This window comes from Saccopteryx bilineata, chromosome 2 (assembly GCF_036850765.1).
Source record: "Saccopteryx bilineata isolate mSacBil1 chromosome 2, mSacBil1_pri_phased_curated, whole genome shotgun sequence".
NCBI lineage: Eukaryota > Metazoa > Chordata > Mammalia > Chiroptera > Emballonuridae > Saccopteryx > Saccopteryx bilineata.
In genome coordinates, this window is record NC_089491.1 from 181,965,433 (window position 1) to 182,109,611 (window position 144,179).

The 144,179-nt window shown below is 37.4% G+C and overlaps 1 pseudogene; it reads left to right on the forward strand.

The window, feature by feature from the left end:
* Positions 1-20,198: 20,198 nt before the first annotated feature.
* LOC136322392 (calcium-binding and coiled-coil domain-containing protein 2 pseudogene) lies at positions 20,199-21,919 on the forward strand (annotated as a pseudogene).
* The last annotated feature ends 122,260 nt before the right edge of the window (positions 21,920-144,179 follow it).

A 144,179-nucleotide genomic window follows, 5' to 3' on the forward strand; every position in this document is an offset into this window, starting at 1 on the left:
CCCCCAAACCCCCCCCCCCCCCGTGCCGCGGTCCGGAGAGTCCCCGACCACTGGTGTGACGAGAAACCGTGCGCGCGCCCAGTGCCATGGTCCAGAGAGTCCCCGTCCACTGGCGTGCCGAGAAACCGCGAGCGCGCCCCCAGCCGAGCGGAGGTCCAGGAGGGGCGCCAAGGCTGTCTTTCCTAGTCAGGAGATTCTCTCTGTGGGCGGGGCACCTCACCCAGCCATTCAAGCTAACAATCAAGCGTTGGGGGGAGGGGCATGCAGGCAGCCTGAAATACTTTCTGGAGCACAGCTGTGGATCCAATCACTGAAATTAGCTTAACCCACGAAATCTATGCACCCACGGGGCTCTAATTGATAAGATCTCTCCCAGTTCAGCGATCCAAGACAAGAGGCGTGATATTTTTCAGTGCCTTTCACTAAAGGGGCAGAGGCAACTTCTGATTGACAGAGCCTCCATATTCAGGGATATACCTAACAAAAGGGACTTGGCAGATATTAAGATCCATAAAGCAAACAGCGACTAGTGCTTCTTTTTCCCAGCCAAAACAGGCGACCAAGTGTGGAAAGCCTGGGTTGAGTGGTCCCATTGAATGATAGGCGCTGAACAGTCACCTTGGCAACAATTGACTCCCAGCCCCACCTGATTATGCTGGAGGCTCTGACTGCCAGAGCCTTACCCAGAGCCTTGCGCTGAGTGAGGATAGAGTGGGGATTTCCCAGTTCTTTGAGTCTCTTACTCCCCAGACAGAAGCAGTGGCAGCCTCATAGCTGGATTACCAGGCTGCTAATTCAGGAAGGGGAGACTAGGAGAGAGACTCCAGGAAAGCAAACTCTCTCATTGTTGGACTCTGCAAACGCCAACAAGCCTTGACTACCAGCAAGACTAAAGCCAATTATATGACATTGCCATAGAATCCCATCAACTGCAAATTCCTACCTAAGAGTGACACAGGGGCAGAACCTGGGGTACAGAGTCACCGACCAGGAAGAGGGAGAGAAAAGAAAAAAGGAAGAAGTTAACCTCTCAAAATCAAGAAAAATCTACAGACTTTATAACTTGTTCCACTAATTCTTTGTTGTTGTTGTTTCTTTCTTCTATCTTATTGCCTTTATTATTATTTCTATTTCTTCTACCTCGGTCCTTTTACTCTCTGCCCATCTTATGCTACCCTTTTCTTGAACTACACTACCTATGAGTGTTACATTTTATTTCTTTTCTTCATCCTAGCTCTCCTTTAGGGTTACACTCCAAAACCCTTAACTCTCACTCTCTCCCCTTTTGTTTTTTTTTTCCTTTCCTTTCCTTTTTTTTTTTCCTTCATTTCTCTCTTATTCTTATTTTTTCCTTTCTATTCATTTCTTCTTTTCTCCTTTTACTTTTCCTCCCATTTAAGCCACAATCACTAACAAATTATTTAATTTGGGACTCAAGTTTTTGTGGGGTTTTTTTTGTTCTTTTTTTTCTTCTGCTTTTGTTCTTGGTTTTCCTTTATTTGTTTTTGTGGCATTTTGGGCACCTTTTACATTGCTTTTTAACTCACTAGCATTCCTCCCAACCCAAAGTCTCCATTGTAATTAGTCTTCGCTCCACTTAATACAACAGACTTTTACTTATTATCTTTATTTTTATTTTTTTCTTCTTTAATTATTGTTTTTTCTCTCCTTTTTTCTGTTTACCTCTTATCCCTCTCATTATATCTCTTAGTTGACCATCACTTACAAGCAAATTATTTTATGCTTGTCTAAGATATTCTCCCCTTTTTTTTTTGTATTTAGTAGGTCCCTAATCCCTTTTTTGCCCCTTGAACTCTTCACCCCAAATCAGGCCCTCCATTATAGGCAGTTTTTGTTCCATTTAGCATAATATAATTCACAGGACATCATGATATTTCCCTAAGGAGGTGAGAGGAGGGGAAGAGAAGAAAGAAAAAAGGGGGAAATAATAAATTATTACTTTTTTTTTGTGGAGTGTTTTCCTTTTTTCTTTTTTTTTTTTTTCCTTTTTATTTTTTATTAATTCTAATTAACACTATCATCAAGACCACCTTCAGATGACATTAAGAAAAAGGAAATCGAACATTATGGATACAAAAGACAGAGGTAACACAAATAAATGTGGAAAAATCTATGGAGAAAAGATTTAACATATTGGAAGCCTTGGAGCCAAATGACAGAGAATTTAAAATAGAAATCTTAAAAATACTCAGAGATATACAAGAAAACACAGAAAGGCAATTTAGGGAAATCAGAAAACAACTCAACGATCACAAAGAATATATTACAAAGGAAATTGAAACTATAAAAACAAATCAAACAGAAATGAAAAACTCAATTCAAGAGCTGAAAAACGAGGTAACAAGCTTAGCTAATAGAACAGCCCAGATAGAAGACAGGATCAGTGAAATAGAAGACAAGCAACTTGAGGCACAACAGAGAGAAGAAGAAAGAGACTCGAAAATAATAAAAAACGAGAAAGCCCTACAGGAATTGTCTGACTCCATCAGAAAGAATAACATAAGAATAATAGGTATATCAGAGGGAGAAGAGAAAGAAAATGGAATGGAGAATATACTCAAACAAATAATAGATGAGAACTTCCCAAGCCTGTGGAAAGAACTAAAGCCTCAAATTCAAGAAGCAAACAGAACACCGAGTTTTCTTAACCACAACAAACCCACTCCAAGGAATATCATAATAAAGATGACACAAACCAACGACAAAGAAAAAATTCTCAAGGCAGCCAGGGAAAAAAAGAATACAACATATAAAGGAAGGCCTATTAGATGTTCATCAGATTTCTCAGCAGAAACTCTACAAGCTAGAAGAGAGTGGACCCCAATATTTAAAGCCCTGAAAGAGAGGAACTTTCAGCCAAGAATACTATACCCATCAAAGCTATCCTTCAAGTACGAAGGAGATATGAAAATATTCACAAATACAGAAAAGATGAGAGTATTTATCATCAGAAAGCCCCCACTCCATGAAATACTAAAGGGGGTTTTCCAACCAGATTCAAAGAACAAAAGAAAACAACACCACAAGTAACAGCTCCACCAAGAACACAATAAAACCAAACTTAAACTGTGACAACAAAAGAAAAAAAAAAGGGGGAGAAAGGATGAAGATTAACAGTAGCAAAGGACGATGAAGCACAGAAATACTCACAAGAAAGGGTACTACAATGAATATGGTCGGTACCCTTTTCATTACTTAATGGTAACCACCCTTGAAAAAACCACCACAAAAACACTTGACTTAAAAAGGTAGCAACAGAGGAAAGAAGTATGGAATACAAACAAACAAAAACAAATGATAGAAAAACAAAAGAGAAGAATCAAACAAGATACAAAACTAACAGAAAGCAATTTATAAAATGGCAAAAGGGAACCCACAAGTGTCAATAAATACACTAAATGTAAATGGATTAAACTTACTAATAAAAAGACACAGAGTAGCAGAATGGATTAAAAAAGAAAATCCAACTATATGCTGCCTAAAAGAAACTCATCTAAGCAACAAGGATAAAAACAAATTCAAAGTGAAAGGCTGGAAAACAATACTCCAAGCAAACAACAACCAAAAAAAAGCAGGTGTAGCAATACTCATATCTAATAATGCTGACTACAAGACAGAAAAAGTACTCAGAGACAAAAATGGTCATTTCATAATGATTAAGGGGACACTGAATCAAGAAGATATAACAATCCTTAATATATATGCACCAAACCAAGGAGCACCAAAATATATAAGACAGCTACTTATTGACCTTAAAACAAAAACTGACAAGAATACAATCATACTTGGAGATCTCAATACACCGCTAACGGCTCTAGATCGGTCATCCAAACAGAGAATCAATAAAGATATAGTGGCCTTAAATGAAATACTAGAACACCTGGATATGATAGACATCTACAGGACACTTCATCCCAAAGCGACAGAGTATACATTTTTCTCTAGTGTACATGGAACATTTTCAAGAATTGACCATATGTTGGGCCACAAAGACAATATCAGCAAATTTAGAAAAATTGAAATTGTGCCAAGCATATTCTCTGATCATAAAGCCTTGAAACTAGAATTCAACTGTAAAAAAGAGGGGGAAAAACCCACAAAATTGTGGAAACTAAACAACATACTTCTAAAAAATGAATGAGTCAAAGAAGAAATAAGCGCAGAGATCAAAAGATATATACAGACAAACGAAAATGAAAATATGACATATCAGAATCTCTGGGATGCAGCAAAAGCAGTAATAAGAGGAAAGTTCATATCACTTCAGGCCTATATGAACAAACAAGAGAGAGCCGAAGTAAACCACTTAACTTCACACCTTAAGGAACTAGAAAAAGAAGAACAAAGACAACCCAAAACCAGCCAAAGAAAGGAGATAATAAAAATCAGAGCAGAAATAAATGAAATAGAGAACAGAAAAACTATAGAAAAAATCAATAAAACAAGGAGCTGGTTCTTTGAAAAGATCAACAAAATCGACAAACCTTTGGCAAGACTCACCAAGGAAAAAAGAGAAAGAACTCATATAAATAAAATCCAAAATGAAAGAGGAGAGATCACCACAGACATCATAGATATACAAAGAATTATTGTAGAATACTATGAAAAACTATATGCCTCCAAATACAACAATCTAGAAGAAATGGATAAATTCCTAGAACAATACAACCTTCCTAAACTGAGTAATGAAGAAGCAGAAAGCCTAAACAGACCAATCAGCAGGGAGGAAATAGAAAAAACTATTAAAAACCTCCCCAAAAATAAAAGTCCAGGCCCAGATGGTTATACTAGTGAATACTATCAAACATTCAAAGAAGACTTGGTTCCTATTCTACTCAAAGTCTTCCAAAAAATTGAAGAAGAAGCAATACTTCCAAACACATTTTATGAGGCCAACATAACCCTCATTTCAAAACCTGGCAAGGATGGCACAAAGAAAGAAAACTACAGACCAATATCTCTAATGAATACAGATGCTAAAATACTAAACAAAATACTGGCAAATCGAATACAACAACATATTAAAAAAATAATACATCATGATCAATTGGGATTCATCCAGGAATATCAAGGATGGTTCAACATACGCAAAACGGTTAACGTAATACACCATATCAACAAAACAAAGAACAAAAACCACATGATATTATCAATAGATGCAGAAAAGGCTTTTAATAAAATACAACACAATTTTATGTTTAAGACTCTCAACAAAATGGGTATAGAAGGAAAATATCTCAACATAATAAAGGTCATATATGATAAACCATCAGCCAACATCATATTAAATGTCATAAAACTGAGGACTTTCTACCTTAAATCAGGAACACGACAGGGGTGTCCACTCTCTCCACTCTTATTTAACATGGTGCTAGAAGTTCTGGCCAGAGCAATCAGACAAGACAAAGAAATAAAAGGCATCCATATCGGAAAAGAAGAAGTAAAGGCATCACTTTTTGCTGATGATATGATCCTTTACATCGAAAACCCAAAGGACTCCACAAAAAGATTACTAGAAACAATAAACCAATATAGTAAGGTCGCAGGATACAAAATTAACATACAAAAGCCCATAGCCTTTCTATATGCCAACAATGAAATATTAGAAAACGAACTCAAAAAAATAATCCCCTTCACAATTGCAACAAAAAAAATAAAATACCTAGGAATAAACATAACAAAGAATGTAAAGGACCTATATAAAGAAAACTACAAGGCATTGCTAAGAGAAATAGAAAAAGACACAATGAGATGGAAAAATATTCCTTGTTCTTGGATAGGAAGAATAAATATAATTAAAATGGCCATATTACCCAAAGCAATATACAAATTTAATGCAATTCCCATCAAAATTCCTATGACATTTTTTAAAGAAATGGAACAAAAAATCATAAGATTTATATGGAACTATAAAAAACCCCGAATAGCCAAAGCAATCCTAAGGAAAAAGAATGAAGCTGGGGGCATTACAATACCTGACTTTAAACTATATTATAGGGCCACAATAATCAAAACTGCATGGTATTGGCAGAAAAATAGACACTCAGACCAATGGAACAGAATAGAAAGCCCAGAAATAAAACCACATATATATGGTCAAATAATCTTTGATAAAGGGGCCAACAACACAAAATGGGGAAAAGAAAGCCTCTTCAACAAATGGTGTTGGGAAAACTGGAAAACCACATGCAAAAGAATGAAACTCGACTACAGCCTGTCCCCGTGTACTAAAATTAACTCAAAATGGATCAAAGACCTAAATATAATATCTGAAACAATAAAGTACATAGAAGAAGACATAGGTACTAAACTCATGGATCTGGGTTTTAAAGAACATTTTATGAACTTGACTCCAATGGCAAGAGAAGTGAAGGCAAAGATAAATGAATGGGACTACATCAGAATTAAAAGTTTTTGCTCAGCAAGAGAAACTGATATCAAAATAAACAGACAGCCAACTAAATGGGAACTGATATTTTCAAACGACAGCTCAGATAAGGGCCTAATATCCAAAATTTACAAAGAACTCATAAAACTCAACAACAAACAAACAATCCAATAAAAAAATGGGAAGAGGACATGAACAGACACTTCTCCCAGGAAGAAATACAAATGGCCAACAGATATATGAAAAGATGCTCAGCTTCATTAGTTATTAGAGAAATGCAAATCAAAACTACAATGAGATACCACCTCAACCCTGTTAGATTAGCTATTATCAACAAGACGGGTAATAACAAATGTTGGCGAGGCTGAGGAGAAAAAGGAACCCTCATCCACTGTTTGTGGGAATGTAAAGTAGTACAACCACTATGGAGGAAATTATGGTGGTTCCTCAAAAAACTGCAAATAGAACTACCTTATGACCCAGCAATCCCTGTACTGGGTATATACCCCAAAACCTCAGAATCATTGATACGTAAAGACACATGCAGCCCCATGTTCATAGCAGCACTGTTCACAGTGGCCAAGACATGGAAACAACCAAAAAGCCCTTCAATAGAAGATTGGATAAAGAAGATGTGGCACTTATACACTATGAAATACTACTCAGCCATAAGAAATGATGACATTAGATCATTTATAGCAAAATGGTGGGATCTTGATAACATTATAAGGAGTGAAATAAGTAAATCAGAAAAAAACAAGAACTACATGATTCCATACATTGGTGGAACATAAAAACGAGACTAAGAGACATGGACAAGAGTGTGGTGGTTACCAGGAGTGGGGGGAGGGAGGATGCAGGAGGGAGGGAGGGAGAGATTTAGGGGGATGGGGAGGGGCACAGAGAAAACTAGATAGAGGGTGACAGAGGACAATCTGACTCTGGGCGAGGGGTATGCAACATAATTTAATGACAGGATAACCTAGACATGTTTTCTTTGAATATATGTACCCTGAATTATTAATGTCATCCCAATAACATTAATAAAAATTTATAAAAAAAAGTTATTTTAATGTGGATGTGTTATTATATAAACAAATATTCATATGCCCTCATGATTTTATTATTGTTCACTATATGCTTTTATAAGTAACTAAGTATAACAGTTTTGGTCCCAGTTTTCACATACACATTTATAATAATTGACATCTGTCATTTTATATGGAAGCTTAGTTTCATTACATTCAAGGAAAATGCTGAGTTGGAAGGGGTGGTGATTTGTTGTTATTCTATTCCAATAAGACTCCAATTAATCATCATTCAAAGCATAACAGGGCTCCTTACTCATTAAGCTGGAATAAATCCCCAACCTGCCTTGAGTTTCTCATAAAGACATTTGAAACTTTTAATGCTGGGTACATTAAAATACCACAAAACAAAACTCAGTTATCTTGACCATTTTATTTCAACAACTCTTACCTTTATTTATTTTTTTTACGTTTTCTTGTAGTCACACGTGCTTGGAACATTTTTTTCTACTTCAGGTTTGTATTTTTCCATGTCCAAAAAAAATCACTTCTCATCATTCACTTCTGTTGTATAAACCAGAAATCTAGATTTATCCTTGACTTCTTTCCTCTTAATTCATACTTGCAATATATTACTATATCCTGCCAACTGTATTTTGTAAACACCTCTTGAAAATATACATATTTTACATATGTATATATCCAACTCAATATAATATTCTAGTTCAGGTTGACATCACCTCTTGTCTAGAATAGTGTTTACTGAGTCTTTATTGATCTATATCAGGAAAATATCAAGCCACTATTTCCAAGATGCAAATATTTATTTTGTTTTTAAATCAGGCAATTTTATATTATTCTATTTTTGTAAAGCAGAAAACATAAAACCTAAAGCATACAAAGGTAAGTTAAAAAAGAAACAGTTTGAATAGTCTTTCTGTGCAGTGGCGTGGATTTTGCTTATGCGCTGGGGAACACATGCCACACATTAGGAACCTATAGCCTAGTATCCTACCACAGTTACCTACCTGATTAAATAGGTTTGCATTTTATCCTTCTCATCAAATAATCCTTCTAAAACATATGTTCATAGTCTATCTAAATTAAAACACTGGTGTGTCTTCTATTTTCCCTTAAGATGCTTTATGCGGCCTCTTTATAAGCTAGCTACTCACTGTTTATTCCTCTAGTTCTAGCTCCTGCTTTTCCTGCCCTGCTCTTCCTCCTCATCCTCACAAATATGTCCCCTTCTCCATGCTGAACTACTGTCAGATTATCTACTAGGTTTTATTTTTTTCTCTCAGAAAGACTTTGTATATCCATTTAATTTTGCTTAAGACATTTTCTTTTTCTCCCACCCTCTTCATCTGGTTAAATCCTTCCCATCTTTGTTATATCATTTTAGATCTCATATTATTTGGATTGAATAAAATAAGCTAGCTTGGAATATAAAACTCATCTTTATCTTGATCTATGTTATTGACGTTCCTTTTTCATGTTGGCCCAGTGATTATTATACTTCTGGATAATAGGAATCACAAATAAAACTTAAGGGCAATTTTTTAAAACTTCATTTGAAGCTATTTGGATTTCATGGGTCAGGAATGTGCATTTTAAAAGGTCCTGGGAAGGGTGTGTGGAGGAGGGGTGGGGAAAGCATGTGAAGAAGGACAAATTTAAGGTGATGAAAAATGATTTGACTTTGGGTGATGATATATGGATATAATCACTCATCTAACCTTGAACCCTCTATGACTTGCATTGGGGAACTTTGGTTAAAAGCCCTGAGTGAATGTCTCTTGGTGCAAACACCAAGAAGCTGTGTGTGTGACCTTGGTGCAGACACAAAGGAATGCATGTGAACGGGCTTTAGAATATTAGCCTAGAGGTTCTGGATTGCCTCTTCCTTTGTGCTTGTTAATTAGGAAAAGAAAAATGTACTGACCCAAATTAGCCCTTTCTCCATGTCAGCAAAAAAGTCCTATAGTCATTCTTTCCCCTTATCACCTGGCCTCCCTCGCCTGCAATCCTGTCGCATTTGTTCTGCTCCTGATTAATGAAAGCTGAGGGAAAAAAAGAGGTTTTCATTGCCTCTCATGGTAGGACTCACCCTCTTCCTCTTGACATCAGTCTGTGTCTTGAGCAGGTTTTTTTCCATGTGACGCTGGTAGTTCCCAGCAGGCTGGAGGACTACAGATATACAATATAATTAGCAGTTCAAATGCTATAGAAATGTTTACCAGAAATCTATGTATGCTTATAGATCAAGGTCACCCTGTTAAATTTAATTTTATAAATAAAATAAAAAAAGTATAAATAATAGGGCCTGGGGTGATCCTTATGTCGATATTTGCACTAGAAGAAGTATTTATTTATTGCTACATTTTCATAATTTTTCAGTAGAGTTGGCTCATAATAGGTCGTCAATAAATACTTGTTGAATAAATAAATGAGAGTAATCTGGCTGATAAAAAAATAAACTTGTTTCTAGGTAGAGGTAATGGTAAAAGCAAGAAAATGGCTGCATGGAATATCAGTGTTTGCTGAGGAAACTTTAAAAAGAATTCTTAAATACTGTCCCCAAGTACATGTCTCTCAAAATTTAGTGCCAGAGAAGTAGCATACTTATTATGAATGGGCTGACCTGAAGGTTTTCTATCTATGCAGTTACCAATGGAGACATTTCTGGCAGGTACAAATTATCTGCCATATGGGTTTTGATAAAGGACAATACAATTGATTAGGTTAGAGCTTGTGGCTGGGTAGCAAAGAGGAAGAGGAAAGAATTGAGACCAACATATAAAGGGTTTTATACGTTATTGTAAGTCCAGGAGTTGTGGTGGTTGCAGCCACTGCCAAGCAGGCTCACATTTGATTCAGATAGATCATACTGAATCAACAGAGCCAAGAACCAATGGGCCATTTTCCTTTACAGTATTCTAGACTCATACTGGCCAACAAGTAAAAACAAACACACAGGGCACCAAAACACATTCACATGCCCTCTGTTTTTTTCCTAGAATCAAAAGCTCTCAATAGTCTTATTTACCTCTGTTCCCCATCTTCTTCTCCTGAACAAACTGGCTTCTCTTTTAGCATTCCGCCATTTTGGCTGCCTCCTCCCCTACGACCATGTGTCCTCTCCTTTCCCTACAACAACGTGGTCTCTTCTTCAAAATGGTCTCTTAGCTCCTCCTTTTAAACTCTTTGGTGTGAAAGTACTCGCCCAGAACACATTAGCATAATCAAGCCCCTTCCCAAGCAGGAAAGTAATTAATATTATCACCTAGCCATGGCCATCCACGTGAGTGTAAAGTGGATGCCATCTTTAGTAAAGTGAGCATAAAATTACAGTTTACAAACTTATCTACCCAACAGTTATATTAAAAGGTTTGTACTTTATTTTAAAGATTCTACCCTCATCCCTAGGACTTAACTCTATACACTAAATGGATATGGAATATCAACAGATACCAAGTCTTCAGAAGCTGGGAGTCACTTTCTGCAGCTGCCTGACTTTTGGCAAACCATGTGGTTCACTCAGTAGCTCCCTCCTGCCCACTCTCACTTCTAGTATACAGAGGTTTACTGGCAAATTCTACCTTTACTGCAGACCGAAAGAAAAGAAAAGCCGGATTCCTCAGCCAAATTGGTATCTGATGGTCCCAAGTCTGCATTGAATCCTGTGAGGTTCAAAAGGCCACTCTCCTTTCATCTCCTATAAACTCACCCTGACAATACTCTTGTTTGTATTTTCAAACTCACTCTTGTACCATCCTTCATAAGGTGCTTACTGGTTTGTCTTCAGTTATGGCTTTTTTTTTTTTTTTTTTATAATTTTATTTTTTTAATGGGGTGACATCAATAAATCAGGATACATATATTCAAAGATAACAAGTCCAGGTTATCTTGTCGTTCAATTATGTTGCATACCCACCACCCAAAGTCAGATTGTCCTCTATCACCTTCTATCTTGTTTTCTTTGTGCCCCTCCCCACCCCCTATCCCTCTCCCATTCCCCCCTCCCCCCCGTAACCACCACACTCTTGTCAATGTCTCTTAGTTTCAGTATTATGTCCCACCTACGTATGGAATAATACAGTTCCTGTTTTTTTCTGATTTACTTATTTCGCTTCGTATCATGTTATCAAGATCCCACCATTTTGCTGTAAATGTTCCGATGTCATCATTTCTTATGGCTGAGTTGTATTCCATAGTGTATATGTGCCACATCTTCTTTATACAGTCATCTATTGATGGGCTTTTTGGTTGTTTCCATGTCCTGGCCACTGTGAAAAATGCTGCAATAAACATGGGGCTGCATGTGTCTTTACGTATCAATGTTTCTGAGTTTTGGGGATATATACCCAGTAGAGGGATAGCTGGGTCATAAGGTAGTTCTATTTTCAGTTTTTTGAGGAACCACCATACTTTCTTCCATAATGGTTGTACTACTTTACATTCCCACAAACAGTGGATGAGGGTTCCTTTTTCTCCACAGCCTCTCCAACATTTGCTATTACCTGTCTTGCTAATAATAACTAATCGAACAGGTGTGAGGTGGTATCTCATTGCCGTTTTGATTTGCATTTCTCTAATAGCTAACGAAGATGAGCATCTTTTCATATATCTGTTGGCCATTTGTATTTCTTCCTGGGAGAAGTGTCTATTCATATCCTCTTCCCATTTTTTTATTGGATTGTTTGTTTGTTTGTTGTTGAGTTTTATGAGTTCTTTGTATATTTTGGATATTAGGCCCTTATCTGAGCTGTTGTTTGAAAATATCATTTCCCATTTAGTTGGCTTTCTGTTTATTTTGTTATCAGTTTCTCTTGCTGAGCAAAAACTTCTTAGTCTGATGTAGTCCCATTCATTAATTTTTGCCTTCACTTCTCTTGCCATTGGAGTCAAATTCATAAAATGCTCTTTAAAACCCAGGTCCATGAGTTGAGTACCTATGTCTTCTTCTATGTACTTAATTGTTTCAGGTCTTATGTTTAGATCTTTGATCCATTTTGAGTTCATTTTAGTAGAGGGAGAGAGACTGTAGTCCAGTTTCATTCTTTTGCATGTGGCTTTCCAGTTTTCCCAGCACCATTTATTGAAGAGGCTTTCTTTTCTCCATTGTGTGTTGTTGGCCCCTTTATCAAAAATTATTTGACTATATATATGTGGTTTTATTTCTGGACTTTCTATTCTGTTCCATTGGTCAGAGTGTCTATTTTTCTGCCAATACCATGCTGTTTTGATTGTCGTGGCCCTATAATAGAGTTTGAAGTCAGGTATTGTAATGCCCCCAGCTTCATTCTTTTTCTTTAGGATTGCTTTGGCTATTCGGGGTTTTTTATACTTCCATATAAATCTGATGATTTTTTGCTCTATTTCTTTAAAAAACGTCATTAGAAGTTTGATGGGAATTGCATTGAATTTGTATATTGCTTTGGGTAATATAACCATCTTGATTATATTTATTCTTCCTAGCCAAGAACAAGGTATATTCTTCCATCTCATTATATCTTTTTCGATTTCCCTTAACAATGGTTTATAGTTTTCATTATATAAGTCCTTTACATTCTTTGTTATGTTTATTCCTAAGTATTTTATTTTTTTTGTTGCAATCGTGAAGGGGATTATTCTTTTGAGCTCCTTCTCAGTTGTTTCATTGTTGGCATATAGAAAGGCTATTGACTTCTGTATGTTAATTTTGTATCCTGCGACCTTACTGTATTGGCTTATTGTTTCTAGTAGTCTTTTTGTGGATTCTTTGGGGTTTTCGATGTATAGGATCATATCATCTGCAAAAAGTGATACCTTTACTTCTTCTTTTCCGATATGGATGCCTTTTATTTCTTTGTCTTGTCTGATTGCTCTGGCTAGAACCTCTAGTACCACATTAAATAAGAGTGGAGAGAGTGGACAACCCTGTCTTGTTCCTGATTTAAGGGGGAAAGCCTTCAGTTTAGTGCCATTTAATATGATGGTAGCTGATGGTTTATCATATATGGCCTTTATCATGTTGAGATATTTTCCTTCTATACCCATTTTGTTGAGAGTCTTAAACATAAAATTGTGTTGTATTTTATCGAAAGCCTTTTCTGCGTCTATTGATAAGATCATGTGGTTTTTGTTCTTTGTTTTGTTGATATGGTGTATTACATTAACCATTTTACGTATGTTGAACCATCCTTGAGATTCTGGGATGAATCCCACTTGATCATGATGAATTATTTTTTTAATATGTTGTTGTATTCGATTTGCTAGTATTTTGTTTAGTATTTTAGCATCTGTATTCATTAGAGATATTGGTCTGTAGTTTTCTTTTTTTGTGCCATCCTTGCCTGGTTTTGGGATGAGGGTTATGTTGGCCTCATAAAATGTGTTTGGAAGTATTGCTTCTTCTTCAATTTTTTTGAAGACTTTGAGTAGAATAGGAACCAAGTCTTCTTTGAATGTTTGATAAAATTTGCTGGTATAGCCGTCAGGGCCTGGACTTTTATTTTTGGGGAGGTTTTTAATGGTTTTTTTCTATTTCTTCTCTACTGATAGGTCTGTTTAGGCTTTCTACTTCTTCTTGACTCAGTCTAGGAAGGTTGTATTTTTCTAGGAATTTATCCATTTCTTCTAGGTTGTTGAATTTAGTGGCATAAAGTTTTTCATAGTATTCTACAATAATTCTTTGTATATCTACAGTGTCCGTGGTGATTTCTCCTCTTTCATTTTGGATTTTGTTTATATGAGTTCTTTCTCTTTTTTCCTTGGTAAGTCTTGCCAAGGGTTTGTCAATTTTGTGATCTTTTCAAAGAACCAGCTCCTTGTTCTATTAATTTTTTCTATAGTTTTTCTGTTCTCTAATTCATTTATTTCTGCTCTGAATTTATTATCTCCTTTCTTCGGCTGCTTTTGGGTTGTCTTTGTTCTTCTTTTTCTAGTTCCTTAAGGTGGGAAGTTAAGTGGTTCACTTGGGCTCTCTCTTGTTTGTTCATATATGCCTGAAGCAATATGAACTTCCCTCTTATCACTGCTTTTGCTGCATCCCATAGATTCTGATATGTCGTATTGTCATTTTCATTAGTCTGTATATATCTTTTGATCTCTGCACTTATTTCTTCTTTGACCCATTCATTTTTTAAAAGTATGTTGTTTAGTTTCCACATTTTTGTGGGATTTTTTTCCTCTTTTTCGCAGTTGAATTCTAGTTTCAAGGCTTTATGATCAGAAAATATGCTTGGTACAACTTCAATTTATCTGAATTTGCTGATGTTGTTTTTGTGGCCCAACATATGGTCAATTCTTGAGAATGATCCATGTACACTGGAGAAAAATGTATACTCAGTCACTTTGGGATGAAATGTCCTGTAGATGTCTATCATATCCAGGTGCTCTAGTGTTTTGTTTAAGGCCACTATGTCTTTGTTGATTCTCTGTTTGGATGACCGATCTAGAGCCGTCAGCGGTGTATTGAGGTCTCCAAGTATGATTGTATTTTTGTCAGTTTTTGTTTTAAGATCAATAAGTAGCTGTCTTATATATTTGGTGCTCCTTGGTTTGGTGCATATATATTAAGAATTGTTATGTCTTCTTGATTCAGTGTCCCCTTAGCCATTATGAAATGGCCATTTTTATCTCTGAGTACTTTTCCTGTCTTGTAGTCAGCATTATCCGATATGAGTATTGCTACACCTGCCTTTTTTTGGATGTTACTTGCTTGGAGTATTGTTTTCCAGCCTTTCACTTTGAATTTGTTTTTATCCTTGTTACTTAGATGAGTTTCCTGTAGGCAGCATACAGTTGGATTTTCTTTTTTAATCCATTCTGCTACTCTGTGCCTTTTTATTGGTGAGTTTAATCCATTTACATTTAGTGTAATTATTGATACTTGTGAGTTCCCTATTGCCATTTTATATCTTGCTTTCTGTTAGTTTTGTGTCTTGTTTGATCCTTCTCTTTCGTTTTTCTATCTTTTGTTTTTATTTGGTTGTATTCCATACATCTTTCCTCTGTTGCTATCTTTTTTATCTCATGTGCTTCTGTGGTGGTTTTTTCAATGGTGGTTACCTTTGAGTAATGAAAAGGGTCCCTACCCTGTTCATTGTAGCGAACTATTTTGTGAGTACTTTTGCACTCCATCGTTCTTTGCTACTGTTAATCTGCATCTTCTCCCCCTCTTTCTTTTTGTTGTTGTCACAGTTTAAATTTAGTTTTATTGTGTTCTTCTTGGAGCTTTTACTTGTGGCTCTGTTTTTTTTTGTTCTTTGTATCTGATTGGAGAACCCCCTTTAGTAATTCCTGGAGTGGGGGTTTTCTGATGATAAATTCCCTCATCTTTTCTGTATCTGTGAATGTTTTTATTTCTCCTTCATATTTGAAGGATAGCTTTGATGGGTATAGTATTCGTGGCTGAAAGTTCCTCTCTTTCAGGACTTTAAATATTGGGGTCCACTTTCTTACGGCTTGTAGAGTTTCTGCTGAGAAATCTGATGATAATCTAATGGGCCTTTCTTTATATGTTGTATTCTTCTTTTCCCTGGCTGCCTTGAGAATTTTTTCTTTGCTGTTGGTTTGTGTCAATTTCATTATGATATGCCTTGGAGTAGGTTTGTTGGGGTTAAGAAAACTCGGTGTTCTGTTTGCTTCTTGAATTTGGGGTTTTAGTTCTTTCCACAGGCTTGGGAAGTTCTCATCTATTATTTGTTTGAGTATGTTCTCCATTCCATTTTCTCTCTCTTCTCCCTCTGATATACCTATTATTCTTATGTTATTCTTTTTGATGGAGTCAGATAATTTTTGTAGGGCTATCTCATTTTTTTTAATTTTTGAGTCTCTTTCTTCTTCTCTCTGTTGTGCCTCAAGTTACTTGTCTTCTATTTCACTAATCCTCTCTTCTATCTGACCTGTTCTATTAGCTAAGCTTGTTACTTCGTTTTTCAGCTCGTGAATTGAGTTTTTCATCTCTGTTTGATTTGTTTTTATAGTTTCAATTTTCTTGGACATATATTCTTTGTGTTCATTGAGTTGTTTTCTGAGCTCCCTATATTGCCTTTCTGTGTTTTCTTGTATATCTCGGAGGATTTTTAGTATTTCTATCTTGAATTCTCTGTCATTTAGCTCCAAGGTTTCCAATATATTAAATTTTTTCTCCATAGATTTTTCCTCATCTAGCTGTGTTACCTCTCTTTCTTTTGTATCCATGATATTCGATTTTCTCTTCCTTAATGGCATCTGAGGGTGGTTTTGTTGATAGTATTAATGAGATTTAATAAAGAATAAAAAGTTAAAAAAAATAAAAAAAAAATCGAAAAGAGTTGTTTTTTTTAAATAAATTAATAATGAAATAAAGAAAAATAAAATAAAAAAAAATTTTAAAAAAAAGGAAATTATTCCCCCCCTCCTTTTTTCCTCTCCTCTCCTCTCCCCTCTTTCTTGAGAAAATCTTGTGGTGGACTGTGAGTTATAACAAACAATGCCTGTGATGGAGGGCCTGAATTGGGGAAAAGTAATAAAGGGGCAAAAAAGAAAAAAAGAAAAAAAAAAAAGAAAAAAGAAAAAAAAAAGAGCGTGTGGACCCACAAAAAGCAAATAAGGAAAAAATTTGGGTCAAGAATAAAATGATTTGCTTTTAGGTGTTGATTGTCTAAGAGTTGTGATGAGAGGAATAAGAGGAAAATGGAAAAATGGGGGGACAAATTAAAAACTTACTATTGTATTTAGTGGAACAAGAACTATATAATATGGAGAGCCAGGGATGGGAGCACTGCTAGTGAGTTAAAAAGGTGAAGTAAAAAACCCCCAAAATGCCACAAACATAGGTTTGAGTCCCAGATAAGATAATTTGTTTGTTATTGAGGTTTGAATGAGAGGAGATGTAAAGGAGAAAGGAAGAAACTAATATAGAGGGAGAAAAGAAAGAGAGAGAGAGAAAAAAAAGAGGGAACCACTAAAAGAAGAAAAAAGAAAGGAGAGAGAGAGAGTTAAGGGTTTTGGAGTGCAACCCTCATAGAGAGAAAGGAAGAGGAGAAAAGATAATGGGAGATGTAACACTTATGGGTAGTGTAGTTCAAGGAGAGGAGAGAGTAAGACCAGCAGAGAGTTAATCGGCGAAATTGGAGGAGGAAAAAAAAGTATCAAGAAAGAAGATAAGAGAAACAAACGAACAAATATAATAAAATGGGATAGGTTATAAAGTCTGCAGATTATTCTTGATTTTGAGAGGTTATCTTCTTGCTTTTTCTTTTCTCTCCCTCTTCCTGGTCGGTGACTCTGTACCCCGGGTTCTGCCCCTTTGGCACGCTCAGGTAGAGGTTTGCAGTTGATAAGTCTCTATGGCAATGTCATGTATTGTGCTTTAGTCTCGTGGGAGTCGAAGCTCATTAGCATTTATAGGCTCCGACAGTGAGAGAGTCCGTGTTCCTGGAGCCTTTCTCCTAGTCTTTCCTTCCTCAATTAGTAGCCTGTTAATCCAGCTATGGGGTTGCTGCTGCCTCTGCCTGGATAGTAAGAGGCTCAAAGAGCTGGCAACTCCCCACTCTATTTCCACTCAGCACAGGGCTCTGGGTAAGGCTCAGTCAGTCAGAGCTGCTAGCATAATCAGGCGGGCTTTCCGCCCACTCAAAGACCACTCGCTCTGCCACTCTGTCCGGTAACACAAGCGGGCGCCCACTTCTGGGGGGCGCTTGGAGGAAACTCTCACTCACTGTCTGCGACCAGGATATCCAGCCAGCAGTCTCACGCTCTGAGTGAAACCCCCAACCGCAGGGAAATGTTGCAGCGTTGGAATTGAGTCTCGCTCCGTTTCCGTGCGCGGCCTTTGCAAGGCGCTGGGGCGGCTCGAGATTCCACTCTGGCCCACACAAAGGCCCCTGACTCTGCCCCTCTCTGCGGTAACACGGGCGCGCACTGCCGAGGCACTCGGAGGAATCGCTCACTCCTTATCTGCGCGCGCAAACCAGGATATGAGGCCGGCCGCGGTTCCCTCTGAGTGAAACACCCTCCAGCACGGAAAATCTCCACCGTTGGAACTAGTTCTCAGTCCCTCCCGTGCGCGGCCTCCCCAGGGCGCTGGGGCTGCCCAGAGACTCTGTCCTCGGCCCACAGAAAGGCCTCTGACCCTGCCTCTCCGTGGGGCAACACGGGCACCCACTCTCGGGGCCTAGGAAGAAATTCTCGCCCACTAACTGCACACTGACCAGGAGACCGGGTAAAATGGCCGCTCCGCTTGTCTTTCTATGTTTGGGTTTGGCGCGAGTGTTAGCTTGTATTGCCCGGGTTGCCACAGGATCAGATTTTCCTCGGCTTGGATCTCCGTGCCACAGCCTGGTTCGGCCGTTTGTGCCGCGGCGGCCTGGATCTATTCACCCCCTTTGCCCGCCTCAGTTTCTATATTCACAGTTACCAGAGAAAGCCGCCCTGTTTAGGTTAGTGAGGAAGGTGGAGCATTTCTTACTCCCTATTTCCTTTGGGGTTTGGTTATATATTTAGCCAATTTTTCACTCAATCATACCTTTGGGTGTATTGCGAAGCATCTGGAAGCTCCAAGTATAGGTTTTTCTGTTTCTGGTTGAAGATCTTGTTCAGTTTTGGGGGAGATTTATCGGTATCGCTTCCTACCCCGCCATTACTCTGACGTCATCCAGTTATGGCTTTTTGTTTAGTCCTTATTCTTGTTCCTGGAGCTTGCCACATTTGTTTCACTTTTCTTTGAGATTATAGTCTTGCATTTCTGATGTCCAATTCTGAGAACACTTCTTTCATGTATTCTAACAATTTTTCAGGTAATTAATTGTGAGAAAATAATTGTGGATTATGTAACACCCTCATGGAAAAAAACAGAATTCAGAATTTAGCCCATTACTTTTGTATTTTATTATTTATTTAGTTATCTAAACAATTATATTAGCTAGATTTTCCCCCTACTCTTTTTTACAGCTAAGGAAAACTGAGCTCACAAATTTAAATAACATGAATAAAGAAAATATAGTGAATGATAAGAAGCCAGAATTTGAAACCATATTGCTACACTGAAAATTTTTATTTAGTGATTTATTTTTTGTTATATTAATAATTTCACAGCACAGAGGGTGGGATACACTATAATAGGTGTTGGAGACTGCAAGCTGACAGAGTATTGCTGTTTAGATTTTGGGGGGATGCTGTTGTGGAGGACTGGTAGTATGCTGACGGGCTGCACATCCCCCCACCTCACTTGCTTGATTAAGTTGCTAAAGGCTTAAGTTTTTCTCCATGTTAGCTGTGATGCTGGATTGCTTCTACTTGTCCTATCCCCCTGTCCTTCGGAGAGACTGGAAGCAGTTTTCTTTTTATCCTTTGTTTTGTGTAGTTAAGATGTTATGTATGGTGGAAGCTTTCTGCACTTGGGAGAATTCTTGGGTTGCCTTGGAAATGTGATGTTTTTATCAGAGATCTCTTTGTTTTGCTAATGACTTCACTCTTCCCTTTAAATAAAGTGGTTTGGGGGTGGAGACACCCTCTTGCAAGCTTTCAGCATTGCAAAGAGACCTCCCAATCCCATCCTTTTTCTCTCTGAGTTTATTTCTTCATTCCACACCATTCTCATTCAGAACCTGGACAATTACTAGCCGTGCTGGTCTGTGGCAAATAGGCACTATGTATTTTTAGTATTAAAAATATAAGAATGAGAGCAGAACCTCTGTTGCTATTCTACCACCACAAGCTGCTATACTTGGGCCCCACCATGGAAGAGACAATAGAAGAATACACACACACACACACACACACACACACACACATCAGCTGTCTTTCTGGATTGTTGTCAATTCTCTCAGGTCATTTTGAATAGTGTGGAGAAGTTCTGTGTCCCTGGAGGGCATTTCACATGCTAATACCCTCTCACCCAGCATTTTATTCCCCATTGAAATGATTGGATTGGAATTTTTAGAGTGGGATGGAAGACAACCCATGAGGATTACATTCTCTTGTGGGTTATTTTGCCCACCCACTGACCTAAACAGCAGCTTGACCAAACATCAGAAAGTCCAATTCAAAGTTTACTACCTGCCCAAGCATGTGAGTATTACCAGTTCTGCTGTGTGAATCAAGATTGTGTGGTCTTAGGAGTGAGTATCACATTCCAGTTCCATCCAGAAAATTAGGAGGACATCCTGGTTGTTATGGCTCAGGGTCAGGTGGAAGAGATTGAGCGTCAAAGCAATAAGCTTTCCAAAGAAAACCAGGAGCTGATGGACAGCTACATCAGCCTCTAGAAGCCAAACTCAGACAGGAAGGCTGAGCTCCAAAAGAAGCAGAAGGAGCTAGACACTTTAAAAAGTACCAACAAGAAGTTGGAACAGAAAGTGAAAGAGCAGAAGGACAGCTGGGAGATGAAGCTGCTTTAACTGCAAGAACAAAACCAGAAAGTGTCCACAGAAAATGAGAAGATGGGAGTCTGAGTGAATCAGCTTCAGGCCCAGATGTCAACTCCAGAAAAAGAAATGGAAATGCTTGTTCAGGGAGATAGAGATAAAATGGGCAGTTGAAGCATCTGGAAAAGGAAAGCGGCCAACCCTTTCTCAGTGTGACTGAACAGAGGGAGCACTGGAAGAAGCTTGAGCCAACAGGGGAAGTGCTGAAGCAGAAAGAAGCTGACAGTGAAGAAAGAGCAGGAGTTAAAGGACCAGATATTTGATCTGTCAATAAGACTGAGTGAGAAGCCCTAGTTAGTTAGAGCATGGCCCCAGTGTGTGGATGTCCCAGGTTCAATTTCTGGTTGGGGAATACAGGAGAAGCACCCATCCGCTTCTCCACCTCTCCACTTCTCGCTTTTCTCTCTCTCTCTCTTCTCTTCTCCTCCTGCAGCCATGGCTCAATTGGAACGATTTGGCCCCAGGCACTGAGGATGGCTCCATGGCCTCTGCCTCAGGTGCTAAAAAAATGGCTCTGGTTGCAATGTAGCAAGGGCCCTGGATGGGCAGAGCATCACCCTCTACTGAGCTTGCCAGGTAGATCCCAGTTGGGGTGCATGCAGGAGTCCAGTCTCTGCCTTCCTTCCTCTCACTAAAAATAAATGAATAAATAAATGAATAAATAAATAAATAATAAAATGACTGAGTGAGAACTAGATTCTGTGTAATGCTCTGCAGAATGAGGAAGAGAGAATGAAAAAAGAAAATGATTTTTTGAAGAGGGAGAACAGCAGATGATGAGTTATATGGGTCTAGATTTTGACTCTTTGCTATGTTAAGCACCTACTTAAGGAAGTGTTGCACAAAACTCAGGGCTTGTGTATAGAAACCCATATTCTGGCATGCTAGAAAGTCCTTCCGCCAGCCTGCTTTCCATCAAGGTGTGCCCCACCTGCAAATCAAACTGTGCTGATGACATTTTTCATAACACCTTGAAGCAGCAGCCCACTCAGACACTTAACTTGAATTATCCAATTTGTGACAAGAGCTTCTCAGCAAAAGAAAAGCAAATCTTTAAAGACCATGTGTTGTGCCACAGTTTATAAGTGTCGCAGCCTCTTGGATATATACTGCATAGTTTTAGAGTAGAATCTATAGCTTCTACTATCAGTTATGACCCAAGATCTTGTCTAATCAGAATCTATTAGGGATTTACTCAGTCCTGCTATCCTAAAGGTAGAATCATATTGATAATCTAAAGGATATGGTAAGGGCTGTTACTTCCATCCATGTGGGTTACTACTTATTAAATCACAAATCACTAGCTGTGTCAGCCTTTCACCTATGATGATCATTCTTCCAGGTCTCTAGTACAAGGGCCCTCAAATGTAAGGGACCTGGCTATTTACAACGGGCCTGACTCAGTTACTAAGTAATTAGTTTTGAACTTGTCCGACAGCCAACCATTCAAGGTCAGGCCTGAATATATCTGTGTTCAGTCCTTAGTCCTACCCTTGAGGCTAGAGATAGACCAGAGGTTGAAAATTTCTTCCTCTTCTTCAGGCCTTTTTCTCCAACTGATCGCATCAGACAACATGGCAGAGAACCCAGGCATCTAATTGGAATACCAAAGGTTTCTCATCTTGATTTCTCAGCTCTGAATAGAAGCATCTAATTCCTGAACCATGGGCATAAAATATTATTTCAATCACAGAAAGACTTCTTTCTGTCTGAATACTTCTGATTGCCATTTTCTACTTTTTGAGATTTCCTATGCACATACATTTTATTGTTTTGAGTCCTTTCTTCAGAGTTATTAAGAGTTGTTAAAAACTGTATGGGTTTGAAACTTTCTAAGCTGGTGATTTTCAATATGAATGAGTCACAATAATGAGAACTAATGTTAATCTCTTTAATACTAAAGTAAACTAGTTGTCTTTTTCAGGGAGATTGGTAATTTAAAATAAAAAAAAGAATGGGAGCAGAAAATATCTTTTAAATAATTATGTTTTCTTAACTATACTGTTTTTAGTGAAAATTTATTCAAATCCTTCAATTTCAAACCTATATGTACTATCAATCACTGTCTAGTTCCAAATTAAAGAAATTTTGCAATGATTAATAAGTTTCATCTTGATTTTAATTTATGTCTTGATATCTGTCTAAGGTATTTAATAAATCCCTAACAGTAATTGATAAATCTGGAGGACACTAATGCATTTCTTTAAAAAAAAATGTGATATTCAACAATTAAGGTAAACTCTTCACTTACTATGTCTTAAAGATTTTATCATTATACCAGTAAACATAAAAATCAGTATTTATTTATGGAAATAAGATTTCATTCTGGTTAAAAATATTAAGACACCATTCTATCTCCAGATTTTTTATGTCAACCAGTATGTTAATTGAATCTTCTTGTCATTTGTGTACATGATTGATTAAGAAGAAAAAGAATTATCTTCCTTCCATGTATAGTAGAATTCCCTAAGTAGAAATTTATTAATTTTACTCAATCATTTTTATTTCTTGGCTTTAAATCTTCAAGTATACTTTAATGACTGGCCCACCCCCAAATGAAACCCATCTAAGGTGACACTACTAGGTTACAATATCTGTCACTAAAGTCATCAATCAAAAATAACAAAGGTACATATTTGATATCTTTTACCAAAATAAATACAGATAAGATTTGAAAACTAAAATACTCAAGAGAAAAATAAAGTTTTGATGATATTAGATCTTAGAATATACACATAATGAATAATAAAAGACTAAACAAAGTATTTAATACTTTATGAATCTCTGTTTATTTCAGAATTTTTTGTTGCTATTTACTATTATTTTCACATATACAAATAAATCTATATATAATTCTAATTTATAATAAATTTAAAGATTCTATCCTTGGCATAGTTAATTTTTTGTTTATATAATTTACAAGTTAAAAATGACAATGCTAATAGGAAGCAGAAAATGGCGCCGTGAGAAGCGCGTCCGACAGCTCTCCCATAAATCACAACAAATTTATCAACTAGAAACAGAAAAATTTATCCTAGGAGCATTCCGGAGTTCCACACAAACTGAAAGCAAAAGGACTGTTATCACTTGAATCTGAGAGACGAGGGTGTGGAGGAAGCTACCGCAGCAGCGACGCTCATTCAAGCCGCGAGGGAGTGCGCCTGTGGTGAGTCAGCCCATATACTTGGGAACCGCGAGCCGCCGCGAGTGGCTGACGTGAGCCGCCACCGCGAGCCGCCGCGAGCCCCCGCGAGCCGCTGCGAACCCCCGCGAGCCGCCACCGCGAGCGGCCGCCACGAGCCGCCGCGCGCGCGCCCGGTCCGGTTGAGCACCGCTGACGTTCCCAGCGGCCCGCACACTGCGAGTGGGGGTCGCCGGCCACCGGTGCCCGGAGCGCCCCATTCGCGCGCGTGCCTTGGGCATTCCACGCGCCCAGGGCGCCCTGCTGGCCCGCACACCCAGGGGGCTCCATTATCCTGCGCCTGGTGCTGTCCAGCCGCCAGCGGCGGGGCGAGCGGGAGAGGCTTGGGAGATTCTCTCCGTGGGCGGGGCACCTCGCCCAGCCATTCAAGCTAACAATCAAGCGTTGGGGGAGGGTCGCGCGCAGGCAGCCTAAAATACCTTCGGAAGCACAGCTGCGACCCAATCACTGAAATTAGCTTAACCCATAAAATCTGCGCACCCTCGGTTCTAATTGATAAGATCTCTCTCAGATCAGCGATCCAAGACAAGAGGCGTGATATTTTTTAGTGCCTCTCGCTAAAGGGGCGGGGGCAACTTCTGATTGATAGAGCCTCCATATTCATGGATAAACGCTAACAAGAAGGACTTGGCAGATAATAAGGTTATACCACACTAGTCGTAAGCAGAGACTAGTGCCTCTTCTTCCCTGCAAAAACAGGCTACAAAGTGTGGAAAGCCTGGGTTGAGAGGTCCAACTAAATGATAGGCGCTGAACAGTCACCTTGACAACAATTGACTCCCATCCCCGCCTGATTACACTGGAGGCCCTGACTCTCAGAGCCTTTCCCAAAGCCTTGCACTGAGTGGGGATAGAGTGGGGATTTCCCAGCTCTTTGAGCCTCTTACTCCCCAGGCAGAAGCAGTTGCAGCCTTATAGCTGGATCACCAGGCTGCTAATTCAGAAAGGGGGGACTAGGAGAGAGAATCCAGGAAAGCAAACTCTCTCATTGTTGGACCCTGCAAACGCCAACAAGCCTTTACTTCCAGCAAGACTAAAGCCAATTATATGACATTGCCATAGAATCCCATCAACTGCAAATCCCTACCTAAGAGTGACACAGGGGCAGAGCCTGGGGTACAGAGTCACCAACTAGGAAGAGGGAGAGAAAAGAAAAAGGAAGAAGTTAACCTCTCAAAATCAAGAAAAACCCACAGACTTTACAACTTGATCCACTAATTTTTTGTTGTTGTTGTTGTTGTTGTTTGTTTCTTCCATCTTTTTGCCTTTATTTCCTCCACCTCGGTCCTTCTATTCTCTGCCCATCTTATGCTTCCCCTTTCTTGAACTACACTACCCATGAGTGTTGCATTTTATTTTTCTTCTTCATCCTCACCCTGCTTTAAGGTTATACTCCAAAACAATTAACTCTCACTCTCTCCTCTTTTGTTTTTTTTTTGTCTTGCTTTATTTTGTTTCTTTCTCCTCCTATTTTATTTCTTCCTTCGTTTTTCTCTTTTTCTTATTTTTTCCTTTCTATTCGTTTTTTCTTTTCTCGTTTTACTTTCCTCCCATTTAATCCTCAATCACGAACAAATTAGTTAATTTGGGACTCAAGGCTTTTTTTTGGCTTTATTTCTCTTTTTTGCTTTTGTTTTTATTTTTTTTCTCTTGTTTGTTTATTTTTGTGGCATTTTGGGTCCTCCCAACCCAAGGTCTCCATTGTATTTAGTCTTCGCTCCACTTAATACAACAGATTTTTACTTATTATTTTTATTTTTTCTTCTTTATTATTCTTTTTTGGTCCTTTTTTCTGGTTCCCTCTTATCCCTCTCATTATATCTCTTAGTTGACCATCACTTACAAGCAAATCATCTTATGCTTGTCTAAGATTTTCTTCCTTTTTTTTTTTTTTTTTTGCATTTAGTAGGTCCCTACTCCCTTTTTTTGCCCCTTGAACTCTTCACCCCAAATCAGGCCCTCCATTATAGGCACGATATTTCCCTGAGGAGGGGAGAGGAGGGAAAGAGAAGAGAGAAAAAAAGGGGGAAATAATAAATTATTACTGGTTTTTTTTGTGGGGTGTTTTACCCTTTTTTTTTCTTTTTACTCTTTATTAATTCTAATTAGTGCTATCAATAAGACCACCCTCAGATGCCAATAAGAAAGAGGAAATCGAATATTATGGATACAAAAGAAAGAGAGGTAACACAAAAAGATGTGGAAAAATCTATGGAGAAAAGACTTAACATATTGGAAGCCTTGGAGCTAAATGACAGAGAATTTAAAATAGAAATCTTAAAAATACTCAGAGATATACAAGAAAACACAGAAAGGCAATATAGGGAGATCAGAAAACAACTCAATGAACACAAAGAATATATTACCAAGGAAATTGAAACTATAAAAACAAATCAAACAGAAATGAAAAACTCAATTCACGAGCTGAAAAACGAGGTAACAAGCTTAGCTAACAGAACAGCCCAGATTGAAGATAGGATTAGTGAAATAGAAGACAAACAACTTGAGGCACAACAGAGAGAAGAAGAAAGAGACTCAAAAATAATAAAAAACGAGAAAGCCCTACAGGAATTGTCTAACTCCATCAGAAAGAATAACATAAGAATAATAGGTATATCAGAGGGAGAAGAGAAAGAAAATGGAATGGAGAATATACTCAAACAAATAATAAACGAGAACTTCCCAAGCCTGTGGAAGGAACTAAAGCCTCAAATTCAAGAAGCAAACAGAACACCAAGTTTTCTTAACCCCAACAAACCCACTCCAAGGCACATCATAATAAAGATGACACAAACCAATGACAAAGAAAAAATTCTCAAGGCAGCCAGGGAAAAGAAGAGTACAACATATAAAGGAAGGCCTATTAGATTTTCATCAGATTTCTCAGCAGAAACTCTACAAGCTAGAAGAGAGTGGACCCCAATATTTAAAGCCCTGAAAGAGAGGAACTTTCAGCCAAGAATACTATACCCATCAAAGCTATCCTTCAAGTATGAAGGAGATATAAAAACATTCACAAATACAGAAAAGATGAGAGAATTTATCAACAGAAAGCCCCCACTCCAGGAAATACTAAGGGGGGTTTTCCAACCAGATTCAAAGAACAAAAGAAAACAACACCACAAGTAACAGCTCCACCAAGAACACAATAAAACCAAAATTAAACTGTGACAACAAAGGAAAAAAAGGGGGGAGAGGATGGAGATTAACAGTAGCAAAGGACGATGAAGTGCAGAAATACTTATAAGATAGGGTACTACAATGAATATGGTAGGTACCCTTTTCTTTACTTAATGGTAACCACCCTTAAAAAAACCACCACAAAAACACTTGACTTAAAAAAGGTAGCAACAGAGGAAAGAAGTATGGAACACAAACAAACAAAAACAAATGATAGAAAAACAAAAGAGAAGAATCAAACTAGATACAAAACTAACAGAAAGCAATTTATAAAATGGCAGTAGGGAACCGACAAGTGTCAATAATTACACTAAATGTAAATGGATTAAACTTACCAATAAAAAGACACAGAGTAGCAGAATGGATTAAAAAAGAAAATCCAACTATATGCTGCCTACAAGAAACACATCTAAGCAACAAGGATAAAAACAAATTCAAAGTGAAAGGCTGGAAAACAATACTCCAAGCAAACAACAACCAAAAAAAAGCAGGTGTAGCAATACTCATATCTAATAATGCTGACTACAAGACAGAAAAAGTACTCAGAGACAAAAATGGTCATTTCATAATGATTAAGGGGACACTGAATCAAGAAGACATAACAATCCTTAATATATATGCACCAAAACAAGGAGCACCAAAATATATAAGACAGCTACTTATTGACCTTAAAACAAAAACTAACAAAAATACAATCATACTTGGAAACCTCAATACACCACTGACGGGTCTAGATCGGTCATCCAAACAGAGAATCAATAAAGATATAGTGGCCTTAAATGAAATACTAGAACACCTGGATATGATAGACATCTACAGGACACTTCATCCCAAAGCGACAGAGTATACATTTTTCTCTAGTGTACATGGAACATTCTCAAGAATTGACCATATGTTGGGCCAAAAAGACAATATCAGCAAATTTAGAAAAATTGAAATTGTACCAAGCATATTTTCTGATCATAAAGCCTTGAAACTAGAATTCAACTGCAAAAAAGAGGGGGAAAAACCCACAAAAATGTGGAAACTAAACAACATACTTCTAAAAAATGAATGGGTCAAAGAAGAAATAAGCGCAGAAATCAAAAGATATATACAGACAAATGAAAATGAAAATACGACATATCAGAATCTCTGGGATGCAGCAAAAGGAGTAATAAGAGGAAAGTTCATATCACTTCAGGCCTATATGAACAAACAAGAGAGAGCCGAAGTAAACCACTTAACTTCACACCTTAAGGAACTAGAAAAAGAAGAACAAAGACAACCCAAAACCAGGCGAAGAAAGGAGATAATAAATATCAGAGCAGAAATAAATGAAATAGAGAACAGAAAAGCTATAGAAAAAATCAACAAAACAAGGAGCTGGTTCTTTGAAAAGATCAACAAAATTGACAAACCCTTGGCAAGACTCACCAAGGAAAAAAGACACAGGACTCAAATAAATAAAATCCAAAATGAAAGAGGAGAGATCACCACAGACATCATAGAAATACAAAGAATTATTGTAGAATACTATGAAAAATTATATGCCACCAAATACAGCAATCTAGAAGAAATGGATAAATTCCTAGAACAATACAACCTTCCTAGACTGAGTCATTAAGAAGCAGAAAGCCTAAACAGACCAATCAGCAGGGAGGAAATAGAAAAAACTATTAAAAATCTCCCCCAAAATAAAAGTCCAGGCCCAGACGGTTATACTAGTGAATTCTATCAAACATTCAAAGAAGACTTGGTTCCTATTCTACTCAAAGTCTTCCAAAAAATTGAAGAAGAAGCAATACTTCCAAACACATTTTATGAGGCCAACATAACCCTCATACCAAAACCTGGCAAGGATGGCACAAAGAAAGAAAACTACAGACCAATATCTCTAATGAATACAGATGCTAAAATACTAAACAAAATACTGGCAAACCGAATACAACAACATATTAAAAAAATAATACATCATGATCAAGTGGGATTCATCCCAGAATCTCAAGGATGGTTCAACATACGCAAAACGGTTAACGTAATACACCATATCAACAAAACAAAGAACAAAAACCACATGATCTTATCAATAGATGCAGAAAAGGCTTTCAATAAAATACAACACAATTTTATGTTTAAGACTCTCAACAAAATGGGTATAGAAGGAAAATATCTCAACATGATAAAGGCCATATATGATAAACCATCAGCCAACATCCTATTAAACGGCATAAAACTGAGGACTTTCTACCTTAAATCAGGAACAAGACAGGGTTGTCCACTCTCTCCACTCTTATTCAACGTGGTGCTAGAAGTTCTGGCCAGAGCAATCAGACAAGACAAAGAAATAAAAGGCATCCATATCGGAAAAGAAGAAGTAAAGCTATCACTTTTTGCTGATGATATGATCCTATACATCGAAAACCCAAAGGACTCCACAAAAAGATTATTAGAAACAATAAACCAATACAGTAAGGTCGCAGGATACAAAATTAACATACAAAAGTCCATAGCCTTTCTATATGCCAACAATGAAATATTAGAAAACGAACTCAAAAAAATAACCCCCTTCACGATTGCAACAAAAAAAATAAAATACCTAGGAATAAACATAACAAAGAACGTAAAGGACCTATATAATGAAAATTACAAAGCATTGTTAAGGGAAATCGAAAAAGATACAATGAGATGGAAAAATATTCCTTGTTCTTGGATAGGAAGAATAAATATAATCAAAATGGCCATATTACCCAAAGCAATATACAAATTTAATGCAATTCCCATCAAAATCCCTATGAGATTTTTTAAAGAAATGGAACAAAAAATCATCAGATTTATATGGAACTATAAAAAACCCCGAATAGCCAAAACAATCCTAAGGAAAAAGAATGAAGCTGAGGGCATTACAATACCTGACTTTAAACTATATTATAGGGCCACGATAATCAAAACAGCATGGTATTGGCAAAAAAATAGACACTCAGACCAATGGAACAGAATAGAAAGCCCAGAAATAAAACCACATATATATGGTCAAATAATCTTTGATAAAGGGGCCAACAACACACAATGGAGAAAAGAAAGCCTCTTCAACAAATGGTGTTGGGAAAACTGGAAAGCCACATGCAAAAGAATGAAACTCGACTACAGCCTGTCCCCGTGTACTAAAATTAATTCAAAATGGATCAAAGACCTAAATATAAGACCTGAAACAATAAAGTACATAGAAGAAGACATAGGTACTAAAATCATGGACCTGGGTTTTAAAGAACATTTTATGAACTTGACTCCAATGGCAAGAGAAGTGAAGGCAAAGATAAATGAATGGGACTACATCAGAATTAAAAGTTTTTGCTAAGCAAGAGAAACTGATATCAAAATAAACAGATAGCCAACTATATGGGAACTAATATTTTCAAACGACAGCTCAGATAAGGGCCTAATATCCAAAATTTACAAAGAACTCATAAAACTCAACAACAAACAAACAATCCAATAAAAAAAATGGGAAGAGGACATGAACAGACACTTCTCCCAGGAAGAGATACAAATGGCCAACAGATATATGAAAAGATGCTCAGCTTCATTAGTTATTAAAGAAATGCAAATCAAAACTACAATGAGATACCACCTCACTCCTGTTAGATCAGCTATTATCAACAAGACGGGTAATAGCAAATGTTGGAGAGGCTGTGGAGAAAAAGGAACCCTCATTCACTGTTGGTGGGACTGTAAAGTAGTACAACCATTATGGAGGAAAGTATGGTGGTTCCTCAAAAAACTGCAAATAGAACTACCTTATGACCCAGCAATCCCTCTACTAGGTATATACCCCAAAACCTCAGAAACATTGATACGTGAAGACACATGTAGCCCCATGTTCATTGCAGCACTGTTCACAGTGGCCAAGACATGGAAACAACCAAAAAGCCCTTCAATAGAAGACTGGATATAGAAGATGTGGCACATATACACTATGGAATACTACTCAGCCATAAGAAATGATGACATCAGATCATTTACAGCAAAATGGTGGGATCTTGATAACATTATAAGGAGTGAAATAAGCAAATCAGAAAAAAACAACTACATGATTCCATACATTGGTGGAACATAAAAATGAGACTAAGAGACATGGACAAGAGTGTGGTGGTTACCAAGGGTGGGGTGGGAGGGAGGACATGGGAGGGAGGGAGGGAGAGAGTTAGGGGGAGGGGGAGGGGCACAGAGAACTAGATAGAGGGTGACGGAGGACAATCTGACTTTGGGCAAGGGGTTTGCAACATAATTTGATGACAAAATAACCTAGACATGTTTTCTTTGAATATATGTACCCTGATTTATTAATGTCATCCCATTACCATTAATAAAAATTTATTAAAAAAAAAATGACAATGCTTCGTGACCAGGCGGTGATGCGTTGGATAGAGTATCAGACTGGGATGCAGGGGACCCAGGTTTGAAACCTCTGAGGTCACTGGCTTGAGCACGGGCTCATCTAGTTTGAGCATAGCTCACCAGCTTGAACACAAGGTTGCTTGCTTGAGCATGAGGTCACTCAGTATGCTGTAGCCCCTATGATTGCTTTCTAATATGTGCCTTGACACATATGAGAACAACTAAGGTGCCATAATGAATAATTGATTTTTCTTATCTCTCTTCCTTCCTGTCTGTCTGTTCCTATCTGTCCCTCTCTGTCACTCTCTGTCTCTGTCACAAAAAATAAAAAATGACAATGTGATGATAATGATAACAATAGCACTCATCAAAATGATAGCTGTGCCTAATGCCCTGAGTTTAATACTTAAGTTTTCTATTATTAAAGTAAATCACAAAAGTGCTGCACATTAAAACTACCTACAGTATTTTGTTTTAATATTAATGCCTAGATTCCACCCATCAATGATTTTGACTCAGTGGTATGAGAACTGGCAATAGTAATTTATTAAAATATTTCTATCTCCATAAGTACTTTTATTTATTGATGGAATGATTTTTAGAGAGAAGGAAGAAGGAAGAGAAAAAAAAATGTCAATTTGTTGTTACACTTATTCATTCATCATTGGTTGCTTCTTGTATGTGCCTTTCCTAGGGATCAAAGCTGCAAACTTGGCCAATCAGAATAACACTCTAACCAACTGAGCTACCCACATAGTCATTTCATATATAGTGAATGATAAGATAGTCTACTCTAAATTGTGCTGCTTCCAAATAGAATTTTAATGGATATATAAACCTCTTTTATTTTGCAATATTTATGGTTTGAATGTGGTGAATTCTGATAGTATACAGGTGGTCTTCATCTTTTGTAGTTACGTTATTTATACTGCTCACAAATCAGAGGATATCTCAAAACGAATATGAAGTGATAAAAATATTGAAACATTCGATTTTTTTATTAAACATGAACATCAGAAAAGCAAATGACAAGTCAAAGAAAATTGTTCAATTATGCAAATGAGATTAAAACCAACTTTTATTTCATTAGTGAAAATGCACTATATAAAAGGCTGAAAATACTGAAGTATCTGCATGTTCCCTGATCCCCTAATTTTTGTGAGCAGTGAGCACACAAATAAGATTGTGAATAATCTTATTGTGTTTAATAAAAATATGTTTAATATTTATAAAATAATAGTTCAAATCATGAAAAAATAAAGTATTCTAAATTAAATATATATTTATAAGAATGCTGAGGTAAATTTGAGCATGCATTAAAAGTTAAATGTAAAAGAGGAAAACTAGGATGTATTCAAAATACAAACTATCAAAAGCAAATAGTTATGGGAAATTGATAGGAACACAGTTATTTGTGTATTTTATATCAAAGAATCATAATTTCAGAAAGAAAATTAGGCCCCCTTTCAAATAGTATTAACTGGAAGTCTTGCAGTTTTTAAAAAATACATTTTCAATTTGCTTTGGAAGTGAGACACAACCTTTTAAGCTTCCTGCACAGATTTAATACTCATGAGTAAAATAAAAGGCAAGGATCATGCATTCTGCATGATATACTTTCCAAAGACAAACTACTGCAAGGAGAAACTAGCAATCACTCTGCAGGGAACAACTACTGAATTTCATAATACTCCAGTGTCATCATCTTCAAATAATGTACACTTAACCATGAAGCACAAAAATAACCAGCTACTTTCAAACCATTAATCTAAGCAAAATTTAATTTTACATAAATGTCTCTATCAAGATAAGATAATGAAAATAAACATTACTTGCCATAATAAGAGGAGCTAGTTCAAAAGCATGTATCATTTCAAGTCTGTTACTGAATTCATCCTCATCCTTATTAATAAACATTGACTTACAATTTTATGTAGCATTTATAATTTTCAAAATATGCCAATACCAGTATCTAATATTATTTGCATAAATTTTGAATTTTCCTACTGAGACTGTTGACTTCCATGCCAAGATGACAGTGTAAATACAGGGGCCCTAATGATGAACCTTTCAAATTTTAATTAAAATATTTAATTAAATGGAAAAAAATAGACATTTTCCCAAATATATGAGTCTGAAGAGCAGGTCTCTCCTGAGTTTCTCTTTGAGCAAGAAAAACAAATTGGCTGTCATTAGCATTTTAGTGGAATTAAAACCAAAGAAGTAGAGTTATGTATTGGTTCAGAGATGTCAAGAAAAGTATGTGCAGCCCTCGTCAGTTGGCTCAGCAGTAAAGTGTCAGCCCAGAGTGTGGAAGTCCCGGGTTTGATTCCAGGCCAGGGCACACAGGAGAACTGCCCATTTACTACTCCACCCTTTTCCCTCTCCTTTCTCTCTGCTTCTCTCTTCCCCTCCTGCAGCCAAGGCTCCATTGGAGCAAAGTTGGCCTGGGTGCTGAGGATGGCTCCATGGCCTGTGCCTCAGGTGCTAAAGTGGCTCCAGTTGCAAAGGAGCAACACTCGAGATGGGCAGAGCATCGCCCCTTAAAGGGTATGCTGGGTGAATCCTGGTTGGGTGCATGCAGAAGTCTGCCTGCTTCCCCACTTCTCACTTCAGAAAAATAAAAAATAAAAAAATAGAAAAAGAAAGGTATGTGCCCCACTGGATTTAGCACAACAATATTAGGGGAGACATTGCAAACAGTTTAGCAAAGTGGTAAGGACAAAAGACAGAGGAAGGTATTTGTATGGCTAGTAGCCATGGCCACCATCACAGCTGCCTGGCCTGTACAGGTTCGCATTTGATTCAGACAAACAGTAAGAAAACAACAGAGCCAAGAACTGGTGGGCCATTACCTTTAATCCTAGTTCACACCTGGTGGTCGAGAAATACACATGGTGGGAAAACACTTCCCTTTCCATTCAGGGCTCCCAAAGGTTCTGACTCATCCACGTTTCCAGAATCAAAGGTTTCTACCTCACCAGCTTTATTGACCTCTGTTCCCCATCTCCTTCTCTCTGCACAAACTGCACAAACTGGCTTCTTCTTCAGCACTCCACCATTTTGTCTACTCCTCCTCCTGCAATGCTAATTTCAGGAACTGAGAGGGAGAACCTTTGGTCTCCCTATTTTATAATATAGAAATCAAAACCTTTAAGCCAATATACAAATAAGGAAGTCTCTGATACAAAGTCACTATCTGAGGCATAAATGGGATTCCTCATAAGAGTGTACCAACTCACATCATGCAACAGTCAAGGGTGTGGGGAAAAGCTTAGTTTTGAAAAGATCTTAATATTCAAAGGGTGGGAAAGGCTTAGTCTTAAAACCAAGCCTTAGGCTATAATGACTTTGCCAGCTTACAGCCTGTATCCCACCCCCAATGCAAACTATAAGTGAGCAAACATATACATCATATTTACAAACTTATTTGACCAACAGTATTCAAGTGGAGAAAAGAGAATTCAAATTGGCAGGGGTATAGGATGTACAATCAGTGGAAGAAATTTATTCTTGCTTTCTTTTGATGATAAAAAAAAACTTGAACATATTTAAATGTTAAAGTAGAGAGAGGACACTGAAGCTTAAAAAAGGAGGGATGTTGGGTGGAACACCCAGAGGGAATATAAAAAGGACATAAGAACCCAGGACATGGGGGTTGTCATTAGATATGAAGGACAAAATAGTTCTTACTATTTGGAGGCTAGATAGCATTATCTCAAAGTATTTAAAATAAAAATTTTTGAAAGTACCAAAAAAATTGTAGAAACCTTATAGTAGTAGCATAGTAGTAGTAGAAGATTGTAAAATATTTCTATCGGTTGTGAAGTAATCAAATAGGTGAAATAAATAAGAATCTGACAAATAGAATTAATAAATGTTGCTTAAGAAGGATGATTGAATTCTCTTCTGTTACTCTCTACTGTGTTTATGAAGAAGTTGAATATAGCTAGTATTTTCTTAAATTGGAGATATATGATTCCTCTGATGATTTTAGGAAGAATAGAGGGATAACATAAACCTTCTTGACTTGATCTCTCATTAGATGACCTCGTCTATTCTGGTGGCTTCATATACTACTTATATAGCAATGGCCTCACATTTTCATTTCCAACTCCAAACTCTTTTCTGAGCTTTAGACATTATATAGAAATAAGTTTTCTGGTTTGTTTGTTTTTTGTTTTTTTTTTTTTTTTAATATGGAAGGAGGAGATATAATGAGGCAGACTCTTGTATGAACCTCAACCAAATCCATCTAGCAACCCCATCTGGGGCTGATGTTCATACTCTGAGCCATTTTAGTACCTAAAGCTGATGTGCTCCAGTGGAATTTTCTTCAGCACACAGGGCCACATTCGAACCAATTGAGCCACTGGCTGCAGGAGGGAAAGAGGGAGAGAAGAAGGGAAGGTAGCCAGGGAGAAGCAGATGGTTGCTTCTTCTGTGCACCTTGACCAAGAACTGAACCTGGGACATCCATGCTGGGCTGATGCTCTATCCACTGAGCAACTGGCCATGGCCTAGAAATAAATTCTTGACATTTATACTTAGACACGTCATAAGCATCTCATTTTAATTTGGCTCCGATAAAGTGCTGATTGTCCCCTCAATCCTGTTCCTCCAATATCCCACCCCTTTTTCCCCACTATAATCTCCACATTCTACCTTGGCATATAAATCAGAAACCTGGAAAACATCTTTTGATTCTTCCTCTCCTTCCCGCATAAACTTATTACCATGTCCTGATAATTCTACTTTGAATATACATATATCACATCTTCCATTGTGCTCCATTTTGACTGCTGCCTTCCTAAATCAGTCACTTTCACCTCTCAGCTTGATTACTGTAATTTCCTTCAGTTCTTTAGTTCCATTTTGCCACACTCTAATCCATTCTCCACATAGAAGCCTGAGGGATCTTTTGATAATGCAAATCTCTTTATGCACCCTGAATAAACTCCATCAAGGTAATACCTTTTTATTGCAGTTAAAATAAAATCCAAATGGCTTAACATTGCCTATAGGTCCTGTGTGTGGCTCCAGAGTTATATTACACTACTAGTATTGTCACCATTCCTGTGGTATTGTTCTGGGGTCCTTCTCCAGAGAAGAATTTCAGATGAGAGGTACAAATGGCAAAGCAGGAAGTGTTTTTTTTGTTTTGTTTTGTTTTTTGGGTTTTTTTTTTAAGGGAAAATACACTTGAAAGATTTCTAAGGGGGAGCCTCAGACCCATCTGAGTGCCCTGTTTGGTTAACATAGTCAGATGTTTATCCCTCCTCCTAGCTTCCTGGTTCCTCCTACTCAGGGCAGTTTATTCCTGCCCATCACATACACACGTCTGCCCAGTCCTGGGCAGTCCTACACCTCACTGTTTGTATTTTGAGGCACTGTTCATGCTCTTTCTCTTCATTTTGCCCTTCTATGGCTAGTGTCCCAACTGGAAGGTCATATACTGTTGGACATTGCTTATTCTTTAATCTCTTTCAGTATACGCCCCGTGGTGTATTACTGCCCTCATCAAGATCTTGAAACCTGTAGTCAGCCACCTGATGATTATGTTTAAGGTTGATACTTACATTCTCTCTCTAGCCCCTCATCCAGCTTATGTCTGATTAGCTACCCTACTCTAACATTATCTTCTACTCGACTTCCCACACTAGCCTTTAGGCCAGGGGTCCCCAAACTTTTTACACAGGGGGCCAGTTCACTGTCCCTCAGACTATTGGAGGGCCAGACTATAAAAAAACTATGAACAAATCCCTATGCACACTGCATATATCTTATTTTAAAGTAAAAAAACAAAACGGGAACAAATACAATATTTAAAATAAAGAACAAGTAAATTTAAATCAACAAACTGACCAGTATTTCAGTTGGAACTATGCTCCTCTCACTGACCACCAATGAAAGAGGTGCCCTTCCAGAAGTGCGGCGGGGGCCAGATAAATGGCCTCAGGGGGCTGCATGCGGCTGCAGGCCATAGTTTGGGGACCCCTGCTTTAGGCCCTGAAAGGGGAAGGTTGTTTGTTTTATTTGTTATTATAAATGTGCAGTGTCTGGCACATAGCAATAATAATAAATATTGAAAGATTGAATAAGTAAATAGTAGATTGCTCTTAGGATAAAATCTCTTCCAAGCAACTGGAAAGAAAGTCAGCTCTATATCCCTGTCAAGAAAGGGCCCATCAACAAACCTTAATTAGGGCAAAAGATCTGGCTCTCTGCTTTCCCACATTCACTTGCTGATGTGCTCTCGGATGATTTTTCCACATTTTTGACTATGGAATTAGAATAGGGAAGAGGAGTGAGAATGTTAACTGAGAAAACATGCACCATCTTTGGCTTTATTTGATTTTCGCTCTAATCTACAACTAATCCAAAGAAGTTGCCTGCCGAACAGCCTGGCACATTGGCTTTCTCCATTGAGTTTAGGTACTCAAATAGAATTCTACACCTTTAAGACTCCAGCAGGCAGCAAGGAAACTGCAATATTTTAGGTGATTCAGATAATCACTGCACAGTATAGACAGACTAGTGAGAGAGCTTTGGGGAAACTTCAGTCCACATTGGTACAAAGGCATTTAAGTGCAGCTGTGTCCTACATACATTCTTCTTATCATTTTCAGCCTCTTGCCCTATTTATAGTCTGTTTTCTTTTATAGTAACTCACAGTAGATATTCAGAAATTCAGAAAATCACACATTAACCTGAATCCATATATGCAATTATGAAAAAATTGTGTTCTACTTCAAGTCCAGAGAGCACTCATTTGAAAAACAATTTTTAAATTTTAATTTAATTCTTTTTTATTTAATATTTTGCTTTTATATATTTTTTTCTTTTTATTAATTTTTTGAGATGACATTGGTTAATAAGGTTATATAGGTTTCAAGTATACATTTCTATGATACATGATCTTCATATTGCATTATGTGTCCACCACCCAGAGTCAAATTATTTTCCGTCACATTTGACCACCTTTAGCCTTTACTACACCCACCTTCTTTCCCTCTGGTAACCACCATACTATTGTCTTTGTCTACAAATTTTTGTTTGTTTTTCTTGTTTGTTCATTTGTTGCTTTCAGTTTTATATCCCACATATATGTGAAATCATATGGTTCTTAATCTTTTCTGTTTAATTTATTTTGCTTAGCACAATATTCTCAAGGTCCCAATCTACCCCTAAATTTGAAAACATTTATTCACAAAGATACATGCACCCTTATATTCATTGCAGCATTATTCACAGTGGCCAAGACATGAAAACAACTAAAGTGTCCTTTGATAGATGATTGGATAAAGAAGATGTAGTGCACATATACAATGGAATATGCAGCCATAGAAAAGATGAAATACTGCCATTTGTGTCTATGTGGATAGACCCTGAGAAAAACATTATTTTTTTTCTCTTACCTGTTTACATATTTATATGATTACACTCCATCCTAGTAAAGCAAGTGACTTCCAACCCCACCCACCAAGCCAATAGGAAATCTGAACTATGTACGGCAAAACTGAAGAAAAAGTGAAGGGATTAACCAAAACACACACACACACACACACACACACACACACACACACACATATATAACACATAGACACAGACAACAGTGTGGTAATAGCCAGAGAGAAAGGCAGGTAGGGAGTAGGTGGAGGGGGGTAAAGGGAAAAGAAAATGGGGATGGATCAGACTTTGCTTAAGGTGATGAGCACACAATGCAGTGGGCAGATGGTGTTTTATTGACTTGTATACTTGAGACCTGCATCATTTTGTGAACCAATGTAATCTTAATAAATTCATTTCTTTTTAAAAGGAAAAAAAAAAGAACTTAAGTTTCACATGTTGAATGTTTGCATCCTGCTACATAATGTAGAAATGTCTTGCTCTCTACCCCAATTTGCAATGCTGGATTATCCTTTTTATTCTTTGTCTAATTCAAGCAAAATCTAAGATGAGGGCAACTAAATGTATTAGCATAAATCACAATCATTATCCAGACACTTTCAAAATTAAAAAAAAAAAAAAAAGAAATTTGGCCCTAGCCAGTTGGCTCAGCAATAGAGCATCAGACCAGGGTGTGGAAATCCCAGGTTTGATTCTCACTCAGAGCATACAAGAGCAGCAACCACCTGCTTCTCCACCCCTCTGTTCACTTCCCTTCCTGTAGCCATGGCTCAACTGGTTCAAGCAAGTTGGCCCCAGGCACTAAGAATGGCTCCGTGGCCTCCTCTCAGGAGCTAAAATAGCTTGGTTGCCGAGCAATGGAGCAGCAGCCCCAGATGGACATAGCATCCTCCAATACGGGGCTTTCTGGGTAGATCCTGGTTGGGGTACATGTGAGTGCCTATCTGTCTGCCTCCCTGACTCTTGCTTAAAAAAAAATTGATTAACATTACAGCCTGACCAGGCGGTGGCACAGTGGATAAAGAATCAAACTAGGATGCAGAGGACTCAGGTTTGAAACCCTGAGGTAGCCGGCTTGAGCATGGGCTCATCTGGTTTGAGCAAGGCTCACCAGCTTGAGCTCAAGGTCACTTGAGTAAGGGGTCACTCAGTCTGCTGTATCCCTGGGTCAAGGCACATATAAGAAAGCAATCAATGAGCAATGAAGGTGCTGCAACGAAGAATTGATGCTTCTCATCTCTTTGCCTTCCTTTCTGTCTGTCCCTATATGTCCTCTCTCTGTCTCTGTCCCTCTCCCCCCAAAAATCCTCATTATATTTTGTGAATTTCTGTTGTCATTACAGATTTCTTAAGGCATCGTTTTTAATGCCTTTATAATATTCCCTTGCTTGAAAGTAGAATGACTTATTAAACATTCTCCATTTTGTCGTTTATGTCAAGTTGCTTCCAATTTTGTAAAATTATATATAATGCTGACATGGATATCATTGTACATAAGCCTTCATAAAAATCTCTGTTTATTTCCTTAGGAAATACTGGTATTTCTAGAAGCAGATTTACTGTGTTAATGGCTTTAATACATCTTACCAAGTGACTTTTCAGAAAACTGACATCCATTTAAAACCCAGCCAAGAGTATATGTCAGGAATATTACAGTTCTTATACTTGTTTAAGTGACACTCAGTTTTTTTATCAAATCATTATTATTATATTATCTTTATACTTTTGAAAATGATTTGTTTATGCCTTTAAGCTTTTTTTCTATTAGTATATTGAAACTTTCTAATATTACCATAGTGTAGCTTGTAATAGTTATCAGCATATTAAAGATGTAAATCATATTTTGGTCTTAATTGTTAGTTTTATTGATGTTTATAATGATTACTTAATACAGAATATTTTTTTAAGTTTAGCCAAATGTATTAATATTTTTACTTGTGGTTTCATTTACTTGTTAAAAGCACATAGAGATTTATTGTATATAAAACAATATATTTGTATATTGATATACTCTCTTCTGTTGTCCTGCTTAAGTAAAGATGGCTAAACATCTTCCAAATGTACTCTTAGTAATAGAAACCCCTTGGTTTGGACTGGGTACATGACACATATATACAAAATGTATTTCATAAACTCTCTTGTAGCTAATTATGCATATGTGACTGTATTCAGACAAGTGAGGTATAATTAAAGATATAGTTAACAATGCTGTGTAAAACTTATACATCTTCTCCATAAGGGGAATTCTGTCTTCCCTACTTCCTAATGACCTGGGAGTAGAGGTGAGTGTCACAACCTTGGAGATGACAGTTTCCTCATCAGCTCTGGATCTCTCAACTCTGAGGTATTTTGTATGAGGAAAACAAACCTGTACCTTACTTAAGCTGCTGTATTTTTTGTTTTTTTTAAATTTTTATTTATTAATTTTTAGAGAGAGAGGAATGAGAGAGAAAGAGAGAGAGAGAGAGAGAGAGAGAAAGGGGAGGAGCAGGAAGCATCAACTCCCATATGTGCCTTGACCAGGCAAGCCCAAGGTTTCAAACCGGCAACCTCAGTGTTCCAGGTCGACGCTTTATCCCACTGCGCCACCACAGGTCAAGCTATTTTTGGGGTCTTTATAACTAAATAATATTAAAAAAATACTAACAGTGAGATGATTCTAAAACACCCTACATTCAGTGGCATTGTATTAGCAGTTATGTTGTGATTAGGCATTATTATGGTATGAAAAGTTGGTGATTCTTATTATGGCATGATCACTTATTTAGGAAACAGTCTCTTGCAATTACTTGTTAGAAAACCAAATGTCTAAGATTCCTGGAGTTCTAATAAAAACTCTTAAAAATATTGTTTTTTAGGTAAAAACAAACAAACAATCAAACAAACAAAAACAGATGATATCTACATTTTCCAGGATTTATATTGGCAAGGAAGTCAGGAATTTGGTCTACAGTGTGTGCTTCTTTTTTTGTTTGTTTTGTTTCTGTTCTAAAGCAACGTTCAGGGCCTCAAATCTGTCCCAGCAGGGGATTGGGAAATGGTTGTTAAGGAATATATTAGACAAAGCATGGGGATATTTTCAATATTTATTTCATACACGGTTATTAACAATAATAGAGTTTCTGCAAGGAATAAAAACTAAGTGTGGCTAAATGTATTAATCAAGGATACCACTACACGGTCAGAATAAGGAGCTTCATACTTTTCACCCAACAAAAAGGCTCTGGAGCCTTGGCAATTGTGTGGTTTCAGTTATTTTTTTTCTGAAAGAGCTTTCTCTTAAGGTTATTGTTCTTATTCAGCCATTATATACAAGAGGCTTCTATTGTACCAGCCTTTTTCTACATTTTATCCTGAGCCGTGAATACATAAGTATTTGCTTTATTATATTTTAAGTTCTGCATATACATTTAATATGTTCTTGTATATATAGCACTTTTTCATTAAAATATATGAGGAAAAGTAATAGATAGGGCTTTCAAAAATTGTGGAGATTTTAAGAGTCAACACTCAGGCAACTTTATCTTTACAGAAACATTTTTTTTTTTTAGAAAAATTCAACTTATATTGGGTATATATACTGCTTCAAAAAAAGTATTTTACTTTATGAATTTACTCTCCTCATGTACTGTGTAAACACATAAAAATTAAAGCATCTAAATAGCAGATTTAAGAAGTGTTATGATAGAGTTGAAATATGGAGCCAGAGATTATGAGAATAAAATTCAGCAAGAAACTTAGTAGGAAGATATGGTTTACCTACAGAATATGGAACATAACAGAGATGATACCTATTTTAGTTAACTCTTACTGCCACATACAGCTAACATCTGAAGAAAATGTGAACTACAGATGTGTTTCTGTGTGTGAGTGTATGGATGTACGTGTGTTTCTGTGTATGTTTAATGTATGTGTGCATGTCTGAGTTTGTATTTGTTTGTGTGTGTGTATATATATATATGATCATGACTCTATGTGAACTTGAGTGTGTATACTTATATGTGTATTTCCATTTGCTGGTGGGATCCATATTTGCACATTGTATATTTTCACCTTTGTACAGGTGTAAATAGCAGGAAGAGTCCCCTTTGGCATGTTTCCCCGAGTTGCCCACAAGGTTCTCCAAGCTAACTTATATGAACATCTCATAAGGCTTCATAAAATGCTCACATTTCTTACTCACTAATGAACCAAGCCAGACAAACAAAACAAGGAAGATTTTTAAATTGAAAATGAAAACATAAAGGAAGCTGAATATACCAATGTCAAGACTTCAGGAACATACAGAGAAATCAGCAAAATACTACATTTTTGCAATTACTGAAATTAATCCACAGCTCATTATTAACTATATTAGCTATACTGCCCAATTTTGAGGTTAAAATGAGAGATATGCAAGACTGTTAGTATAAAACATAGGGCCTCATAGCATTCAAAATAATAGTCCTAACCATCATCATTTAATTTATCAATTTAATTTGTGTAGAAATTTTTTATGAGAAAGGTGTATTGAAGACTTCTCTTGTGGCAAATAAAGAAGTGCATTTTCTGGGGAGTTCCAAAAGTTCACTTTCTCCCAAAAGATCTTATGGAATGTTTTTAATTACAGTACCTTGATTCATTCATCATAACCCACTATTTAACACATAACTCCATGACAGCAGAAACCTGATTTTATCATCCTACTGACTATATCTTCACCTCTCAGAGGCATGCCCACATTAGCCACAGTTATATGAGTGATACATACCTGAATGCAAATCTATAGTTATAAAGCAAAAACAAAATTATCATGTATTATGGAGTATCTATATATAAAAATAGGGTTGCTCATACCTGGGAGATAGAACTATATAGACCAAAATCCTAAATCCATTAAAGAGCAGGTAAATCATACACAAGTAGATATTTAAATGAACCGAACATCTAAAGTAATTAGGCTAAGAAAGACACACTATCTCACAAATACCTTCTTACCAATGGAATGAAAATACTAAAAACCAGTGACTAAAATTTTCTTTACCCATAGTTATAAAATTGTTTTACTCACAGTTTGTGTTAATGCCAGATATGACACTGTCAATATGCATCAGATCTATTTGTTAATAACATCATCACCAAGAGTTACAACCTTTTCTATGTTCATAGGATTTTTAATTATGTATGCATTTTATAGACATTAATAAATTTAATCATATAAAAATCTAGTTTTTTGTTTAGGTATCCTTTTTCTTTTCTTTTTTTTTAAAGATTTTATTTACTGATTTCAGAGAGAGGAGACAGAGAAAGAAAAAGTGGGAAGGGGAGCAGGAAGCATTAACTCATAGTAGTTGCTATTTGTTATGTGCCTTGACCGGGCAAGCCCAGGATTTTGAACCAGAAAAGTCAGCCTTTCAGGTCAGTAGTCTATCCACTGCACCACCACAGGTCAGGCATAGATATCCTTCTTTTGTCCAAGGTATCTTGCATATCCCTGCCTATGTGCAATATATGCTTCTTGTTGTCAATTAAACTCATGGAGGGAAACTTTCATTTCTTATTTTAAGTTCTTAGACAGTATCTCACTTTAACTTGCAGTTATGCCACATCTGACTGTGGTTTATGAAGGTCTTTGGTCTGCATCTACCCTATTTCAGCCATTGCAATGTTGAAGATATGTGATATTAGTATTTGTCTTATATGCAACATGTCTGTCTTGATGGTGGTTCTAAGCTCTCAGACACAGGAAAAAATAATCTCCTTCAATTCTGAATCTTTACCATCAATGAGCATCTAACGCCTTTTGAGCATTAATAAAATGTATACTGTCATTATTGAATACCAATGAAAAGAATGAACATTTATTGTTGAAGTGAGGAAACAGTACACAGTCAATCCTTGCCATATTGCAGTTCACTTTTCGGGGTCTCACTGTATCACAGATTTTAAACTGTATATATCTAATTTTGTATAGCAGATTTTTCACTATATCTCAGGATTTTGCGGTCTATAAGTATTTTTTATATATTTATTATTTCTGCAGTAAAATAAGCATTTTCTAGCCAAAATATTAAAAACAATAAAATATATTAAAAATATTAATAAAAACATATTAAAAGAATATTAAATCAAAATAAAATATGTATCATAGAATTTTATATGTTGTTAAAATTATGTAGTTTAAGAGTGTCGAAAGTGTTTAAGACAGGGGTCCACAAACTTTTTACACAGGGGGCAAGTTCACTGTCCTCAGATTGTTGGAGGGCCAGACTATAAAAAAAACTATGAACAAATCCCTATGCACACTGCACATATCTTATTTTAAAGTAAAAAAACAAAATGGGAACAAATACAATATTTAAAATAAAGAACAAGTAAATTTAAATCAATAAACTGACCAGTATTTCAATGGGAACTATGGGCCTGCTTTTGCTAATGAGTTGGTCAATGTGCTCCTCTCACTGACCACCAATGAAAGAGGTGCCCCTTTGGGAAGTGCAGCAGAGGCCGGATAAATGGCCTCAGAGGGCCACATGTGTCCACGGGCTGTAGTTTGGAGACCCCTGGTTTAAGAGCATAGGAAGTGTTTATAAGAGTGTGGGAAAGGTTAATAACAGTGTGGGAAAGATTTATAAGAGTGTGGGGAGGGTTTATAAAGCCTTAAAACATATATAAATAATAAAATAAATACAAGGTTCTACTTTGCTGATTTTCGCCTATCACTGGGGGTTCTGGAACCAAACCCCTGCGATAGACGAGAGACCACTGTATTTGGGATAAAAACTGAAATGAGAGAACTTCCAGAACAGCAGAGTAAAGGGACTGGCAGATCCTCTTCCTAGCAATACAACAGTTTAACAGATGAATACTACTTATTACTTTTCACATTTGATTACTTTTCTTAGCCAAAAGGCTGAGAAGTGATGAATGAATATAATTTTTAAAATAATATTTTAAGTCTCTAAAAATTGTCCAGTGAAAAAACAGCAAATGGAAAAACAGTCACTAAAAAAATACATTAAATCTCATAGGAACAGTGGGCATCTGTGACATTTAAGCCACAGCCTGCTCTTTTTTCTACACTGCCCAGCTTCGTCTTATGGAGCTCTAGGCATTCTTCTCTCTGCAGATACAACCAAGGAAAGGGAGCTCCTCCCTGTCAAGTTTCAAGCATAGAGCTGTGCTTTCAGTCTGGGAAGATCACTTTTGTTTCTCATCTCTCCTGTTCTATGTTAGAAGCTTTATTTTAGGCAGATATGGTCCAGAAAACACAGGCTCCCTCATCAGAAAGGCTGAACATAAAAGTAATTCAAATGCTGCTGCCCCAGCACGCTCACAGGGTAGAAGTTCCACTCTGGGAGTGACAAGCCCAGAAGACCAGTGCTTGCCATTCCTTCCCATGACCACTCACACAGCGAGGGTCACTTCAGGAAAAATGAATCGCCACCTCCAGCTCTAGTACAGGGTCACAGGGATTCTGATCAAGGGAAAAGGCAAGGCAAATGAAGAGGTCCGTAGCTCTGCCTAAGTAGATTGATTTCATTTGGAACAGACAGTGGAGAATGAAAGGCACAAACAGCGAGACAACCTGAAAACATGAGGTTGGTATGTTCCAAAAGGAAAATTTATTTTTAAAATGCCTGGATGCAAGCATACAAGCCGGCTGAGACCAGCACATGTCAGCCCCAAGCTGGGGTTCGTGTACCTGGGAAAGCTCAGATCAGCATATTGGGATTCTTGTGGCCTTGGTTACTGACTTAATAAGGGGAATTCTGCTGCAGAGACACAAGTTCTTTGATGTAGCACAGACTTGGTGTCCTTAGTAAATCCTGAAGACAGCCAAGAGGTCAGAAATCTCCCAGGAGTAGCTGGGGAATTGAGTCCGTGAGCCTGCTTTCACAACTATTGTGATTTAAAGTTCCCCTAATGGCCAGGTCCCACCCCAATGCAAGTTTTGCTACATTTCAAAGTTAAAACAAGGCAGCTTTTAGAAGAGAGAATAGCAAGCAAATTAACTCCATCTTTACAAAATGTTTGGGTGAGGAGAACATGAGTTTTACAGGAGCTAATTTAACCCTAACAGAAAACACTTTGCCTAAGGACATTGTTGAAACCAATAAAGGAAGGATGTAGCTCTAAAGTGCGAGCAAATGTCAAAGTAACAGGATTTATAATAGAGAGACCCAGGAAAAGAGATAGCCAAGAACAGTCTTCTTGGATTATGGTCAAATCTAGGGATTTAAAGATGTTTAACATCATCAGTCTTAGAGAAATGCAATTCAAATTAAATAAAATGCCACTAAAAGCCCTGAGATGGTTATAATCAAATAGATAATCACCATTGTTGACAAAGAAATAGAGAAATTGGAACTTTTTATGTATCTCAGGTGTGACTAGTGGTAGATCCACTTTAAAAATTAGTTTGGTAGTTTCTCAGAATGTTAAATATAGATTTACCACATGACCAGAGAATTCCACTTTTAGATATACATCCAAGAGAAATGAAAAAAATAAAATAAACGAAAGCTGCACCGAGATGTTCACAGCAGCTGTAAGGGTGGTGATTGTGGCTGTCAGATTCACATTGAATTCTGGCAGACAATAAAGAAACTGGAGCTGGAAAATGGGGAGCCATACCAATTTATTGAAGGCTTGCAAAGATAGGCAAGCCAACTGAATAAAGAAGAGAAAAAAAAAGAAAGCAGAAAAGAAAAGAAACAAAAAAGAAAGGAAAAGAAAAACAAAAGAAAGCCTGCTTTTTGCAATAGAGGGCAAGGGATCAGGAAGCACACCTCACAGTGAGGGGCATGATCTGCTCTGGTAGCCCTGAGGGGAAGCACTTATACCCTTCCAATCCTGTTGTCATGGGATCATGCATTAATTGCACAAAGTGCTTGCAGCTAGTAAACCAATGAGCAAGCCAAACACAGCTGTTTTCCCCATAGAAGCATTACTCATAATATCCAAAAAGTAAAAACAATTCAAATATTCACCAACTCATTAGTGAATAAACAAAGGGTGGTGTATACATACAATTAAATATCATTTGACAATAAAAAGATGACATTTTGAAAAATGCAACAGCATTGGTGAAACTTCATAACATGACAATACATGAAAGAAGTCAATCTCTCTCTCTCTCTCTTTCTCTCTCTCTCTCTCTCTCACACACACACACACACCACCACCACCACCACCACCACCACCACCACCACCACCACCACACATTATTGAATTCCATTTCTGCAAAATGTCCAGAATGGGTACATCTATAGGGACAAAATTAAGATCAATGGTTATCTCTGCTTGACTGGATTTTAGAGTGATGTAAGAATGACTGCTAAGGGTACAGAGTTTCTTTCAGAGGGATAAAAGTGTTCCAAATTACCTTATAATGATAATTGTACACTGAATATGCTAAAAAAATTTTAATTTTATACTTTCAATGGGAGTATTTAGTGATATGTGAATTCTATTTCAATTAAACTGTTAAAGAAGCAGAAAGAAATTGAGATGTTATAGTAAAATTTTCAGAAAAAAATGGGCCAAGGGATGTTGATTAGAATCATGAAACTCATTTATCCTAAGTGAAAACATAAATTAAACATATACTAACCCGATGTATTTTTCTGCAAATCATCATGGGCTCATCCAAAATACATCTTTTGTGTCATTTTTTTTTTCTTTACCAAATAGTCCCAATGCCCAATTATGGAAAACAACTTAATGTAATTTCAAGACATACATGTAGAATATTATTTATGTTTACATATCTGCCCTCACCATGTTTATTTTTTATTTTGTTGTTTGTGATTATTAAAATATAGCTATTTATTCTTTAAAAATGTTATCTAATTCCCATTAAAGATAGCTGACTTTGCTAGATGGACTTAATTTTGTTACAAATAAAAATTAAACATATTATTTCATCTCTAGTAATCTAAAGTTTTATTATATACACTTTTTAAAAATTCTTTAAGTAATAAGTATTTTTTTCTTTTACATTAACAAAAAAAGAAAATGACAAATATTACAAAATAAATTTCAGTATTATTTAGAAAGTAGTAGATAGTTTTGACTAGAATATCCTATAATGTCCTATGGATTTTTCTCAATAAATATCTTCTTTTTCTTTTTTTCTTTTTTTTTTTTTAATAATTTTATTTTTTTAATGGGGTGACATCAATAAATCAGGATACATATATTCAAAGATAACAAGAACAGGGTATCTTGTCATTCAATTATGATGCATACCCGTCACCCAAAGTCAGATTGTCCTCTGTCACCTTCTATCTTGTTTTCTTTGTGCCCCTCCCCCTCCCCCTTTCCCTCTCCCATTTCCCCTTCCCCTCGTAACCACCACACTCTTATCAATGCCTCTTAGTTTCACTTTTATGTCCCACCTACATATGGAATAATGCAGTTCCTGGTTTTTTCTGATTTACTTATTTTGCTTCGTATCATGTTATCAAGATCCCACCATTTTGCTGTAAATGTTCCGATGTCATCATTTCTTATGGCTGAGTAGTATTCCATAGTGTATATGTGCCACATCTTCTTTATCCAGTCATCTATTGACGGGCTTTTTGGTTGTTTCCATGTCCTGGCCACTGTGAACAATGCTGCAATAAACATGGGGCTGCATGTGTCTTTACGTATCAATGTTTCTGAGTTTTGGGGGTATATACCCAGTAGAGGGATTGCTGGGTCATAAGGTAGTTCTATTTTCAGTTTTTTGAGGAACCACCATACTTTCTTCCATAATGGTTGTACTACTTTACATTCCCACCAACAGTGGATGAGGGTTCCTTTTTCTCCACAGCCTCTCCAACATTTGCTATTACCTGTCTTGCTAATAATAGCTAATCGAACAGGTGTGAGGTGGTATCTCATTGCTGTTTTGATTTGCATTTCTCTAATAGCTAACGAAGATGAGCATCTTTTCATATATCTGTTGGCCATTTGTATTTCTTCCTGGGAGAAGTGTCTGTTCATATCCTCTTCCCATTTTTTTATGGGATTGTTTGTTTGTTTGTTGTTGAGTTTTATGAGTTCTTTGTATATTTTGGATATTAGGCCCTTATCTGAGCTGTTGTTTGAAAATATCATTTCCCATTTAGTTGGCTTTCTGTTTATTTTGTTATCAGTTTCTCTTGCTGAGCAAAAACTTCTTAGTCTGATGTAGTCCCATTCATTAATTTTCGCCTTCACTTCTCTTGCCATTGGAGTCAAATTCATAAAATGCTCTTTAAAACCCAGGTCCATGAGTTGAGTACCTATGTCTTCTTCTATGTACTTAATTGTTTCAGGTCTTATGTTTAGATCTTTGATCCATTTTGAGTTAATTTTAGTACAGGGGGACAAACTGTAGTCCAGTTTCATTCTTTTGAATGTGGCTTTCCAGTTTTCCCAGCACCATTTATTGAAGAGGCTTTCTTTTCTCCATTGTGTGTTGTTGGCCCCTTTATCAAAAATTATTTGACTATATATATGTGGTTTTATTTCTGGACATTCTATTCTGTTCCATTGGTCTGAGTGTCTATTTTTCTGCCAATACCATGCTGTTTTGATTGTCGTGGCCCTATAATAGAGTTTGAAGTCAGGTATTGTAATGCCCCCAGCTTCATTCTTTTTCTTTAGGATTGCTTTGGCTATTCGGGGTTTTTTATAGTTTCATATAAATCTGATGATTTTTTGCTCTATTTCTTTAAAAAACGTCATTGGAAGTTTGATGGGAATTGCATTGAATTTGTATATTGCTTTGGGTAATATAGCCATGTTGATTATATTTATTCTTCCTAGCCAAGAACAAGGTATATTCTTCCATCTCATTATATCTTTTTCAATTTCCCTTAACAATGGTTTATAGTTTTCATTATATAAGTCCTTTACATTCTTTGTTATGTTTATTCCTAAGTATTTTATTTTTTTTGTTGCAATCGTGAAGGGGATTATTCTTTTGAGTTCCTTCTCAGTTGTTTCATTGTTGGCATATAGAAAGGCTATTGACTTCTGAATGTTAATTTTGTATCCTGCGACCTTACTGTATTGGCTTATTGTTTCTAGTAGTCTTTTTGTGGATTCTTTGGGGTTTTCGATGTATAGGATCATATCATCTGCAAAAAGTGATACCTTTACTTCTTCTTTTCCGATATGGATGCCTTTTATTTCTTTGTCTTGTCTGATTGCTGTGGCGAGAACCTCTAGTACCACATTAAATAAGAGTGGAGAGAGTGGACAACCCTGTCTTGTTCCTGATTTAAGGGGGAAAGCCTTCAGTTTAGTGCCATTTAATATGATGGTAGCTGATGGTTTATCATATATGGCCTTTATCATGTTGAGATATTTTCCTTCTATACCCATTTTGTTGAGAGTCTTAAACATAAAATTGTGTTGTATTTTATCGAAAGCCTTTTCTGCATCTATTGATAAGATCATGTGGTTTTTGTTCTTTGTTTTGTTGATATGGTGTATTACATTAACCGTTTTACGTATGTTGAACCATCCTTGAGATTCTGGGATGAATCCCACTTGATCATGATGTATTATTTTTTTAATATGTTGTTGTATTCGGTTTGCTAGTATTTTGTTTAGTATTTTAGCATCTGTATTCATTAGAGATATTGGTGTGTAGTTTTCTTTTTTTGTGTCATCCTTGCCTGGTTTTGGGATGAGGGTTATGTTGGCCTCATAAAATGTGTTTGGAAGTATTGCTTCTTCTTCAATTTTTTGGAAGACTTTGAGTAGAATAGGAACCAAATCTTCTTTGAATGTTTGATAAAATTCGCTGGTATAGCCGTCAGGGCCTGGACTTTTATTATTGGGGAGGTTTTTAATGGTTTTTTCTATTTCTTCTCTACTGATAGGTCTGTTTAGGCTTTCTGCTTCTTCTTGACTCAGTCTAGGAAGGTTGTATTGTTCTAGGAATTTATCCATTTCTTCTAGGTTGTTGAATTTAGTGGCATAAAGTTTTTCATAATATTCTACAATAATTCTTTGTATATCTACGGTGTCCGTGGTGATTTCTCCTCTTTCATTTTGGATTTTGTTTATATGAGTTCTTTCTCTTTTTTCCTTGGTAAGTCTTGCCAAGGGTTTGTCAATTTTGTTGATCTTTTCAAAGAACCAGCTCCTTGTTCTATTAATTTTTTCTATAGTTTTTCTGTTCTCTAATTCATTTATTTCTGCTCTGATTTTTATTATTTCCTTTCTTCGGCTGGTTTTGGGTTGTCTTTGTTCTTCTTTTTCTAGTTCCTTAAGGTGGGAAGTTAAGTGGTTCACTTGGGCTCTCTCTTGTTTGTTCATATATGCCTGAAGCAATATGAACTTCCCTCTTATCACTGCTTTTGCTGCATCCCATAGATTCTGATATGTCGTATTGTCATTTTCATTAGTCTGTATATATCTTTTGATCTCTGCACTTATTTCTTCTTTGACCCATTCATTTTTTAAAAGTATGTTGTTTAGTTTCCACATTTTTGTGGGATTTTTTTTCCTCTTTTTTGCAGTTGAATTCTAGTTTCAAGGCTTTATGATCAGAAAATATGCTTGGTACAACTTCAATTTATCTGAATTTGCTGATGTTGTTTTTGTGGCCCAACATATGGTCAATTCTTGAGAATGATCCATGTACACTGGAGAAAAATGTATACTCAGTCACTTTGGGATGAAATGTCCTGTAGATGTCTATCATATCCAGGTGCTCTAGTGTTTTGTTTAAGGCCACTATGTCTTTGTTGATTCTCTGTTTGGATGACCGATCTAGAGCCGTCAGCGGTGTATTGAGGTCTCCAAGTATGATTGTATTTTTGTCAGTTTTTGTTTTAAGGTCAATAAGTAGCTGTCTTATATATTTTGGTGCTCCTTGGTTTGGTGCATATATGTTAAGAATTGTTATGTCTTCTTGATTCAGTGTCCCCTTAGCCATTATGAAATGGCCATTTTTATCTCTGAGTACTTTTCCTGTCTTGTAGTCAGCATTATCCGATATGAGTATTGCTACACCTGCTTTTTTTTGGATGTTATTTGCTTGGAGTATTGTTTTCCAGCCTTTCACTTTGAATTTGTTTTTATCCTTGTTACTTAGATGAGTTTCCTGTAGGCAGCATATAGTTGGATTTTCTTTTTTAATCCATTCTGCTATTCTGTGCCTTTTTATTGGTGAGTTTAATCCGTTTACATTTAGTGTAATTATTGATACTTGTGAGTTCCCTATTGCCATTTTATATCTTGCTTTCTGTTAGTTTTGTGTCTTGTTTGATCCTTCTCTTTCGTTTTTCTATCTTTTGTTTTTATTTGGTTGTATTCCATACATCTTTCCTCTGTTGCTATCTTTTTTATCTCATGTGCTTCTGTGGTGGTTTTTTCAATGGTGGTTACCTTTGAGTAATGAAAAGGGTCCCTACCCTGTTCATTGTAGCAAACTATTTTGTGAGTACTTTTGCACTCCATCGTCCTTTGCTACTGTTAATCTCCATCTTCTCCCCCTCTTTCTTTTTGTTGTTGTCACAGTTTAAATTTGGTTTTATTGTGTTCTTCTTGGAGCTTTTACTTGTGGCTCTGTTTTTTTTTTTTTTGTTCTTTGTATCTGATTGGAGAACCCCCTTTAGTAATTCCTGGAGTGGGGGTTTTCTGATGATAAATTCCCTCATCTTTTCTGTATCTGTGAATGTTTTTATTTCTCCTTCATATTTGAAGGATAGCTTTGATGGGTATAGTATTCGTGGCTGAAAGTTTCTCTCTTTCAGGACTTCAAATATTGGGGTCCACTCTCTTCTAGCTTGTAGAGTTTCTGCTGAGAAATCTGATGATAATCTAATGGGCCTTCCTTTATATGTTGTATTCTTCTTTTCCCTGGCTGCCTTGAGAATTTTTTCTTTGCTGTTGGTTTGTGTCAATTTCATTATGATATGCCTTGGAGTAAGTTTGTTGGGGTTAAGAAAACTCGGTGTTCTGTTTGCTTCTTGAATTTGAGGCTTTAGTTCTTTCCACAGGCTTGGGAAGTTCTCATCTATTATTTGTTTGAGTATGTTCTCCATTCCATTTTCTCTCTCTTCTCCCTCTGATATACTTATTATTCTTATGTTATTCTTTTTGATGGAGTCAGATAATTCTTTAAGGGCTATCTCATTTTTTTTAATTTTTGAGTCTCTTTCTTATTCTCTCTGTTGTGCCTCAAGTTGCTTGTCTTCTATTTCACTAATCCTCTCTTCTATCTGACCTGTTCTATTAGCTAAGCTTGTTACTTCGTTTTTCAGCTCGTGAATTGAGTTTTTCATCTCTGTTTGATTTGTTTTTATAGTTTCAATTTCCTTGGACATATATTCTTTGTGTTCATTGATTTGTTTTCTGAGCTCCCTATATTGCCTTTCTGTGTTTTCTTGTATATCTCGGAGCATTTTTAGTATTTCTATCTTGAATTCTCTGTCATTTAGCTCCAAGGTTTCTAATATATTAAATTTTTTCTCCATAGATTTTTCCTCATCTAGCTGTGTTACCTCTCTTTCTTTTGTATCCATGATATTCAATTTTCTCTTCCTTAATGGCATCTGAGGGTGGTTTTGTTGATAGTATTAATGAGATTTAATAAAGAATAAAAAGTTAAAAAAAATAAAAAAAATAAAAAATTGAAAAGAGTTGTTTTTTTTAAATAAATTAATAATGAAATAAAGAAAAATAAAATAAAATAAAAAATTAAAAAAAAAGGAAATTATTCCCCCCCTCCTTTTTTCCTCTCCTCTCCTCTCCCCTCTTTCTTGAGAAAATCTTGTGGTGGACTGTGAGTTATAACAAACAATGCCTGTGATGGAGGTCCTGAATTGGGGAAAAGTAATAAAGGGGCAAAAAAAAAAAAAGCAAAAAAAAGGAAAAAAAAAAAGGGGGGGCGGTATGTACCCACAAAAAGCAAATAAGGAAAAAATTTGGGTCAAGAATAAAATGATTTGCTTTTAGGTGTTGGTGTTGTCTAAGAGTTATGATGAGAGGAATAAGAGAACAGAAAAGTGGGGGGACAAATTAAAAAAATACTATTGTATTTAGTGGAACAAGAACTAGATAAAATGGAGAGCTGGGATGGGAGCACTGCTAGTGAGTTAAAAAGGTGAAGTAAAAAAACCCCAAAATGCCACAAACATAAGTTTGAGTCCCAGATAAGATAATTTGTTTGTTATTGAGGTTTGAATGAGAGGAGATGTAAAGGAGAAAGGAAGAAACTAATATAGAGGGAGAAAAGAAAGAGAGAGAGAGAAAAAAAGAGGGAACCAGTAAAAGAAGAAGAAAGAAAGGAGAGAGAGAGAGTTAAGGGTTTTGGAGTGCAACCCTCATAGAGAGAAAGGAAGAGGAGAAAAAAGATAATGGGAGATGTAACACTTATGGGTAGTGTAGTTCAAGGAGAGGAGAGAGTAAGACCGGCAGAGAGTTAATCAGCCAAATTGGAGGAGGAAAAAAAGTATCAAGAATGAAGATAAGAGAAACAAACGAACAAATATAAAAAAATGGGATAGGATATAAAGTCTGCAGATTATTCTTGATTTTGAGAGGTTATCTTCTTGTTTTTTCTTTTCTCTCCCTCTTCCTGGTCGGTGACTCTGTACCCCAGGTTCTGCCCCTTTGGCAGGCTCAGGTAGAGGTTTGCAGTTGATAAGTCTCTATGGCAATGTCATGTATTGTGCTTTAGTCTCGTTGGGAGTCAAGGCTCATTAGCTTTCATAGGCTCCGACAGTGAGAGAGTCCGTGTTCCTGGAGCCTTTCTCCTAGTCTTTCCTTCTTCAATTAGTAGCCTGATAATCCAGCTATGGGGTTGCTGCTGCCTCTGCCTGGATAGTAAGAGGCTAAAGAGCTGGCAACTCCCCACTCTATTTCCACTCAGCACACGGCTCTGGGTAAGGCTCAGTCAGTCAGAGCTGCTAGCATAATCAGGCGGGCTTTTTGCCCACTCAAAGACCTCTGGCACTGCCACTCTGTCCGGTACCACAGGCGGGCACTCACTTCCGGGGTGCTTGGAGGAAACTCTCATTCATTATCTGCGCGCGCAGACCAGGATATCCAGCCAGTAGTCTCATGCTCTGAGTGAAACCCCCAACCGCATGGAAATTTGCAGCGCTGGAATTTGCTCTCGCTCCGTCCCCATGCGCAGCTTTTGCAAGGCGCTGGGGCGGCCCGAGATTCCGCTTTTGCCCACACAAAGGCCCCTGACTCTGCCCCTCTGTGCGATAACACGGGCGCGCCCTGCCGAGGCACTCGGAGGAATCACTCACTACCTATCTGCACGCGCACACCAGGATATGAGGCCGGCCGCGTTTCCCTGAGTGAAACCCTCACCAGCACGGAAAATTTCCACTGTTGGAATTAGTTCTCGCTCCCTCCCGTGCGCGGCTTTCCCAGGGCGCTGGGGCTGCCCAGAGACTCTGCCCTCGGCCCACAGAAAGGCCTCTGACCCTGCCTCTCTGTGGGGCTACACGGACACCCACTTCTGGGGCTTAGGAAGAGATCTCTCGCCCACTAACTGCGCACCAACCAGGAGAACGGGTAAAATGGCTGCTCCGCTTGTCTTTCTTTGTTTGGGTTTGGCGCGAGTGTTAGCTTGTATTGCCCGGCTTGCCACAGGAACAGTTTTTCCTCCGCTAGGATCTCCGTGCCACAGCCTGGTTCGGCCTTTTGTGCGCGGCCTGGATGTATTCACCCCCTTTGCCCGCCTCAGTTTCTATATTCACAGTTACCAGAGAAAGCCGCCCTGTTTAGGTTAGTGAGGAAGGCGGAGCATTTCTTACTCCCTATTTCCTTCAGGATTTGGTTATATATTTAGCCAATTTTTCACTCGACCATACCTTCGGGTGTATTGTGAAGCATCTGGAGGCTCCAAGTATAGGTTTTTCTGTTCTGGTTGAAGATGTTGTTGAGTTTTGGGGGAGATTTATCGGTATCGCTTCCTACTCCGCCATTACTCTGACGTCATCTCCAATATCTTCTTTTTCTAGCTCTGATTCTAAGATTACCTTAATAAATTTTTGCTGCCCTTATCTTTTCCCTCCAAGTTTTATATATGTTTTATTTTATTTTTATTAGTATTTGATTTCTCTTTTTCTATTTCCAGGTTTTGATTTTTTATTTATTTGTTCTTATCCAGAAAGCCTTCATCAGTCTTTGAAATGAAGTGTTTTTTATTTGCCTTTGCCATTTTCAATGCTATTATAGGCTAGAAAGTTTTAGGTATAGTTTCTTTCAACTGATTTTAGCATTGTTTGAAAAATAGAAAATTTTACGTCTTTACCATTATATCAGACTCAACAAATTTACTAAATCTATCTATATATCTGTACTTACATATCTGCTAGCAGTGTGCTCATATTTTTATCAATTCTTATAATTGTTGCATAATCATTTTTAATTTTGTTTTCTCATCAACTTATATGGGAGAATAAATAAATGGCATTGTATGAATAGGTGGAAGAAGTAGGAAGTGAGTGTTAAGTATTAATGTAGTCCAGGGTAGGAAACCAAGTCAAAAAATAAAATATTTCCTATTTTTTCTGAATATTTAATTTGTAAAAAGAATATATTTCAATTTTGTTTTCTAAAATAATTCCTTGTAAAACTAATTATACATATGAATGTTTGTGTGTGCCTCTGTGTGAAAATACCTCTTTCTATGTATATCTATATGTACAAACATTTTTGAAGATACATTAAGTTATTGAGTAATTATAAAACTTTATGCCTGAGTTACATACACACACACACACACACACACAAACACACACATTTGGTCTTTCTATTTATCTTCACAAAGTTAAAATTCAACTGAAAAGACAGGCTGCCTCTTTAAGAATATTGTTCTAATAATTCTGTTTAGTATCTGTTGGCAGATTAAAATGAAAGTACGAAAATGAAATACAGTACATTGAATTGACTTTGAAAATGCTGCAACTTAAAATCATAAATACAACAGGCTTTGGCAGATTGGCTCAGTGGTAGAGCATCAGTCCAGTGTGTGGAAGTCCCAGGTTCAATTCCCGGTCAGGGCACACAGGAGAAGCGACCATCTGCTTTTCTATTTCTCCACCCTCTCTCTCTCTCTCTTTCCTTCCCAAAGCCATAGCTCAAATGGCTCAAGCAAGTTGGCCCTGGGAGCAGAAAATGATACCATTGCCTCGTCTCAGGTCCTCAAATAGCTCAGTTGCCAAGCAATGGAGCAGTGGCCCCAGATAGGCAGAGCACCACCTGTTAGAGGGCTTGTCAGGTTTATCCTGGTTGAGGCGCATACAGGTGTCTGTCTGTCTGACTCCCAGCTTCTCACTTAATTAAAAATTAATTAATTAATTAATTAAAATCATAAATACAATGTCATTTCTACTAAAATTAATACTAAAACCTACATGTTTCTACATGTAATCTAACGAGCAAAAGGTCATAGCCTTTATAAACATAATGCTTATGAATGAGAAGAGTTTGTAATTTAAACATTATATTAGGCTTTTTGCTATATTTTTAATTTAACCCTTATTCCCTATAGATAGCAGACACTCCCTATAAAGCCACTCTTTGTTCTGTTTTTTCATTTCTTACCCTAAATACTTTTTTTGCTATTATAAATTTTTAGAACAGTGACATTTTAAGTGCTCTGATAAACAATGCAAAAGAAAAAAAATTGATGCTTTATTGTAATAAAATAAAGCACAGGAAAAAACGATTTGAAAACTAAAAATCTCCTTCAAAATTGTGCCATAATATGTGATTGTGTTTACTTTAAACATATTAAATGGTCTGGCTTAGTAGGACAAAGTGGCAATATATTGTGAAATGTCCTTGGATTTGTGTGGTTTAATTTAACCACCCTTCCTTAAATTTATATAATGCAGGATGATCATTTTGTTTGGAAAATAATAGGTTGTAGACAAACAGAAAAATAATTTCCTCTTCAGTAACCTGCAGAGGAACCACACAGCTTAACTTCAGAGCAGAAAATCCAAGTTGGAAGAATTTACAGTAAATCCAAAGGTGCAGTTATGAGATGTTTAAATATGTTAGCTCTACATTGTCCCTTTATATTTTCTATAAGCATTGCATAATGTTTGTTCTCCTGTTGGGCTGCCTGAGACAGTAGTTTTCATTGGGACAAGTCATAAATACTCTTATGCTACTCTGTGCTTTACTGGGGTTGAGGGTAATTGTGTGAAGCTTAAAAATATATTGGTAGCATCATCTTATGGCCCCATAAGCTGAACATGTGAAAAATATCATGATAGAGAGTTTCTGTTTTATTTGAGGGTCAAAAAGGACAAAAAGGAGCAGCACAAAGCCCCTTGGTATATAAGATGATCTAAAAACTACTTCATAGAACTATGAAAGAGCTATGACTGTGAGAGGGAAAAAAATTCCCTTTGCCTGTTCTATACAGCTGATTAGCACCTGTGAAAAAGACTTTTCACTTGCTCCTAGATGTGTTTTAATAAAAAAACTGAGTAGAAAGTTTATCAAATGGGCTCTTGTATTCCCCAAGTAACCCAAATCATATTATCATGATATTCAAGTAAAGTAGTGTTGGCATCTCAGCCAACATTACTTTACTCTGTAAAGATATGTGGGAGCAGAAAAGATGCAGTTCCACTTTTACACCTGAATAGAGTTATGTCAACCAGGTGATTAAAATCAAGTACTCAGTTCCCTACAGCACAAGGCACTATGTCTCCCTTTTATATAATCAAATAGAACCCCATATTATTACATACCTCATGCTACAGGGTGAACAAGATAAGCGGTTACATTTTAAACCATTTCATAGTATTCTTTTCTTGAGGCATACTGCACATCTTTTAAATTAACATATGCTTAGTTCCCTTTAAATGTGCCTACAAATTTTCCTATGACTTCTACTCCTTACAGATATGCTTTGAGTGAATTTTACACCCATAACTCTTTCAATGTTGCAAAATAACATTCTCATTGTAATGCCAGTGGCCAAGGCCAGGCAGGTTCACATTGTGTTCAGGCAGACAGTAAAGAAACTGCAGAGCCGGAAAGCACTGAGCCATTCCCGTTTATTATTAGATTCTCGCAATAGTGAGCAAACAAGCCGGGGGGGGGGGCACTTCTCACAGCAGCAGGTGAGCAAAGAGGAAAATGGCCCCTCATAGTGGCAGGCAAGAAATCCGTGCCAAGGGTAAGCACCTGTGCCCTTACAGAGGCTATACACACGGGGCTCTACCACGTGCTCATGCATTAATCATGCAAAGTGCAAGTTAGCAAACCTAACCCAGCTGTTTTCCCAACACTTAGCAAGCAACTTTTTTTTAAAATATGTTTATATATTCTCACAATTCCCTGTAATTTTAATGGGTTTATCATGGGGCTTTTCATGGCACTATTTGAAGTTTCAAATTTATTCAACCAAAAGATAATATTGTTCAATATCATATCTTGTTCTATCTTGATATTTAAATTTTATTAATTTAATCTTTTATATTTAACCAAATACCAGATAGCTAACAAAATATTTTTAAGCAATTTTGGAGGGAAAATCTATTATAAGATGATATACTTAAAATCTTCTCCATGGCCACTATATACTTTATGAAATAATTTAATATTCAAAGGATTACACTTAATTTTATTAATAGCACATACTGAAACACTCAGTGATTATTGTTATGTTTCATTAAGTTTTATTGCTGTTTAAATAATGATATTAGAACGATTTTAATAATCCTGGAAGGATCAGATTTTATTTTTTTTCTAACATGGAGTAGATTACAACACTTTTTAGGAATGTGTACTTTCTGTAAGAAATAATAATGTATATTTTTTACAAGAAGTTTTATTAACATTGTAGTAACATTTTGTGTTTTAATATTTTGCTTAAAATTTTAAAATCTAGTAAGCCTTTATCTGCTTCATCAGTATAATTTTTTATAAAATATTCATTTAATATTTATGTTTTATTTTAAAAACATAACAGTGATACCCGAGCCCTGAGGATGGCTCTGTGGCCTCCATCTCAGACACTAGAATGGCTCCAGTTGCAACACAGCAATGGCCCAGATGGGCAGAGCATCGCCCCCTAGTGGGCATGCCAGGTGGATCCCGATTGGGTGTTTGTGTGAGTCTGTCTCTCTGCCTCCCTGCTGCTCACTTCAGAAAAAACAAACAAACAAACAAACAAAAACCCAAAAAATAACAGTGATAACTATTTGTGAGAAACTCTAAATTTTAACTTTAAAAATTAACAAAAAATTCAATATTTTCCTGATATCTGACATTTTGAAATATGAGTTAAAATAATTATAACATATCTTGCATTTCAAATTATTTTATAAGAGGTAGTCTAGGCATATTGAGACTCATTGATCTACACAGATGATAGAATGTTAGATTGAAAGAACAGTAAACAATAGAGATAGATAGATAGGAAGATAAATGATGGTTAAAATGGATAGGTGGACCAAGGCATACTAATACTCTTTTATCAGCAGTACACTTTCAGGATCATTGACAGCTAAAAAATTCTCCCCTAGAATAAAAAAAAAGTTTAGCTTCCCACAAATTTAAGGGTCTACAAAAACCATAGTTTTGTAGTTCCTTAAATTGTTACATAGTCCCTGAGTAATTGTACTTTGACTTTTCATGAGCCATAATTTTCATAGATATTACATTCAGATATTATTTTTACTTTGCTAGAATAATATAACATATTTATTCTAAAATAACTCTTTTATGTTATTATTTAACATAAAAGAAACAAGAAAGGAAAGATATGTTAAGGAAAGTTATAAGCTAGTGAAGTAAAGAAAAAGAGTTTTTGTGTGTGTTTTTTTTAAGTAAGAGGAGGGAATATAGAGAGACAGACTCTTGCATGAGCCCTGACCACTATCCACCTGGCAACTGCCCATCTGGGTCCAATGGTCAAATCAACCTAGCTATCCTCTGCCTGAGGCCAATGCTCAAATCAATTCAGTCACTGGCTGCAAGAGGAGAAGAGGGAGAGGAGGAGGAGAGAAAGGGGAAGAGAAGCAGATTGTTGCTTCTGATGTGTTCCCTGACCAGGGATAAACCTGGGACATCTGCATATCAGGCCAATGCTCTACCCACTGAGCCAACCAGCTAGGGCCGAAAAAGATATTTCTTATGGGAAAGAGGAAAACTTAAATAAGTGGAGTAGTTAAATAAATAATAAGAATGAGGAAAAATGTAAACAACTTATAGAAGTCTAGAAAAAAAAAGAAAGAAATATAATTAAAATACTTTTGCAGAAAAAGGCAGGAGAGTGAGAACAAGCTTATGAAAAGAGATTGAGATCTAGCCTGACCAGGCAGTGATGCAGTGGCTAGACTGTCAAATTGGGATGCTGAGTACTCAGGTTTAAAACCCAGAGGTAACCAGCTTGAGCACAGGGTCACTAGTGTGGGCCTGGGATCATTGACATGACTCCATGGTCACTGGCTTGAGCCCAAAGGTCACTGGCTTGAAGCCCAAGATCACTGGCTTGAGCAAGGGGTCACTCACTCTGCTGGAGCTCCCTGGTCAAGGCACATATGAGAAAGCAATCAATGAACAGCTAAGGAGCTGCAATGAAGAATTGATGCTTCTCATCTGTCTCCCTTTCTGTCTGTCTGTCTATATCTGTCCCTCTTTCTAACTCTCTCACTTTCTCTGTCAAAAAAAAAAAAAAAAAAAAAATATATATATATATATATATATATATATATATATATATATATATATATATATATTGAGTTCCAAAGGAGATGGAAGAAGCAATCAAACTATGCAATAAAAATGGTAGCATAATAAAAATAAGATAAATGGACTTGTGGAACTGAAGTAGAAAGAGCTTATCTTATGGAGTCAAATAGTATGTACCTTGATATTATCAGCTATGGGATTTGAGGCTTGGGTTACTAATCTTAAAATGGACCCCATAAATCTGTTGAGAAGTAATTTTACTAATACCTAAATAATGCTTTAGTTCCATGCCTGGCTTATAGGAGGTGCTTAGAATGAGAAAGTTCTCTGTATAAATAAATTAATGTAGGATTTATTAACCATCCTTAGGTCTTCTACCCCCAAAACAAAATATTTTAATGTGTATCTTGATCTAGATTTTAGTGGCACATTAACAAGAATGAGCAAATCTCCATAATTATGAGGAAGTTCAAAAGTGTGCCAGCTATATCAAGATAACACTGCAGTATAAATTGCTTCAAATGTAGTAAACACATATTTAATAACACTTACTTCTCTTAGCTAAGTAACTGAGTTTAAACTTCCTAAAAATATAATACTCCTATGCTCAGGAAAAATGATCATACGTCATAGAAAAGTTACTAAAATATTAAAATGGTTTTTATGTTATTTTTCATTCCCTAGTAATATTCTGCCCATGTAAAATCCATTACAGGTATTAAGTTAGCCTTGATTAACCTTCCAGGGGATTTTTACTGATCAAAGAACTAATAAAAGCTGAAAGAAGAATCTAATAAACAAACCTTCACAAAGTTGAGAAATATAACAATGCCATCTAATATAATGTAAAAAAAAAAATCCCTAAAATCATAAAACTTACCGAATGTGTTACTGTAGAGGTCCTGAATAGGAAAGTAAAACAAGGACAGAGTCAGTGCCCTGAGGCAAAGGCCACAGTGATCTTACTGACAAAAGTACTGAACACAGTACTGTGCTGACACAGCACAGTAGGGATAGATTTAGCAATTCTGATTAATCAATACATGGGGACAGTTGAGTTACTTTGCTTATCCTTCAATCTTTTCTAAAGAAGTTCCCCTTCTTGACTTTCTCTTTCTCTTCTCATTCTCTTGTCTGCTTTCTGACTTTCTCATTTTTGTCTCTGCTTCTATTTTGAATCGTAAATATCCATGAGGACTGGGAGTCAGGACCATTTCATGAAACCTTTATAGGGGATTGTGAGGCAGTCTCCCCTGGCTCCTCAGTGCATGCCATGTGGTCTCTGAGAAGTCATTGTCTCAGCGATAAGTGGTTTCTGTGTGAGAAATGGAAACCCAATTGTATGGCCAGTAGCCACGGCTACCATCACAGCCACCTGGCCACTGCAAGTTCGCATTTGATTCAAACAGATGGTAATGAAACATCAGAGCCAAGAACTGGTGAGCCATTAGCTTTAATCCTAGCCTGCACCTGGTGAGCAAGAAACACACACAGAGGGAAAACACTTCCCTTTCCATTCAGGGCTCCCAAACCACTGACTCATTTGAGTTTCCTAAAATCAAAGGTTTGTATCTCACCAGCCTTATTCACCTCTGTTCCCCATCTCCTTCTCTCTGCACAAACTCTGCACAAACTGGCTTCTCCTTCAGCAATCTGCCATCTTGGCTGCCTCTCTGCTGCAATGCTAATTTCAGGAACCGAGAGAGAAAGAACAAGCCCCCGGCCTCCCCATTTTATAGTGTAGAAATCAAAACCTTTAAGCTAATATACAAATAAGGAAGTCTCTGATACAAAGTCACTTATCTGAGGCATAAATGGGATTCCTTATAAGAGTGCACCACCCCACATCATGTAACAGTCAAGGGTGTAGGGAAAAGCTTAGTTTTGAAAAGATTTTAGTATTAAAAGGATGGGAAAGGCTTAGTCTTAAAACTAAGCCTTAGGCTATAAGGACCCTGCCTGCTTACAGCCTGTCTCCCACACCCAATGCAAACTATAAGCAAGCAAACATATATATCATATTTACAAACTTATTTGACCAACACCAATGGTGAAACGATCTCCCAAAACTTGACAAAGGAAAGGACATCCAACACATACAGGTAAGTGGGACACAGATGATGCAAGAGTAGCCTCTGAACATCTTTGGTGAGGTCATATAGACCAGGAGACTCCCCTACTTCTCCACTTCTCCTTTATTTGCCCTCTAGCATGTGGAAATCTTTGACCCTGGAGCAGTGCAACCATAAGCTCCAACTTCATGGCCTTCTCCTTAGTGTGGGGTGTAAAGCCACCAATAAGCAATGCATAAAGTTACTTATTGTAGTCTATCAACAGTATCCTTGGTATACGAAATAAGGGAGCCTAGACATTGAAGACTGTGAGTGAATGAAGTGCTGGCTCCACAACTCATTAGGGCTGGTGACTGTACAACATTTAACAACATGAAATCATTGTTGATTGACATTCTGCCTGATTCAGGGCAGAAATCACCAGATTCCCCTCCTGATGAGCCCCAACCCCACCAGCTACTCCCTTAACCCCCAAGGCTCCCTCTGAGCCAGAATTATCATCACCACTGCCTCCACCATAACCCAAAAGTATAATGATAGATATTTGCATGAGGGTTTGGAGCTCCTCGAAGATTCTTTTCAGGCATTCCCAGTAATCTGCCTGCCCAGACAGCCTGTTAGACATGAGAGTCTCCCTTTTTATGTCTGTAAGGAATTCAGGAAAAGTATTACTAAAATGGGGTACAAAGCACATTTATCAAAGGAATAGTTGAGGCAACTGGCACAGGAAGTAGAATGACCCCATGGGACTGAGAAGGGTTTGTGAAAGCAGGAAACACCACTGTTCAATATAGTGTCTGGCAACAAGAATACCACGATGTAGCTCAGACACAAACTGTAGAGAATTTGAATGCAGGAGTTCCAGTTTGTGTTGATATGCTCAGTAGGGGCTGGGGTTTATGGCACTCCCCAGGTTCAGAACTGCATGAACCACAATACCTTTTCTCAGGTTTTTTTTTTTTTTTTTTTTTGTACTTTTCTGAAGCTGAAAACGGGGAGAGACAGTCAGACAGACTCCCACATGCACCCGACCGGGATCCACCCGGCACGCCCACCAGGGGGCGACGTTCTGCCCACCAGGGGGTGACGCTCTGCCCACCAGGGGGCGATGCTCTGCCCCTCCGGGGCGTCGCTCTGTTGCGACCAGAGCCACTCCAGTGCCTGGGGCAGAGGCCAAGGAGCCATCCCCAGCGCCCGGGCCATCTTTTGCTCCAATGGAGCCTCGGCTGCGGGAGGGAAGAGAGAGACAGAGAGGAAGGAGAGGGGGAGGGGTGGAGAAGCAGATGGGTGCTTCTCCTGTGTGCCCTGGTCAGGAATCGAACCCAGGACTTCTGCACACCAGGCCGACGCTCCACCACTGAGCCAACCGGCCAGGGCCTTTTCTCAGGTTTTTATGGTGGCTTTTAAGGCATGGGTTCAGATTCCAGATACCAGGGCTTCTATGGGCTCTTTTACAAGCATCCATCAGAAACCTAATGAACCGTGTATTGATTTCATTAATCACCTGCAAACTGCCATTTCACAACAGGCAGAACAAGCAGCAAAGGTGCTGATCATATAGTTGGCTTACGAGACCACAAATGCTGATTGCCAAAAGATCTTGGCTCCTCTAAAGGGGTAGCACACTAATATAGCAGAAAGAATTTGAGCTTATCAAAATGTAGGTACTGAATTACATTGAACCCAAGTACTTGCTACCACATTGAGGCCACAAACTTGTTATAACTGTGTGTTGGTCAAATAAGTTTGTAAATATGATATATATGTTTGCTCACATTGGGTGTGGGGGACAGGCTGTAAGCAGGTCTGGTCATTATAGCTAAGGCTTAGTTTTAATAGCATCCTTTTCCCCACACCCTTGACTGGTGCATGATGTGGGTGGTGCACTCTCATGAGGAATCCCATTATGCCTCAGATAAGTGACTTTGTATCAGAGACTTCCTTGTTTGTATATTGGATTAAAGGTTTTGATTTCTATACTATAAAATGGGATAGAGGAGTCATGCTGGGAGAGAGCAGAGAAAGGCAACATGGAGAAGAGGAGAAGCAGCCAAGATGGTGGAGTGCTGAAGGGGAAGCCAGTTTGTGCAGAGAGAATGAGATGGGGAACAGAGGTGAAAAAGGCTGGTGAGGTACAAACCTTTGATTCTAGGAATACTCAGATGAGGCAGTGGCTTTGAGAGCCCTGAATGGAAAGGGAAGTGTTTTCCCATTGTGTGTATTTCTTGCCCGCCGGGTGCAAGCTAGGATTAAAGCTAATGGCCCACCAGTTCTTGGCTCCATTGTTTCATTACTGTCTGTCCGAATCAGATGCAAACCTTCACAGGCCAGGCGGCTCTGATGGTGGCCGTGGCTACTGGCTTTACATTTGCTGTAGTCAGCAGAATTTGATACAGATCAGTATGGAGCCACCACCACCTTTGAGAAGTGGAGTAGAGGACTGGCTGCTATTATGGTTCCCCATGGCTATCATTTTGGGGGCCGTAAACTGGCTGACTTTTACAAACATGTGTGAGGAAACCGAGAGCTCTGTGGAAGAGGCTGCATTGGACCTGCAAGCTGAGCAGTTGAAGGAGCTGGAGCAAACGTGGGAGAAAAAGGTGCTGACCCTGGAGCTGGAGCAAGCACTGGAGGAGGTCGATCAGGTTCATGAGATTTGCCTGGAAATGGAGCAGCTGTTGGATAAGTAATCACAGGTTTGTGAGTTGCAGCATGCCCTAGACATTGTAGAGAGCCAGCAATGGCAGAAGGCTGGGGCTGTGGCTGGGCCTGGGGCTGCAAGGCCCGCAGAGCAGAAGGTGGTAGTGGCTCAGGGCTTAAGCCTGGCAGCAGGAGTTGATGTTTTCAGTTCCTCTTTGGAGGATGAGGAGAATCAGTCTGGAGTTGCAATCCACAGTCTCCAGAAGATGAGAGCCCAGCAGCAAGGAGTACCTACTATGCCCCTGGTAGGTCTGCGATTTTGGGACATAGGGGTGAATGACATCATGCTCTCCAGAGCAGAGATGGAAAAGCTGACTGCCATTGCCACGTGCTCCTCCTTGGAACAGTGTAAGACCTGCCAGGATGGCAGGGATGAGGGGGTGGCTAATGCCCCATGTGCATAAACTGATTCCTGGACTATGACCGGAGTGAGCACTGGCTCCTTCGTTGAATGGACTTACGGATTTTGGACAATGTGAAATACCATGATGGGGGTAGGGAGTCGCTTTACTGGAGGCTCTCTCCCCTGCCTCGGGAAGCTTTTCCCATGGCTAGAAAGAAGGCCGAGGACATTTTGTGCTTTTGGCAAAGTGCTCAGAGACTGGTTAAATGTACCTTTGTAATTTGTTGAAATTGTATGATTTGTCATGTTGTTGTAATTTTTGTAATGAGCCTAATTTCCTTGTGCAGGAATACCTGTGCTTTAGATTGTGAAGCAAGCAAAAGGGGTGGAATGTTGGTCAAATAAGTTTGTAAATATGATATATATGTTTGCTTGCTTATAGTTTGCATTGTGTGTGGGGGACAGGCTGTATGCAGGCAGGGTCATTATAGCCTAATGCTTAGTTTTAATACTAAGCTTTTCCCCACACCCTTGACTGTTGTATGATGTGGGGTGGTTCACTCTCATGAAGAATCCCATTATGCCTCAGATAAGTGACTTTGTATCAGAGACTTTCTTGTTTATATATTGGATTAAAGGTTTTGTTTTCTACACTATAAAATGGGCAGAGGAGCTCATGCTGGGGAAGAGCAGAGAAAGGCCACGTGGAGGAGAGAAGCAGCCAAGTTGGTGGAGTGCTGAAGGAGAAGCCAGTTTGTGCAGAGTTTGTGCAGAGAGAATGAGATGGGGAACAGGGGTGAATAAAGCTGGTGAGGTACAAATCTTTGATTTTAGGAAACTCAAATGAGTCAGTGGTTTGGGAGCCCTGAATGGAAAGGGGAGTATTTTCCCACTGTGTGTATTTCTTGCCCACTGAGTGAAAGCTAGGATTAAAGCTAATGGCCCACCAGTTCTTGGCTCTATTGTTTCATTACCATCTGCCCAAATCAAATGCGAACCTGCATGGGCCAGGCAGCTGTTGGTGACTGTGGCTACTGGCTTTACACTGTGGTATAGAAGAAAATTTTCAGAAAGATTGCAGGCAGAGCCTCCTAATGGCAAGTTTGTAGCTTGGCTTTTGTGTTTGCCTGGTGGGACTAATTAAAGCTAAATCTGAAAATTCCTTATAAAGTCCTAGCAAAGCATATCGTAAAAAGCCAATATGACCAATTGTTATTCTTGTTGCATTTGTGCAAATTACCAGGCCAAGTTAAGACTGGATTTAATAGTGTAATTAAGATAATCTTAATTTGGCTTTTTAAAAAAAGTTAGGGTAATTTTAGGGAGAAAAATTATATTTTAGTAAAATCCATTAGCACTCAGTTATAAATATCAGAAACTAGACTAGATCCTGATTTTTTTCTGATTTTTTGAATGTTTTGGCTACAATCCTCTGAATTATTATTTTGTTTCTTCTTTGCCTTAAAATTATTCTCATACTAGAGGACACTGGAAGATCTGACTACGGTACTTCCCAAGCAGCTGCCAAGTGTTTATTTACTCAGGGAAGTTCTGCTAGTTCCATCCTCCAGTGCTTCTGACACCAGAAACTCTGATTGAGATCAGGCAGGCATCTTTCTGGTCTGGTTGTGCACTGAAATCTGGGTTGTGGTATCACATAACAAGTTAGAGATTCCTCCCTTGTTTATCTGATTCTAGTTTATATTTCAGTTTTTGTCTGATATAGTAACAGAATAGGTAACACACCATCTATTTCTAAGGATAGCCCATCCCCAAGGTGAATTCTGGGTAAGTGGTCAATCTATGATTATAAATCTATGAAACGATGTCAATCTAGGATAGCCAAGATATGGCTCTTTTGAGGCTTAAATTAAGTTCTTGCGTACAAAAAATGGAAATGTCTCTAATATTGAACTAAATAAAATAGTTTCATTCCTGTATTTAAATGCTCTAGGAATTATTGCTTTAAAATTGAAATATGTAAGGAGCAATAATTTAAACTTAAATATAATAAAATTTTGTATACTAAACTTGTTTTTTTTGTTTTGTACTCTGTAAGGTCTTGCCATACTGATTACTATGCTCTGTGTTGAGGGTCAAGTAGCAACTCTGCAGTTGGGTTTAATCAGTTTTTATTTATGTTTAAGGCTCATGTCTCTGTACTGTAATTGTCTTGTTTGCATGTCAAATTGTACTCGGGTCTGTGAAATAGGAAAAGTCAGTGTCAGTTTGAAAGCTCTTGTCTGTCTCATCTATCTGTCTGTCTGAAATTTCTGCTATTCTAAGTGCAATAGAAATCCTCTGCCTACATCATTTGGGTTTTGTCCCACCTAGATCTTGTAAAATTTATTTAAGGTACTGGTTAACCCTTTGAGTAATACAAACATTCATGTATGTACTCATGTCTTCTGACCATCCAGAGTATGATGATACATGTACATCTTTAAACTTTGAGCTGGAGAATATAAAAAAGAGCGAATGTGTCTCAAGACATACTACAATTATGTTAGCTCAAAGATGGTGTTAAAAAGACAGGTCAACATGCTAACTACAGTTCATGAGGACTTGATGATTGAAACTGGCAAAAGTGATTAATTACATTACTGGGCAAAGCATTACCAAGCCACTAAGTGTGGTTAGGTATAATGAGATTATGGGTTTGATTGACAAGGCTGACATGCAAATAAGTTTCACAGGAAATGTAAGAAAAACCATGAAATTGTATACAAAACTCTTTTTTCATGAAATTACATTGCTGTTTTGAACACATACACTATGTATCAGATGAAGACAGGAAGAAGACCATGGCTATCTGACTTCAGACTGAAGCTCATTGGTCAGATTTTGGAGGAGTTTGTGAAAGAGAGGAAATCACCCAGAGGAGGCCAACCATCATCAGTAGGAGACAGCCTTCATCTTTCAGGGCATCACTTCCCAAAGCCAGTCCCCGCAACAGCCTCAAAGGATAAGCCACAACCAAATGCTTCGGATGTCAGTATGCTACAAGAAGGGAGCATAAACAGAGGCACACAGGGTGATGTGCATTGAATGTAACTAACCACTTTGCCTGCATCCACGTTTTGAGGAATACCACAGTTTGAAAAATTTTTAAACATAAGGAATAAATAAAAATACCTATAAATTGTCCTATTAGAAGATCATCATATGTGAGTACATATTTGAGATTCTGCTAATAACAATACTTTTTTATTTACAAATGAGAGGTACACAAAAATTGCATGAGATAACAAAATTTTTATTTTGAAAATGTGCCAGGGTCCAGCCCAGCCCCAGGGGGAATCCAGGGGTCCCACAGGAAGAGACGGCGTCGGCACGAATCGAGTGAGAGAGCCGAATTTTTTTCTTTCTCTTTATTCTCTCATTAGCATTTACTGCCAGGCATCTCTGCTAAAATGCTGGTCTAGCTTTTTTTTTATGCACACACACTAAGTTACAATCACATGGTATTCAGAATACATTGATTAATCATTGTTTTTGTTTCACTATGGTTACATTTTCTAGGTAACAGTTAATTCATTTCTATAAACTATAAATCAGGTGGCAAGTCATTCAAAGTACAATTATACAATAACTTGAACAGCAATAACAATATTGGTACAAATTTCTAAAAGGTCAGTACTGATTAATAACTCTACTTTGTCTAGGATTCTATTGTCTAGTCAAATTTTTTTCTTATTTACTATATTCATACACTAGTTAAGTTCTAACTTTATTTTTCTCAGAGTGTTCCACCACCTGCAGGTCAGGTATGCAAGAAGAAAGGAAAGTTTCTTTATTCTACCACATGAAAAGGCTAGGGAGGTAAAGTGATGAATTAAGTGAAGGCTGAAAGGTGCTCTGTGTATAGTTACTGTTTCCTACCTATTCATAAGTCACAATCTATTCTTTCTAACATGATTAATAAGAAGAAATTCTCCTACAAACTTAACCCTTTACGAGGGATATCATAGCCAGCCTCTTATGTTTATGAGCCCAGTTCAAGGGGCTTACAGGCTTTTCTGTGGAACTCACACCCTCTGTCTCATTTCCAAAGAAATTACTACGAATCTACAGGGAAAGCATGGTACTATTATCCCTGTGCCATAAATAATAGCACACACCCAGAAAAGGGGGAAATAGGGCCAGATTAATTCAAAAAGGTCAAAGGGGGAAGTATCATTGTGCCTTTCATTTGCGGTGACTTTGTCAACCAGCAGTCGTTGGTCTTCTCTGCTGTGACTTTGTCAATCAGCAGTTTTTGATCTTCTTCTGCTGTGACCTTGTCAGCCAGCAGTTGTGGGTCTTCTCCTGCTGTGACCTTGTCAGCCAGCAGTTGTGGGTCTTCTCCTGCTGTGACCTTGTCAGCCAGCAGTTGTAGCTCCTGACAAAAATGTGTAAGGCAACATTAAAAAAACGCAAATGTATGTTTTTGTTTTCATAAATTGGTTATCAAACAAACATGACTTTAAGTTAATAAAACTTTAACTGGAAATAATTTCATTTTTTGAGAAAAAAATCTCATTCCTGGGTGGACAGCAAGCATGAAAAAAATTTACTACTCAAAGAGTTAATGTGAAATAAGGTTTAAAGACTAGTGTCTCAACCACTCCTTCCAGAAGATTTGGTTTATAAAAACCTTTTGTTTCAACTTTGTCTTTACTTAGAATTTGATTATTATGTTATGTACCAGTTTTCATGTTTTCATATTAAAGATTCTACTGAAAAAAAATTAAATTAATAATTCAAAGTAGGGAAATTATCTCACTCCCTTTTCCAGACAGTAAAACTCAGAAAAAAAAATAAGAAAAGAGAAACCAGGTCATTTAAATATCTTAAAGCCTTCTCTATAAATTAAAAATACACTGTAAAATATACAATAGTCCTTCATCTATTACGGGGGCTAGATTTCAGAACCCCCCATGATAGGTGAAAATTCAGAAAGTAGTGACCTTATATTTATTTTATTATTTATATATATTTTAAGACTTTATAAATCCTCCCCACGCTCTTATAAACCTTTCCCACACTCCTTTTGTGTTTTCAATTTTGGGGACTAGAAAGTGCTTACTTTACTGCAAAAATAATTAAAATAATAAATATATAAAAATATCCATATACCACAAAATCCTGCAATACAGTGAAAAATCCACAATACAAAATAAGATATACAGTGTATACAATTTCAAAATTTGCGATACAGTGAGACCGCTAAAAGTGAACCGCGATATAGTGAGGGATTACTGTAAAAGCATTCCAAATATATATATATTTTTTTGTATTTTTCTGAAGCTGGAAACTGGGAGAGACAGTCAGACAGACTCCCGCATGCGCCCGACCGGGATCCACCCAGCACGCCCACCAGGGGCGGCGCTCTGCCCACCAGGGGGCGATGCTCTGCCCCTCCGGGGTGTCGCTCTGATGCAACCAGAGCCACTCTAGCGCCCGGGGCAGAGGCCAGGGAGCCATCCCCAGCGCCTGGGCCATCTTTGCTCCAATGGAGCCTTGACTGTGGGAGGGGAAGAGAGAGACAGAGAGGAAGGAGGGGAGGGGGGTGGAGAAGCAAATGGGCGCCTCTCTTATGTACCCTGGCCGGGAATCAAACCCGGGTCCCCCGCACGCCAGGCCGACGCTCTACCGCTGAGCCAACCGGCCAGGGCTCCAAATATTTTTTAACCAGGTGGTCTACAAAAGCATTTGATATTACTACTAACTTAATTTAATTAATATCTTTTAAAGTTCTTAACAGAAAAATGTTTGTTTTGACTGGGTTTACAAAAGATTTCTGTTAGCTCTGTTATATCTTCTGAAAATATGTTTGTTTGCCAATGAAAAAACTTGTTTCTAAAGGTCCTGAAATACATTCATAAAAGTATCAATCCAAAATTGTTAATTACTTAATCCTCACTGAAAGTTAAGGTTTATGGAAATTGAGAATTCTGATTAATTAGAAAGAAATTGTATAGTTTTGGTGATAAAAGATATAATGTATGAAGGTACTTTTGAAAGGAAAACAGACAAGAACCTTGTGGCATTCTTGGGGCCCTCAGGAGCTTGATGAATTCACCCAAACTTACAGATATTGCAGTAAGAGCCAATGGCCTTCTTAAGCACCAATTGAACCAAAAGAAAGGGGGAATCTGCAGAAGAAACTCACCCCACAAGACCAATTGTATAAGGCTATTTTTACTCGTAGTAGTTTTTTGAACATTTCCACATTTGAATTTACTGCAGCCAAGAGGCATTTTATACCAGCTGAGCAATGGCCCAAGCATTTCATGTTCTACTGGGATATATTAGCTGGCCCTGAGTGACAGAGTCCAGTCAAGTTGCTGACCCGGGAGCGAGGATATGCGCTTATTTTGTCATCAACAGGTCCTCTTTGGATACCAGAAAGGAATGTGAAGCCTTATCATGAGTTGGCATCAGCCCCTATGAAGCTATCTGGTTCCAGAGATCCAGAAGCTGACAGTGAGTCCACCTCTGGGAATAAACCTCCAAACCCGCTCCCAAGCCCTCAGGAACCACCTGACATCACCTGGGGTGCTTTGAAGCATCTAACCGGGCATGCTGAAGAAGTTTTGCAAAATACAGGGATGCCTGAGACTCCTGGAAATCTGTTTGTCTCTATGCTTGCATGTATTACTGTGAAGTCTCATGAAGTAAAACACCTCTTTATTCTTTTTCTCTGTACCCTGCTTTCGATGAGTTCCACTCAAACCTATTCAAAGTAAGCCCATATTTTAGATCCCCCTGTCTTTGATGTTATTACCTGGGGTGATCCAGAGCCACTGCTGTCATCCAATGACTCCCAGGTTACAAGGGATTTTTGGCTCCCTGCCTCAAGTTCCTTATGGGATTGCAGGGAAACATGGAAAGGATGAATATCAAAGTGGTTAGTTGAAATTATCTCAAGACTGTTTATTTCTTTTCAGAAAAATTACCCCTTTGTTTGTAGAATCTCTCCACTCCTAACTTCACTCTGTGTTGTGTTCCCATCTCAGAACAATGGTACATAAATTACATTTATTCTAATCTATCAGATTAGATAGAGGCTATGTGAGGTCAATTGGTCATGCCAGTAGTGGGGGGGGTGCCCTTTGCCCTGGAGAAACTTCATCTAAATCTCATATTCCTGTCTGCAAACACCCATGGTTAACAATCAAGGACACACAAGATCTTAGCTAGGGCTGTATGTCGGTCCACTAATATTTTTGTTTCTTAATTGGTAGCTCACCTGACTCTCAAAAACTGGAAACCACAAGGATTGCTAGTACTAATCCAATCACACGAGGTGGAGTTGGAGTATGCCCTCCCCTTATTCTGAGGGCCTCCTTTTTGGAACCCAGGACTGGCAGGTTTGCTTTGAAGGATACATCATCCTTCTGAGCTGCCATCATCTCAGGGATTCACTTACTCTCTGCTTAAGAAAAGCATTTGGAGAATGGCTCTCCCCTTTTCCCTCACATTTTCTGTCTTGGTCAATACAGCAAAAATGGCTCTTTTCATCTTATTTGTAACCATAACAGTTTTACCACCTCTATGTGGGTAACTAATGATTCTGTAGATAATATAATGATCTTCATCACGCAGTCCTGTGTATTTTTTATGGCCTCTATGGCTCCTAATATTTCTATTGTGAATTTTACCTCCATCCAGAGTCAATATCAGGACCATTTTACTACCACCTTCTGGGCCAATCAGACTTTGATCATTCCATGTATTACCCATTATAATGTTACCATCCTGAATATTACCCATATATTCATTCTCTGGCAGCACACCCAGGCATGGGTTCTCATGAATCCCACCTAGCTGTGGATGAGTAATTCTGCTTTGGAGCAAGACACATCAGCTCTGGAATATGCTCCAGCTAAGAGAGTTATTGGCGTTTTAATTGCCTCTGTTATAGCTGCCACAGCCTTAGCTGCCATGGCTGCTATGGCTGCTGTTCCCTGTCTCAGTCCTTCCAGACTGCATAACGTGCTAATTCCTATCTCCAGAATGTTACATCTGAACTTCATTCTCTAACACAAATTTATCAAGAGATTCTACAATGCCTAGATGCACTGGAAGCTGATGTCCTCTGGTTTGGCAAGTGACAGCAGGCTATGTGGGATTATCAATGGCTTACATGTGACTCAGAATTTTAGACAATATGTGTCACTCCCATTCCCTTTAATTCTACTAAATCTTGGGAAGATATTCAGTGCCCGCTTCATGGTGCCTTTAAATTCCCATTAGGTCAAGATAAGATATTTATGACGTACAGAAAACGTTGCAAAATCAGATGGAACGATTCAAGCATGAGGCAGAGAATATGACATAGTATCACCCAGTGACCTAGCTCAATGGGTTAATCCTAAGAATTGGTTTCAAGGTTCCAATTTACAAGTTTGGATAATGGCAGGTCTTGCTATCAGTTTGTTTCTTTGTTTTCTAGTAATCCTGAACACCCTCTGCCCTCTGTTCTGGAGGACCCACCATGCAGAAGCTATGCTTGCCGTTTCCCTTCTACTTCAACTACCACCATCTATAGAAGAATGTCCTCCTAAACCTATGGAATATTTGAACCACTAAAAAACAGCTCAAACAATAAAAGGAGAAATGTAGAGGCCTTGAATAGAAAAAAAATATATAACAGGGACAGAGTTCAGTGCCCTGAGGCAAAGGCCACAAGGACCTTACTAACAAAAGTACTGACCACAGTACTGTGCTGAACACAGCACAGTAGGGATAGAATTAGCAGTTCTGATTAATCATTAGGCAAGGATATTTCCCCTTTAATCTGCTCTAAAGAAGTTCCCCTTTCTGACTTCCTTTTTCTCTTCTCATTTTCTTCTCTGTTTTCTGACTTCCTCATTCTTGTCCCTGCTTCTATTTTGTGTGTGTCAATAAATACCCATAAGGACTGGGGGTCCATGAAACCTATATAGGGAATTATGAGGCAGTCTCTCTTCGGTCCCTCAGTGCATGCCATGTGGTCTCTGAGAAGTCATTGTCCCTACAACATGTTACAGATTTTTATTTTTCCTACAGGTAAGTATATCTTTATCTATAAGTAGAAAATCAATATTTCTCCTTTTTTCTGATAACTACTTTATTGAGATAATGGTGTGCCTTAGTGTGCTAAAATCCCAGAAAGTCAATTTTACACAGCATAATTTTGATTCTATCACTAACATTTGATTTCTGGATTTTTCTCTCAGTGGGAAAATCTGCAGAGAATTATCATAAGAAATAACTTAAAATAAAAGTAACCATGTGTTTGGGATTAAGCCTTTTCTACACTTTTTGCTGTGGGGCAGTACAATCCAATCATGCCTCAGAGAAGTGACTTTGTATAGAGACTTCCCTATTTTGTATATTGGATTAGAGGTTGTGAAGCTACACTATAAAATGGGGGCAGAATGGGACTTGGCTCTTGGTTCCTGGGATGATTAGTGTGAGAGAGTAGAGCCAGCAGTGGAAGGAGGCCACGGGAAGTAGGCCAGGACAAGCAGTCAAGATGGCGGAGTGCTGAGTGAGATGCCAGTTTGTGCAGAGTTTGTATCTGGGACAAGGAAGGAGATGGGGAACTGAAGAGAATAAGTCTGGTGACTAGAAACCTTTGATTCTAGGAAACTCGGATAAATCAGTAGCTTTGTGAGCACTGAATGTGAGTGGGTTTTGGAGCCCAGTGTGTATTTTTACTTGCCCGCCGGGTGCAAGCTAGGATTAAAGATGAAGGCCCATCAGCTTTTGGCTCCATTGTTTCTTTACCGACTGTCTGAATCCAATGCGAACCTGCATGGGCCGGGCGGCTGCTGTGATAGTGGCCCTGCCTGTGCCTTCTGGCTTTACACATAGAGAATGAAACTAAGAGCAGATTTTATGTCTTTGAAAAATGTGGTGGTGTGAAATTCTAAGTGTACATCTAAAATTCTTGTTTCTGCCCTGGCCGGTTGGCTCAGCAGTAGAGCGTCGGCCCAGCGTGTGGGGGACCCGGGTACAATTCCTGGCCAGGGCACATAGGAGAAGCATCCATTTGCTTCTCCACCCCCCTCCCCTCCTTCCTCTCTGTCTCTCTCTTCCCCTCCCACAGCCAAGGCTCCATTGGAGCAAAGATGGCCCGGGTGCTGGGGATGGCTCCTTGGCCTCTCCCCAGGCGCTAGAGTGGCTCTGGTCGTGGCAGAGCGATGCCCCGGAGGGGCAGAGCATCACCCACTGATGGGCAGAGCATCGCCCCTGGTGGGCGTGCCGGGTGGATCCCGGTCGGGCGCATGCGGGAGTCTGTCTGACTGTCTCTCCCTGTTTCCAGCTTCAGAAAAATACAAAAAAAAAAAAAAAAAATCTTGTTTCTATTATGTACTCTCTGAAAATGGAAAATTTACTTTTAGTAAACATTTTCTTAAGTATAAGAATATTAAACACAAATAGCTAAGATTTTTGTAAATTGTTCTGAAAATGTAAGCATTATGTGATTAAAAAGCTCAAAAGCTACTTCAATTATCTCAAAGTCCTGAATGAATATCAAAAACAAATTCTGTTGAGAATTGATTTAATAGTATTCTTGGCATTAATAACTGTTTCAGTTACACTTTGCATTTTATTCATGTCCTTGTTATATTAAATTTAAAAGACTATAACATAGATAAAGCAATCTGACAGAGAAAGTATTTTTACACTGCTTTTTGAAATATGACATTAGATACTTCTTTTACTAATACGTATTTTACTGATGATTTATTTGAATATTTGACAGTACCATCACCCTTTTCAGAAAACAACATGGATATGGTCATAGAAAACATTTAATCATGATTTAAACTGAATGTAAAATTCTTAGTTTCTTAAATAATGGTATATAATACAGTATAAGGGCCAAGAGCAAGGCTCTTGCATAGACTCTGGAGTATATCTCAGTTTTTTATCTGTAGATTAAGAACAATAATAGTAAGTAACTGTGCTATGAGGTTGTTGTGGCAATCAAAAGAGTTATACAGGTTCAGGGCTTGCCTTGTATGCACTAAGTGATACATTGGTGTTAATGATTAACCTTTATTCAATTTTGCCATAAAGTCTGCTTTTATAAAGTCAAATAAATAAGAAATGCCAAAATTATTTATTGTCCTCATAACTTTCATCAATTAGAAATTATAACAACTTCAAAAAAGTTAAAAGAGAATTGTTATACAAATTCATAAATTAAACACTTCACATAAGAATTTCTCCCCTGACCTCATACTCTTTAAGAGAAAATTCCCATTTTCCCCAACAAAATTCCATCTAACATGTATATCATGAAACTTTCTGTTGACTTTATGTGCTTTGTTTAGTAAATATTCAAAAGGAAGGTGGACTATTTCCACTGTTATACTTTTTCCAAAATGCTTACACAAGTATGTTTTGTAGTAGTGTTTTCAGTCTACTTTTAACAAATCTTTAACTACCTGTCAATGTAATTTATTTAAAAAGGTATGGGGAAAAAAATCTTTTCCAAAAATTTCCTTTTTAAAAGCAATATAAAAGTGATTACAGGATTAATTATTTTAGTATTTTTTCTGAAAATAAACTATTAGTTATTTCCCTCAGAATAGCCATGACAATTAAGGTAATGATGGTGATGAAAATTAATAAAAACAGCAATTATTGCTTATAGAATATGCAATATATTATGCATTATATTATAGTACTCTAATGTGTAATAAAATAGTCTAATAATTTGTCTTACCTGTTTTTTTCTTATTGAATTTATTGGGGTGACAAAATTATACAGGTTTCAGGTGCACAATTCTACAACACAGCTTCAGTACACTGTACTGTGTGTTTATCTTCCCCAAGTCAAGTCTCCTTTCATCACCATTTATCATTCCCTACACTCTTCTACCTCCCTTTCTGACTTGGGTTTAATTGAAATACTGGCTTTACTACTTTTTATTGTGAAATACAATTAAGATAGAAACTACCAATGTTTACTATTTAAATTTTTATTTCTATTTTATTTTTTTGCCACAAAGAAAGAACCTATCTGGACCATGTTAAGTCCAAGTGGGAAATCCAAGAACACAAGGCTTTCATCCCTTATCTTTCACTATTTTATGTATTTACTTGATTCTCTGGTACCTACCACTTGTTTCTTCCATTGTGTAGCTCCCCGATTACTCTTCAGTGTCAGCCACCAGCCAGTGGCAACTGAGGGCATTCTACTCTGATCACAAGAGCGAACATTTCTTACTGGAACATTTTGGGACAGGTTTCTTGGATACCCCTCCCCTAGCCAATCTTGTGCTCAGGTTGGTTGGCTTTTGTAATGAACTAACACTTTTTAATAGACCATATGGTACGAATGCTTATCTCCCAGAAGAAGGTATATACTACTACCTTGAATAACTAAACATTACTTCTCCAAAATACTGCCTTGAAATATTAAGTTAAATGATATATATAAACTACTTGGCATCCCATATAGGTGTTAGGCAAATAAGTTTATGGAATTTGTGTTGTTTGGTTTTGCTCACTTTTATTAGAAATGGCTCTGCCCACGTAGGCCAGCTGACTGTCTTCATATTTGGGAAGGTGCTTGATTATGCTAATATGTGCTGGAGGGTGGGGTTGTCCTGGGGAAAAGTTTTAATAGAAGGAGCTAGGAGGCCATTTTGTAGAGGAGAAGGCCATGTGGTTGTAGAGAGAGGAGCCAGCAAGATGGAGGCATGCAGATGGGTAAGGGAGGTGGCTGAGACTACTGGCCCTTTGATTTTAGAATAAACCAGAAAGATTCTCCAGGTTGTGGAACAGGAGAACATGTGAGTGGGTTTTGGTGCTCCGTGTGTTTGTTTTTACTCATTGGCCAGTACAAGTCTAGAATAAAGGCCCACCAGTTCTTGGCTCTGGTGATTCATTACTGTCTGCCCGAATCAAATGTGAATCTGCACAGGCCAGGTTGATGTGGTGATGGCTGCAGTCCCTGGCTTTACAATAAAGACATAAATTTAAGATTGGAACATATAAAACTCTTAGAAGAGGGAAAAATGCTGACATTGGATTTGGCATTTTTTTTTTCTTGGCAAATTTAGTTTCTTGATACCAAAAGCTCAGGCAACAAAACAACAACAAAAAAGGACAAAGGTAACTACATCAAACTTGAAAACTTCTAAACAGGAAAGCAAACAATCAACAGAATGAAAAGATAACAAGTGAAATGGAAGAAAATATTTGCAAACTATTACCTGATAAGGGATTAAAATCTAGAATATGACAGTAATGGCAGGGTAGGAAGTGATACCCATAAATCTCCCCCAAAACTCAACAAGATCTTCAACCAGAAACAGAAAAACCTATCCTTGGAGCCTCCAGATGTTTCGCAATACACCCTAAGGTATGCTCGAGTGAAAAATTGGCTAAATATATAATCAAACCCTGAAGGAAATAGGGAGTAAGAAATGCTCCACCTTCCTCACTAACCTAAACAGGGCGGCTTTCACTAGGAACTGAGAATATAGAAACTAAGGCGGGCAAAGGGGGGTGAATAAATTCAGGCCATGGCACAAATGGCCGAACCAGGCTGTGGCACAGAGATCCAAGCTGAGGAAAAACTGTTCCTGTAGCAACCCAGGCAATACAAGCTAACACTCGTGCCATACCCAGATAAAGAAAGACAAGTGGGGCAGCCATTTTCCCTGACCCCCTGGTCGGCACGCGCAGATAGTGGGTGAGAGATTCCTTCCAAAACCCCGGGAGTGGGCGCCCGTGTTATCCCACAGAGAGGCAGAGTCAGAGGCCTTTGTGTGGGCTGAAAGCGGAATCTCCGGACTGCCCCAGCACCCTTAAAAAGCCGCACACACAAAGGGAGCAAGAGCTAATTCCAACGCTGGAACTTTTCCGTGCGGGTGGGGGTTTCAATCAGAGTGTGAGACTTCTGGCCTGATATCCTGGTCTGAGCACAGATAGTGAGCGAGAGTTTCCTCCAAGCGCCCCGGAAGTGGGCGCCCACCCATATTACCGGACAGAGTGGCAGAGCCAGAGGTCTTTGAGTGGGCAGAAGCCCCACCTGATTATGCTAGCAGCTCTGACTGACTGAGCCTTACCCAGAGCCCTGTGCTGAGTGGGAATAGAGTGGGGAGTTGCCAGCTCTTTGAGCCTCTTACTATCCAGGCAGAGGCAACAGCAACCCCATAGCTGGATTATCAGGCTACTAATTGAAGAAGGAAAGACTAGGAGAAAGGCTCCAGGAACACGGACTCTTTCACTGGTGGAGGCTATAAATGCTAATGAGCCTCGACTGCCAACGAGACTGAAGCACAATACATGACATCGCCATAGACACTTATCAACTGCAAACCTCTACCTGAGCCTGCCAAAGGGGCAGAACCTGGGGTACAGAGTCACCAACCAGGAAGAGGGAGAGAAAAAAAAAGCAAGAAGATATCCTCTCAAAATCAAGAATAATCCGCAGACTTTATAACCTATCCCATTTTATTATATTGGTTCGTTTGTTTCTCTTATCTTCATTCTTGATATTTTTTTTCCTCCTCCAAATTGGTCAATTAACTCTCTGCCAGTCTTACTCTCTCTTATCTTTGAACTACACTAACCATAAGTGTTACATCTCCCATTATCTTTTCTTTCCTCTTCCTTTCTCTCTATGAGGGTTGCACTCCAAAACCCTTAACTTTCTCTCTCTCTCTCTCTCTCCTCTTTTTTATTTTTTCTTCTTTTAGTGGTTCCCTCTTTTTTTCTCTCTCTTTCTTTTCTTCCTCTATATTAGTTTCTTCCTTTCTCCTCTACGTCTCCGCTCATTCAAACCACAATAACGAACAAATTATCTTATCTGGGATGCAAACTTATGTTTGTGGCATTTTAGGGGGTTTTTACTTCTCTTTCTTAACTCACTAGCAGAGCTCCCATCCCTGGCTCTCCATTTTATTTAGTTCTTGTTCCACTGAATACAATAGTAATTTTTTAATTTGTCCCCCCATTTTCCTGTTTCCCTCTTATTCCTCTCATCATAACTCTTAGTCAACCAACACCTAAAAGCAAATCATTTTATTCCTGACCCAAATTTTTTTCTTATTTGCTTTTTGTGGGTCCATACCTCCTCCTTTTTCTTTCTTTTTTTTTTTTTTTTTTTTGCCCCTTTATTACTTTTCCCCAATTCAGGCCCTCCATTACAGGCATTGTTTGTTCTATTTAATACAATATAATTCATAGTTTACCACAATATTTTCACAAGAAAGAGGGGAGAGGAGAGGAGAGGAAAAAAGGAAGGGCGGGAATAATATCCTTTTTTATTTAATTTTTATTTTATTTTATTTTTCCTCATTTCATTATTAATTTATTAAAAAACAAATCTTTTCAATTTTTTATTTTTTTAACTTTTTATTCTTTATTAAATCTCATTAATACTATCAACAAAACCACCCTCAGATGCCATTAAGGAAGAGAAAATCAAATATCATGGATACAAAAGAAAGAGAGGTAACACAGCTAGATGAGGAAAAATCTATGGAGAAAAAATTTTATATATTGGAAAACTTGGAGCTTAATGACAGAGAATTCAAGATAGAAATCCTAAAAATCCTCCAAGATATACAAGAAAACACAGAAAGGCAATTTAGGGAGCTCAGAAAACAAATCAATGAACACAAAGAATATATTTCCAAGGAAATTAAAACTATAAAAACAAATCAAACAGAGATGAAAAACTCAATTCACGAGCTGAAAAATGAGGTAACAAGCTTAGCTAATACAACAGGCCAGATAGAAGAGAGGATGAGTGAAATAGAAGACAAGCAACTTGAAGCACAACAGAGAGAAGAAGAAAGAGACTCAAAAATTAAAAAAAATAAGATAGCCCTACAAGAATTATCTGACTCCATCAAAAAGAATAACATAAGAATAATAAGTATATCAGAGGGAGAAGAGAGAGAAAATGGAATGGAGAACATACTCAAACAAATAATAGATGAGAACTTCCCAAGCCTGTGGAAAGAACTAAAGCCTCAAATTCAAGAAGCAAACAGAACTCCGAGTGTCCTTAACCCCAACAAACCTACTCCAAGGCACATCATAATGAAATTGGCACAAACCAATGGCAAAGAAAAAATTCTCAAGGCAGCCAGGGAAAAGAAGAATACAACAAATAAAGGAAGGCCCATTAGATTATCATCAGATTTCTCAGCAGAAACTCTACAAGCTAGAAGACAGTGGACCCCAATATTTAAAGTCCTGAAAGAGAGGAACTTTCAGCCATGAATACTATACCCATCAAAGCTATCCTTCAAATATGAAGGAGAAATAAAAACATTCACAGATACAAAAAAAACAAGGGAAATTATCATCAGAAAACCCCCACTCCAGGAATTACTAAAGGGGGTTCTTCAATCAGATACAAAGAACAATAAAAAAAACAAAGCCACAAGTAAAAGCTCCAAGAGAATCCCAATAAAACCAAATTTAAACTGTGACAACAACAAAAAGAAAGGGGGGAGAGGATGGAGATTAACAGTAGCAAAGGACGTTGGAGTGCAAAAGTACTCACAAAATAGTGCACTACAATGAACAGGGTAGGAACCCTTTTCATTACTTAAAGGTAACCACCATTGAAAAAACCACCACAGAAGCACATGAAATAAAAAAGATAGCAACAGAAGAAGATGTATGGAGTACAACCAAATAAAAACAAAACATAGAAAAACGAAAGAGAAGGATCAAACAAGACACAAAACTAACAGAAAGCAATCTATAAAATGGCAATAGGGAACTCACAAGTGTCAATAATTACACTAAATGTAAACGGATTAAACTCACCAATAAAAAGGCACAGAGTAGCAGAATGGATTAAAAAAGAAAATCCAACTGTATGCTGCCTACAGGAAACTCATCTAAGTAACAAGGATAAAAACAAATTCAAAGTAAAAGGTTGGAAAACAATATTCGAAGTAAATAACATCCAAAAAAAGCAGTCGTAGCAATATTCATATCTGATAATGCTGACTACAAGACAACAAAAGTACTCAGAGACAAAAATGGCCATTTCATAATGGCTAAAGGGACACTGAGTCAAGAAGATATAACAATTCTTAATATATATGCACCAAACCAAGGGGCACCAAAATATATAAGATAGCTACTAATTGACCTTAAAATAAAAACTGACAAAAATAAAATCATACTTGGAGACCTCAATACACTGCTGACGGCTCTCGATCGGTCATCCAAACAGAGAATCAACAAAGTTATAGTGGCCTTAAACAAAACATTAGAGCACCTGGATATGATAGACATCTGCAGGACATTTCAGGCAAAAGTGACTGAGTATGCATTTTTCTCCAGTGTACATGGATCATTCTCAAAAATTGACCATATGTTGGGCCACAAAAACAACATCATCAAATTCAGAAAAATCGAAGTTGTACCAAGCATATTTTCTGATCATAAAGCCTTAAAACTAGAATTCAACTGCAAAAAAGAGGAAAAAAATCCAACAAAAATGTGGAAACTAAACAACATACTTTTAAAAAATGAATGGGTCAAAGAAGAAATAATTTGAGAGATCAAAAGATATATGTACAGACAAATGAAAATGACAATACGACATATCAGAATCTATGGGATGCAGCAAAAGCAGTGATGAGGGAAGTTCATATCACTTCAAGCCTATATGAACAAACAAGAGAGAGCCCAAGTGAACTACTTAACTTCACACCTTAAGGAACTAGAAAAATAAGAAAAAAGACAACCCAAAACCAGCTGAAGAAAGGAGATAATAAAAATCAGAACAGAAAGAAATTAAATAGAGAACAGTAAAGCTATAGAAAAAATTAATAGAACAAGGAGCTGGTTCTTTGAAAAGATCAACAAAATTGACAAACCCTTGGCAAGACTTACCAAAGAAAAAAGAGAAAGTACTCATATAAACAAAATCCAAAATGAAAGAGGAGAAATCACCACGGACACCATAGATATACAAAGAACTATTGTAGAATACTATGAAAAACTTTATGCCACTAAATTCAACAACCTAGAAGAAATGGATAAATTCTTAGAACAATACAACCTTCCTAGACTGAGTCAAGAAGAAGCAGAAAGCCTAAACAGACCTATTAGTAGAGAAGAAATAGAAAAAACCATTAAAAACCTCTCCAAAAATAAAAGTCCAAGCCCTAAGGGCTATACCAGAGAATTTTATCAAACATTCAAAGAAGACTTGGTTCCTATTCTACTCAAAGTCTTCAAAAAAATTGAAGAAGAAGCAATACTTCCAAACACATTTTATGAGGCCAACATAACCCTCATACCAAAACCAGGCAAGGATGGCACAAAAAAAGAAAACTACACACCAATATCTCTAATGAATACAGATGCTAAAATACTAAACAAAATACTAGCAAATCGAATACAACAACATATTAAAAAAATAATTCATCATGATCAAGTGGGATTCATCCCAGAATCTCAAGGATGGCTCAACATATGTAAAACGGTTAACATAATACACCATATCAACAAAACAAAGAACAAAAACCACATGATCTTATCAATAGACGCAGAAAAGTCTTTCGATATAATACAACACAATTTTATGTTTAAGACTCTCAACAAAATGGGTATAGAAGTAAAATATCTCAACATGATAAAGGCCATATATGATAAACCATCAGCTGACATCATATTAAATGGCACTAAACTGAAGGCTTTCCCCCTTAAATCAGGAACAAGACAGGGTTGTCCACTCTCTCCACTCTTATTTAATGTGGTACTAGAGGTTCTAGCCAGAGCAACCAGACAAGACAAAGAGTGTGGTGGTTATGTGGGGAGGGGGGAAAGGGAGATGGAAAGGGGTAGGGGGAAGGGCACAAAGAAAACTAGATAGAAGGTGACAGAGGACAATCTGACTTTGGGTGATGGATATGCAACATAACTGAACGACAAGATAACCTGGACTTGTTATCTTTGAATATATGTATCCTGATTTATTGATGTCGCCCCATTAAAAAAATATAATTATTTTTTAAAAAATCTAGAATACATAAATAATTTCTATCACTCAAAAAAAAAAGCAATTTAAAATGGGCTAAGGACTTGTTAACTGAAGTTTATCACTGCCAATTCAACATCAACAGGAGTCCCAATTTAGGGTGAGATGTGTGGGAGAAACTTTATTCACTGAAAATAGCTCAGTTGTGATTACAATGCTGCTGTTCAACAGTATCAGTATTAAATAGCTCAATCAAGTGTTCTGGGCTAGGTGGCTCCAGTGTTCCAGCTCTAGTATCAAAGCTCAGCTGCAGGGAGACAGCTTCACTCCTCTCTGCTTCACTGAGACCACTCTGGTTTACTCTGGTGTTACTGTTAGGTTGAGGTTCAGGACTCCTTTAAATCCAAAGCCCCTTTAAAATTGAAATTCCTTACACCCAGCTTCCCACCAGGGCTGGAAGCAGAACATTCTCATCCCCCACTGTGAGGGTGTAGGTGATGTGCTTGCTATTCTCTCTCTTAATGGCTTCTTGGCCTTCACTTTGATATGTAGCAAAAGTTTACCTTTGCAGAAATGTCAGGAATCTTACACTGGGGAGGGACCTGACAATTAGGGTAATTTAAATCACAATAGCTGTTTTTAAAAGCCAAGCCACAGTCCCGGAGATGCTGTCTTCTAATACCTCAGCCCCCATCCCGAGGGCAGTGCAAACCTGTGCGAAGAGGGGGGACAGGCTTGCTTGAAGCAGCTGGAACCTTTGAATCAGCGCAGGCTTTCTTTTAGATAGTTGAGCTCAAAGCTGAACAATTTGAAGAACCTGTGTGTTGGGCAGATAAAATGTATTATGCTCACTTTGTAAAAGATTACGCTGCCCACGAGGAGGCTGTCGCCCAGGTGATATTAATGTGTGTTGGGCTAAAGGCAAGCAGAATCCTTGTAGCCTGGGGCTTGGTTTTAGGATTAAGCCTTTCTTACCCTTTTTGATGTAGGGTGGTACAATCCAATCATGCCTCAGAAGGTGACTCTGTAGTAGAGACTTCCCTATTTTGTATATTGGATTAGAGGTTGTGAAGCTACAATATAAAATGGGGACAGAACGGGAGATTGCCCTCTTGGTTCCTGGGATGATGAGCATGAGAGAGCACAGGGAGCAGAGCAGAGAGCAGAAAGAGGCCATGTGGCCAGAAGAAGCAACCAAGATGGCAGAGTATTGAGTGAGAGGCCAGTTTGTGCAGTTTGACGCTGGAGAAGGAAGGAGATGGGGAACTGAGGAGAATAAGGCTGGTGAGCTAGAAACCTTTGATTCTAGGAAACTCAGATAAGTCAGTGGCTTTGTGAGCACTGAATGTGAGTGGGTTTCGGAGCCCAGTGTGTGTGTTTACTTGCCCGCCGGGTGCAAGCTAGGATTAAAGACTATGGCCCACCAGTTTGTGGCTCCGTTGTTTCTTTACTGACTGTCCAAATCCAATGCGAACCTGCATGGGCCAGGCTGCTGTGATAGTAGCCCTGGCCTTGCCTGCTGGCTTTACACTGTGGTGCCTCTCCAATCCACATATGAAAAAATATTGCCTTGTACCTATAGAAGCAATGAGGTCAGCTGCTTTTTTCAAGACCCCTGACTAACCTATATAAACCCTGCTCCGCCCTGGCTGCTTGGCTCAGTGGTAGATCATCAGCCTGGTGTGTGGATGTCCCGGATTCAATTCCCAGCCAGGGCACACAGGAGAAGCACCCATCTCCTTCTCCACCCTTCCCTTTCTTCTTTCTCTCTGTCTCCATCTTCCTCTCCTGCAGCCAAGGCTCCATTGGAGCAAAGTTGGCCCCGGGCACTGAGGATGGCTCCATGGCCTCTGCCTCAGGTGCTAGAATGATTCCAGTTGTAACATAGCAATGGCCCACATGGGCAGAGCATTGCCCCCTAGTGGATATGCTGGGTGGATCCCAGTCGGGTGCATGTGGGAAGTCTGTCTCTCTGCTTTCCGGTTTTTTACTTCAGAAAAATACAAAACAAAACAAAACAAAAACAAAAAAATCCTGCTTTGTTCCTCCCTAGGTCTTTCATTTGTCTTGGCCACCGGCAACCAGGCACTTTATAAAAATTTTCCTCTTAGAACATACCAACCTTGTGTTTTCAGTTTGTCTCTCCCCATTATCTTATACAGGATAAGAGTATCCAGCTGGAGTCTTTTCAGTCTGACCTAGTCTGGGGTTTATAGCAACCTGCCAGTTGCCAAGGAAGATTGACAATAGGCTTTCCTGTTCCCCAATGGACCTCCCCCAAATTTCAACCTTTCAGTTACAGCTTCAGTTCTGGTGTTATAGCTCTGGATAGGGAAACAGTCTTTCATGGAAATTGAAAGTGTGCTCCACCAACACAGAAAGAAGCAAGGCTGAGTTATAGAGAACGAAATTTGCACCATTGGTCCCAGATTGGCTAATTTATATGCAAATCAGGATTCCAAATCTTTACATTTTCATTGGTCCAAAAAGTACTGTTCTGATTGGTCAGAATAAAGTAATTTTGATTAACCAGTCAAGGTGCAAATGAAGATACAGCGGGGAAATGAAGATTAGACGGGGAAAGTCTCAAGGATAGTGATATCTTTATAAACCTAGCATCTTCTTTCTAAGGGTCAGCTCAGCCAGCAGGTAGGATGTGCAGGAGGCAGGCAGCTCAATGCAGCTTTTTCCTGAGGCACAGAGAGCATGCAAAGCACCTGTTTAGCAATGACTACTAGATTCTGTTTATAAATTTAAGTCCAATTAACCAAGAGGAGACTTTTTGAGCATGTATATTTTTCCCGAGGTCAACAGACTTGAGTAGACATTTCTCAAAAAAAGAAAGAAAGAAAAAGAAAAAACTATATATACATATACACATTTAACAAGGGTATGACTAGATTCTTATCATCAATAATTTTTAAGTAATTATAAATCTAAATACAATGAGATTCCACCTCCCACCTATTGGGATAGCTATAATTAAAAAAAATGTGCAGTTAGTGGGAATGCAAAATTGTGCAGCCATTATGAAAAATATTATGAAGCTTCCTTAAAAACTGAAAATAAAATCATATTATGCAGCAGTTCCGCTCAGGGTATATATCTAAAATAATTGAAAACAGAATCCCAAAGACATACATGCTGGGGCAAAAGTATGTTTATAGTTGTTTTTTTGAAAAATAATGCAATAAGTAATAAATAATGATACAACTGTAAACCTACTTTGCCCCACCCTGTACTTGCACACCTATATTCACTGCAGCGTTAGTTGCAATAGCCAAGAGGATGAGGTCAACCCAAATGTCCAACAGAATAATAAATAAAGAAAATGTGCTATCTGCATACAATGAAATAATATTCATAAAAAGAATAAAATCATGACAAATATACTTAAATGTGAATGAACATTGGAGACATTTAAGTGAAATAAGCAAGTCACAAAAACAGAGATGCTGCATGATTATAGTAAAACAGGGTGTATTAAGTAGTCAAACTTTATAACAGAAAGTAGAATGATAGTTGCTAGGAGCTGGGCGATGAGAGAAAAAGAGTTTGTTTTCATTAAGTATAAAGTTTCAGTTTTGCAAGAAAAGGAGTTTTAGTGATTATACAGGCATAATATGTCTAATATAACTATTTTGGAACTCCATAGTCTATTGAAGACTTGGAAATTCCAGGGGAAGTTTTGAAAGGGGAATTGTGGTTAATTTTTGTCAATTTCAGCTCTTAGCACAGTGGCACCTAGCCACCCATCCTCCAGCTCCAGGGAGGTAGTCTTAAAATGTTTCTGAAGCAGATTGTACACAGCTTGTGAACTCCAGAGTGGACAGTCCTCCAAATATCAGGATCTGTGCTCTGATTGCTGATTGTACCTTCTGATTGCCTAGATGCAGACAAAGCTGGGCAGATATTGTTGCAATCCTCACCATCATTGTTGTAAGCCAGGGGTCCCCAAACTTTTTACACAGGGGGCCACTTCACTGTCCCTCAGACCGTTGGAGGGCCAGACTATAAAAAAAACTATGAACAAATCCCCATGCACACTGCACAGATCTTATTTTAAAGTAAAAAACAAAATGGGAACAAATACAATATTTAAAATAAAGAACAAGTAAATTTGAATCAACAAACTGACCAGTATTTCAATGGGAACTATGCTCCTCTCACTGACCACCAATGAAAGAGATGCCCCTTCCGGAAGTGCTGCGAGGGCCGGATAAATGGCCTCAGGGGGCCGCATGTGGCCCGCTGGCAGTAGTTTGGGGACCTCTGTTGTAAGCTTTTCCCCCTCTGGCTGAAGCAACTTTCAGGGAATTTAAAGGGCTGGCACCTTACTTTGTTTATTTTATTTTTCTCTTCTTCACATTTTAGGAGCTAGATATTTAAGAACAGGGACATTCAAAAGCCACTACAAATATGAGAGAATTAAGATAATCACCAGGTATGCCCAGGGAAAGTCACAAGCTAAGAAAAAGTCCTGAGAAAATCTTAAGTTATAGTTCAAACTGATCTTTGCACTGAGACATCTTATTAAATTCAAAAAATACAAAATCAAAAAAGAGCAAACCCTGGGGAAGGAGAATTATTAAATCTTTAAGTTGCCTCATTATTTAAAAAACCCTGTTTTCAGCAAAAAAAAAAAAATAATGTATATATGTATGTACAGTGTGTCCGTAAAGTCATGGTGCACTTTTGACTGGTCACAGGAAAGCAACAAAAGACGATAGGAATGTGAAATCTGCACCAAATAAAAGGAAAACTCTCCCAGTTTCATATCGATTCAGTGCAGTTCTATGTGGGCTCACGCACAGATATTTTAGGGCTCCTTAGGTAGCTATCCCGTATAGCCTCTACAGACTCGGCACTGACTGATGGCCTACCAGAACGGAGTTTCTCCACCAAACTGCCGGTTTCCTTCAACTGCTTATCCCACCGAGTAATGTTATTCCTATGTGGTGGCGCTTCGTTATAAATGCGCTGATATTCATGTTTCACTTTGGTCACGGATTCGAATTTAGCAAGCCACAGAACACACTGAACTTTCCTCTGTACTGTCCACATCTGGGCATGGCCGTGGGCTGCTCCGCTGTATACACGGTTACATCATCATCTGCACATGCGCACATGCTGCCACATCATCCTACAGAAACTGGGAGAGTTTTCCTTTTATTTGGTGCAGATTTCACATTTCTATCATCTTTTTTTGCTTTCCTGTGACCGGTCAAAAGTGCACCATGACTTTACGGACACACTGTATATATACACACACATATATAACAATATATATATATCACATCACAGACTATATATATCAAACTATATATATATATATCAAGGCACACAAAGCTATAAGAAAGTATGGCCCATTCAAAGAAAGAAATAATCAATGAAATTGTCTTTAGAAATGTCAGTTGGTGGACTTACTAGACTAACATTTTAGATCAGTTGTCTTAAAGATGATCAAATAGAAAAAAGAATCAAATGGAAAATCTGTAGCTAAAAAAGTATAATAAATGCAATGAAAAATCCACTAGACAGATTCAATAGCAGATTTGAAAGAGCAGGAAAAAAAAATACCAGCAAAGTTAAAGATAGAACAATAGATATTATTGAGTCTAAGAAATAGAAAGAAATAATGATTGAAAAAAAGTAAACAGAACCTAAGAAAACAGTGGTGCACCATTAAGATCATTAAGTGGACTAACACAGACATTGTGGGCTCACAGAAGAAAAAAGAGATTGGGGCAGAGAGGTTATTTGAAGAATTCATGGTTGAAAATGGTCCAAGTTTGATGAAAGATGTAAACATAAACAAGATGCCCAACAGACTTTAGGCAGTATAAACTTACAGAGACTCCCACCAAGGTATAACTGGAAAACAAACCAAAAACAAACTACCACAACTCTTAATGTCAATAAAAAGAGAAATGGATGAAGTATGCATGAGGTGTGTCTTTAATTAGAAATTGCGGCAACTTGAGAAGGCAGGTGATTCCGGTCCAAAAGAACTGCCTTAACATTCTCCTGGTGGTGGTGGTTTTTATAGGATTCAGGGGTTGTCAGTAATAGCTTAAGGGGCAAAGAAAAAAAAAAGTGGACCCTGGCCAGTTTGCTTAGTGGTAGAGCATCAGCATGGTGTGTAGATATCCTGAGTTTGATTCCCAGACCGGGCACACAGGAAAAGTGACCATCTGCTTTTGCACCCTTTTCCCCCTTCTCTCTCTTTTTCCCTTCCCCTCCACAGCTATGACTCGATTGATTCAAGCATGTTGGCCCCAGGCACTGAGGATTAGTTCCATGGAGCTTCCTCCTCACTAAAATAGCTTGGTTGTGAGTGTGACCCCACATGGGCAGAGCATCAGCCCCAGATGGGAGTTGCCAAGTGGATCCCATTTGGGGAACATGCAGGAATTTGTCTCTATATCTCCCCTCTTCTCAGCTTGGGGAAAAAAAAAAGGAAAAAATTCCATGTAGTTAGCCACATAACAATATGCAGGAGATGGAGGTTCAGCTGCAGGAATGTCTCCTCTGCAAGTTTTTTTGTTGTAACACAGACAATCAATCGGCATGGTCCTATCTTGTGTCCTTGATAAATCTTCAAAACAGTGGGGGCAGGTGTCTCCCGGGAACATTTTGGACCTGGAACCTCTGAATTGTCTAGGAAAAGACTCCTTGTTTTCTTATGATACAAAGTAAAGATTTAAGATTGGTGAACTAAATTTCTAATTAATTTATAGGCCTTGACTTCACAGTAAATCCTGTGGCTAGGCTATTACAACAACTATTAGGATTTAAACTCCCCTAATTGTCTGGTCCCTTTCCAATATAAGGTTTCCCCAACATTTCTGCAAAGGTAAACTTTTTGCTACATTTTGCATCATTTCAAAAAGAAGTAAAGGCCCAGGAGCCATTAAAAGAGAATAGCAAGCAGATTAGCCATTTCCTAACCTTTACATATTTCGTACAACTAAAAGCTACTATTACTGAGTACGAATGTTACAAATTTCTCATTTTTGGACTCCCCTATCAAAGGCATATGAATATTCACACTGTTCAATGTCAAAGAATCTTGAAAGCAGTAAGAGAAAAGAACTTATCATATATAAGGATGTCCCAATAAAATCATGGGAAGATTTTTCATCAGAAGCCCTGGATGTAAGAAGGCAGTGAATTGACAAATTCAAAGTGGTGAAGGAAAATTCAGTGTCAGCTGAGAATCATGTCAGTTTTGAAAGTGTCCTTCAAAACTGAGGAGAAATTTAAAACATACCCAGATAAACAAAAGCTGGGGGACTTTGTCTCCCCCCCAAAGAAATGCTAAAGGGAGTTTTCCGACCAAAACGCAAGGATACTAGATAGCAACTTGAAGTTGTATGAATAAATAAAGATCTCTTATATGGGTAAATACATAGACAATTATAAGCTAATTTTATTGTGACTTGATTTGTAACTCTGCTTTTTGTTTCTACATGATTTAAAAGACAATATATAAAAATACAATTAGTTTGGACGCAAACTCTAAAAATAAAATTTTATGACATCAATAACTGAAGGGGAGGGGATAGAAATATGTAAAAGCAAAGCATTTATTTTGGATAACATTGATGTTAAGCTGGTATAAATTCAAATTAGAGTATTATAACTTTGGGATGTTAAATGTAATCTCCTCAGTAACCAGAAATAACTATAGAATATACACAAAGGAAATGAGAAGGAAACTATTGTGTTTTGCTGCCAAAAATCAACTAAACACAAAAGAAGAGAATAATGCAGTGTCAATGTAAAAAACTTCCAAACCTCTAACAATTTTTATGAGTTTATTTGAGCCAAACTGTCAACAATTTCTGGGAAGCAAAGTCTCAATGAGTTGGCAAAATGTTCCAGAAAATGCAGTTTCACCACTTACTTCATACATCAGAATCAAAGGGGAAGCCCTAAGGGAGTTACATGAAATTGATTAGTGATAAATTAGGGAGGTAGAAGAAAGCATAACAGAGAAATCTCTGGGTTGAGTAGAAAGTAAAAGTGTACATGCTGAAACTTCTTTTACATAGGCAGTAACAAGACAGTTAACAGTTATGGTTCATATAACAATAACTAGGGGGTCTATTAGCTTCTGTTCTGGAGGAATGTCTAACCTCCATACATTCCAAAGGCATGTTATCAGGTACATTATCATAGAAGCAAAAGACAACATACAGGCTTGAGTAAAAGCAAGCACTGCCCTTTGTTTAGAGAAAGTTCTTCCCTAGGACATGATTACCACCATGAACTGTTTCTCGTTAGAAAGGTTTGATTTAGACCATCCTGTGTTTACCTTAGTTCCCCAAGTTCACAAGACCATTATGTAGGCGTTCCCTGAGCTTGTCAGGTTAAGTTAGTGGCCACATCTTGATTTATTTAAAAAAAAATTATATATATATATATAAATATATATATATATATATATCATCCACAGCAAGAGAGGAGGCAGGAGGATATAAGTCATATAGAAATAAATAGAATACAGAAAGAAGAATGTTTCTCCTTACCAGTCATTATTTTAATGTTAATGGATTAAATTTTCCAAACATAAAACAGAGATTGGCAGAATAGGTTAAAGCAAAACAAAAAAATGATCAAACTATCTGCTGTCTGCAAGAGACTCACGTAAGATCTAAGGACGTGCATAGATTGAACATGAATGGCATAAAAAAAGCTGTTCCATGCAAATAGCAGCCAATAGGATTAGAAATGGTTACACTAATATCAACAACTATAGATCTTGCAATAAAAAAGGTTTAAAAAGGCAAAGACAGCAATCCTGGTGTTGGTTAAATAAATTTGTAAATATGATATATATGTTTGGTTGCTTATAGTTTGCATTGGGTGTGTAGGACAGACTGTAAGCAGGCAGGGTCATTATAGCCTAAGGCTTAGTTGTTTTTTTTGTTTGTTTTTTAATAAATAATTTTTTATTAATTTTAATAGGGTGACATCAATAAATCAGGGTACATATATTCAAAGAAAACATAATCAGGTTATCTTGTCATTCAATTCTGTTGCATACCCATCACCCAAAGTCAGATTGTCCTCCGTCACCTTCTATCTAGTTTTCTTTGTGCCCCTCCCCTCCCCCCTACCCCTCTCCCTTCTTCCCTCCCCCCCGGCTCCTGTAACCACCACACTCTTGTCCATGTCTCTTAGTCTCATTTTTATGTCCCACTTATGTATGGAATCTTGCAGTTCTTGTTTTTTTCTGATTTACTTATTTCACTCCATATAATGTTATCAATATCCCACCATTTTGTTGTAAGTGATCCGATGTCATCATTTCTTATGGCTGAGTAGTATACCATAGCGTATATGTGCCACATCTTCTTTATCCAGTCTTCTATTTTTTTTTTTAGCAGTGGTTAAAGCCTTTAAGCAAACTCTTGGCCAATTCAGCAAGAATCTATAAATGAGTAGTGTCCTTAACATGTTCACCAAGTCCAAGTTGGCCCCATCACCATGCCAAATCCCTGAAAAATGCAACCCAACCCCAGTTCAGTCTGTTAAGAGCTGTCACTAGGAGTCCAGGGCAAGTCCACCTCCAGGAAAAGTCTGTATGGCACTGGAATTGTTGTCACAATTCTATACTTTGCAGCTCACATCCAAGTCCCAATGACTGCTGCTTCTAGCTGGTAACGATTCAGGTAGACTGGAAAAGCCATCTGCAGCATGTGTGGAGATGGAGCTTCTGTTCTCCTCTGGCCTAAGGCTTAGTTTTAAGACTAAGCCTTTCCCACCCTTTTAATACTAAGATCTTTTCAACACTAAGCTTTTCCCCGCACCCTTGACCAGACATGGTCAATATACAGCCCGCGGGCCAAATCCAGCCCACATAATGAGTTTATGTCGCCCATGATTAAATTTTTAATATTCTCCGCTACTTTAAAATCTCAGCTACTCAGAAGTGGAAGCGTCTTTGATTATTGGAAATCGAGATATTTAAGAAGATAGTGATACGCAGAAAAGAATTCCATGTGTGACTAATCTAGAGTTAACTTTCAATAATTGGTCGAATGGATTTGCCACACTTCTTTATTTTTTAAAAAAAAATTCCATTATAAAGATTTACAACTTTTGTACTCATCTGTACTTGATATGAACTGTTTAACAGAGATGTGAAACCCACATTCTTTAGGCAAAGTTTACCAGTGCGCACCCAAAGTCAAACAATTTGTTATTTTTTAGGCAAGTATGCTGAATCAAGAGGCATTGTAGCATAGACAATAGCTGCAGTTGATAACTGAAAAAGTGTCCAGGCTGTTTGTAAAACAAAATAATTGTTTTATTTGCGATATAACCCCTTCAAGCTCATTCTATTAATTAAATAGTTTTGATTGTGATACAGTTTGGATATTTATATGGTATGTAATTATATTTTTATTAAAATAATATTGTATATTAAAACTTTTTAGTCACATTTATTCATAAACAAATTACATAATAAAATTTTGTTTACTTAAACAAACTGTTTTTGTATTTAACGTTTTTTAATTTTAATATTTCATCCAGCCCATGAAAAAAGTTTTCTTTCTAATCTGGCCTGGGGCAAAAACTGTTGGCCATGCCTGCCCTTGACTGTTGCATTATGTGGGGTGGTGCACTCTCATGAGGAATCCCATTATGCCTCAGATGAGTGACTTTGTATCAGAGACTTCCTTGTCTGTATATTGGATTAAAGGTTTTGTTTTCTACACTATAAAATGAGGCAGAGGAGCCCATGCTGGGGGAGAGCAGAGAAAGGCCATGTGGAGGAGAGGAGAAGCAGCCAAGATGGCGGAGTGCTAAAGGAGAAGCCAGTTTGTGCAGAGTTTGTGTAAAGAGAAGGAGATGAGGAACAGAGGTGAATAAGGCTGGTGAGGTAGAAACTGTGAATCTAGGAAACTCAGATAAGTCAGTGGCTTTGGGAGCCCTGAATAGAAGGGGAAGTGTTTTCCCACTGTGTGTATTTCTTGCCCACCGGGTGCAAGCTAGGATTAAAGCTAATGACCCACCAGTTCTTGGTTCCGTTGTTTCATTACCGTCTGTCCGAGTCTAATGCGAACCTGCATGGGCCAGGCGGCTGCGATGGTGGCCACGGCTACTGGCTTTACACCTGGTATGTAGGTATGATCCTTTACAGAAGGTAAAACAGGGGTGGAGATTCAAGAGCTAACTCTGCTGAAGCAGATGCTTCATGCCAGTTAAGTTTTCCTTTTCTGCATTCAGCTCACTACCTGCCTAAATCTTTTTGCTAGTAATCAGCATGTGCTTGGTGGGATTGGGGAGTGGGTGGAGAAGTTAATCTTAAAACCAAACAAAATCTAATTAAGAAAGCAAATGTGTATGGCAGAAGGGGAAGAATAAATGCTAAAGCTAAGTGCAAATCTGTGAAATGGAGCTGAGTGCTCTACTTCCAGGACACTTCGGCCTGGCCTCTCGAATTGCATTTTCACCACCCGTGCCACAGTCCTCAGCCTACCAAACCATGGAGTCTGATGGCTGGAACTCCACTCCATTTATTTCTACCTCAGACTCTGCAGGCAGTGATAAATAGTGGGTAGACAAATTAAGTTCTTCAGAGCAACTTCAAAGCAACACTCTAGAATTGACATCAATAATTAAAGTCTAGCATTTTTTATTCAACAAAAAGATACTGCTTTCAAGACATACTGGCAAATAATTTCTAACAACACTATAGAGACTGGAAACTAGCAACTATTGATATTGCTGTGGTACAAAAGACAAAAGCAATTAAAAATTCCATCCAAGGTTCCCAACACCCACTATTTGACTCTGCTGACACTAAAATAGTAATCAGTTCCAAATCAATCTTTTTTATTCAACACTGAAAAAGCAGTCACAATGGCCTTGTCTAAAACCCATCTGGAGAGAATTAGCCCAGAAGCTTGTTGGATTATAACCGCTTAGTGAAGCAGTCTGGTGTATCTTTTGTTATTCTAAGGAAAACCTGGAACTGAAGGTAAAGAGAAGACTAAAGGTCAGTTGATTAGAATATTGTCTGGAAGCACAGAGGTTGCCAGTTCAATTCCTGGTCAGGGCACATACAGGAACAGATTGATGTTTCTCTCTCTCTCTCTCTCTCTCTCTCTCTCTCTCTCTCTTTCTCCCTCTCTCCCCCTTTATCTCTTTCTAAAATCAACCAGTTAAAAAAGTTTTTTTAAAGGGAAAATTATAAGAGCTCAAAACCAAGCAAACAAGTAGCCAAACATGCAGCCAAGATCTAAAAGATTTGCCACAGGCTACAGGTATGAGAGGACAGAAATGCCCTGGCAGCTCCAGGGTGTTTAGTGCTGATCTGTTTCTTAAAAGCACCCTCATTTCCTCCAGTAACAAATCTTCTGTAGTTTTTTCCCCAGGTTCTGGGTTTAGATTGTCTGAATTCACTTTTGACCCTAAAGAAAACTAATTGTGTGACCTAGGGCAAGTAATTAATTTGTGTCTCAGTGTGTTATATGTAAAATGGGAATAATAAACTCAATATGATTATTACATGGTAGTACAATGTATATAAGGAAAACTTTATACTTGCCATATAGTAGGCCTAGTAAATTTTAGCTATTATGATTTTATTAATATTGAGAAATGGGAGCTGAGGTAGAGTGGTAAGGTCAATCATATCACTTTAGGCTTGATTCATATGTTTCCCATTGAATTGATTATCTAACTTTCCCTGAGCTTCAGCTTTCTTAAAAGTTAAATGGAGCTATGATCTGCTCTTCAAAATTATTTTAAACAGTGATTATGTTAGTATATGTAGGCTCTTGAAAGAAAAAGAATAAATAATATTACCTATTAATGTTAGTAAAAATTTCTATTTTCTTTTTTTTTTTTTTTTTTTTTTTACAGAGTTGTAACTACTGTTACAACCCTTGAGGATTTTTTTTTAATTTTTAATTTTATTTTATTTTTTATTTATTCATTTTAGAGAGGAGAGAGAAAGGAAGAGGGAGAGAGGAGAGAGAGACAGAGAGAGAAGGTGGGGAGGAACTGGAAGCATCAACTCCCATATGTGCCTTGACCAGGCAAGCCCAGGGTTTCGAACCAGCGACCTCAGCATCTCCAGGTCGACGCTTTATCCACTGCGCCACCACAGGTCAGGCCAGTAAAAATTTCTATTTTAAACATAGATTTACTTATATATTTTAGCTTTGTCTTTGTGGAGGTATATTTATTCAGAAAAAAAAAATAATATACTTTCATAGTAAGATGATTTGTAACCTCTAGATATTTAGACATTTGAATATTTATTGGTTTAGCCTAAGCTTGTTAATGTTTCTGGGTAGGTAGGGGTATTTGCTAACTTGAAATTAATATTTAAATCAGGGGTCCCCAAACTACGGCCCCCTGAGGCCATTTATCCTGCCCCCACCGCACTTCCGGAAGGGGCACCTCTTTCATTGGTGGTCAGTGAGAGGAGCATAGTTCCCATTGAAATACTGGTCAGTTTGTTGATTCAAATTTACTTGTTCTTTATTTTAAATATTGTATTTGTTCCCGTTTTGTTTTTTTTTACTTTAAAATAAAATATGTGCAGTGTGCATAGGGATTTGTTCATAGTTTTTTTTATAGTCTGGCCCTCCAACGGTCTGAGGGACAGTGAACTGGCCCCCTGTGTAAAAAGTTTGGGGACCCCTTATTTAAATGATAGCTGTTAAAAGAAAAACAATATCTAACTAGACCAGTGGTTCTCAACATTTACTGCTCATTAATTCTATTGGGGAACTTTAAAAAAATACCAATGTCTGGGCCTTACTCCTTCATCTCTTAGGATTCTAATTTAATGGTTCAACCTGTGTTCTAGGATTTGTATTTCTGTTTTAATTCTACAGGGTTATGAATTATTGGACTTGTAAACCAACCAGTGGGTCTCGAACATTCATATGCATCAGTATCAGCCAGAAGGCAGGCTATTAAAATACAGATTTCTGGGCCTGTCTTAACAGGGTTTTTATTCACTAGGTCTGAGGTATGATCCAAGAAGTCACATTTCTAACATGATTCCAGTGGTGCTTATGCCACTGGTCTGGGGATCACACGTTGGAGACCATAGAACTGAATCAATAATACTTAAACTTTTTAAAGTGGTAAAACTTCTTTTTAATCATTAGGAATACTATTGATTTTCTTTACCCACCAAAAATATATGTAAACAATAGTCCCCCTTTTATCACAGTTTCACTTCCTGCTGTTTCAGGTTCCCCCAGCCAACTGTGTTCTGAATATATTACATAGGAAATCCCAGAAATAGACAGTTTACAAGTTTAAAATAGTGTGCTATGTAGCACGACAAAATCTGGCGGAATTTACACCTTCAGTCTGGGACATAAATCATCCCTTGTCCAGCATTTATAGGCTGCAGACACTCCCACCCATTAGTCATTTAGTAGCCACCTAGGTTATCAGATCGGCTGTCCAGGTATGGCAGTGCTTGTGTTCAATTAACCCTTATTTTAGTTATTAATGGCCTCAAAGCATGAGGATAGGACTTGCAGGCAATTTGGATATTCATGAGAGGCTGTAAAATGCTTCCTTAATTGAAAAGGTGAAAGTTGTTGACTTAATATGGAAAGAAAAAAAATCATATCCTGAAGTTGCTATAATCTAAGGTAAGAAGTACTCTTCTATGATGAAATTGTGACAAAGGAAAAGAAATCCATGTTAGTTTTGCTGTTACATCTCAAAATATAAAACTGAAAGCCATAGCATGAGTTAAATGATTAGTTAAGATGGAAAAGGCATTGAACATTATCATAAACATGTCTGTATAGGAAAAAATATAGCATATACAGGGTTCAGTACTAGCTATGGTTTCAGACATCTACTAGGGTCTTGGATTATATCCCGTATGGATAAGGGAGCTACCGTACACTTACAATATCACATACAATTTTACAGATTACAAAAATTTACTGAATTCATCCATTGAACTTTTAAGAGTTCCAACATTTGAGGTTACAACCATCAAGTCAAAGAATTTCTGATGTTATCATCTGTTAGTTTAAGGCATTGTACTTGGTGTTGAAAGATCACAGTGAAATAAATACACGTTGTTTTAGCCATTAGGGAACTTAATTTTTGTATGATTTCTGGCATGAAAAGTTTTTTTTCATTTACAAACTCTTTTCAGTATATTTTTAAACTTGTAGTAATAGCATAAACACAGAATCTTAAAAAAATATTTCAAAAGACTTACCTATTATGATACTATGTATTTTGATGTTACTGGTAAGTAAATTTAGAACAAGTTAATAGCAGATGGTAAAAGTTCAGTACACAAGGCACACATAGATATAGATAGGTATTATAAATACTTGCCATATATTTTGGACACTGATGCTTTATAAATGTTATGTTGAAATATACTCAATAATGGTACTACCAACACGATGTGATAATAAATTTCAAGATAATTTGATCTATAAAGAGGAGTCTTAGTTGTAAGGTTTAGTATGTTCAGCAAAATGTAATTGCCTGGTTAAAGAAAGGTACCTGCTGATGAAGAGTTAATTAGATAGTCATGTTCTACAAGGACAGCTAGCTCCGCTTCATAGAGCTACACAAATTACTATTTTTGAGCTTGATAAGTTTTTCTTTGTTCATTTAGCTTTTAACAGTACCTATTTCAAGTATCACAATCACTATCTCATGTATTATATTCCTTTTATTATTGTTATTTTTTAACTTTAGAAACAAAAGATTCATTTCATGCAGCTTCATATACTCTTTTGGTTCAACCTGACTGAGTCATTCAAAGGCAAACTGAAGATCACAAAAAGCATTGCCAGAAATGCCAGTTCTAGGTTCTGGTTTTGTTTTTATTTTAATTATTGCTACTCTGCTAACTTAATGTAGAACAGATTCACAATTCATTTTCTATACTTTGAAGAATGCTAAGACTATAGTATGGACATAATGTATTTTTTATTTTTACTGCACTTTAAAATTTTTTATTTAAAAGCTATTTTAAAATAAACATTTTATTTATTAGAACATATGAAAGAATGAGTTAATGAATGAACACTTAAAAGACAAATAGAAATCTTAAATGAGGCTTAATTCATCCTCTGAAAACGAGAAAAGAGATTTCCTTTACCTACATTTTCTCAAAGCATTTAGCTTAGAAAACCTGTAAAATAATTGTAAGGACTTTCACATTTCTTCAAAATGTTTCTGAATTCTTTGGAAGGCTAAATGGGCCTATTGTAAGCTGGCTTTTTGTCAACTTTATAACCAAGAAAGACCTTCCAAAGCACCTGGCACTACCCCTTTGAAATGTACACATCAAGGGAGATGATAGCCCTGACTCCCAGTTTCTGTGACAGGGTGGGAACTAACCCCCCTGCCAATTTTCTCCTAAATTGCAAAGCTACCTTCTGTCTTAAGCATATGAGAATGTGTTTCTCCTCTGCATTAAACCAATTAGCTAACACAAATGGTCACCCCAATTACCAGGTAAATTTAGGATGAAGTGTGTGACAAATGGTGCTGTCAATTTCTCTTACTTAAAGATTAGTTATTGTTTATCTTGACAGCATGTCTGTAATGGGTTATGTCTCCTTGATTATATAAACGGATGAGGCTTCTTTGTCTTTGCAAACTCTCACCACAGTGATTTTCAAACTTTTTTATCTTATGACACATGTCAACTAATTATTAAAATTCTGAGGCACACCTCAAAATATATTTTTGGCCAATCTGACAAAAAAATAGGTATGATTTTTATTCATTCACACTGAACTGCTATTCATGGTGTTGGTTGTTTTCACTAGAGGTCCGGGCCCTAGACTAAATAGTCAGGAATTGCAGGTTTTAAATATTTTTATGGCACACCATTTGAAAATCGCTGTCTTAACACATTGCCTAGTTTGGCATCACATCCTGGTTAATTGTGTATTCAGTGATAAAAGTGTTTGCTACCTTTGTGGAGAGGATTTCTGGGTTGAAAGAAGATTGTATTTTTAAATTATTTTTCCTAGTAATTTTTAGTATAAGCAAGCATATTAGCCTTGGCATTTATGACCTAGAGGTTATAGAAGAAAGTACTATATAGCACCTCTGATATTTCAGTGATCTAAAGGTCTTGATACAGACCTTATAAAATAACAGTTGAGTACCTGCACACTGAACACAGACAAACTTCCCATAACCACAGGGAATTTGTTTATATATTTGACCAACAGCAAGCCACTTTAAGACAACGCATCAATCCCAGTTTCTCTTGACAATGTCTTTAAACCTTAATTTAACAATTATTATCAATCTCATTACAAAGGTTATTTGAACTGAGATGAACTGTGTTGCTGAACCAAAGAAATAAATGCTCAAAGTACACATATAATGATGTCCCAAAGCCTTTTCAGACTTTAGAGGTCTCTGAATGAGAGAACATTTTGAAATGTTCTGTGACAGAATTTCAGAAAATAATACCTAAAAGCAGGTGCGTTTCAAATATTTTTTGTAGGAATATGGAATTTAAGTCTATACCACTAACCAAAAAAGAAAAATCATTGTATTTTCAATAGATGGGGAGAAGGTAGGACAAGTGAAATTGCTTAATAGCAAATGGGAAACTGTATTTTAATAAACCATTCAAAATATGAAAAATCAACGCGGTATGGCCAAAATAAAGTGTTTTTATTTTCCAAAAAGTATGGAATAGTTTCTAGGGAAACATAGGAGCCCAGGTATGCACATAAATACTTGTCTTCACTCCCACGCCAGGAGCACCCTCCAAAGAAATGACCCAACAAAATTTTAGAAAAGGAGAAACTGCCCTAACTATGGAAACTGGCAAAGATATCAAAATAATATAATGTTTTGGAAGATAGAAGATAGATGGTAGAAAAGACTAGGTTAAGCCTGAAACCATTAATGTATTTCATTCTCTTTACTGGAAATTACTTCTGAGGATCCTAGACCAACAAATATGCTTTGTATTGCAGCAAGCAAGGACTAGAGGCAGAATTGGTTTCTGAATTCCATTAAAAGAGTAATATAATCTGAGGGTTATATTGACAGTTCCACATACTTACATACTTACATCAATCAGTTTGGTCAATTTTTACTTGAAACCAGCCGAATTCTGTTTGAGAGTCAGCTACACTAGTCAAAGAGCAGGGAGAGAGGAAGTGGCAGGGTTGCAGTGAATCAGATGATGTCATTAATAAAGGGAGTACAGGTCTCCATTGACAAGAAGATTAAAATTTATGTTCAGTGATATTAGACGATGAATTTTAAGAGCAGTTTTAATAGTAGAGATACAGCAAATCGATCATGACTTATTGGCAGATGACAGAACTGTCAATCTGAAAGATTCAGTTGAAAAATGACATATAGTAACAGTTTAAAAAGATCACACTAAAATATACAAAAACATATAGCTTGTATAAATAACTACATAATTTTTACAGCTTTATTGAGATAAAATTTACATATAACATTATGTAAATTTAAGGTGGAAAGTGTGACATGACACACATACTGCAAAATAATTACCACAATAGAATTAGTTAACACCTTTTTCACCTTACATAATTACCTTTTTGTTTTTAAGAGTGAGAACATTTATGATTTACTCTCTTAGAGACTTTCAAGTACTATGTAATGAAGTATTATTAACTATAGTCACCACACCGTACACTAGATCCCCGAAATTATTCATCTTATAAGTGGAACTGTGCACCTTATGACTAACATCTTCCCCATTTCCCACCATCCTCCAGCCCCTGACAGCCACCATTCTACTCTGTTTCTATGGAATGGGCTATTTTAGACTCCACATATAAATGAGATGGTATTGTATTTGTCTTTCTCTATCTCCCTTATTTCACTTAGCATAATGCCCTCAGGGTTTATCCATGTTATCAATAACATTCTAGTTTGTGTGTGGGGTGTGTGGGTGTAACTTCTTACTTGATTTATCTGTAGGTAGACAATTAAGCTATTTCTATAGCTTGGCTATTGTGAATAATGAGGCAATGAAAAGGGGAAGGCAGTTAGCTATATCTTTGAGATACTGATTTAATTTCTTTCCAATATACACGCAGAAGTGTGATTAGTAGTTCTATTTGTAATTGCTTAAGGAACCACCAGCTCCATACTATTTTATATAGTGGTTGCACAAATTTACATTTCTACCAATGGTGCACAAGGGTTCCCTTTTTTCCACATCTACAACACTTGTTTTCTCCTTTCTTTTTGATAAATGCTATTCTAACAAGTGTGAGATTGTTGGGGACTGAATAAATAAACAGGGTATTTTTGCAATCTGGACAGAGGTGCTGGACCCAAACCCCACCTCACCTGCCTTGTTAACAAAGAGCTACACCTGATTCTCATTTGTCTCACCCGTGTTCTCTGGAGGAGGCTGGAAGCTAGTTTCTTATTAGTGTAAAGTATTGAATAGATTTGGATGGTATGGTGGGGGTTGTCTTTGAGTTGCCTTGGAAACTTAATTGAATTGCTGATGGACCACATTTTTTCTATGAATAAAAGTAAATGTGTTTCTTCTGGTAGCAGGCACGTTACAGCTCAGGAACAGTAGAGACTGTTTGCTGTGGCATCCTCCTGAACCCGTGTGTGTGTGTGTGTGTGTGTGTGTGTGTGTGTGTGTGTGTGTGTGTATCCTTAAGTTCCTGTCTATCATTTATTTCAATTCCATACCTTTTCCCATTCGAGGATCCCGTAATAGACTCATCGTGGCTGGATCACGACATGAGATGATCCTGCATTGTGGTTTTGATTTGCTTTTCCTTGATGATGAGAGATATTGAGGCTCTTTTCTTGTACTTATTTGCCATTTGTATGTGTTCTTTGGAAAAATGTGTTTTCTGTTTCTCTGACTAAGGTTGAATTGGATTGTTTGTTTCTTACTATTGAGTTGTATGAGTTCCTTACACAATTTGGTTGTCAACTCCTTATCCAATAGATGGTTGCAAATATTTTCTCCCATTCCGAATGTTATGTCAGTGCCTCTTTCAGGCTCTGGTGGTCTGGATTGAGGAGCCCAGCCTGGGCCCACACTTCTTAGGGGAAACCCCTAGAGCTGAGATATCCCCATGCAGAGGTGGATTTAATGGCGGGCACACCAGGCACATGCCCTGGGCACTGATTTCAGAAGGGCCCTGCAAAATTTCAACTTCATACTTTTTTCTAATGGCACCAAGTTTGATTTTATATGTGCAATTCTAACAGAAATACTACATAATATTTTTTACTTATTTAAAAATATGGTTAAAGTTAACATGTATTTTTATTTTTTTAAGGGGACCAATATTTTCTTCTGTGTCCAGGGCCTCAACCCACCTTAATTGGCTTCTGTCCCTATAGACACTAAGCTGCTGCCTGCAGGAGTGGGTCTAGCCCGGTGTTTCCCAACGTGGGGCCCACGCCCCACAGGGGGGCAATTCGATAGTTAAGGGGGGCAATTTGAAAATGGACTCAACATGACTTAAACTCTTTCGCCCCGGACCATTTAAATGCAATGCTAGATATCTGTGCCAAATTTAACAAAAAATGCAATTCTTAAATAATTGCGGTAAATAATTATTAAGTATAATTTCGTTTGACGAGACCAAAATATCAACTGAGTGATTGGCGTCGTCAAGTAAACTTCATCCTGGGTTCACCGCAGAACGTGCCGTCTCCCGAGGAAAACCCCGGACATTTTAAAAACTCACTAAACAATGCAGTTATTCTCACCTAATTGGCCCATCACAACTTCTGTAGTGTTTCACATCATTCAGTTGGTGTTAATTTGAAATAAGTGTCAGTCAAAACTGTTGTAAAAGCTTGTTAATAAATATACATATATATATTGTATAGACATAATTGGTAAGTATTTGATTTTATTTTTATCAATATTAAACTCTTTATTAAGTACTTCTTGCATCGGGGCTAGAAAGCACTAACATTTTATAAATATTATTGGGGCTATAATAGTGCATGCACGACAATTTTAATTTTAGAAGAATAACTTTCCAGAAAATTTTGTTAAGTGGAAAAAATATAGATACCTTTTGATTTGCGGTGGTAGTGTAGTAAATGTGTTATATACATTTAAATAAATATGAATTTTTAGTATATGTTTACTCTATGTCACATTGAATATATTTTAACATATTTTAATATTAGTTTTTTTTGTTTGTTTGTTTTTTGAATAATTTTATTTTTTTAATGGGGTGACATCAATAAATCAGGATACATATATTCAAAGATAACAAGTCCAGGGTATCTTGTCATTCAATCATGTTGCATACCCATCACCCAAAGTCAGATTGTCCTCCGTCACCCTCTATCTTGTTCTCTCTGTGCCCCTCCCCCTCCCCCCTTTCCCTCTCCCATTCCCCCCTCCCCCCCATAACCACCAAACCCTTATCAATGTCTCTCAGTTTCACTTTTATGTCCCACCTACGTATGGAATAATGCAGTTCCTGTTTTTTTCTGATTTACTTATTTCGCTTCGTATCATGTTATCAAGATCCCACCATTTTGCTGTAAATGTTCCAATGTCATCATTTCTTATGGCTGAGTAGTATTCCATAGTGTATATGTGCCACATCTTCTTTATCCAGTCATCTATTGACGGGCTTTTTGGTTGTTTCCATGTCCTGGCCACTGTGAACAATGCTGCAATAAACATGGGGCTGCATGTGTCTTTACGTATCAATGTTTCTGAGTTTTGGGGGTATATACCCAGTAGAGGGATTGCTGGGTCATAAGGTAGTTCTATTTTCAGTTTTTTGAGGAACCACCATACTTTCTTCCATAATGGTTGTACTACTTTACATTCCCACCAACAGTGGATGAGGGTTCCTTTTTCTCCACAGCCTCTCCAACATTTGCTATTACCTCTCTTGCTAATAATAGCTAATCGAACAGGTGTGAGGTGGTATCTCATTGCTGTTTTGATTTGCATTTCTCTAATAGCTAAAGAAGATGAGCATCTTTTCATATATCTGTTGGCCATTTGTATTTCTTCCTGGGAGAAGTGTCTGTTCATATCCTCTTCCCATTTTTTTATGGGATTGTTTGTTTGTTTGTTGTTGAGTTTTATGAGTTCTTTGTATATTTTGGATATTAGGCCCTTATCTGAGCTGTTGTTTGAAAATATCATTTCCCATTTAGTTGGCTTTCTGTTTATTTTGTTATCAGTTTCTCTTGCTGAGCAAAAACTTCTTAGTCTGATGTAGTCCCATTCATTAATTTTTGCCTTCACTTCTCTTGCCATTGGAGTCAAATTCATAAAATGCTCTTTAAAACCCAGGTCCCTGAGTTGAGTACCTATGTCTTCTTCTATGTACTTAATTGTTTCAGGTCTTATGTTTAGATCTTTGATCCATTTTGAGTTAATTTTAGTACAGGGGACAAAATGTAGTCCAGTTTCATTCTTTTGCATGTGGCTTTCCAGTTTTCCCAGCACCATTTATTGAAGAGGCTTTCTTTTCTCCATTGTGTGTTGTTGGCCCCTTTATCAAAAATTATTTGACTATATATATGTGGTTTTATTTCTGGACTTTCTATTCTGTTCCATTGGTCTGAGTGTCTATTTTTCTGCCAGTACCATGCTGTTTTGATTGTCGTGGCCCTATAATAGAGTTTGAAGTCAGGTATTGTAATGCCCCCAGCTTCATTCTTTTTCTTTAGGATTGCTTTGGCTATTCGGGGTTTTTTATAGTTCCATATAAATCTGATGATTTTTTGCTCTATTTCTTTAAAAAACGTCATTGGAAGTTTGATGGGAATTGCATTAAATGTGTATATTGCTTTGGGTAATATAGCCATGTTGATTATATTTATTCTTCCTAGCCAAGAACAAGGTATATTCTTCCATCTCATTATATCTTTTTCAATTTCCCTTAAAAATGGTTTATAGTTTTTATTATATAAGTCCTTGACATTCTTTGTTATGTTTATTCCTAAGTATTTTATTTTTTTTGTTGCAATCGTGAAGGGGATTATGCTTTTGAGTTCATTCTCAATTGTTTCATTGTTGGCATATAGAAAGACTATTGACTTCTGTATGTTAATTTTGTATCCTGCGACCTTACTGTATTGGCTTATTGTTTCTAGAAGTCTTTTTGTGGATTCTTTGGGGTTTTCGATGTATAGGATCATATCATCTGCAAAAAGTGATACCTTTACTTCTTCTTTTCCGATATGGATGCCATTTCTTTCTTTGTCTTGTCTGATTGCTGTGACGAGAACCTCTAGTACTGAATTAAATAAGAGTGGAGAGAGTGGACAACCCTGTCTTGTTCCTGATTTAAGGGGGAAAGCCTTCAGTTTAGTGCCATTTAATATGATGTTAGCTGATGGTTTATCATATATGGCCTTTATCATGTTGAGATATTTTACTTCTATACCCATTTTGTTGAGAGTCTTAAACATAAAATTGTGTTGTATTTTATCGAAAGCCTTTTCTGCGTCTATTGATAAGATCATGTGGTTTTTGTTCTTTGTTTTGTTGATATGGTGTATTACGTTAACCGTTTTACGTATGTTGAACCATCCTTGAGATTCTGGAATGAATCCCACTTGATCATGATGAATTATTTTTTTAATATGTTGTTGTATTCGATTTGCTAGTATTTTGTTTAGTATTTTAGCATCTGTATTCATTAGAGATATTGGTGTGTAGTTTTCTTTTTTTGTGCCATCCTTGCCTGGTTTTGGTATGAGGGTTATGTTGGCCTCATAAAATGTGTGTGGAAGTATTGCTTCTTCCTCAATTTTTTGGAAGACTTTGAGTAGAATAGGAACCAAGTCTTCTTTGAATGTTTGATAAAATTTGCTGGTATAGCCGTCAGGACCTGGACTTTTATTTTTGGGGAGGTTTTTAATGTTTTTTTCTATTTCTTCTCTACTGATAGGTCTGTTTAGGCTTTCTGCTTCTTCTTGACTCAGTCTGGAAGGTTGTATTGATCTAGGAATTTATCCATTTCTTCTAGGTTGTTGAATTTAGTGGCATAAAGTTTTTCATAGTATTCTACAATAATTCTTTGTATACCTACTGTGTCCGTGGTGATTTCCCCTCTTTCATTTTGGATTTTGTTTATATGAGTTCTTTCTCTTTTTTCCTTGGTAAGTCTTGCCAAGGGTTTGTCAATTTTGTTGATCTTTTCAAAAAACCAGCTCCTTGTTCTATTAATTTTTTCTATAGTTTTTCTGTTCTCTAATTCATTTATTTCTGCTCTGATTTTTATTATCTCCTTTCTTCGGCTGGTTTTGGGTTGTCTTTGTTCTTCTTTTTCTAGTTCCTTAAGGTGGGAAGTTAAGTGGTTCACTTGGGCTCTCTCTTGTTTGTTCATATATGCCTGAAGTGATATGAACTTCCCTCTTATCACTGCTTTTACTGCATCCCATAGATTCTGATATGTCGTATTGTCATTTTCATTAGTCTGTATATATCTTTTGATCTCTGCGCTTATTTCTTCTTTGACCCATTCATTTTTTAAAAGTATGTTGTTTAGTTTCCACATTTTTGTTGGATTTTTTTCCTCTTTTTTGCAGTTGAATTCTAGTTTCAAAGCTTTATGATCAGAAAATATGCTTGGTACAACTTCAATTTTTCTGAATTTGCTTATGTTGTTTTTGTGGTCCAACATATGGTCAATTCTTGAGAATGATCCGTGTACACTGGAGAAAAATGTATACTCAGTCACTTTGGGATGAAATGTCCTGTAGATGTCTATCATATCCAGGTGCTCTAGTGTTTTGTTTAAGGCCACTATGTCTTTGTTGATTCTCTGTTTGGATGACCGATCTAGAGCCGTCAGCGGTGTATTGAGGTCTCCAAGTATGATTGTATTTTTGTCAGTTTTTGTTTTAAGATCAATAAGTAGCTGTCTTATATATTTTGGTGCTCCTTGGTTTGGTGCATATATATTAAGAATTGTTATGTCTTCTTGATTCAGTGTCCCCTTAGCCATTATGAAATGGCCATTTTTGTCTCTGAGTACTTTTTCCTGTCTTGTAGTCAGCATTATCCGATATGAGTATTGCTACACCTGCTTTTTTTTGGATGTTATTTGCTTGGAGTATTGTTTTCCAGCCTTTCACTTTGAATTTGTTTTTATCCTTGTTACTTAGATGAGTTTCCTGTAGGCAGCATACAGTTGGATTTTTTTTTAATCCATTCTGCGACTCTGTGCCTTTTTATTGGTGAGTTTAATCCGTTTACATTTAGTGTAATTAGTGATACTTGTGAGTTCCCTATTGCCATTTTATATCTTGCTTTCTGTTAGTTTTGTGTCTTGTTTGATCCTTCTCTTTCGTTTTTCTATCTTTTGTTTTTATTTGGTTGTATTCCATACATCTTTCCTCTGTTGCTATCTTTTTTATCTCATGTGCTTCTGTGGTGGTTTTTTCAATGGTGGTTACCTTTGAGTAATGAAAAGGGTCCCTACCCTGTTCATTGTAGCGAACTATTTTGTGAGTACTTTTGCACTCCATCGTCCTTTGCTACTGTTAATCTCCATCTTCTCCCCCTCTTTCTTTTTGTTGTTGTCACAGTTTAAATTTTGTTTTATTGTGTTCTTCTTGGAGCTTTTACTTGTGGCTCTGTTTTTTTTTTGTTCTTTGTATCTGATTGGAGAACCCCCTTTAGTAATTCCTGGAGTGGGGGTTTTCTGATGATAAATTCCCTCATCTTTTCTGTATCTGTGAATGTTTTTATTTCTCCTTCATATTTGAAGGATAGCTTTGATGGGTATAGTATTCGTGGCTGAAAGTTCCTCTCTTTCAGGACTTTAAATATTGGGGTCCACTTTCTTACGGCTTGTAGAGTTTCTGCTGAGAAATCTGATGATAATCTAATGGGCCTTTCTTTATATGTTGTATTCTTCTTTTCCCTGGCTGCCTTGAGAATTTTTTCTTTGCTGTTGGTTTGTGTCAATTTCATTATGATATGCCTTGGAGTAGGTTTGTTGGGGTTAAGAAAACTCGGTGTTCTGTTTGCTTCTTGAATTTGGGGTTTTAGTTCTTTCCACAGGCTTGGGAAGTTCTCATCTATTATTAGTTTGAGTATGTTCTCCATTCCATTTTCTCTCTCTTCTCCCTCTGATATACCTATTATTCTTATGTTATTCTTTTTGATGGAGTCAGATAATCCTTGTAGGGCTATCTCATTTTTTTTAATTTTTGAGTCTCTTTCTTCTTCTCTCTGTTGTGCCTCAAGTTGCTTGTCTTCTATTTCACTAATCCTCTCTTCTATCTGACCTGTTCTTTTAGCTAAGCTTGTTACTTCGTTTTTCAGCTCGTGAATTGAGTTTTTCATCTCTGTTTGATTTGTTTTTATAGTTTCAATTTATTTGGACATATATTCTTTGTGTTCTTTGAGTTGTTTTCTGAGCTCCCTAAATTGCCTTCCTGTGTTGCCTTGTATATCTCGGAGGATTTTTAGGATTTCTATATTGAATTTTCTGTCATTTAGCTCCAAGGTTTCCAATATATTAAATTTTTTCTCCATAGATTTTTCCTCATCTAGCTGTGTTACCTCTCTTTCTTTTGTATCCATAATATTCGATTTTCTCTTCCTTAATGGCATCTGAGGGTGGTTTTGTTGATAGTATTAATGAGATTTAATAAAGAATAAAAAGTTAAAAAAAATAAAAAATCAAAAAGAGTTGTTTTTTATTAAAAAATTAATAATGAAATAAAAATAAAATAAAATAATAATTTTTAAAAAAGGAAATTATTCCCCCCCTCCTTTTTTCCTCTCCTCTCCCCTTTTTCTTGAGAAAATCTTGTGGTGAACTGTGAATTATAACAAACAATGCCTCTGATGGAGGGCCTGAATTTGGGAAAAGTAATAAAGGGGCAAAAAAAAAAGGGGGGGGGGTGGTGGTATGGACCCACAAAAAGCAAATAAGGAAAAAATTTGGGTCAATAATAAAATGATTAACTTTTAGTTGTTGGTTGTTTAAGAGTTATGATGAGAGGAATAAGAGGAAAACAGAAAAATGGGGGGACAAATTCAAAAAATACTATTGTATTTAGTGGAACAAGAACTAGATAAAATGGAGAGCCAGGGATGGGAGCACTGCTAGTGAGTTAAAAAGGTGAAGTAAAAACCCCCCAAAATGCCACAAACATAAGTTTGAGTCCCAGATAAGATAATTTGTTTGTTATTCAGGTTTGAATGAGAGGAGATGTAAAGGAGAAAGGAAGAAACTAATATAGAGGGAGAAAAGAAAGAGAGAGAGAGAAAAAAGAGGGAACCACTAAAAGAAGAAAAAAGAAAGGAGAGAGAGAGAGTTAAGGGTTTTGGAGTGCAACCCTCATAGAGAGAAAGGAAGAGGAGAAAAAAGATAATGGGAGATGTAACACTTAATGGTAGTGTAGTTCAAGGAGAGGAGAGAGTAAGACCAGCAGAGAGTTAATCGGCCAAATTGGAGGAGGAAAAAAGGTATCAAGAATGAAGATAAGAGAAACAAATGAACAAATATAATAAAATGGGATAGGTTATAAAGTCTGCAGATTATTCTTGATTTTGAGAGGTTATCTTCTTGCTTTTTCTTTTCTCTCCCTCTTCCTGGTCGGTGACTCTGTACCCCGGGTTCTGCCCCTTTGGCACACTCAGGTAGAGGTTTGCAGTTGATAAGTCTCTATGGCAATGTCATGTATTGTGCTTTAGTCTCGTTGGCAGTCGAGGCTCATTAGCATTTATAGGCTTCAACAGTGAGAGAGTCCGTGTTCCTGGAGCCTTTCTCCTAGTCTTTCCTTCCTCAATTAGTAGCCTGATAATCCATCTATGGGGTTGCTGCTGCCTCTGCCTAGATAGTAAGAGGTTCAAAGAGCTGGCAACTCCCCACTCTATTCCCACTCAGCACAGGGCTCTGGGTAAGGCTCAGTCAGTCAGAGCTGCTAGCATAATCAGGCGGGCTTTCCACCCACTCAAAGACCTCTGGGTCTGCCACTCTGTCCGATAACACAGGCGGGCGCCCACTTCCGGGGCGCTTGGAGGAAGCTCTCATTCACTATCTGCACGCGCAGACCAGGATATCCAGCCAGCAGTCTCACGCTCTGAGTGAAACCCCCAACCGCATGGAAAAGTTGCAGCGTTGGAATTCGCTCTCGCTCCGTCCCCGTGCGTGGCTTTTGCAAGGCGCTGGGGTGGCCCGAGATTCCGCTTTTGCCCACACAAAGGCCCCTGACTCTGCCCCTCTGTGCGATAACACGGGCGCGCACTGCCGAGGCACTCGGAGGAATCGCTCACTTCCTATCTGCGCGCGCACGCCAGGATATGAGGCCAGCCGCATTTCCCTCTGAGTGAAACCCTCACCAGCACGGAAAATTTCCACCGTTGGAATTAGTTCTTACTCCCTCCCATGCGCGGCTTTCCCAGGGCGCTGGGGTTGCCCAGAGATTCTGCTTTCGGCCCACAGAAAGGCCTCTGACCCTGCCTCTCTGTGGGGCTACACGGACACCCACTTCCGGGGCTTAGGAAGAAATCTCTCTCCCACTAACTACACACCAACCAGGAGAATGGGTAAAATGGCTGCCCCGCTTGTCTTTCTTTGTTTGGGTTTGGCGCAAGTGTTAGCTTGTATTGCCCGGCTTGCCACAGGATCAGTTTTTCCTCGGCTAGGATCTCCGTGCCACAGCCTGGTTCGGCCCTTTGTGCCGCAGCCTGGATGTATTCACCCCCTTTGCCCGCCTCAGTTTCTATATTCACAGTTACCAGAGAAAGCCTCCCTGTTTATGTTAGTGAGGAAGGCGGAGCATTTCTTACTCCCTATTTCCTTCGGGGTTTGGTTATATATTTAGCCAATTTTTCACTTGACCATACCTTCAGGTATATTGCGAAGCATCTGGAGGCTCCAAGTATAGGTTTTTCTGTTTATGGTTGAAGATCTTGTTGAGTTTTGGGGGAGATTTATCGGTATCGCTTCCTACTCCGCCATTACTCTGACATCATCTTAATATTAGTTTTTTGTTTTTTTTTTGCATTTTTCTGAAGCTGGAAACAGGGAGAGACAGTCAGACAGACTCCCGCATGCGCCCGACTGGGATCCACCCGGCACGCCCACCAGGGGGCGACGCTCTGTCCACCAGGGGGCGATGCTCTGCCCATTCTGGGCGTCGCCATGTTGCGACCCTCCTGGGTGTCGCCATGTTGCAACCAGAGCCACTCTAGCTCCTGGGGCAGAGGCCACAGAGCCATCCCCAGCGCCCGGGCCATCTTTGCTCCAATGGAGCCTTGGCTGCGGGAGGGGAAGAGAGAGACAGAGAGGAAGGCACGGTGGAGGGGTGGAGAAGCAAATGGGCGCTTCTCCTATGCACCCTGGCCGGGAATCGAACCCGGGTCCTCCACACGCTAGGCCGACACTCTACCGCTGAGCCAACCGGCCAGGGCTTTAATATTAGTTTTTAATTGATCTTATTTTTATTATAGCCCATAGTAAAATGAGTGGTGCAAGCAAGAAAAAAACTCATCAATATTTGCAGGAATATTTAAAATTTGGGTTCATACCCGCTGTTCACGATGAGCGATTCCTTTTTGTCTTTTATGCCAGCAATGCTTGACCAACGAATCAATGAAACGAAGTCGTCTTGAGGCGCATTTGAAGGCAAAATATAGTGCTCATATTAATTCAGATTTGAGTTACTTTAAAACTTTAAAGAAAATTTTTGAAAAAAGAACAACATTAAAGTCTCTATTTACTGCTCATACTTCAACTAATAATCGTGTTCTTTTATTTTATTTTATTTTTTTATTTATTTTTAGAGAGGATAGAGAGACAGAGAGAAGGGGGAGGAGCTGGAAGCATCAACTCCCATATGTGCCTTGACCAGGCAAGCCCAGAGCTTTGAACCGGCAACCTCAGCGTTTCCAGGTTGACGCTTTACCCACTGTGCCACCAGAGGTCAGGCCTAATAATCGTGTTCTTGAGACTAGTTATCAAATTTCTTTATTCATCACTAAAACTGGAAAAAATCACACTATAGGAGAGAATTTAATAAAACCGTCAATATCAGCATTTCTTAAAATGGTTCTTGAAAAAGATGACAAAGATGTAAAAGCTATGCAACTCAGTAACAATTCTGTTAGCAGAAGAATAGACAAAATGAGTGAGGATATTGAAAAATAACTTATTGAAAAGCTGAAAACAAGAAAATTCTCCTTGCAAATGGATGAATCAACTTTGAGAGACAGTGAGGCAGTATTGATAACTTACGTAAGATACATTGATAAAGGACATTTTGCTGAAGAAATGTTGTTCTGTAAAAGATTAGAAAGCACCACTACCTCCAAAGATATATATAATAAGCTAAAAAACTACTTAGATGTCAATGATATACCAATGAAAAATAGAACATCTTGTGCTGCAGATGGTGCTCCCAATATGATTGGCAAGAAAAATGGCTGCTTAAAATTGATGAAAGATGTGAATCCAGAAATAATTCTTGTGCATTGTGTTATTCATAGGGAAAACTTGGTAGCCAAAAACATCTCGCCTGTTCTGAATGAAGTACTACATACAGTAATAAAGTGTGTTAATGCTATTAAAGCTAGTGCCAAATGTGAGTGTCTTTTCAAGCTATTTTGTGAAGAACAAAATGAAGACCATGTGAGACTTTTACTTCATACTGAAGTAAGATGGCTATCTAAAGGAAACTGTTTGAAAAGATTTATGGAACTGTTTGATACTTTTAGTGATTTTTTAAGCGACAAACCTGAAATGAAGTATCTGTTAACAATAGATGGTAAAGCATTTGTGAGTTATTTAGCCGATATCTTTGAAAAACTAAATATATTAAATAAGCAACTTCAAGGAACAAATAAAACTCTTGTCGATGCAAAAGCAAAGATATTTGGTTTCATTACCAATATTGAGTTATGTCAGAAACATATTAACAACAAAAACTTTAAACAGTTTCATTGGCTCCAAAAATGTGAAGTAACTGATACCGCTTTACTTGTTATTGTCAATCATTTGAATATTCTATCGGCTGATTTAAAAGAAAGATTTTTCTGATTTAAAACAAATTGATTTCCCAACATGGATGATGCAGCCAATGTTAGTGGATTTGTCTGATATATCAAATATGCAGTATCAAGAAGAACTCGCAGAATTGCAAAATGATGAGTCAGTTAAAGGTTTATTTAATATCAAAGGAGCGATGGCATGGCTTTGTGAGGAAACAGGAATCAAATACCCAAATTCAACCAAATGTGCAAGAAAACTATTGCTACCGTTTCCATCTTCATTTTTAGCTGAATATGGATTTAGTGCTGTAAATGATTTACTGGTAAAAAAAAAAGAAATCAGCTGGATATAACACAACGTGGAGACTTGAGACTAAAGCTAACCAAATTGGAACCTAATATAAAATCCCTGTGCAACAAGCATCAAGCGCAAGGATCACACTAAATTAAAATAATAAATTAATATAGAAAAATCTGTATTAAAATTATTTGGAATTTAAATTTGTTTTTCATTATATGTTTTGAAATTTTACTTACTGTGTTTTGTTAACAATTTCATAGTGATTTCTTCCTAGAACCTATCATTTATGTTTATTAAGTGAACAAATCAATTTTTTAATGTTAAAAATTATGTATGTTACATAGGGGGGGACGTAAAAAATTTTAGAAAGCTTAAGGTAGGGCATGGCACAAAAAAGGTTGGAAAAGACTGGTCTAGCCCTTTTGTATTTCCTCCCTTTTACTAGTCTCAGTGTGGCTTCTTTTGTGAATCCTTGGATATAATAGTCCTCTTTAGGTAGTCTTCTGTTGATTATTCAGGATGTGATCTTTAATTTAGTTGTAATTCTAGTTTAGTCCTGGGAGGAGATGAGTGTAGATTTCATCGACTCTGCTACCATCTTGATCTATGGATCAAAAATTTATTTTTTAGTAACTATTCCATATGTATAGAGCTCATTCATTCTTTAAAAAAAATCTAATAATAAACACCTAATTTATTTCAGTTTACTTTTTTTTTAGGTGAGGTAAGAGGAGATAGTGAGGCAGACTTCTCACTATCTTGACTGGGATCCACCCAGCAACCCCATCTGAGGCCATTGCTTGAGTACCAAGCTAATGTTCTCTAACCGAGCCATCCTCAGTGGCCAGGGCCACACTTCAACCAATTAGCCACTGGCTGCAGGAAGGGAAGGGGGAAAGAAGGGGAAGAGGGAGGTTGGGAGAAGCAGATTGTTGCTTTTCCTGTGTGCCCTGACTGGGAATCAAACCTGGGACATCCATATGCCAGGCCGATGCTCTATCCACTGAGCCACTGCCAGGACCCAGTTTATGTGTTTCTAGAGAGGAGTTATAGCACAAACTGATTTAAGTAGTAAGAGCTATTTCTTACCTCATATAATACAGAAATTGAAGTGAGGTTAGTTTAGGATTAGTTCATTTGAGGATTCGTAGACACTTTTGAAAACATAAGTTTTATCCAAAATGCTCAGATAGCCTTTCATCATGAAGATGCAGAAGTGCCAAGCATTACAGTATATGTGGACACCATATTATTATTATTATTATTATTATTATTATTTTCTTTTCTTACGTGATAAGCAGGGAAACAGACTCCCACATCTGCCCCAACAGGGATCAGCCTGGCAAGCCCCCTACCATAGGATGCTCTGCCCATCTAGGATCATTACTCTGTTGCTCAGCAACCAAGCTATTTTAGTACCTGAGGTGAGGTCAAGGAGCCATCTTCAGGCTCCCAGGCCAACTTGCTCCAATTGAGCCATGGCTGCAGGAAAGGAAGAGATAGAAAGAGAAAAGGGATAGGGGGAGAAGTGGAATCACAGATGGTCACTTCTGTGTGCCCGGACCAGGAATTGAACTTGGGATATCCACATGCCAAGCCAAGGCTCTACCACTGAAACAACCAGCTAGGGCCTTTTGAAAATTATTATTTTAAATTAAGTGAGAACAGGGGAGGCAGAGACAGCCTCTGGCATATGGCCCACCAGGATCTACCCTGCAATCCTTCTATGGGCAGTGCTCTGCCCAACTGGAGTGTTGTTTCATTGCTCTGCTACAGAGCTACTTTTAGTACCTGAGGCTGAGGCCATGGAGCCATCCTCAGCAACTGGAGCCAACTTGTTGGAATCAATCGAGCCATAGGTATGGGAGGAGAAGAAAGAGAGAGAGAAAAGCTGTTTTATTTTGTATGTTTAATTTTTTTTTTTTTTTACAGAGTCAGAATAAGAGTCAGAAAGAGGGATAAATAGGGACAGACAGGAATAGAGAGAGATGAGAAGCATCAATCATTAGTTTTTTTTTGTTGTGACACCTTAGTTGTTCATTGATTGCTTTCTCATATGTGCTTTGACCATGGGCTTTCAGCAGACTGAGTAAGCCTTGCTCAAACCAGTGACTTTTGGTCCAAGCTGGTGAGATTTGCTCAAACCAGATAAGCCCGCACTCAAGCTGGCGACTTCGGGGTCTCAAACCTGGGTCCTCCGCGTCCTAGTTCGAGGCTCTATCCACTGTGCCACTACCTGGTCAGGCAGTATGTTTAATTTTAAATGTAAATTATTCATGAAATATCACCTACCCACCATAAAATATTCTCATGAATTATTAACCATATTTTTTATCATAAACCATCTTGAAATGTAATTTAACTCAGAAAGCTAAGTCACAGCTAATTTATTCTCATTGAGGGAGTAGAGTCAACGTTATCTCAGCTAATTTTCTATGAAGAAAAACCAGGAGAAAAATATTTAAAATATAAAGTACTATATATTTTTATTACTAATATTCCTAATGAAGTGAAAATACAAATGTTTCTAGTACAATATCCAACATTAATATCATATCAAAAATCATTACCTTTAATTTTCACTAAAGAACTAAAGAAATTAGAAGAATTGTGACACGGGAGCCAAAAGATCTCATCCAGGATCTGTAATTCTCTGGTCGCATTACCTTTGAAAAGTTTTGTCATTTTCTGGAAACTTGGTTTATATTTGTTAAATGAGAGTACAATTAAGTTCTGTATACTTTTTAAATGTTAAGGCTCAAACAAATAAGATATTCCAATGTACTTTATGAATGATAATGTGTTGTAAAACCTGAAATATAATTATTATTTAAGTTTTACTTATAATAGCATACCAGTTTTTATTCACAGTGGAGCAACAAATTGGCAAGGGGAAGGTAATGAAGAGAAGGCTATTTAACAAAATGTATTCAGGCAGTAGAAAGTCCTAGAAAACTTCTCCATACTTCTGTAATTGCACTGATTTCAACTCTAGAATATTTTATTAGATAACAATACTTAACAATAATTGTTTTTGTTTGTGCCGTTTGTCAGTAAATACATAAACACAGATGGGAAAAGAGTAAAAGTAGCAAGTATGCATAAGCATTGTGCTTTGTGCATCCTGTGTCCATAAAGAGAGGACGACTAGATTAGTAAAGCTCAGCCCTGACTTCCAAAGAAATTTTGCAGTATAATGGAAGAAACAATCATTGACACATATGTTATGAAACTGGACAGTGTAAAAATCAAGCACATGGAATCAGAAAGATGTAGACTTATGTCCCAGCTCTAGCAAAGAGTTTTTAACCTTGGACAGTATAATTTGTATTTCTAAGCTTTAAGAATCATTTTAATATAAGACACACTGATCAAAAACATGATCCCTTATGTCTTACTCAAAACTAAGAAACTGACAGATTAATATGATAAAATAGCTTGGGTAAGAGACACTATATTATATGACTTGTAAATGATGAGTTGCTTAAAAGATGCTATATGAGTTTATAGCACTTTGGGGGGAAAAAGAACATAAAATCTGGAGGAAATGGCTCTTAGCCTGGGTTTTTTTATTTCTATAATAAATAAAATTATCTATTAAGGAGCAAATAAATCCAAACTACTATCAGTATAAAACCTAAATCATTTGATCAAATACAATGTAATGTAAATGTATCAATCCAAGCATGTTTTAGCTTTCCTTTTGTTCTTTGTCTAAGCAATGGATATATTTCAATTTTTATAGAACTACACCAAATCTAATTATATTGTCTACTTTAAGCTCTTAAAAGCATCATTAAATAGATAATTGAGATAAGAACAGTTTAATGTTACTTTAACCCTGATACTTGATTCTATTTTTAAAAATGACAATTCAAAGGAAACTGGTCAGGCTAGTCCATTTGAATTTGTCAGCAACAAACCCAATTTAAAATTGTTATTGAGTGGGAGGGGAAGGGGAAAGATGAAGGAGGGTATAGGGGAGTAAATGGTGATGCAAGGAGACTTGACTTGGGGTGGTGAATATATAATACAGTGTACAAATGATGTGTTGAGAATTATGCATCTGAAACCTGTATAATTTTGTTAACCAGTGTCACCTCCAAAAATGCAATAAAAAATAATTGAAAATGGAATGTTCTAAGCCTAAAAATAAAAAATATATAATAAAAATAAAATTATTATTAATGCAATGTTCCAACTGAATTTGTTTTAATGTGACTCAACTCTATTTCATTCTTTAAGAACAAATCATACCATTTCAACTGTTTTCTGCTTAAAATTGTTTTATATCAATCTAACAAAAGATCTTGATTGGAACAGTCAGGATTATCCAGCATCTTCAATTTATAGTTTTACCACATGGTTGAAGGCTTTATATTTTAAAATTTTACTTTCTTAATTTCTCTATTTTTTGTTTATTAATACATTATCTGAAACCATATTTTAAGATTATTTTAAAGAGTTGCCAACATATTTTACATTTAAGATGAATATTTTGGGAAACAAAAGGAAATACCTTATTTAGTTAAGATGAATTTCAAGAAAAGATACAAAAGCATGTCTTTTATTTTCACTCTGATACCCCCCCAAAATATCCCAGTAAACAAATTTTATTACCTGATACCTTGACTCTAAAATTCCAAATATTATCTTTAAGACTATTTGATTTATAATATATCCTTTCTCTCATAGATGGTTGCAAGAAGCTTATGGTATAGTAGTTGAGCTAAGACATAAAATTGATGATAATGAGATGTCCTGATCAAGATATTTGCATGTTTATATTTACATATGTATTTTATTCTTTAAATAAAATTACCAACTAATAATAATTATTATTTAATAATAAAGACATAAGAAATATTGCAAATAAAAAAATTAGAGACTTTACTACCATCATATACTCACTTAAATTACAAAAATTCTCAGTAAGTAATTACACCAGAACAAAAATTAAGCCCTGAGCAAAATATTATTTATGAAATATTTTGGAAAATTAATTATTGCTATTGAAATATAAAACATGTGAGTCATAGAAGCTAAAATTAGATCTCTAACATTAATATGTAGTTTTCATTATACAAAGTGAGACAAGATCTGTTTTTGTCAGAAAGAGAATAAAGATACCAAATAATTTCAGACTTTGATAAGATTTTTTTGTTACTTGCTTTCATTTAATTTTTATTGTATAATTATTTTATTTTAAAATAAAAACTATATACATTTAAAGTGCACGTTTTGATATACATATACATAGTGAAATAATTATCTAAACAAAGCTAATAATATATGAATCTCACCCCATAGTTATCTATTTTCTCTCCTTTTACAGTGAGAGTACCTATGATCGTCTCTCTTAGCAACTTTTTAGTATTTAACGTAATATTATTAATCATAATCACCTTGACTTACATTAGATCTCCATAATTTATTCATCCTGCATATCTGAAACTTTGTGCCCTTAACCACTATATTGTAAATATATATGTGAAAATGTAACTATAATACATAACTTTCATATTATCTCTACAGTATAGAAAGGAAAATATATGAGATCTTACAAATTCAACAAGATAAAGGAAAGTACAAGGAAACAAATTGTGATATTCAGAATGCACAAAATAACATTAAAGGGACATATCAAAATATATTAGTGAAAACAGAAATATAAATAGATTAAATTCACTTTTAAAAACAAACTTAGATTAAATTAAACAAATAAGTAAAACCAATAAGCAAATGAGTAGAAACAGAAAGAAATCTAGATATGCCCTCCTAACAAAATATACACAAAACAAAACTACATAGAATGTGAAAATAGGTGGCAAAAACCATGCAAGGCAAATGACTAATCAAAAGAAGCTGGTATAAGCCCTGGACAGTTGGCTCAGCGGTAGAGCGTTGGCCTGGCGTGTGGGGGACCGGGGTTTGATTCCCGGCCAGGGCACATAGGAGAAGCGCCCATCTGCTTCTCCACCCCCCCTTCCTTCCTCTCTGTCTCTCTCTTCCTCTCCTGCAGCCAAGGCTCCATTGGAGCAAAGATGGTCTGGGTGCTGGGGATGGCTCCTTGGCCTCTGCCCCAGGCGCTAGAGTGGCTCTGGTCGCGGCAGAGGGATGCCCCGGAGGGGCAGAGCATCGCCCCTTGGTGGGTAGAGCGTGGCCCTTGGTGGGCGTGCCGGGTGGATCCCGGTCGGGCGCATGTGGGAGTCTGTCTGACCGTCTCTCCCCGTTTCCAGCTTCAGAAAAATACAAAAAAAAAAGAAGAAGAAGCTGGTATAACAAAAATAATAGTGTTTTAAATAAAATTTTAGAAAAGCATCATAAGAATAATAAATTATAAATAATTGTGAAAAGAGAGAACTCAGAACAAATGATATATGTTGTGTGTTTCAATAAACATCAAAAATAGCTATTGGGTTGCCTGACCAGGCGGTGGTGCAGTGGATAGAGCGTCAGACTGAGATGCGGAGGACCCATGTTCGAGACCCCGAGGTCACCGGATTGAGCGCAGACTCATCTGGTTTGACCAAAGCTAACCAGCTTGGACCCAAGCTTGCTGGCTTGAACAAGGGGTCACTCGGTCTGCTGTAGCCCCACGGTCAAGACACATATGATAAAGCAATCAATGAACAACTAAGGTGTCACAATGAAAAAACTGATGATTGATGCTTCTCATCTCTCTCCATTCCTGTCTGTCTGTCCCTCTCTCGACTCTCTCTCTGTCTCTATAAAAAATAAAAAAATAAAAGGTTATTGGGTTATTGAGACAGAGTTCAGTTTTCAAAGAACTGATGGACTATAAAAGACCCGTGTGTTGACAGGCAATTTGAAGGCAGTATGACAAGTATTTCTGTTGGATTTTGATGGAGCATAGAGTGGTACCCAACTTAGTCTTGTTGTAAGGGTCAAGAAAGTTTCCTGAAGGCAGTGTGTAAAGCCAGCAGCCAAGGCCAGGACCACTATCAAAGCAGCCCAGCCCTTGCAGGTTCGCATTGGATTCGGACAGTCGGCAAAGAAACAGCGGAGCCAAAAACTGGTGGGCCATAGTCTTTAATTCTAGCTTTGCACCCGGCGGGCAAGTAAAAATACACACTGGGCTCCAAAACCCAGTCACATTCAGTGCTCACAAAGCTACTGACTTATCCGAGTTTCCTAGAATCAAAGGTTTCTAGCTCACCAGACTTATTCACCTCTGTTCCCCATCTCCTTTCCTTATCCCAGATACAAACTCTGCCCAAATTGGCTTCTCACTCAGCATTCCACCATCTTGGCTGCTTCTCCTGGCCTCCTCCACGTGGCCTTTCTCTGCTCTCCTCTGCTCTCTCTTCTAATGATTATCTCAGGAACCAAGAGCCCAAGCTCCCACTTCGTCCCCATTTTATAGTGTAGCAATCCAAACTCTTAATCCAATATACAAAACAGGGAAGTCTCTAATACAAAGTCACTTCTCTGAGGCATGATTGGATTGTACCGCCCTACATCAAAAAGGGTAGGAAAGGCTTAATCCCAAAACCAAGCCCCAGGCTACAAGGATTCTCCCTGCCTTTAGCCCACCCCAACACACATTAATATCACCTGGGCAATGGCCTCTTTAACAAAGTGAGCATAATACATTTTATCTGCCCAACAATCCACCCCTATGCTCACTTTACTACCCACAATTTACATCACCAGCATTCCTGTGCAAGGAAATTAGAACATTACACAGATTACAACAGCAAAAATCATACAGTTTCAACAATTACAAAGGTACATTTCACCAGTCTCTGAGCACTTAGCCCAAAGCGCAAAATGTCCTCGGCCTATGGGAAAAGCTTCCCGGGGCAGGGGAGTGCTTCCAGCAAAGCCACCCCCCCCCCACCCCCATCAGGGTATTTCACATTGTCCAAAATCCATAATCCGTAAGTCCATCCAACAAAGGAACCAATGCCCACTCCGGTCGTAGTCCAGGAAATCAGTCCAACTACATGGGGCGTCAGCCATCCCCCTCATTCCTGCCGTCCTGGCAGGTCTTCCACTGTCCCAAAGAGGGGCACGTGGCAATGGCAGTCAGCATTTCCATCTCTGCTCCGGAAAGCATGTCCAGCCCTATGTCCCCAAATCGCAGACCTACCAGGGCTGTAGTAGGTGCTCCTTCCAGCTGGGCTTCCATCTTCTGGAGACTGCAGATCACAACTCCAGTCCGATTCTCCTCATCCTCCAAAGAGGAACTGAAAACACCAGCTCCCGTTGCCGGTCTCGAGCCCCGGGCTGCCGCCACCTTCTGCTCCGCAGACGTTGCAACTCCGGACCCGGCCTCAGCCTCAGCCCTGGCCTCCCGCCGCTGCTGGCTCTCCATAACATCCAGGGCAATCTGGAACTCACGAACATCTGAATCCTCCTCCAGCATTTGCTCCATATCCAGGCGAATCTCGCTAACCTGGTCGGCCTCCTCCTCCAGCGCTTCCTCCAGCTCCAGGGTCAGCATCGGTTTCTCCTGCATTTGCTCCAACTCCTTCCACTGCTCGGTTTGCAGGTCCCAGGCAGCCTCTTCCACAGAGCTCTCAGTTTCCTCACACATGGCTGTAAAAGTCAGCCAGCCTACAATCCCCATAAAGACAGCCATGGGGAACCATAACTGTAAAGCCAGGAGCCAAGGCCAGGGCCACTATCAGAGGAGCCCAGCCCATGCAGGTTCGCATTGGATTCGGACAGTCGGTAAAGAAACCATGGAGCCAAAAACTGGTGGGCCATAGTCTTTAATCTAGCTTGCACCCGGCGGGCAAGTAAAAATACACACTGGGCTCCAAAACCTAGTCACATTCAGTGCTCACAAAGCTACTGATTTATCCGAGTTTCCTAGAATCAAAGGTTTCTAGCTCAACAGCCTTATTCTCCTCAGTTCCCCATTTCCTTCCTTATCCCAGATACAAACTCTGTACAAACTGGCATCTCACTCAGTACTCCGCCATCTTGGCTGCTTTTCCTGGCCTTCTCCATGTGGCCTCCTCCCGCTGCTGGCTCTATTCTCTCTGCTCTCTCATGCTAACCTCAGGAACCAAGAGAGCAAACTCCCGCTCCGTTCCCATTTTATAGTGTAGAAATCCAAACCCTTAATCCAATATACATAATGGGGAAGTCTCTAATACAAAATCACTTCTATGAGGCATGATAGGATTGTACCACCTCACACCAAAAAGGGTGGGACAGGCTTAATCCCAAAACCAAGCCTCAGGCTACAACAATTCTCAACACACATTAATATCACCTGGGCAACGGCCTCTTTAACAAAGTGAGCATAATACATTTTATCTGCCCAACAATAACACTAGCCAGTCCTCTACTCCACCGCTCAAAGGCTCCTTGCTGATCTGTATCGAATCCTGCCACAGACTACGCCAAATGTAAAGCCAGCAGCCAAGGCCAGGACCACTATCAAAGCAGCCCAGCCCTTGCAGGTTCGCATTGGATTTGGACAGTCGGCAAAGAAACAGCGGAGCCAAAAACTGGCGGGCCATAGTCTTTAATTCTAGCTTTGCACCCGGCGGGCAAGTAAAAATACACACTGGGCTCCAAAACCCAGTCACATTCAGTGCTCACAAAGCTACTGACTTATCCGAGTTTCCTAGAATCAAAGGTTTCTAGCTCACCAGACTTATTCACCTCTGTTCCCCATCTCCTTTCCTTATCCCAGATACAAACTCTGCCCAAATTGGCTTCTCACTCAGCATTCCACCATCTTGGCTGCTTCTCCTGGCCTCCTCCACGTGGCCTTTCTCTGCTCTCCTCTGCTCTCTCTTCTAATGATTATCTCAGGAACCAAGAGCCCAAGCTCCCACTTCGTCCCCATTTTATAGTGTAGTAATCCAAACTCTTAATCCAATATACAAAACAGGGAAGTCTCTAATACAAAGTCACTTCTCTGAGGCATGATTGGATTGTACCGCCCTACATCAAAAAGGGTAGGAAAGGCTTAATCCCAAAACCAAGCCCCAGGCTACAAGGATTCTCCCTGCCTTTAGCCCACCCCAACACACATTAATATCACCTGGGCAATGGCCTCTTTAACAAAGTGAGCATAATACATTTTATCTGCCCAACACAGTGTATTTTAAGTAGAAGGCCAGATAACTAACAAAAGTAAGTTGGAGCAGGAGACAACTTTTCCATTGCGCAGCAGCAACCTTGATCAAAGCTGGAAGTGGATAAAAAAGCATGAAGAACTTAGGAACCGGAAAGCACAGCTATAGACGTCTACTCCAAATAGATGGTGGAAATTAAGAGGAGAGGAGTGTTGAGCCATAAAAGGAGACTGGATAGACAATGACTCCAGTTATGTTGCAACTGGACTTTTTTTCTGTGAAAATGAAGAAAATTGAAGATATTTAAATGGGTAGGAAACAGTTGAGATGTACTTTAGAATAATTGTTTGGCTATAGGATGGAGAACATGAACTAGAAGGCAAGAAGAAAGAAGCAAGGTTGTATAAGAACCATGTAAAAGAAATCTAAATTAAACTAATAATTTTAGAGGTCCCATTTGAAAATAAAGTGCAGGAAAACACTAATATCAATTTATTATGGGCAGAATTCTAAGTCTTATAACTATTGTATAATGACAGTTTTCTCTAAGAAAGCACTTTCTCCTTCATAGAGATCCTTAACACATTATTTTCTTAATAAGACTTAATGTATCAATCATATTATGACATATCTTTAATCTTCCTGATTTGTTAGTACATGAAAAAGTAGAAAAACATGCATCTATAAGCATACCAATCAAAGGATAATGTATAAAGGGAGAAGAATAAGATATTTATCCTATTGAAAAATTCATTGCTTCTTGAAAATATTGGTACACACATTAATTAGTACTTATGAAAAAACCCTGCTGATGTTTATTACAGGGGCAATGCACCAACTGCAAGGAGTGTCATTTCATGGAGAAGCTAAACTGGCATTCAGGAGCAATGCTCCTCGCTTCAAGGTCAAGATTATGGAGTAGGAAAATCCTGAGCGTATTTCCTCTCATTGACACCAAAAGTACAGCTATCTTTGAGAACAGCCTGAAGACTAGCAGTACAGATTTTCTACAGCTACAGATATAAAGAAAAAGCCACATTGAGATGGGTAGGAGGGCTAGAGACAAAGTCTACTTGGAGATGACTCACAAGTGGGAGGGATAGCACAACTGAAGAATTTGTCCCCCCAAAATGAGGGACCCAAACCCTAACCCAGTGGTTCTAAAAGTGTGCACCCTAAAAGATTTCCAGGTGTGCCCTATGGTATTCCAGAGAAGTATATGCCTGTTGGGGACCAAAAAAACAACAGGGTTTTTGGAGTTTAGATTTTTGGAGGACAAAGGTGTGGGGAATTGGCTGTAAACTGACAGTCTGCCCAACCTCCCACCTCACTTGCCTGATTAGGTTGCAAAAGGCTGTTAAGCTGTGGTGCTGGATTGTTTACACTACCCCCATGTTCCCGGAAAGACTGGAGGCAAGTTTCTTCTATCCTTTGTTTGGTGTAAAGTTAAGATGATATGTATGGTGGGGGGTTTTGCACTCAACACAATTAAGAGTAAAAAGAGAGGAATTCTTCAATGTATTGACAAGGAAATGAGAGTTTGCTTTTCAAATATATGTCCAAACATTGAAGAACTCACTAGGACACATCAAGCTCATGATTCTCATAAACACAAGAATGAAAAAACTTAACACATTCATGCAGGGACCTGCTGAATTTACTAAATCTTGCTAAGAATGTATCTATATATATAAAAATATAACTTTTTTGTCTTTTTTTATTTTTAACCCCTTTTTTTATAAATTCTAAAAAGCATAACTCAAAAAATGTAACATAAAATTGTTTTTTATTGTCAGAATAAATTTAATTTTGTCATATTTATTTTGTTTAATTACCATAAAAGCACGCTTGGACTTTATATTTTTTTCTTTAATATTTGACTTAATTATTATAGCATATTTCTCAGAAATTTGTATATAGTGCGCCTACAATTATTTGTAGGATTTTCAATGTGTCCTGACTTCAAAGAGTTGAGAGACACTGCCCCAGCCTGAGGGACCTGCACCAGAAAGAGGAGTCCTCCTTACATCTGTCTTTGAAAAATAGCAGAGTTTATGTCTGGAAGAGCCAAAGTATGGGAAACCCAGTTTGCATTCTTTCTGAATCCTGTCACAGAGGCAGCAGTTTGAAAAACACCTAGTTCATATGTGAATGTGATACATGAACCAATTTTAGAGGGTGTGCTGGAGGGACAGGATCCCTTAAAATTTTCTCCTGAGTCAGAAGTCCTGGTAGATGTTATTGTTTCCCCCTTTCTTTACTCTCCTTTCACCTAGCTGGTATGATGCTGGCAGGCACAATTTCTGAATACTCTCTATTAATCTTGCTAATACTATTCAATCCCACACTAGCATTTCCCTGAGGCCTCACCCCTGCTGCCACCCCTCCAAAATGACTCCTGCCCTGCCACACCCACAGGGGGGCTCAGTCAGTGTGAACACACAGCAGTGTGTCTGCAACAGCATGACTGGGCCTCACAGCCAGCCACACCAAATGCTTGCCATGCACACCAGTGAGCAAGCAACAGTTGTGTCTAGGCCTATAGACAGCAGGCCAGGCATAAGCCTCACCTGTCAGTGTGTCCATAGAGATTTTGACCTGACCAGAACAGGGCACAGGTGTCTACCCAGGGAATACCTCTAAGCACATGGCTCTGGTGAAAAGCGGGATTTCACCACTGGGCTCCATAGGACACCTTCTAAATAAGGTTACTTTTTCAAGACCAAGAGACATATCTGACCTACCTAATATATAGAAACAAACAGGCAAAATGAGGCAAGAAAGACATAATTCAAGTAAATAAATAATAAACAAACAGAAAAAGTAACTAAGTGAAATGGAAGTAAGCTGTGTATTGGATAAAAAGTTTAAAGTAGTAGTCATAAAGATGCTCATCAACCTCAGCAGACAAGTGGGTAGACTCAGTGATAACTTCAATAAAGAGATTAAAATTATAAAAGAGGACCTATCAGAACTGAAGACTATAATAATGAAATAAAAAATACACTTGAGGGAATCAAAAGCAGATCAGGTGATACAGAATAATACATCAGCTTTCAGAAAGATAGTATGGTGGAAATCACCCAGTTGGATGATCAAAAAGGAAAAAAAAAATTAGAAAGAATGAGGATAGCATAAAGGACTTCTGGGACGATATCAAGCATATTGACATTTGCATCATAGGAGTCCCAGAAAAAAAAGAGAGAGAGAAATGGATGAGAAGATTTGTTTGAAGAAATAATGGTTGAAAAGTCTTTAACATGTGAAGGAAAAAAACATCCAGGTCTAGGGAGCACAGAGATCCCAAAAAGACCCACAACATGACACATTGTAATTAAATTGTTAAAATTTAAAGAGAGAATCTTAAAAGCAGCAGAGAAAAAAACTGGTTTCATACCAGGGAATACCCATATGACTATCAGTTAACTTTTTAATAGAAACTTTGCAGGCCAGAGGGAGTAGCATGATGTATTCAATATGATAATAAAGGAAACTTACAAGCAAGGATACTCTACCTGGCAAGGTTATCATTCAGACTTGAAGGAGAAATCAAGAGTTCACCATACAACCAAACGCTAAAGAATTCATTACCACTAAGCCAACATTACAAGAACTGTTACAGGAAATTCTTCTAGTGCAAAAGACCAAAACTAGTAGTAAGAAAAAAATATTTTTTAAGAACCCTCACTAATAAAGGCAAACATATAGTAAAAGTAGTAGACCAACCATTTATAAATCTAGAATGAAAACAATAAAAAGTGCATTATATACATACCTATCAAAAATTAATTTAAATGTAATTGGACTAAGTGCTCCATTTAGAAGACATAGTGTAGCTAAATGGATAAAAAATTAAGTACCTACATGTGCTGCTTATACGAGATTCACTTCAGGTAGAAAGACACACAGAGACTAAAAGTAAAGGGATGGAAAAAGATATTTCAGGAAAATAAATATTGAAAATAAAAATGGGATAACAATACTTATATATGACAAAGTAGACTTTACAACAGAGGTTATAACAAAAGACAAAGAAGGACCCAGCAATTCCACTTCTGGGAGTGTATCTATAGAAAAGGAAACATTAATTCAAAAAGATATATGCATCCCTATGTTCACTGCAGCATTATTTACAATAAGTGTGATATGGAAGCAACCTACGTGTTCATTAGTAGATGAATGGATAAAGGAGAAGTAGATATGTGTGTGTGTGTACCCCTCCCCAACACACACATATACGCACACTGGAATATTAGTCAGCCACGGAAAAGAATGAAATCTTGCCATGTGTGACAACATGGACAGGTCTAGAGGACATTATGCTAAGCATAATATAATTAGTCAGAGAAGGATAAATACTGTATCATTTCACTTACACGTAGAATCTAAAACACTTAGCAAATGAACAAACAAATTACTATACTAATAGATACAGAAAAACCTATAGTTGCCAAGAGACTAGGGGATAGGCAAAATGGTAAAAAAGACTAAAGAGGTACAAACTTATAACTAAGTCACAGGGGATGTAAAATACAGCAGAGGGAATACAGTCAATATCCCAGTAACTTTGTGTGTTAACAGATGGATACTGTACTTTCTGCAGTGATCAATTTGCAAGATATATAAATATCAAATCATTCTTTTATATACCTGAAACTAATATAATATTGTATGTCAACTATACTTTAATTAAAAAAAAAAGTTTTACAGTCTAGAAAAGAGAAAACCCTGCTGATAACTTTTGTATAATGGAAAGTATATATATATGCATACATATATATATATGAATATGTATATACATATGAATAATATAGTCAAATATAGTAATAAGTTTTGAATAGTAGAATTTCATGATTCATTATTTCATGGGGCAAAATTTATTGAATAAATGTCAGTGTACATTATTATAAAAATAGCATAACTAAAAAAAGACACTCATAAACATAATAGTATTCTAGAATAAGGCTAAATCAGTTTTGATGTTGAGATCATGAAACATTAATAATAAAGAAAGATGTCAAAGATAGGAAAATAAATAATTCAGAAGACAGTAAGATAATTTTTATAACAATTCCCAACCAGAAAAATTATATTTAGTTGACATTTAACAACCAGTACAATATACTCATACAAGTATCTGCATCTCAGAAAGTAAAGACCAAATTATTTTAGATGGTATATTCTAAAGAATAAAAATAAGATAAAAAATATAAGATAAAATTAGAAAGTAATATCTCAAATCCATTCACTTTATACCATTTTCACAGTCCTCATAAAGTGTTTCCATCCTGAGGCAACTGCCATTCTGTTTTCTGTCACTTATGAATACTTTGCAATGTTTAGAATTTTAATAAAAGGAATCATATGGCATGTACATATTTTTCTCGCTTCTTTCACTTAGTCTAATTATTTTAAGATTTGGCTATATAGTTGAATTTATCAATAGTTTATTTTTAATTACTGAGTACTAGTTTTTGTGTGAAAGTACCACAATATGTTTATTCATTCACCTGTTTATGTATATTTAGATGTTTCTAATTTTGGCTATTATGAATGAAAATAAATACTGGTTTAAAAGTCTTTGTGTGGATTCATGTTTTCATTTACCTTAAGTAAATATGTACGAGTGGGATGACTGTGTCATAAGGTATCTGCATGTTTAACATTTTAAGAAACTGCCAAACTGTTTTTCCAAAATTGTACCATTTTATATTCCAACAAATCATTGCTTCAGTTGCTCCTCATATAATGCCCAGGCACTTCAGTCAAAAAAGTCAGATATATAATAAATGTTATCTCTTTATCCATAACTCAATAGAAAGTATATTTCAATGGCCCATTATAGTCAGAAAAATTAACATATTCATTTAGATTAACTCAGTAAAAGGAGCAGTTATTCAACATTTTAATCATATTTAAGATAAATCAATTCCAAATTTTTAATGTTAGCAAATGCAATGAGCTGCCTCTTCCCTTAGAGTATATTTGAGTTCCAAGGGGCCTTATATACATCTGGGCATCTGCTGAGCAGAGTGTGCAAACTGGGATGGGGTGTGTCTTTTATTCTGCTGTCTGATGATGTTCCTCCTAATGGTTTGTGTTTGACCTCTATGACATTAGAACAAGTGTTCATGCTTAGTAGCATATGCTAACATAGCCTAAATCTTGATATATTCTCTAAGTGACAGGTCTTACATTCTGAGGTGTCGCAGTCCTCTCATACACTCTTTCATACTGGAAAGAGGTTTCCTAGATATTTAACAGTTATCCCTCTTACCTGAACAGTGAGGCATTCTTTAGGATCATTCTCTTGAACTCAGAGCATTAACCTCAGTACTCAACTGTTCAGAGATTTTGCTGAATGCAAGGCTTCTCCATGGTATCACGATTTCCTTCAGCTCCACTCCAGTAAGCTAGATATAGACTCTTCCACTATACTAAGATACACCTAGAAGACAGGAGTGTCTATCACCATATCACTGCAGTGAATCTGGCAAAATGGAGCTCTATTGCTCCTTTTTTCCCATTTGTTTTCCTTCTTTTAGATGGTTGAGTTATCTTTCTTGGGGCAAGAAATCTATCCTTTACACATTTTGCCATTCCCTCAGATTCATCACTCATTGTATAAAGTTGTGGGCCTTCTGGATTATTTCATCTGCTATAATTTAAATATTTTTGTTTTTCTTTGTTCCTATAATTTCTTACATACCCTGTGGCAGTTAAATGGTATCTCTCAAAAAAGACCATTGACTGACTCAGTGGAGTGTTACACACTAAAAGAAAGACAAAATAAAAATCCATTCTTATGATTTTAAAATATCATTCTACTACAATTCTAATGAAGCTAAATATTTTGGCCTGTGCCAAGAGTACATATTTAATAGGTGGGAGTTTCTACCTCCAGGAAACTAGACCCAGTCTTCTGCTCTATTTGCAGGATGCAAATTAATGCAAAGCAGTACATTATTGTGTATCTAATTGCCAGGAGACTCCCCCTTACTTGCATACCTACCTCAAACACAGGAATCATGTTGCTATAAGGGTCAAGCCTCCAACCTGTGGAAAGAGCTTTGTGGAATTTGAGTGATGACGTGTGAGCAAATGTCTTTGCGCAAACAGAAGCCCTTGGGAACTGCTGCCCTGGCTGTAATTTTCTGCTGTTTTGTTCTCTTTATGTTTGTGTTACCAGTGCCTGGATTTACTGAGACTGGAAAATCCCTGTGGTTCCCTTCTGCTAAGTTTTAACATGATTACCAGAATTTCTACATGGTTTGCAGGAAGTTTTTAATTTTACCACAATAAAAAATGTTTTTATTTTAAAGTTTTTATTTCATCACAAGCAAAACAGAAAGAAGGAAGCTTCCACTCCTTCCAGCAGTTACCTTAATCCTTTTCAGGGTAAGCAGCAGCCTCCCAAACCTAGCTTTGGGGCCAGGTATCTGCCAATATGTATATCAGTCTGTTCTATCATGTTCTATCTAACCTGTGCTTTACTTACCCTTAATTTTCAGAGAAGATGTTACTTGAGGCAAAGCTTGAGATCAACATTTGCTTCTATCCCCTTTTTCAGCTTATCAGCCTGTACCTACCCTTTCAAATTCACTCTTATAACTGTACAGGGGCATTTTCAAATTTCAATGATTTCCAGGCTTTGTCTTATCTCTGCAAAACTCTTTTCCATAGGTAATAGCTATTGCCTCCAGACACGTGACTTCGTAATCCTGGTCTAGCATTACCTTCGTATAGATATACATGGCATGTTTGTTCTTAGAATTGTAATTACATGTCACTAGAAATGGGTGTACATTTCACAGAGTGTTATTGTAATCTAATCATTAAACAAGCAATAATAACACAAACATAGCTAAATTTGTTTTTCCCAAAACTCAACTTAATTTTTAGCCCTTGATTATATGTGCTTTTGGACTGATAGCAAAAAGCTAATCATCTTGCTCATTTCAAGTATACTCAAATTAATTAAAATATTTTTCAGATTTGAGTATAAAGGTGACACATTTTAATTGTAATTATTGAGAAATTATTTGTTTCCTACTAGTGCCATTAATGACTGAATAATGAACAGTATACACGTAAAAAATTTTTGTATTCACTATACTATTTAATGATCATTACCTTTAGTGAGGTAGGTTATTCCTATTTTAGAAATAAAGGAAATGAAACTATTGTCTACAGTCACCCACTGAATAGAAGCAAGAGGTCTTTCAGCTTTACCAGATGCCCTTTCCTACCTCTGGTTCTAGTTATAATAATTTACATGAGATATATTGAGTCCAAATGCTTCCAAAAATTAGGATTTTAGATACACTGATTAAGAAACTTAAATTCCAGAGTGTTGAGCAATTTGCCTAGCTGCGCTGTGCACCATTTCTTGCTTCATAAGATAAACAGGCAGAATAACAATATTTAAATGGCCCTCCAACTCAACATTTCAAGATTCTGTTTACTTTAGCCAAAGGAAAGCATTAGCAAATAAGATATAAGTAGGAGGGCAGTTTATTATTTATATTCTCATCTGAGAGCATTCGCAAATCGGATTTGAGGAAGATGAACAGAAATAAAAGGATAACTATTAAAAAGAGATAAATGAAATATGACCACATATATGTGTATGTGTGCTTGCGTTATACTTATATTTAGTATATATACATGCTTTTTAAATTTTTTTTAAGTTTAAAAATTTTTGAATTACAGTTGACATACAATATTATGTTTCAGATGTACAGCATAGTGATTAGATGTTTATATAACTTGTGAAGTGATCACGCCTATAAGTCTAGTACTTATCTGACATCATACATAGTTATTACAATATTATTGATTTTATTTCCTATGCTGTACTTTACATTTCCATAACCATTTTTATAAATGCTAAGTTCTCCTTCTTAATCCTATCCCTTTTTTTATTCATTTCTCCAACCTCCCTCCATCTGGCAAGCATCAATTTGTTCTCTGTAATTACATATTTGTTTCTGTTTTATTTGTTTATATAGGTTTCAAGTGAACAGCCCTATGATATATCATCTGTAGATTCCATTGTATGCCTACCACACAAATTCAGATCTTCTTCCTTCACCATTTGTTTTCTCCATATCCTCACCAGCACTTGTTATTTGTTGATTTCTTGGCAATAACCATCTGACAGGTGTGAGTTGATATTTCATTATGGTTTTAATTTTCATTTCCCTGATGAGTAGTGATATTGAGCATCCTATCTCTGTTAGCCATCTGTATGCCATCTTTGGAGAAATGTCTAGTCAGTTATTCTGCCCATTCTTTAATCGGATTGTTTGTACTTTTGGTGTTAAGATGTGTTGCTTCACTTATACAAATTTGTGAGTAGAAGATAAATTGTGGAAATTAAATAGAAAAGGATTAGAAAGAAACAAAACAGGTTTCTTTATTGTTTCAAAATAAGAGAAGGGCCCTATCTGATCAGCTCAGTTGATAAAGCATCTGCCCCATGTGCAGTTGTCCCCAGTTTGATCCCCGGCCAGGGCACACATGAGAAGTGACCATCTGCTTGTCTTCCCCCTCACCCTTCTCTCTCTCTTTTCCTCTCCCAGCCAGTGCTTTGATTGGTTCAAGTGTCAGTCCCAAGTGCTAAGGATAGCTTGATTTATTCGAGCATCGGCCCCAGACAAGGGTTGGCAGGTAAATCCTGGTTGGGGCACATGCAGGAGTCTGTCTATCTCCCCTCTTATCACTTAAGAAAAAATAAATGAGGAAAGAACAAGAGAGCCATAACAATGTTTCTGTTGGTAAAGTGAGATTTCAATTTTTTAGGTTAGGGAAAGGAAATGCATCTAGCTGAAAACAGAAAGGCTTTAAATTTGTTTTGCAATAGGGGGAACGGCAGAAAAAAAAAGTAAAAAAAAAAGGTCGGTATTGATGATCAAGGAGCAAAAATATCAGGCAAAAAAATAGGAAGCTTAGAAAAATAGGCAAATTGATATAAGCAGTAATTTTAGTATATTGAGAAAATGTGAGGGCTACTAATTTGCATAAACCTAATACCTTGAAGTAAGGAAGACTAGGAAAACAAATATAATTTTTAAAAGTGAGATCTTTAACAATAAGAGATTCTGTAAGTGCAGAGATAAATTTTTGTAAAATATTATATATAATGTAGTTCCAAATTTTATTTTATTATTTATTGATTTTAATTTGTTGTATTTACATAGTTACAAGTGTACCCCCAAATATATCTCCCTTCCTCCCTACTTGTTCTTCTTGATATCCCCTTTTGCCCCCTCCCCCTATACAGCCTTCCCCCTTTTCCTCCATAATTTACTATCCTTCCCTATATCTCTCTAAGTTATGTTTATATACTTTCACTAATGTCTTTTCTTTCTTTGATCCCCTCCTTTCATCCCCTTTCCCTCTGACCGCTTTCCCTCTGGACTCTTTGATCCTTTCTCTGCATCTCTTCTATTCCTTAGTTCTCATTATTCATTGGATTCCTCATATGAGTGAAGTCAAATATTTTTCTTTCTCTGTCTGGCTTATTTTGCTTAGCATAATAGACTCCAGGTCCATCCATGTAGCCTCAAAGGGTAAGATTTCCTTCTTTTTTCATGGCTGCATAGTATTCCATTGTGGATATGTACCATAGCTTTATAATCCACTCATCCACTGATGGACACTTGGGCTGTTTCCAGATCTTCACTATTGTCATCAATGCTGCAATAAACATGGGGGTGCATTTCTTCTTTTCAATTGGTGATTTGTTATTCTTAGAATATATTTCTGGAAGTGGGATAGCTGGTCAAAAGGTAGTTCTATTTTTAATATTTTTAAGAATCTCCAAATTGTTTTCCACAGTGGCTGCACCAGTCTGCATTATCACTAGCAGAGCAGGAGGGTTACCTTTTCTTCGCACCCTTTCCAGCACTTGTTATGTGTTGTTTTGTTAATGAGCACCAGTCTGATAAGGTGTGAGGTGGTATCTTATTGTGTTTTAATTTGCATTTTTCTAATGATTAGTGATGTTGAACATTTTTTCATATGCCCACTGGCCATCTGTATGTCCTCCTTAGAGAAGTGTCTATTCAGTTCTTTTGCCCAATTTTTGATTGGATTGCTTACTTTCTTTGGTGTTGAATTTTACAAATTCTTTGTAGATTTTGGTTAACTCCTTATCAGACGTGTTGACAAATAAGTTCTCCCATTGTCTGCATTGTCTTTTTATTTTGTTCATGTTGTCTTTTGCTGTGAAAAAGCTTTTTAGTTTGATATAGTTCTGTTTGTTCATTCTGTCCTTTATTTTACTTGCCTGTGGAGTTAAATCAGCAAATATATTGCTGCAAGAGATGTCAGAGAGCTTACTGCCTATATTTTCTTCCAAGAGGATCATGCTTTCACAATTTACATTCAAGTCTTTTATCCATTTCGGTTTATTTTTGTGAATGGTGTAAGTTGGTGGTCTAGTTTCATTTTTTTTTGCATGTATTTGTCCAATTTTTCCAGAATCATTTGTTAAAGAGACTGTCTTTACTCCACTGTATGCTCTTACCTCCTTTGTCAAATATCAGTTGACCATAAAGATGTGAGTTTATTTCTGGGTTTTCTATTCTGTTCCATTGATCTGTATACCTGTTCTTATGCCAGTTCCAGGCTGTTTTGAGTACAATGGCCTTGTAGTATAACTTCATATCAGGAAGTGTGATACCTCCCACTTTATTCTTCTTTTTCAGGATTGCTGAGGCTATTCGTGTTCTTTTTTGGTTCCATATAAATTTTTGGAATATTTGTTCTATATCTTTGAAGTATGACATTGATACTTTAATAGAAATTGCATAATTTATAGGTTGCTTTGGGTAGTATAGACATTTTAACAATGTTCATTTTTTCTATCCATGAAACATGGTATATCCTTCCACTTGTTTGCATCTTCCTTGATTTCTTTTGTCAATGTTTTATATTTTTTTGGGTACAGGTCTTTAACTTCCTTGGTTAAATTTATACCTAGGTACTTTATTTTTGTTGTTGTTGTTGTTGCAATAGTGAAAGGAATTGTTTTCTTAATTTCTCTTTCAGACAGTTCATTGTTGGTGTATATAAATGCCACTGATTTCTGAATATTAATTTTACATTCTACCACCTTGCTGAATTCATTTATCAGTTCCAGTAGTTTTTGACAGAAACTTTAGGGTTTTCTATGTACAGTATCAAATCATCAGCAAACAATGAAAGTTTTACTTCTTCTTTTCCAATTTGGATACCTTTTATTTCTTCTTCTTGTCTGATTTCTGTAGCCAGGACTTCCAGAACTATGTTGAATAAGAGTAGTGAAAGGGGGCACCCCTGCCTTGTTCTTGTTCTTAAGGAGATTGCTTTTAGTTTTTGCCCATTGAGTATGATGTTGGCTGTGGGTTTGTCATAGATGGCCTTTATCATGTTGAGGTATGTTCCCTGTATTCCCACTTTGCTTAGAGTTTTTATCATAAATAGATGCCGGATTTTATCAAATGCTTTTTCTGCATCTATTGATATTATCATGTGTTTTTTATCCTTTTTGTTTATGTGATGAATCATGTTCATTGATTTGCAAATATTGTACCAGTCTTGCCTTCCTAGAATAAATTTCACTTGATCATGATGTATGATTTTTTTCATGTATTGCTAGATTCAATTTGCTACTATTTTGTTGTAATTTTAGCATCTAAGTTCATCAGGGATATTGGCCTATAGTTTTCTTTCTGTGTCATGTCTTTACCTGGTTTTGGAATGAGGATTATATTCACTTCATAAAAGGAATTTGAAGTTTTCCCTCCTCTTGAATTTTTTGAAATAGCTCAAGAAGGATAGGAGTTAGTTCTTCTTTGAATATTTGGTAAAAATTTGCCTGTGAAGCCATCAGGCCCAGGACTTTTGTTTGTTGGGAGTTTTTTTTTTTTTAATAATTTTATTTTTTTAATGGGGTGACATCATTAAATCAGGATACATATATTCAAAGATAACAAGTCCGGGTTATCTTGTCGTTCAATTATGTTGCATACCCACCACCCAAAGTCAGATTGTCCTCTGTCACCTTCTATCTTGTTTTCTTTGTGCCCCTCCCCACCCCCTTTCCCTCTCCCATTCCCCCCTCCCCCCCATAACCACCACACTCTTATCAATGTCTCTTAGTTTCACTATTATGTCGTTGGGAGTTTTTTGATAACTGTTTCAATCTCTTTTGGTATAATCAGTCTGTTTAGGTTTTCTGATTCTTTTATATTGATTTTTGAAAAATTATATTTTTCAAGGAATTTATCCATTTCATTGCAGTTGTCCCATTTTGGGGCATACAGTTCTGCATACTATTTTCTTGCAATCCTTTGAATTTCTGCTGTGTCAGTTATTACTTCTCCCTCATTTGTAATTTTATTTATTTGAGCCCTCTCACTTTTTTATTTGGTGAGTCTGGTTAAAGGTTCATCAATTTTGTTTACCTTTTTAAAGAACCAGCTCTTGGTTTCTTTGATCTTCTCTATTATTTTTTTACTTCTATGTCATTTACTTCTGCTCTGATCTTTATTATTTCCTTCCTTCTACTTCCTCTAGGCTTTACTTGCTGTTCTTTTTCTAGTTCTTTTAGATGCAGGGTTGAATTATTTATTTTATCTTTTTCTTGCTTCTTCAGGTATGCCTTTGGCACTATGAAATTCCCTCTCAGGGCTGCTTTTGCTGTGTCCCATAAATTTTGAGTTGTTGTATATTCATTTTCATTTGTTTCAAGAAATTTTTTTATTTCTTCTTTGATCTTATTGTTAACCCATTTATTATTTAATAGTATGCTATTTAGTCTGTAAGTATTTGAGTGTTTTTCAGTTTTTCTATTGTAGTTGATTTTTAGTTTCATGCTGTTGTGGTCAGAGAAGGTGCTTGATATGATTTCAATCTTCTTAAAATTTTTAAGACTTGTTTTGTGTCCTAACATGTGATCTATCCTAGAGAATATACCGTGAGCACTTGAAAAAAAATGTATATTCTGTTGCTTTGGGGTGAAATGTTCTATAGATATCTATTAAATCCAATCTAGTGTGTCCTTTAAGTCTGCTGTTCCTTTGTTAATTTTCTGTCTGGAGGTTCTATCCATTGATGTTAGTGGGGCATTAAAATCTTCGAATATTATAGTATTGCTGTTGATTTCACCCTTTTTGTCCATCACCATCTTTTTTATATATTTAAGAGCTCCTATCTTAGGCACATAAATATTTATAATGGTTATATCTTCCGGGTGTAATGCTCATTTTATCATTTTTTTAGTGATCTTCTTTATGTCTTACTATAGCCTTTGTTTTAAAGTTTATTTTGTCAGATATTAGTATTGCTACCCCAGCTTTTTTTTTCTTTCCTTTTGCATGAAATATTTTTTTTCCATCCCTTTACTCTCAGTCTATGTGTATCTTTTGTTATGAGGTGGGTCTCTTGTAGGCATCATATGTACATGTCCTGTTTTCTTATCCATGCAGCTACCCTATGCATTTTGATTGGAGCATTTAATCCATTTACATTTAAGGTTATTATTGATATGTAGTTATTTATTGCCATTTTATTCTTTAGATGTATAATCCTCTTTTTCTCGATTTCTTTTTTTCTTTGTTCTTTCTATAGCAAGCCCCTTAACATTTTCTGCAGTATTAGTTTGGTTGTAATGAATTCCTTGAGTTTTATGGGTTTTTTGTTGTTTTTTTTGTCTGGGAAGCTTTTTATTTCTTTTTCAATTTTAATGATACTCTTGCTGGATAAAGTAGTTTTGGTTGTAGGTTCTTGTTTTGTATTATTTTAAATATTTCTTGCCATTCCCTTCTGGCCTCAAGTGTTTTTGCTGAAAAGTCAGATGTCATTCCTATGGGAGCTCCTCTACAGGTAATTGAGTTCTTTTCTCTTGCTGCTTTTAGTGTTTTTTCTTTATCTCTTAACTTTGGTATTTTAATAATGTGTCTTGGTGATGGCCTCATTGGGTTTCTCTTTACCAGGACTCTCCGTGCTTCTTGAACTTGTGTGACTTTTTCCTTCATCAATTTAGGGAAGTTTTCAGCTATGATTTCTTCAGACAATTTCTTTATCTCTTGTTCTTTCTCATCTCCTTCAGGAACCCCTATGACGCAGATGTTATTTCTCTTCATATTGTCACAGAGCTCTCTTAGAGTTTATTCTGAATTTTTGAGCCTCTTTTCTTTTTGCTGCTCTGTTTCTGTATTTTTATTTATCTCATTCTCTAATTCACTGATTCGATCCTCTGCTTCATTCAGCCTGCTGTTGATTTCCTCTAGTGTAGTCTTCATTTTTTATATTGTAATTATCATTTCTGATTGATTCTTTTTTATGATTTCATTGTCCTTTTTAATGCTTGCAATTTCTTTATTTAGGTGCTCATTAAGTCCATCCATTGTAGTTCTGGGATACTTAAGCATCCTAACAATCATTTTAAACACTGGATCTGGTAATTTGATTACTTCCATCTCATTCAGTTCTTTTTCTGGGGATTTTTCTTATTGATTCATATGGTTTATGTTCCTCTGTCTTCTCATTCTTTCTGTGTGTGGTTTGTAAGCTTGTTAGAGTTGTGGGTCTGAGGTTGGTTTATGAAATGTGACTTCTCCTCCAGGACTTTATTCCTCAGCCTCTGCTTGTTGCTTAGATTTTAATTTTATGTATTTAGTAGAGCCACTTAAAAGTCTTAATATTTCTGCTGTTTGTTTGCTGAGTCCAGCAGGAAGCATCTCATCAGATGAGTCTGCTGATCTCATCAGGGGGTTTCTGTCTTTAGGAGAGGGGAAGTGGGTGTATCTTGTGTTTTTTTTAGTTGAAACTGTATCCAGGAATGTGGTGGGTGTAACCCCTGAGAGATTCTGAAGGTGTGGTCTGTCCAGTGCCTCTCCAGGGTCAGGGTGCATTCTCAGTATAAAGGGGGAGGTGTAGCTTGGGTATCCCTGGAAACCTCAGTCACTGCCCTACCCCTTTACTTCCTCCTTTCTGAGAAACCTTTCATGCTGATTGGGAGCTGGAGAACTTCTTGGAGGTGGGTCAGTTGGTTTCACACTTGGCTTGTGCAGGGTGGAGGGAGCAATCCGTCTTCCAGCTATGGCCGCCTCAGCACTGGGAATGACT